The sequence below is a fragment of the Melopsittacus undulatus genome, chromosome Z (assembly GCF_012275295.1).
Source record: "Melopsittacus undulatus isolate bMelUnd1 chromosome Z, bMelUnd1.mat.Z, whole genome shotgun sequence".
Taxonomy (NCBI): domain Eukaryota; kingdom Metazoa; phylum Chordata; class Aves; order Psittaciformes; family Psittaculidae; genus Melopsittacus; species Melopsittacus undulatus.
This window is the reverse complement of record NC_047557.1, coordinates 43,077,977-43,222,155: the sequence shown is the minus strand read 5'-3', so window position 1 is coordinate 43,222,155 and position 144,179 is coordinate 43,077,977. Positions and strand designations below refer to the sequence as shown.

At 39.4% G+C, this 144,179-nt stretch overlaps 4 protein-coding genes across 9 annotated transcripts; 3 read left to right on the top strand and 1 right to left on the bottom strand.

Moving 5' to 3' along the window:
* Positions 1–10,859: 10,859 nt before the first annotated feature.
* Positions 10,860–44,670, top strand: TUT7 (terminal uridylyl transferase 7). 3 transcript variants are annotated; one of them, XM_031054126.2, is made up of 30 exons: positions 10,860–10,943; positions 12,134–12,266; positions 12,928–13,454; positions 19,492–19,667; positions 20,780–20,896; positions 21,813–21,990; positions 22,675–22,763; positions 24,432–24,483; positions 26,232–26,301; positions 27,144–27,270; positions 28,021–28,140; positions 29,096–29,227; positions 29,878–30,058; positions 30,438–31,567; positions 31,671–31,821; positions 32,513–32,599; positions 33,459–33,559; positions 33,959–34,016; positions 34,696–34,799; positions 35,799–35,888; positions 35,978–36,091; positions 36,200–36,277; positions 36,879–37,056; positions 37,770–37,817; positions 37,922–38,013; positions 38,500–38,615; positions 39,560–39,885; positions 42,318–42,394; positions 42,557–42,620; positions 43,651–44,670. In XM_031054126.2, exons 3-30 carry the CDS (start codon positions 12,959–12,961, stop codon positions 43,716–43,718), a joined length of 4,620 nt encoding a protein of 1,539 aa, XP_030909986.2. In that variant the 5' UTR covers positions 10,860–10,943; positions 12,134–12,266; positions 12,928–12,958; the 3' UTR covers positions 43,719–44,670. The 3 variants fall into 3 exon arrangements, with proteins under 3 accessions (XP_030909986.2, XP_005154984.2, XP_030909987.2); XM_031054127.2 differs by lacking the exon at positions 10,860–10,943 and adding an exon at positions 11,046–11,165; XM_005154927.3 differs by lacking the exon at positions 12,134–12,266.
* Positions 44,671–46,721: 2,051 nt separating this feature from the next.
* On the top strand, positions 46,722–55,592 carry ISCA1 (iron-sulfur cluster assembly 1). Its single transcript, XM_005154929.2, has 4 exons — positions 46,722–46,889; positions 48,365–48,418; positions 50,194–50,299; positions 53,100–55,592. Exons 1-4 carry the CDS (start codon positions 46,809–46,811, stop codon positions 53,246–53,248), a joined length of 390 nt encoding a protein of 129 aa, XP_005154986.1. The 5' UTR covers positions 46,722–46,808; the 3' UTR covers positions 53,249–55,592.
* A 24,833-nt stretch (positions 55,593–80,425) lies between these two features.
* GOLM1 (golgi membrane protein 1) lies at positions 80,426–115,433 on the top strand. 4 transcript variants are annotated; one of them, XR_004550533.1, is made up of 10 exons: positions 80,778–80,861; positions 87,700–87,872; positions 89,037–89,216; positions 97,176–97,230; positions 98,275–98,377; positions 104,390–104,528; positions 109,417–109,546; positions 110,735–111,013; positions 113,025–113,222; positions 113,470–115,433. XR_004550533.1 is itself a non-coding variant. In XM_034072656.1 (9 exons), exons 2-9 carry the CDS (start codon positions 87,744–87,746, stop codon positions 113,159–113,161), a joined length of 1,152 nt encoding a protein of 383 aa, XP_033928547.1. In that variant the 5' UTR covers positions 80,426–80,563; positions 87,700–87,743; the 3' UTR covers positions 113,162–115,433. The 4 variants fall into 4 exon arrangements, 3 of the variants coding, with proteins under 3 accessions (XP_033928547.1, XP_033928548.1, XP_033928546.1); XM_034072656.1 differs by lacking the exon at positions 80,778–80,861 and adding an exon at positions 80,426–80,563 and having other exon boundaries at positions 113,025–115,433; XM_034072657.1 differs by lacking the exon at positions 113,025–113,222 and having other exon boundaries at positions 80,776–80,861.
* Positions 115,434–117,058: 1,625 nt separating this feature from the next.
* Positions 117,059–143,938, bottom strand: NAA35 (N-alpha-acetyltransferase 35, NatC auxiliary subunit). Its single transcript, XM_005154931.3, has 23 exons — positions 143,888–143,938; positions 142,626–142,759; positions 141,804–141,837; positions 139,328–139,442; positions 138,154–138,228; positions 136,763–136,930; positions 135,970–136,036; positions 135,224–135,267; positions 134,598–134,648; positions 133,708–133,791; positions 131,757–131,871; positions 131,053–131,231; positions 130,073–130,132; positions 128,822–128,928; positions 128,524–128,590; positions 127,196–127,294; positions 125,730–125,908; positions 123,936–124,072; positions 122,595–122,662; positions 122,207–122,347; positions 119,088–119,210; positions 117,925–118,005; positions 117,059–117,330 (listed from the first exon to the last, which is right to left on the bottom strand). The coding sequence occupies exons 2-23, from the start codon at positions 142,747–142,749 to the stop codon at positions 117,271–117,273; spliced, it is 2,178 nt and encodes a 725-aa protein (XP_005154988.1). The 5' UTR covers positions 142,750–142,759; positions 143,888–143,938; the 3' UTR covers positions 117,059–117,270.
* Between the last annotated feature and the right edge of the window lie 241 nt (positions 143,939–144,179).

Genomic DNA, 144,179 nt, shown 5'->3' with positions numbered 1-144,179 from the left:
TACACATTCACGTATGCACATGTATCTACATCTACCTGCATGTATATAAGCTGTATTTAATGAAACTATTTAATTTAATTCTTTCTACAAAGTAGTGTATCTTATAAACAGTAAATTAGGGAATTTAATACTATCTATATACTTTTTACAACAAGAAATCCTCACAATGAGTAACTTGTCATGCTCTGTACCTCTAATTTATTGTAATGTTCAAAAAAATCTGTTAACCTGGGAACTCAAAAAAATGTGGGGGGTGTAAAACTACCCACTATAATAAAAGACTTACAACATTTTTAGCTAGCTGAGGACCTGGGAATTAGGTTGATGGAAGGGATTATTGCTTAATATTTTCCGTATCATCAGCAATCTTGTCAAAATCCCCTGGTTGCTCTGAGAGTACGAGACATCTGTTTTATGGGGTGAGCACATATCCTGGAATGTTTGCATGAGACGGTGTCACAACAAGGCTTCATTACCCCTTCACACATTAAGCCTAGTTTACACTTTACAGTGCCATGGAAAATCACACATTCAGCTTACGCTAGCAAAAGCCTTGTTGTATACGCAGTCCTACATATTAGAAAGTTCCCTTGCCAGTATTATTTAGTTCATGTGAGGAATGACTACAGGCTGTGCCAGCATACAAACAGTTCTGCCATTTATATTGTGCACAGGTTTGCCATGTAAGTTTCTGCTAGCAGGATTTGCTTGCACAGCTCTCCCTCACCTTCTAGCTTTCAGCTTGTGATCAGTGGCACAAAGTCCAGTTGGAAGCCAGTTCCTAGTGGTGTGCACCAAGGGTTGGTGCTGGGGCCACTACTGTTCAACATTGTCATGAATGACATGGGCCTTAGGTACAGAGTGCACCCTCTCCAAGTCTGCGGACAGTACAAAACCAGGAGGAGAGGCTGATATGCCAGAGGGTGCTGCACAGGCTGGAGGAATTGGCCCAGAGGGACTTCATGAAGTTCAACAAATGGAGGTGCAAAGTCCTACCCATAGGGAGGTACAACCCCAGGCGCAAGTACGTGGTGGATGCTGAAACAGCTGAAAAGCAGCTCTGCAGAAAAGGGCCTGGGGGCCTGGTGCTCACCTAACTGATTATGGGTCAACAGTGTGCCCTTGTGTCAAAGAAGGTGAGCAGCTTCCTGGGAAAAACATTGCCAGCAGGTAGAGGGAGGTGATCCTTCCCCTCTACTCAGCTCTGGTGAGATATGTGTAGTGCTAGGCCCAGCTCTGAGTTTCCCAAAATCAAAAAGGCATGGGCATAGTGGAGCGAGTCCTATGAATGGCCACAAAGATGATGAAGAGACTGCAGCATCTTTCATACAAGAAGCGGGTAAGAGAGCTAGGACTGTTCAGCTGGAGAAGAGAAGGCTCAAGGTGATCTCATCAGTGTGTATAAATTTCTGATGGGAGAGGGTAGAGAAGACAGATTCAGGCTATCTTCAGCAGTGTCCACTGACAGGACAAGTGACAATGAGCACAAATTGAAACACATTAAATTCCATCTTAACACAAAAAAATGCTTTTTTTACTGTGAAGGTGGTCAAAGTCCAGCATAGGTTTCCCAGAAAGACTGCAGCACCTCCATCTTTTGAGATACTCAAAACCTAACTGGACATGGTTCTGGGTAACTTGCTCTAGGTGGCTCTGCTTGAGAAAGGCAGGTAGACTACGTGATCCCTTCCAAACTCAGCTTTTTACAGTTCTACGTACATGGACAGACACCTCTTCTAAGTTCATCTGTGCCAGCAGGTGTTACCCTTTCCATTTATGAATTTCTTCTGAGTCGCCTTATTTCTCACGTTATCAATGTTATAATACATATAGGCTTGTTGTATTACCTGAGGCAACTGAATCCATTCTCAAGAAAAGATGAGATACGGTGGTCATCTATAGCTTCTTAAGATAATGCTGATATTTAGCTAAGTATTATTTTACTTGCCTTTATTTAGCTAAATATTATTTTACTTGCCTTTCTTTCACTGTCCTTGTGCTTCACGGCAAAGAAGTCGTGAAAATACATTACTCAGGTGAAAATACATTACAATAAAAAAGTCTTCCACAGAATGGGAACCTACTCTACAATATTCTCTTAGATCCTATTGACACAGGGAATGAGTACTTGGATGTGGCACAGGGAGGCACAGGCATGCTAGCTTTAATGTAGTGAGCCTGGGGAATTGCAGAAATCCCAGCCTGGGAGGGCAGGCAAAGCACTGTGGCAGAAGATTCTACTTGCCAGGCCGAGATGAAGGTTGTGCTGCCATCGCTGCCCGTTGTCTTTACCCAGAACAGTTTAATTTTTAATCATATTTTAATAACGTACCTTTATTTCACTACATAAGCACGTCTTTAAAAACCCTGTTTTCATGGTAAACTCTGAGCGCTAGTTTCTCCACAATTCTTTTGAATCTGCTGCCATCTAGTGAACAGAAACCAAGCTGAAATGCATGGAGTTTGTGGCCAGCAGCGGTTTTGTGGCTTGTTTTGGTTTGTTGTTTTTTATTATTTTTTTTTCTAGGACATAGGATCACAGAATCACAGAATGGTTTGGGTTCTAAGGGACCTTAGACATCATCTGTTTCCAACCCCTCTGCCATAGGAGAGACGCCTTCCATTAGACCAGGCTGTTTAAAGAACATCCAACCCGGCCATGAACACTGCCAGGGGTGGGGCAGCCACAGCTTCTCTGCACAACCTCTGCCAGGGCCTCACCAGCCTCACAGTACAGAATTCTTCCTAATATCTAATCTGTATTTCCTCTCTTTCTGTTTAAAGCCATTCCCCCTTGTCCTGTCACTACATGCCCTTGTAAAAAGTCCCTCCCCAGTTTTCTTGTAGGCTCCCTTTAGGAGCCAATGACACCAAGCTGTGTGATGTAGTCAACATGCTGGAGGGAAGGGATGTCATCCAGAGAGACCTTGACACACTTGGGAGATGGGCCTGTGCAAACCTCATGAAGCTAAACAATGCAAAGTGCAAGGTCCTGCACCTGGATCAGGGCAATCCCAGGCGCAGCCACAGGCTGGGTGGAGAATGGACTAGGAGCAGCCCTGAGAAGGACTTGGGGGTGTTGACTGACAAGAAACTCAACATGAGCTGGCTTCAGTGAACACTCACAGCCCAGAAAGCCAACTGTCTATGTTGGAGCCTAAGGTAAGCCTAACTGGAAACAAGTAGTAGAAGCATCCTACTGTGGCTAGTGCAGAGGCTCCATGTGTCCTTGGCATAGATTTCCTCAGGAGAGGGTACTTCAAGGACCCAAAAGGGTGCTGGTGAGCTTTTGGTATTGCTGCCTTGAGCACAGAGAAAATTGAGCACCTGTCTAACTTTCCTAGTCTCTCAAAGATCCTTCTGTTGTGGAGCTGCTGTAGATTAAAGAACAGCAGGTGCCAATTGCTACCATGACAGTACACTGGTGGCAATATTACACCAACCAAGAATCCATTATACCCATCTATAAGCAGATCCAGCTTATAGTCAGAGAGCGATCAGCAAGACCCACTCATCCTTTAATAGTCCCACATCACCAGCGCAAAAATCTAAAGGAGAGTGGAAATAACAGTGGACTATTGTGACCTGAACAAAGTCACACCAAGTTACACACTGAGTTAACAGACACCTTAGAACTTTAATATGGAGTAAAAAATTGTATGCAACCATTGATATCGCTGAAACAAAGTGTTTTTCTTGATCCCCTTGGCAGCAGAGTGCAGGCCACACTATGCTTTGACGTGATGAGGTATCCAATACACCTGAAATTGGCTGCTCCAGGGATAGAAACACAACCCTACCATTTACCATGGATTGATATAAACTGCACCAGAACAAGGTGAAGCTCCAGAAAAATCTGCAGTATACTGATGATATCATTGTGTGGGGCAACATAGCAAAGGTGATGTTTAAGAAGGGGAGAAAAATAATCCAGATTCTTTTGAAAGCTGATTTTGCTATAGAACAAAGTAAGGTCAAAGGACCTTCGTAGGAGATCCAGGTTTTATGAATAAAATAGCAAGATGGGCACTGGCACCTCCCAGTGGATGTATAATAACATAACAGCGATGTCTCCACCAACTAACAAGAAAGAAACACAAGCTTTCTTAGGTATTGTGGGGTTTTGGAGAATGTGTATTCATGGTTACAGTCTGGCCATAAACAGTCTCTACTGAGAGACCCAGAATAACTTTGAATGGGGCCTTGAGCAGCAACAAGCCTTTGAACAAATTAAATGGGAGATAGCTCGTGCAGTAGCACTTCCGCTGGTCTGCACAGGACAAGATATGAAAAACGTGCTTTACACCTCACGCAGGCACAACTTCTCCACCCGCAGCCTCTGGCAGAAAGCGCATGGAGAGACTCAAGGTTGACCTCTAGCGTTTTGGAACTGGAGATATAGAGGATCTGAAAGCCATAACACTGAAAAAGAAACATTAGCAGCATGTGAAAGAATACGATCCACTTCAGAAACAGCTGGTGCTGAAGCTCAGCTGTTTTTGGCGCCTTACTTGTCTGTGCTCAGCTGGATATTCAAAGGGCGGGTCCCCTCTACATGTCATGCAACTGATGTCGAAACTTGGAGTAAGTGTGTTGCACTGATAATGCAATGGACTTGAGTGAGAAACCTTGACTGCCTGGGAAGCCTGGAATTGGTTGTGGACTAGACAGAGGGCCCAATTTTAGAGTGTCACCAGAGGAGGTGACTTGTGCTCCCTGGAGGTCCCACTGTATAATAAATCACCAGAAAATGATAAGCAATATGAGCTGTTTACAGATGGATCCTGTCGTATTGTGGGAAAACATCAAAGATGGAAAGCTGCTGTGTGGAGTTCTACACAAAAAGTCACAGAAACTGCTGAAGGAAAAGGTGAATCAAGTCAGGAAATGAAAACTAATGTGCTGCCTTTAGATACTGCTGAACAAGAAAAACAGACAATACTTTATCTGTATACTGATTCACAGATGGTGGCAAACACCCAGCAGGGGTGGTTGCAACTGTGGAAGTAGACCAACTCGCAAAGCAGAGATAAGCCCATCTGGGCTGTTGAATTGTGGCAAAGTATTGCTGCTTGGGTGGAGAAGATGGTTGTAAAAGTATGTCACATATGTATGTATGCTGACATACATAAGAGTCAGGCCGCTGAAGAGCATTGAAACAATGAGCAAGTGGACCAGGCTGCTAGAATTGAAGTGGATCAGGTGGATCTGGGCTGGGAACAAAGGGTGAGCTATGTATAGCTCAATGGGCTCATGACACATCAGGACATCTAGAAAGAGATGCAACATATAAATGGACTCATGATTGAGGTGTGAACTTGACTATTGCGGCCACTGCACAGGTTATTGATGAGTGTGAAAGGTGGGCCATAAGCAAACAAGCCAAGTGTTCAAAGCCATTTTGGTAAAGGGGATGGTGGCTGAAATATCAATATGGGGAAGCCTGGCATATAGATTATATCACATTACCATGAACAAACCATAGCAAGCACTGTGCTTACAATGGTAGAAGCAATCACCAGTTAGCTGCAAATGTACACTGTGCCCCACATCGCTGACCGAAACACTACCATGGCCTTGAGAAACAAGTCTTATGGCAACACAGCTCCCCAGAAAGAACCGAGTCAGACAATGAAACTCATTTCCAGAACAACCCTATAGACTCTTCAGCCAAAGAACATGGCATTGAGTGGGTATATCACATCCCCTACCATGAACCAGCCTCTGGGAAAATTGAATAGTACAATGAGCTGTTAAAAACTAAACTGAGAGCAATGGATGGTGGGACTTCCAAACATTGCGATACACACTTACCAAAGCCACTTGGCTAGTTAACACTAGAGGATCTGCCAGTTGACCTGACCCTCCCCAATCAAAAACACTGTGCACTGTGCACTAAGATCCCAGTAGTACATCCCCATAGTACATAAAAGGAAATCGGTGGAAAAAAACAGCGTGGGTTATTTCTTCTTCAGAAAAGGGTAAACCTGTTCATGAGCTTGTTTTTGCTCAAGGACCTGGGTGCACTACATAGGTAACGCAGAGAAATGGGGAATTCCAGTGTGATTCAAACTTGGATTAAAATAATCTATGATTTAAGTTGTATGATAGCAGTGTTACATTATGCTGTATTATAGCAGGAACTCCCACAACTAGGCAAAATAGAGGCAAGAGGAGGAATTTATTGCAATGCTACACCCTACTCCAAAGGAACCAGGGCTGGAGAATGTAATGGATATACATTGTCGTAATCTGTGATTTGAGTAACATGTTACTGAAAGTACTACAGCACAAACCACATGAACGAAAAAAGGAAGAACTTCACAAGAATCAGTGCTAGTACAGCAGTGACCTAACTTGAGCTAGTTCTAGCGCCCAGTAACTCTGCACAACACACCACCTCTCCTGCCTGACTGAAAACCGTAACAGGTGAAGACCAAAGTCCTAGATCAAATGAAGTCAATGAACATTTTGTGGATATTTATGAACATTTCACAGACATTTTATGGGGAACGGGGTGGTTAAAGAGGAGAATGTAGGACCTGAACATGATGTAAATGGTGTGGAATAAGGTATGTAAATGTGCTGGCTTTGGCTGGGATATAACTAAATTTCTTCACAATAGCTCGTATGGGGCTATGTTTTGGATTTGTGCTGAAAAAGGTGTATACAAAACAAGAATGTTTTCATTATTGCTGAGCTATGCTTACACAGACTCAAGGGCTTTTCTGCTCCTCACCCCACCACTGAGCAGACTCAAGGCTCACAAAAAGCATGGGAGGGGACACAACACTGGGCAAGATCTTTTCAGGTATAAGTGGGTCAACTACACCATCTTCAGGAAAATTTCATCACAAATATCTGGCGGACAGACTTCCTAAGTTATCTGCAAGTGATGTAATCTTCCACTGCTGCAGACAAGCAACAGCATTTTCAAAACTTCTTAGCAGCTTTTCAAGCTGGAGTGTTACACTAGTGACATGCTGAGGTGACAAACACAGCAGTTATGGGGTGAGGATCCAGGAGATGGCTGAGTCACAATCAAAACAGGCACTCCACTTCTGCTTCCTACCAATCCTATACCTGGGCAATCCCATCCCCATCAGTACCAGTATGGCAGGTTTCTGATTGCAGATTAGCCTGGTCTCCAAAAAAATCCACAGAAAACCACAATCTCTTTTTTTTTTTTTGTCTTGGTGGGCAAGTTTTCATAAAGGAAAAGAATATCTGTTGCACAATACAAAACAAAAAATATTTAAAAGACATACCAAATACTTGTTAGAGCTAAGTAAATGTAGGTACAGAGACACTGGGAATCCAATTAATTGCTGTAAGCTGGAGCAAAAAGTCTGTGCCAGATTCAAGATCAGCGCACAGAAATGCCAAGATTACATCTCCTAAAACCCAAAATAAATTATTCTGTGATGCCCAATACTGTGATTTATTTTTTGTGTTCAGTCTTATCATTTATATGTATCTGGCTCATCCTACATTAGTGAGGTGGACTCTTTTAATATTTTTCAATCTCTCCCTCTTGTTTTCTCTAATTCCAGGTAAATTTAGCAAGATTTGCTAATTCACTCTCCCATTTCAGTATGTTTGTATTCAATATGCTAAGTTTACTTTTTCTCACAAAAGCTGACTAATTATATCTTGAAGCTACCTATTTAGAACAAAATCTCAGCTAATAAATGTTTGAGTCTTCCAAGTATCATGTGTATTAAGGACATATGACCCTTTTAGCTTACTTTCTCTTGTATTAGTTTCATAAAGACAACAGGAATTTTAGTTAAAAAAAATTACAGGAACTTGAGAGAGTCTTGCATGCGTGTACTAGTGACACCAGACCCTAAGATGTAAGACTAGACACTGTCTGACCCACTGCAGTCACTATGACTTGACCTGCAGCCACTCAAACAACTTTATGGAAGAAGGAGGCAAGACAAGGCTCTGTGTTTGTCTCCTCCAGCCACATCTGCTCATAAAGTGGTTTTGGTAAATTAAGTTATCCTCCCATACCAGGACCTCTCCCAGGAATGTCTTGCCCAGAGTTATTTCTTATTTTGAAGGGGTCATATAGAAGGCAAAAGGTAACTTCCAAGTGCTGATGCAAAGCACTAAGCTATAAAGCTATCATGTCCTGTCTTTGAAAAGTACCATAAGTAATTTTGTAAAGTCTCTGCTACATATATCCCTTCAGAATCTGTATACTTGCACATATTTTGCTAAGAAGTCTGGATTAGCACGGGCAGAATTTCCATGAGGTCCATCTCATAAGGTAGGTTAAGAGCACCTTTTTCCATAAATATGAAAGCAGAAAAGAATCTGGAAATGACCCTCCTGAACTAGTCAGTAAGGGGGTGATGAAGAGGGCATGCAGAAAGAAGAAGAAATTGCTAAGCAAGTGCAAGCAACCTTTACACACAGGTCACCTAATTAGGTAAGAAGGGTAATTTACTGATAAGGGAACTAGAAGGGATATAGCCCTAGAGGGGAGGGGGGCCCAAGACTCTTGGTTAGTATTCAAGGATCACCTGCTACAAGCTCAGGAGTGTTGCATCCCAACTAGAAGGAAGTGCAGCAGGAGGGCCAGGAGACCTCCTTGGATGGATAAGGAGCTGCTGAGAAAAATTCACAGGAAAAAAAGAGGCTTATAAAAGGTGGAAGCAAGAACAGGTGGCCTGGGATGAATACAGGGATGTTGTCTGGGAGGTTAGGGACCAGGTTAGCAAAGCTGAGGCCCAATTGGAGCTAAACTTGGCAAGGGATGTTAAAGATAACAGTAAGGGATTTTATAGGTATGTAGCAGCTAAAAAACAGACTAGGGACAATGTAGGCCCCCTCTGGAAGCTTTCAGGAGAACTGGCTACACAAGACTTGGAGAAGGCTGAGGTTCTGAATGGCTTCTTTGCCTCAGTCTTCACTGGCAAAGGCTCTGACCACAGCACCCGAGTCTTGGAAGGCGGACGCAGGGACTGTGGCAATCTAGACCTTGGGCCCACTGTACAAGACGATCTGGTTCGAGACCATCTTAAGAACCTGAATGTACACAAGTCCATGGGACCTGATAAAATCCATCCGCGGGTCCTGAAGGAGCTGGCGAATGAAGTTGCAAAGCCACTGGCCATCACATTTGAAAAATCATGGCAGTCAGGTGAAGTTCCTGACGACTGGAAAAAGGGAAATATAACCCCCATTTTCAAGAAGGGGAAAATGGATGACACGGGGAATTACAGACCAGTCAGTCTCACCTCTGTGCCTGGCAAAATCTGGGAGCAGATTCTCCTGGAAGGCATGCTAAGGCACATGAAAAACAACCAGGTGCTTGGTGACAGCCAGCATGGCTTCACTATGGGGAAATCCTGCCTGACCAATTTGGTGACCTTTTGTGATGGGGCTACAGAAATGAGGGACAGGGGTGGAGCAGTTGACGTCATCTACGTGGACCTGTGCAAAGCGTTCGACACTGTCCCACATGACATCCTTGTCTCTAAATTGGAGTGTCATCAATTTGATAGGTGGACCACTCGGTGGATAAAGAACTGGCTGGATGGCTGCATACAAAGAGTTGTGGTCAGTGGCTCAATGTCCACCTGGAGACCAGTAACGAGTGGTGTCCCTCAGGAATTGGTGTTGGGACCGATCTTGTTCAACATCTTTGTTGGTATGGACAGTGGGATTGAGTGCGTCCTCAGCAAGTTTGCTGATGACACCAAGCTGTGTGGTTCAGTTGATATGCTGGAGGGAAGGAATGCCATTCAGAGGGACCTTGACACACTTGTGAGGTGGGCTGATGCCAACCTCATGAAGTTTAACCATGCCAATTGCAAGGTCCTACAGCTGGGACGGAGCAATCCCAGGCACAGCTACAGGCTGGGCAGGGAAGAGATTCAGAGCAGCCTGCGGAGAAGGACTTGGGGGTTTTGATCGATAAGAAACTGAACATGAGCTGGCTTCAGTGTGTGCTCACAGCCCAGAAAGCCAACCGTACCCTGGGCTGCATCAAAAGGAGTGTGACCAGCAGGTCGAAGGAGGTGATCCTGCCCCTCTACTCTGCACTTGTGAGACCTCACTTGGAGTATTGTGTGCAGTTCTGGTGTCCTCAACATAAAAAGGACATGGAACTGTTGGAACAAGTCCAGAGGAGGGCCACGAGGATGATCAGGGGACTGGAGCACCTCCCGTATGAAGATAGGCTAAGAAAGTTGGGGCTGTTCAGCCTGGAGAAGAGAAGGCTGCGTGGAGACCTCATAGCAGCCTTCCAGGATCTGGATGGGGCCTACAGGGATGCTGGGGAGGGACTCTTCATTAGGGACTGTAGTGATAGGACAAGGGGTAACGGCTTGAAACTTAAACAGCAGAAGTTTAGATTGGATATAAGGAAGAAGCTCTTTATTGTCAGGGTGGTGAGGTACTGGAATGGATTGCCCAGGGAGGTTTGTGAATGCTCCATCCCTGGCAATGTTCAAGGCCAGGTTGGACAGAGCCTTGGGTGATACGGTTTAGTGTGAGGTATCCCTGCCCATGGCAGCTCTGTTGAAGCTATATGATCTTAAGGTGCTTTCCAACCCTAACTATTCTATGATTCTATGATTTTGTTGAGGCGCGGGATATATGGGGTTGGGTTTGGTATCCAGCGGGGTAGTGATGCCCTCAGCTCCCCAACTGATCAGCAAACGACTGCACCTGTACGGACCAGGCGCCCGTCACCACCGGAACTTCGCTGCTCACCCACAAGCCTCCGCACGGCCGCCACTGCTAGAAAACAACCCTTACGCCGATCCCTCGGGCCTGCCCCTACAGTCATGGCACGCCCCCGTGGGCGGCGGGGCGGGGCACCACTGCCGGAAGACCAGGGCGGCTGGGGCGCGTTGGGGAGTCGATGTCGTTTCCGCCGGGGTGCAATGGCGGAGCGGCGGTAGCGGCTGTGCCGTCTAAGGCCGGTGAGTGTTTCTCCCTTGGTGCGTGGCGGCCGGGCAACACCTGCCCTGGCTGCGGGCCGTTCCTGCGCTCCCCGGCTGAGCCTGGGCCGCCCAGTTGAGGCGGCAGTACAGGGCAGGGCTGACCCGGGGAGGAGGTTGCTGCACCACACGCGCCGCCACTGTCCTGCTCCAGTCGCCCCCTCGCCTTCTCTACGCCTTTCCCAGAGCCTCGAGTTGTACGGGGTGAGGAGCGCAGGAGAAGTCTGGGGGTCTTCGTCAGCCGAGGGGAGGACGGGAGGGATGCGGCAGGGAGCCGCGGCGTGCGAGCAGGGGAGCCCCGGCACACGGAACGTGTTTCCTGCGTTGTGGTGATGGAGGCCGGTGTCGTGCACCACCGTCAGGGACTCTGACAACTTGGCTGGTGGTGCCTTCTGCGTCTGGCCCCGCATGGAGCCGTGCGGTCCCGTAGCGGCGTGGTTGTGACTCCTTGGGGCACTCCACTCCAGTGTAGCCCCCGTCTAGCTCCTGGCCAGCTCCTATCTTCGTGGTTGGGAGCCAGAGGCGACCGTGAACTTGGGACTCGTAGCTCCCTGCCAGGGCCAGCAGTGTGTCGTCATCCCGGCTGGTGGCTGGGTGTGGGCGTTGCTTTTGGAAATGACTAAAACAGGCTGGTTTCAGGTCACTCTGAAATTCACGTGTGACAGCAGTCTCTCCTCAGATATGAAGCAAATTCATTTTGTGTAGCTGAAACCTTTCTTTCAGATCCTGCCTGGAATAGCTGCACCTCTGCAGCTGTGTGTAATATGCTGTGAATCCGGGTCATTAGGATAGGAATCCTATTTGTTTTGTCACTTGCTTGAGAGAAAAAAAAATAAACCTCTACTGCTTAAGAGGGGATAGACACTGAAAGCCTTAAGCCTACAGAAAGCAGACATGGAGATGCCTAAGGGTGCCTTTGGGGTCGGCGAAACTTAGAAAATATTTAAGAAAATTGGGTACCCTGCTCCCATATTAAAGGCAACAGGACATTTCCTGATGTTTCAGCACTTCTTGTAAGTGCTCTTCAGCTTTTTCTATGTCCATAATCATGTGCATGTCTTTTGAAAGAGCAGACCTTTTTTGTTTGGTTGTATGTGGCTATATTTAAATCATACAATACTCAGTGTTGATGTGACCACTCCTGCTTATGCGTGTGCCTATGTCTTTTCCAGGTAACTCCCCCTTTCACAATCCACAAAGGGTTTATGCAAACACGGAGTAATAGCTGCCTGCAGATGTTTTACAAAAAGGAACATGGATGTGACCAGCTGTTGGGAGGGGAGGAGGAGCAAATCAGTAGCCCAGGTGTTTTCAAGAATACTAAAATATGAAATATGAGTGCTTAATACTGAGTGGTGTGAGACTTCAGAATGGTGGTTTGGGTAAAATGTGCAGAGTACACTAGGAGTGTAGCATTGTTTCTCATTCATTGTGTCACATCTGCCTGATAGACATGTAGAAGTTGAGTAGCAACCTATCTCCTCTGATAACAATTTTCATTCTTAACAAGGTTAACAGTGTCAGGTGTGGGGAGAGGGGAATATGTAGATGATGTGGAATGGTTTTGAGGCCACCCTCGTTACTGCCTCTTATATTCTTACATATTCAACATGCTAGAGAGTTCCTTTGATCATTCTTTCAAACCTTTGCTGTGCTGAGCTGAGACTGTCACATGGACTTTCGAAAGTAGTCATCTGTGCTAAAGGCATCTAGACCTTTATGCCCAAAAAAGCCATTAGCTGTCTCTGTATTTAGTAAACCAGCCATAGACATCAGACATTTCAAGAGAAGGAACTTAGCAGAGATTTGAACTGCCTTTCATTGGAGAAAATTTTGTTTTTCTCAAAGACTTGTTTTGCTCGTGGTATTACAGAGCTAGGGCTTTGATTGTTGACTTTTTCATAACAAATAACCAGTGTTTTATCACTTAATTTTGAAATACAATTTTTAACTTTTTTATTTCTAGGTGTGAATTACGAATTTGAACAGCAGTAACCATGGGAGATGCTGCAAAACCTTTCTTTGCCAAACAAAATCAGGAACAGGAAATCTTAGATCAGGAAGAATTAAAAGGAAGTTCATTACAGAAAGAGTACCATGACCTCATGGACAAATGTGGAAATGGCCATATGAAGAAAACATATACTGGTCTGCAAAAAAAAAAGGGAACACCGTGTCACTATGGGGGCATTCCCAGACGAGGGCCACGCAGTGTTTTCAGTAGCCCAAATTCAATTAAAAATGCAATATACAGTCAAAAGTCAAAGTCAAATGATACTCAGAGAGACCAAATAAAGAAGTGGGTATCTGATGATCACCATGGTACTTATGACAGCTGGAGGGAATACCGATCTGTTGCCCGGATTCCTGTGCATAGCAGGACAAGAAGGGACTCTCTCCATGAGGTTGAAGGTGCTGGAAGCAGAAATGGAAGACAACTTCAGGAAGACTTTATGAGTGAAGATGTGCCAGACATGCAGAAAGGAAGCTCTGGTAATCAATGTTTGGTTTCAGGGGTATTTTGCGCAACTGTCCGGTAAAGTAACTTGCTGTGTCTGTTACTGAAAAGGAAAATTTCAAGATTCACTGTTAAAGCAAAAGAATAATTTTTGCTCTGTCAAATGTTGCAAACTGTGGACTGTACTATACTGCAGCACTTTAAACAATTGTTTAAATTGTTACAGTGAATGATACAGAAATTAATCTATAAATTTTGTTAGTTTATGAGTGGTAGGAGTAGGTAGATTGCCACATCTGTGCAGTGCCCCTGTTTGCAGTTTTCCAGGTATGATGTGATTGAATTTGTTAAGGTTGATAAGGGATCTTTAAGTTCAGGTGATACAAGCATTGTGGTTTAATCTGAGCCCAGAGACTAATTACCACAGAGCCTCTCACTCACCCCTCCTCCTCCCCCAGTGGGATGGGGAGGAGAATCAGAAAAAAGGTAAAACCTGTCAGTTGAGATAAGAACAGGTTTTAATAATTAAAGTAAGATATAATGTAACACTAATGCTACTAATAATGAAATGGGAAATGACAAAAAAAGATAAAAGGAAACAAAAAGAGAAAAATTTAAAAAATCAACAGTGATGCACAATACAATTGCTCACCACCTACCGATGGATAGCCCGACCTGAGCAACGATCTGCCCTTCTGGGTGACTCCCTGCAGTTTAAATACTGGACAATACATGCTGTAGTATGGAATACCCCTTTGGCTGGTTTGGGTCCTGTCTTTCCTCCCTCCCGGCATCTTGTGCACCACTTCAGTGGCAGAACATGAGAGACTGAAAAGTCCTTGATCAGGGTAAGAGCTACTAAGTAACAACTAAAACTTTGGTGTTACCAGCCATTTTCTCAGACTAAAGCCAAAATCCAGCACTGCACCAGCGAATAGGAATTAAAATAACAATCCCAGCTGAAACCAGGACAATAGGGTGAGAATTTGCTGCTACTGATGAGGTCTGTAATAACATGTTAACAAAGATAGAAGACAATAGGTATTGTGAGAACTTAATGCTAGCAATAGTAATAGAACAATAACACAAAACTAATTCTCCATGCTTATTGAACTTCTCTATAAGCAATTGATACTGGTAATGAGAGTATAAGCCTTCAGTACTGAAATACAAGAAAGGGCAGGCTAAAGGAGGATAAAGTGATCAATATCAAAATATCTTCACTGAATGCAAGTACTAAAATAAGTGTAAGTGGACAGAGGAAGCTTTAAAGGAGAGAATATAATTAAATAATGATTAAAGCGTAGATGAGGTGCTACAAACACGAGACAGCTGTCTGTTAATGTGAAGTCTTCTAGTTAAGCGGGGGGCCAAAGACAGTATTGGTCTGCCCCCACCTTGCTGAGGAGGAATGCTACTGATGGTTGATACTGAGAAGTCCAGGAATTAAATGTCCTTTCCCATGGTATCAGCTGCCACTAAAAAGATAAAACAGCAGTGTCTTTTATTGTTAGGACCAAGTTGCACACTTAAACTCAACTTCAGATGAGGAGAAAGCAAAGTAGAATGTTTTCAGAAGTTTGTCCTTGAAATTGCTGTGTTGAATGCACTTTTTCTGTGAAAGTTGAAGAACTTGCTGAAGTAGATTTTTGGAACCACTCAATTGTGATTGGAGAACTTACACAGAAGTGAGCTACTGGCATATAGGAAAGAGCAAACATCTCTTAATATTGGGATTTTAAAGTATACAGCTTTAATCTTAGAAACCCATTCTGGAACAAATAATATAACCTAACATGGCCTTCTCTGATGGGCCTAAGGAATTGATGGATAGGGTAGAGCAGTTCATGTCATCTACGTGGACCTGTGCAAAGTGTTCGACACTGTCCCACACTACATCCTTGTCTCTAAATTGGAGACACATCAAATTGATAGGTGGACCACTCGGTGGATAAAGAACTGGCTGGATGGCTGCATACAAAGAGTTGTGGTCAGTGGCTCAATGTCCACCTGGAGACCAGTAATGAGTGGTGTCCCTCAGGGATCAGTGTTGGGACCGATCTTGTTCAACATCTTTGTCAGTGACATGGACAGTGGGATTGAGTGCGTCCTCAGCAAGTTTGCTGATGACACCAAGCTGTGTGGTTCGGTTGATACGCTGGAGGGAAGGAATGCCATTCAGAGGGACCTTGACACACTTGTGAGGTGGGCTGATGCCAACCTCATGAAGTTTAACCATGCCAAGTGCAAGGTCCTACAGCTGGGACGGAGCAATCCCAGGCACAGCTACAGGCTGGGCAGGGAAGAGATTCAGAGCAGCCCTGCAGAGAAGGACTTGGGGATGTTGGTCGATGAGAAACTGAACATGAGCTGGCTTCAGCGTGTGCTCGCAGCCCAGAAAGCCAACCGTACCCTGGGCTGCATCAAAAGGAGTGTGACCAGCAGGTCGAAGGAGGTGATCCTGCCCCTCTACTCTGCACTTGTGAGACCTCACTTGGAGTATTGTGTGCAGTTCTGATGTCCTCAACATAAAAGGACATGGAACTGTTAGAACAAGTCCAGAGGCGGGCCATGAGGATGATCAGGGGACTGGAGCACCTCCCGTATGAAGATAGGCTGAGAAAGTTGGGGCTGTTCAGCCTGGAGAAGAGAAGGCTGCGTGGAGACCTCATAGCAGTCTTCCAGGATCTGGATGGGGCCTACAGGGATGCTGGGGAGGGACTCTTCATTAGGGACTGTAGTGATAGGACAAGGGGTAACGGCTTGAAACTTAAACAGCAGAAGTTTAGATTGGATATAAGGAAGAAGCTCTTTATTGTCAGGGTGGTGAGGTACTGGAATGGATTGCCCAGGGAGGTTTGTGAATGCTCCATCCCTGGCAATGTTCAAGGCCAGGTTGGACAGAGCCTTGGGTGATACGGTTTAGTGTGAGGTATCCCTGCCCATGGCAGCTCTGTTGAAGCTGTATGATCTTGAGGTCCTTTCCAACCCTAACTGTTCTATGATTCTACGAACAAAGGGATGTGTAGCAGTAAACATCAATTTGTCAAGAAGAAAGTATGCCAGCTCTTTCTAATTTATTTCTTTAAAACAGTGGTCAGTCCCCTGTGGATGTGGGAGAAGCAGTTGGTAGATACTGCTGTTCCTGGTACAGTAGCACTTTACACACAAATGTGACACTTCTGTAAGTAGAGGAAAATTCTCCAGATGAAATTAGTACAAGAGACTTGCAGAGCTGTAATTAGATATATACCAAATACTTACCAAAGATTTTGTTAAAATGATAGGAAACATAGCGCCAAGCATCTATGAGAATTCTGTTCAATGTTTATTACACTAGTCTGATGATGAATGAAGACAGCATGCTCATTAATTGTGTGTTTTTTAATTTCAGTATGCTGTGGAGCTGGTAGGAACAGAATGCAGAAAAGCAGGAAGGTCAATTAAAATAACTTTGCACAATTGGCAAAATGACCTACATACAGGATGAAATACAGAACACGTGCAAATGCCATTGCTCAAGTAGGGATGTCAACTGTACACATAAAGGAGGAAAAGTTATTTTAAAGTAGGCTTTTTTTTTTTCGGAGAAGAATCTGAAACTGTAGTGAATCAGGAAATGCTCATCAGTAGTCAGTGTCATGGCACTGTGAGGCGTGTAAACAGAATCAGAACCTGAAGTACTTCTGTTGCTGTAAGTCTTTGGTAAATTCAGTTGCAGTAATCTGTCCAGGTTTGCATCCTTCTTGAATGAGTAAAATGGAAACAGTCCAAGGAAGAGCAAAAATAATGCCAGGTCACACAGAGGATAGAAACTACAGAAACTGTAAACAGTCACCATTTTCTCTGCAAAAATGAAGCATAGGGAGGCATGATAGCAAGTTTTCAACTGTCTAGAAAAGGTATTAAAAAGCTGATGAGGTAACCTGCTTTGTGTCTTTGTAATCCGTGGAACACAAAGCAATGGGCCTAAAATTGAGCAGGAAAGGTTCAGATGAGGGAAATAAAGGAATGAGAGGAATAAAGAGAATGTTTCTTAGGATAAAAGGTAGGGGAAGTACTGGAGAGGTTGTCTGGGCAGCTCAGGAGCATGTACCTGAGGGCCTTTAAGAACAGGTTAGGTGAGCATTGCTCAGGATTGACAAAGTTCATTTAATTCTGCTGGGAAGCACAGGCATGGCATAACCCACCCCTTGATGTCTTTTCAGAAGCCTTAATTCTATATCAAGTAGCAAACAATTAGTAAAAATGTGTCAGCATTTCCTTTTACTTGAACTCTTCTATGCAGTTGTCCCTTCCCTTTATGCTATTTTACTGTAGCTCATAAGAAAGTTCACCAGATCTCTGGGCCACTGGTTTTTCTGCAGAAGCTTTAATTTTGTCTTTGGTACTTTTTTTAGTCATTAACCTGTAAACAGATTGTCACTACTGTAACTACCAAATGCTAGAAGTGTTTGTTTACTTTGGAAGGTTTTTTTTAAGTTACTTCATGGTTACTAAGATAATTGATAAGTAGGTAGTTGTGACAGACTTTCCTGCAAAGACATTAATTTAATGAACGTTTTTGTCTTAAGTTCTGTCTATGCTGCTCAGTAAAATTAAGCCAAACAACTGTGGCAGGTCTTTGGAGTTTGAGCGGGAGAGTCAGTGTGAAAAATGGGAGGGATGGGTAAAGTTTAGAAACTCAGATTTCTGTTTCCGCTCCTTAAACTTCTTTTGGAATACTGTTTCTGCAACCCTCACAGCCTTATTTCTGTTTATTCCAGCATAAACTTATGCTGCTGCTGAAAAAGGTTATATTGCCATTCTTGCTCTGGTCCTGTTTACAACACTAGCACATGCATGCTGCTTACTGAACTCAGTCAAACAACTGGTTGAAAATATATAACCAAATTGTTTCCTTTTTGCCAGCTATTAGAGGCAAAAACTGTGGTCCCAGCATAGAAACTTTTTAAATGTTTGCTAGAGCAGTTGTGTTACCTTTTTAATTATTGTAAATTAAAACCTAATGCTATGGTAGGTGTTTTGTAGTCTAGGAAGTTACATGAACTTTCTCAGAAGCAGGGAACTTTAGGAATTCTGTGCATCTGGACATCCTGTATAGCTGTTCAAGTGAGTGGTAAGATGTGATCTAAAGTAATGGGTGAAGATGTGTCCTGTGTATATTCATACCCGGGATTATTTTTTACAGGTATTCTCTGGACCAATAGCGATTCCTGCTTCAAAATAATGACAAAGTTTGCTTAAAAGTAGAAGTTGTATTTACATTAATTTGTGCCAGAACTTTGCTGTAAATGTAACAGCTTTCTAAGCGTATTTATTCTGCCAGTTTTATAGCTGTATTAAGGTATGTGTACAGATACTTAGCAAGTTCTTTATTTACTGATTTCTGTAGCCAGTAGAGGTTGGTTTTGGGGTTTGTTTTGGTTTTTTGTTTTGTTTTTCACATGTCTGTTTAATAAGGTAAAGGCGATACTGATTCATATGCTGGTTTAATTGAAAGGCAAGTGACATTGACAGGCTTTATTGCTGGTGATAATAAATTGTTCTATGTCACTTAAGCCATGGAAATGCTGTTAGCTCATACAAGTCATTCACATTGGCTTACGCTCACTAATTCTCTGATACTCATAGTGTTCTGTGGATCAGTTCACTTTCTAGTTTGTTCATCTACCTCAGCCTGATCAGGCATTCTGAAATCTTTGGATATTTTGTATTTTTTCGATATAGTGACATACAGGTGTGTCTCACCTATGCAGTGAAATCAATTGCATTTAATTGTATGGTTTTAGCCAGTTTTTACAAAGCTATTCAAATAAGGTCAATGACTTCAATGAGACAAATCAGTGTTTTATAGTAGTGTGGAACAAAGTTAATATATGTTATGGCACAATATACTTTTGCTATTATCACACTTGCACATGGCAGATTATTCAACCATGCAGGGTAGAAGATTTGTGTCTTAACTTTGACTTGCACATAAGTAGAATGGTAAATTAAAGAAAAAAAGAAAAAATGCTGTGTGGTACTCTGAAGTTATTTGACATATTTGCTCTCATAACTCTTTATAAGAAATGAAGAAGCTTAGGAAACCAAGAAGATTGAGAAGAAATAGAAAAGCTGAGTATGATCAAGACGAAGTGGATGTTCCAGTCATAGATGAATCTGTGCTGTCAGAAAAAGAACTTCTAGGATTGCAGCAAGCTGAAGAACGATTGAAGCGAGACTGCATTTATAGACTGAAGAAGGTGCCATTATCTTTACTTGTGTAGACCTCTCCTTTTTTTGTCTGTAAGAACAACATAAAGGGTACACTTTGAGCAATTTCTCTGGTAGTAGCTAGAAAGTCTAGTTGTAGAATTGATGTAACATATCAAACAAGTGCTGTTAAAGAATTCTTAAGAAAAGGTAGATTATGGTTTGGGTATTTTTTTACTATAATCTTCACTTGGCAGCAATTCAAGCACAAAAACTGGCTGCTCCTTTAGTTCACAAATTAATATTATATCACTAGATGCTGGGGTAGTGGACCAGAAAAGTTTTATTGTATGTTTGTTCAGTGTCATAGTTTAAGCCCAGCTGGTAACTCAGAACCACGCTGCTGCTCATTCACTCCCCCCACTTCTCCCTCCCTGCTCCTGGGGGTATGGAGAAGAGAACAGAAGGAATGTAGCTCCCACAGGTTGAGATAAGAACAGTCCAGTAACTAAGTATAACACAAAACCACTACTGCTACCACCAATAATAATAATTATAAGGAGAATTACAAGGAGAGAGAATACAATTGCTCACCACCAGCTGACTGATACCCAGCCCAGCCCCAGAAGTGATCTGGGCCTTCTGGGTGACACCCCCTAGGTTATATACTGGGCATGATGTGCTGTGATATGGAGTACCCCTTTGGCTACTTTGGGTCAGGTGTCCTGCCTCTGCTTCCTCCTTGCTTCTTGTGCCCCTCCTCCCTGGCAGAGCATGAAACTCAAAAAGTCCTTGGTCAGAGTAAACATCATTTGGCAGCAACTCAAAACATCAGTGTTGTCAGCGTTGTTCTCAGGCTAAAGTCAAAACACAGTACTAGCTACTGGGAAGGAGAAAAATGACTGCTATAGCTGAACCCAGGACATTCAGTTTTTATATTCCATGAGCACTGTGAGAGACATGTTAATCTTGATTGACAAAGGTCCACCATTCTTCAGATATTGTATTTGATACATGACTTTTTTGACTGTAAAGATGGAATTAGAAAGCTAAAGTGAGTATTTCTGGATTTCAGTGTTAGTCTTTCAACTTAGCAAGGGTATTGAATGAAATGAAAGTAATGTCTTTCTATATTTTAGGATTTTTACTGTCTTTATTTTAGCAATCTCGAAGCTACCCATCAGCAAAATATACCTGCAATTTGTGTGATGTCTTGATTGAGTCGGTGGCTTTTGCTCATAAGCATATTAGAGAAAAAAGACACAAGAAAAGCCTAAAGGTGAGTTAAAGACAAGAAAAAGTTCAAAATGCACTTTTATGAAATTGTCCTCACAGTGCTAATTACAATGAGACCGCACTGCTTCTGAAATCATTCTGCATTAATTTTTTTCTTTTGCTATATTTGAATCTTCTTTAAAATTATTACTTAATGATAATGGTAAAAAGAGTAAACCGAGTAAACTTGGGACCTGGACTTCACCTTCACCCTCAGCTTTGGAATTTAATTTGTAGTTTTTCATGCCTATTCAAATAAGTCCTCATTTAAAGTATGATGCAGCAATATTTTGTTAGTAGTGACTGAAGTATAATAAAAACATGGTACCAACTGACTCTTCTGTTTTGCTGTTCTATAATACTTCTCATAGACTAGTTGTATGTATTATTCTTGGTGTATATTATTGGTGCATATTTCAACAAGAAAGAGTTTTCAAGTCCAGAGCAATAAGGAGTAGCAATAAATAAATACGATTGGTATGGCAAAATTAGAAATTATAACCTATATGTCATAGTGAAGATCTCAATTCAAGAATTGATTTATTTTTTTTTTCTAGGTAAACATCTGTTCCTTCTACTTTATCAGCTTTAAGTGGATAAAAATATTTGTAGTCTTCAGGTTTTCAGTTTCATCCTCTTTAATTCTTACCCTTTCCCACTTCATAGATGGTGGAAGAATTGGTGACTTTTCTTAATGTTCCAAATATGTGTATATGTCACTCTGCACATTACTGAAGCCTTCTGGAATACCTAATTCTTTATACCTGTCACAGTTCCTCTCTTGATGTTCTTGCTTCCAATTACCTCCACTATCTGGGAAACATGCAGTGGTGTTACTTGCGAGGAGTTGCAGACATTCATTTTAGCATACTAAGCATCTCAAGAAAATCATTAAAACACTGGTGTTACTGTCTTTAAAGGAAAAACAAGAAGAACAGCTGCTGACTGCTCTGCCTCCTCCAACACCTTCCCAGATAAAAGCTATTGGTGTTGCCATTGAAAATGTAGTGCAGGAATTTGGCTTAAGTAATGAGGATCTAGAAGAAAGGCACAACATTAAAACAGTGATGGAAAATTTACTGCATCAAAAATTGCCAGGTATTATTTGCAATTTGTTTAAGTGCTAGATATGCCAACTTTAAATACAATACTAAAAAAGGGGGGGAGGAGATGACCGAAAAAGAATTAAATTATCATAGTTCTCATGACCCAAACAGACCTGTAGTAGAAAGTGAAGATGAACAGGACATGGGAGACACTTGACCTTCATGGTAACTCTTTGCTAGCAACAGCATGGAAGGCAGGATTTACTAACACAGCTCTGTGCTGTTGGAAGACTCTTCCTGTAGTTACCAAAACTAAAATCTACTTAAACTTTAGTATTGCTTAAGGATAATGGTAAAAAGAGTAAACTGAGTAAACTTGGGAACTGGACTTTGCCTTCACCCTCAGCTTTGGAACTTAATTTGTAGTTTTTCATGCCTGTTCATGTAAGTCCTCATTTTAAAGTAGGACACAGCAATATTTTGTTAGTAGTGATTGAAGTACAATAAAAACGTGGTACCAACCGACTGTTCTGTTTTGCTGTTCTATAATTGTTCTCGTAGACTAGTTGTATATATTCTTCTTGGTGTATATTTCATTAAGAAAGAGTTTTCATCAAGTCCAGAGCAATAAGGAGTAGCAATAAGTAAGGCTTAAAATATACTGACAATGCTGTGCAATAGTTACAGACTTCGAATTAGGTATAGCGTAAATGCAGTATAATTTTTCTTGTTTCAGAGTGCTCATTAAGATTGTATGGCTCCTCCTATAGCAGATTTGGTTTCAAAACTTCAGACATAAACATAGATATCCAGTTTCCTGCCAGTGTAAGTAAGAACATTTTATTAAGCATGCCTAAGTGGTTTTTAATGTTTGCACCTTTATGAGCTTATAGCTTAAATATAATTTATGGTGTGGTTGTAACACTTTTTATGAAAATGCATGGGGATGCAAGAGAGCTATCACATTAAAATGTCTTAAAATAACATTCTTTGCTTTGTATGCTAGTAATGATCAGGCAGGTTAATACAGCTTTGTGTTATATCAAATCTTCCTTCTCAAAAGTTGAAACATCTTGTCATGGTTTAAGCCCAGCTGGTAATTCAGAACCATGCAGCAGCTCACTCACTCCCCCCACTTCTTCCTCCCCCCAACTCCTGGAGGGATGGGGGGAAGAATCAAAAGAATGTAACTCACATGGGCTGAGATAAGAGCAATCCAGTAACTAAGGTATAACACAAAACCGCTACTGCTACCACCAATAATAATAATTATAAGGAATTAACAAGGGGAGAGAATACAACTGCTCACCACCTGCCGACTGATACCCAGCCCAACCTGAGCAGCAATCTAGCCCTTCTGGGTAACTGCCCCCAATTTATATACTGGGCATGATGTGCTGTGGTATGGAATACCTCTTTGGTTAGTTTGGGTCAGGTGTCCTGTCCCTGCTTCCTACCAGCTTTTCCTCCTTACTGGCAGAGCATGAGACTCAGAAAGTCCTTGGTCAGAGTAAACATTATTTGGTAGCAACTAAAAACATCAGTGTTATCAGCATTTTTCGCAGGCTGAAAATCAAAAACATAGCACTACACCAGGTACTAAGAAGGAAAAAAAAATGACTTCTGTTGCTGAAGCCAGGACACATCTATAATCCTAGCAAACCTGTGGGACAGATCATTATTTACATTCTCTTATAGCTGGAGTAAATGAACGGCACTTCCATGGTCTTGTTTCTGTACTGATACATGAGCACCAGAGTTTTTGATTTCTGGGATATTTTCAAGCCATGAAACCATTTTATGTCATTTATACATGAGGTGTTTTAAAGTCTTGATTTGTTGTGCTAGTTGTTTTGTATACATCTTTGTGCCTGAGCATTGAAAAGAAATTAGAGACTGTGAAAAGCTTTTGTTTCCATACTTAAACTTATTCCTGATGTAATTCATTTGGCAGTCTTATAGTTAAAATTTAGTATTTCCTCTAGGAAAAAAAGATGGAAACGTAAGAAAAAGTTCATAAAGTGTGTATAATTCAAAAAGGCTTATTCAAAATGATTCAAAAAGCTGATGATTCCAATATTTGCCATGTCTTAGATCTGCTGTGTCAGAAGGCAATCATATTTAAGCACACTGGAATAGTATTTCTGTTGGTGGCCTTTTTCCACAACTAGGTTTTTGACAGAAGTAAAGCTTTACTTGTAGTTACTTCAGGATTTTTTTAGTTTCTTCAAAGAAAAACTTCAGCAAAAAAACTTCAGCAAAAACTTCAGCAAAAAAAAAAAACACAGCAAAACTGTGTTCCTTCGATAGAATTTAGCAATAGCCAAAGACTAAGAAGCTTTTTCTCAGGTGTTGTTTTATAGTTCCCTTCTTGTTGCTCTCTGTGGAAGAAAAACAGAAGTGGCCTAGGGCTGATGTTTTAATTTTTTTTTGAGTTGTGGAAAATCACCTTTTTGACAGCTATGAAAACAGCTTTATAATTTTTGTTGACAGATGACACAACCAGATGTTCTCTTGCTTGTGCAAGAAAGTCTTCAGAACAGTGGTAAGAAAAAATGGCTGCTTTTTCATTTCTGTTAAATTATTACTGCTTAGTATTGTTGAATTCTGCCTTGAACACGTAAACCATGTGCTATTCTGGGTGTTTTATAGAAAGATGTGAGACAAATATACTGCAGGAAATAATGTGCTGTCAGAACTCACTTTAGTATTCACTTTTATGAGTATTGAAGTCGCATTATTTGTGTTGATATGAGAAACTGCTAGTGTGAAGTTTTCTTCTACATTAAGAGTGAAGATGTCATCAAATTTACAGTAGACGGTGTTGCCTTTCATTTCCTAGGCTGCCCAATTAGCCATGCATAAAACAGAAAGTAGCCTAAACTCTTCTAACACTGGCAGAAATTTGGTAATGTCCTCGCAGATTGTGGTCTTTTTTCCTATGATGTGCAAGTTTGTTAGTGCAGTGAGACCATGTATAAATGACTGCATACAGATACATATGTTTTCCAGGTAACAAGTATAACTTTCTGCACTAATACAGGCAAGTGAAATTTAAGATCTTAAAATAATGCATTTACTCAAACCAGTTCAAGCATATGCAGGTAAAAAAAAAAAGGTGGGAAAGAAATTGTCTTTTTAAATGCAAATTGTGAAAAGTAGCTTTACTACTTTCTTCCCTTGCTTCATGCCCACAGTTGGGAAATCAGACCATATGGTTCCAAACATGTATATTAAACATTAATATATTTACTAAGCTAGGTTATTTTCATCGCCATCCCCACCCCCATTGTATGTGCATCTTCTTCTCTGGTCAGATAACCATTATAGTCTCAGAATGGGATTATAATCGAACCAGACTGAAGGAATGAAGACCCACATCCCATAGAAAGTTAGGATCCCTAACATGTTTGGAAAACAAGCAATACGTGGATTAACATCTTGTGCAGTCGTTTTCTGTGAGTCAGAAAATACAGGGACAGATTTGAGGTACCCCAGTGGCAAAAGCAGGATGTTTTTCAGGTAAGCTAGGTGTCCAGTTGGCTAGGTAACATCAAGAAAACCTTGTCATTCCAGAATTTTTGAGCTGGGTATCTCAAATTGTTTCATAGTTTCCTCTCTACCTGGCCCAGTGGAATAGTGGTGCATCAAAAAATAAGCCCAGTTTTGACCGATAAACTCCACTTGGAGAAAGTACTACAGTGGCATCTGAACTTTTTTAGTGTTAAGATAAAAATGTAGCTGAATTGTATTTGGAAACCATATAAAGAATAAGAAACAAGAAATGAAAGCATAGCAAGAAGAAATCACATTATGTCAGTAAGCCTGTTGTATACGTACACAGAACATTTCTAGATTACCAGGGAAAATAAACTTGGATATTTTCTTTCTGTATAGTACTGACATAATGCTCTCATCTTTCACGTTAACATTGTTTCACAGATGTCATTGGCCTATGTATGCCTGTATCATTGAAGCCAGCACTTAACCAGAATATACCTACTTAATTATACCTACTGTGTATATGAATTATGAAAAGTTCCTTTTTTTCTTTAGTATTTTCTTAACAGTGCTTATCACACAGTCTAGACCATACTTTTCATATATGAAAACTTTCTTTAAAAGTGTGGCAGGATTAATTTATTGGATGCACTGAATTATTTGTCTCAAAATCAGTCATTTTATTAAAAAGTTGAGGTTCTAGCTGTACTCCTGTAGTTGTATCCAGTTCAATACATTTTTTTGTCAACATCGAATTTAAAATTGCTTCTTCTGTTTCTTTCTTCCACCTAGAATCTTTTACGGAGGTTGATGCAGATTTCCATGCTAGAATACCAGTGGTGGTGTGCAGAGAAAAGCAAAGGTCTCAGTTGTCACTTTGTGTGTTCTAATAGTATATAGCAATGTAAAATATATGTACCAACATCTGAAAAATGACGTTTCTGTACTAAATAATTACAGTTCCATGGATCTTGAAACACAAACTAACACTCATGGGCAAGTCATTCCTAGCCTAGAATAAGAGGGTAAGGGTTATTCTGTCCTCAGCTGTATTTCTCAACCCTTTCCACCATTATGGCTTCCAGCATGTACCCTTACCCTTCCATTTGGGATAACTGCTCAAACAGAAACTTTTCTTCTGTGTAGGTGATGCAGATACCATGTTAAATTATGTGTTACTGTAAGAGCAAGATCAGCTTGCTTGGCCTCACTAGTATTTTGAGAACAAGTGAAAGGTTTTTATTTTGCCCATTTAATGGATATCACTTAAGATTCGTGAAATATTCTATCAACAGCTGCTGATACAGAAATACTACCAGTTATTTGCTGCTACCTCAATTTTTCAGTGCTGTAGAATCAGCATAGAAACTGTTTGCTGATGGGTGTAGAATGGGAAGATGTTTTTGATTAATGAAATTAGTACTGTAATTTTTTTTAGTTCAGTGAGTTAGTCGTTAGAAACAAATACTTAAATTCGAATTGTATTTGAAAACATTTTTTACAGAAAATTATAATGCATATATTATCAACCTAACAATAAAACAATCTGATTTTCCATGTTACTTTTAATTTAGAAAAGGTGTCTTTGAGAAGCTGTTAAGTCTTACCTTACAGCTTCCTCCTGAACTGTTTTGTGAGATGTTACCTGACCTGTGTCTGTTCTTATGAAACATCCAGGATCTTTTGTTTCTTTTTGGATTTTAGTGGCCTTATTTGTAAAGTGAGTGCAGGGAATGAGAATGCTTGTCTGACAACAAACCATTTGGCTGCACTTGGGAAACTGGAACCTACTGTAGTAACTTTAGTGATTGTCTTCAGGTACTGGGCAAAGGTAAGAATAATTTGTCTTCTCCCATCTGTAAATAAATATTGAATGAACATTGATATTATGCTCATAAGACTGTTGGTGTGTTTAGAAAACAGTTGTTGAAACTATCAAAAAAAAGGATTCTAAATTTGCTATAAATTTGAAGTTTTATGTAAATGTCATCTGTGTATTGTATTATTCCACTGAATTTCAAAGTGGAATTTTAAGCTTGAGACAGTAGCATGCAGAATGTAAGTATCCTGCTCTGGTACCAAATAATTCATAGGAATATATATGGAACAGAATTTATAAGAAATGGAATTACAAGTTTCCCATAATCTGTCATGGGAAAAAAAGATAGGAAAACTTTTTTTTCCATAGGTAGGTGAAAACCTTATTATTAATTAAAATAAATAGTTTCAAAACTTTGTGTGCTTGCAACTAACATATGATGTAAGAAAAAAAACAGTATTTAAGAAATGCTTTTGGCTTGTACTATATCTATGTAAAATGAATCATCATTTTTTGTATATGTGCTGTATGCTGTCTTTTTTGCCAGTCTGCATCCTGTGGCTCTTAAAATGAAAATACTGTGGCAATAACAAGACACCAGTAAATACTCAGGCCTTGAGAACAAGGTCCATCCCAGTAGAGCTTAAAGATGTCTGAGTTTCTGTTGGTATTTAATGTGGCAGACTTCTGAACAGTAATGAAAAGAGTATTTTTTCATAGTATCACTTGAAACCTTAATGACTGCATAATTTATTTTCACAGTTGTGCTGTGTTGATCATCCCGAAGAAGGAGGCTTGTCACCATATGTGTTTGCTTTGATGGTTATTTTCTTTTTACAACAGAGGAAACGGCCTTTTCTACCTGTGTATTTGGGATCATGGGTATGTGTATTAGTACACTGAATAGTATGAGTGAGAGGACAAATCACTTGTGGTGGTGTGTTGTAAACTGTCAGGTTTTTGCTGTTCTGAGCAAGCCATAAGCAAGCCATTTCTGCAGGATTTCAGGAAGATGTTAATTCAGCCAGACTGCACATAATATTTGTATGCTTGCCTGTAAGGGTGCAGTTCACAATCCTGGTCGCTGAACTAAGTGTCTGGTTGCCCTTTTTGTAAATAAGGATTGCTGGGCATTGAATGCACTTCGTAACAGTCTGCTTCCTCATTTCTTCAGCCTTTCTTCTGGACTCTTGAGAACTTTGAATTTACATAGCTACATCCCAAAACAGTGTCTGGGATTTTGACACCTAATTCTTCAAAATGTAGACCACAGCTGGGGAGCACTCTGGTATGATACCTGCCCAAGGGATCAGACTAGGGGTTTAGAGCATGTATTTCTTGGGTGTAGAAGTTGAAGTGCATCTTAGTATCAAGAGTTATAGACATGAATCCATAATGTAGTTCACCAGGACATGGTCCAAGTATTATATTCATGACACCTGCTTTCATGCTTGTAGTCACCTGCTGTATTTAGTGTGCATGTTCCAATTACATGGGCCTTGAAGTTAACCTTTTCCTAAGTACATGGCTGGCTCATTCACAAAGCCTCTCTACTGTCTGCAGTGAAAGAGAAATGTCACGCAGTATAGGTTCATATAATTAAAAAATGTATATTCATGCTTGTGTAACATGCAAACACAAGTTTCTGTGACACGTGGGTACCCTTCCAAAAGCACTGAACTTCTGAGAGCCTTTTGTATAAGGAGAAGAGAGAAGCAGGTTGGCACATACTACAGGCTACTTTTAAACTTTTTTCTGTTTTAGTTTGTCTTACTGCCATGTGGAGGTAAGATTTAAAGTTCATGTAATGTTTAGTATGTTTCTCTGTTTCCTTTAGATTGGAGGATTCTCATTAAACAAATTAACTAATTTTCATCTGAAAGAAGTTGAAAATGATGCGGTAGTTTGGGAACATAATCCCACTGATGATTCTGATTTGCTACAAGAAACTTCCCCTAGAACGGGCAAGGTCTGAACTATTTAATTTCTTTATGTTATCAAAAAAAGAACCATCTTCTAGTTTAGTTTTGTGTTTGTGTTGCAAAACCGTGAGCTGAACTAAGAGATGACTGCTCGATACAAGGTTTACTATGCTTAACTCTTGGTGCTAGAGTTTATAGAGTTACAGCAATTTTATCTCAGAATTAGTTTAAGCATATGAAAAATATTTCCTCTTAGCTTTGAACTGTTCTTACAACCTTGAAAGAAACAATATCACTATATTGTTTCATGTTATGACAGTTAACTGTACAGCTTAGGCTTTGGTAAAATATAGGCTGTATAATCCATTCTGTCTAATTAGATTAGATGTGACATTTTCTTGGAAATTTATGAATTATGGCATAAACAAGCAGTTGTTATTAGTCATTGCTATTAATAACCATTTGTTGTTCAGAACCATTTGCTATTCATAACTGTTGTTGCAGTCTTTCATTTTGAAGTTTTACAGTCTGAGTTTATACTATCTCAATTTTTTAATTGCAGTTTTTTTTGCAATTGCAGAAGTATAGAAGCAACTATGAGTTTTCTGATATTACCTTACAGATTAAATACAAGGAAGTGTACCAACCAAAATCTTGTGCATTAAATATTATTTAAGTTTTCTTCTATAATTTACAGGTTCCCTTAGTATTTGATTCAGGACAGCAGTGTTCAGCACCTGCTGGTCAACTCTGGCTAGAACTGCTTCGTTTCTATGCCTTGGAGTTCAATATGGCTGATTTTGTTATCAGCATACGACTCAAAGAAGCAGTGTCTCGTGAATCAAGGGACTGGCCTAAAAAGCGCATTGCTGTAGAAGGTATGATATATATATAAATATCATAAAACTTCAAAGAGCTGTTATTTTAATTTTCTAGGGTACTGTCTTGACTGTTGACATTGTGTGTAATAGATTAGAATTTTTCAATATTGGGCTGTGATTCCCAGTGTTATAGGAGAATATGGTTTTGGAAAAAAAAAATCCATTTAATATTTCTCTTGGGATTTTTTTTTTAAAGTTATCAGAAGTAATTAAGTGGACTTAAAAATTGCCTTCAGCACAATTCATAGATCTTATGTCTTTACACAGTGTTTTAGAGTAACTAATGTTAGTATATTCAAATTTTATAAGGATGTAAGTTTATTCTTTTTTATAAAGTTAACTCTTGCACTGCTGGCTCACTTCTTCTTTCTATTAGACCCATATTCAGTCAAAAGGAATGTGGCAAGAACTCTGAACAGTCAGCTAGTGTATGAGTATATTCTTCACTGCCTGAGAGCAACTTACAAATATTTTGCCTTGCCTCACAAAAAAAGTGCAAAATCAAGCAAAAGGTCCATTCTAAATGCCCATGAAGAGAAATCCCAAATGCTGCACCGTGGAAAAGATGTTATAAAGCATAAAAATGCTGATTTGCAAAACTTGGGTAGTAGAACAAGCACACCAGTAGTGGAAGACTGCACAATAGAGACTACAGGTATGCCCCAGACACATAGAACTGATGCTTCAAAACTGTGTGATGGTTCAGAAAGTTTCACAGAAGAAGAACTGGCTGATGATATAAATCATTTGGGAATTTCCTATGAAGATTCAGACTGCATAGTTGAGGAATTTATTTCTGGAGATAATGAGGATTCTAAACCAAGTTGTGAGAAGACAGACAGTGGAAATGAAGAGGAGGAAGAGGAAGAACATGAACAACAAAAAACGTGGACTAGTATCCTGACTACTGAGCAAGAAATAGATGAAGATAGTGATAGTGGAGATCCCCCTGTTACACTAAATGAGCATGATATAGAGACATGTGGTACTTCAGACTTAGAAGGTTTTCAAAATGCTGCATTTGCAGATATTGATGAGTTTGCCTTAGAGTGCAGTGATCTGATGGAAGACAAGATAGATGTTGATGAGGAGAGCACTGAAGGTTCTGATGAACTGCATGAATCCTTGAAGAAATTCACATATTTAGCACGGAGTCAAATATCCCAAATGATTGACTCGGATGATGATGAGGAAGAGGAGGAAGAATCTGGTCTTCTAAACCAGAGAGAGTGTGGTGTTACAAGAGCTGGAGATGAACTAGATAATGTATACATTGGATCTGGCAATGACGATGCACTGTCAGAGGAAGAAGATTATTTTTCCCTCCCCAGTAAATGTGAGAACAAACACACTGAAGAACATGTGGATGGACTTCTGAGAAGCAATTTGAGTCAAGAGGATCTTACTGAGAAGGGAAGCCTTTTTGAAGAGAACACAGCAATAGAACAGGGTTTAGAATATGAACTTTTTTATGAATTCAGTAAAACAGCTTTTACAAAGGGCAAGGTAAGCAAACTGAATCAGAACATACTGCTTGTGTTCTATTATCATATTAAAGTGTTGCTCAAATTCAGTGAAGTAAAACCAGTCTCGTTTTCTGTTCCTGCAGTCTCCCACAGTTGTATGTAGCCTGTGCAAGCGGGAAGGTCATTTAAAGAGGGATTGTCCAGAAGACTTGAAGAAAATTGAGCTTGACCCCCTGCCAGAACTGACACCCAAATTCTCAGTTATTCTAGATCAAGTTTGTGTCCAATGTTACCGTAAGTTTTTTCCTAAAAATACTGTGCAGTAGCAATAGTGCAAAAAACAATTAAGTAATCACATTAATGATGTTGTAAAAGGAGATGATTTGCCACACTGCATCCAACTCTTAAATACTATTCTGAGATTTGTAAGGGCTTAAGTGTGACTGCTGAGTAGTTCATATCTAGAGAACAGTAGTTTGTATTTAGATGTTTATCATTATCTACAAAATGTTTGGGTTTATCTTCCCCACTGTGGCTGTCTGATTACTCATGTAGACATCTTGGGAATTGTATTGAGTTTAATTTTGGGTGAATTTTTTGACTGATGCTTTCACAGGTCTATCTGAATTAACTGTTCCTTAACTTGTGGTTTTTAGTAAGCAATGACTTCAGTGTTCTAGAAAAAAAATGAGTCAAAATACTGTTTTATAACAATTCTCCGCTTTTGTTCTTTTCAGAGTGACCCAACCTTTCTCCTTTCTCTCACCATTTCTGACCAGACAAATTGCGTTACTTGTCTAATTAATGTTTTTCTTTGAACAGGTATTTTTCTTCTACTTCATCCTTGATTGCTTTCCTTCACATGTGAATCTTCTCTTGCTTTTTCTTTCCCCCTTACCTTGCTGAAAACCCCTCACTTTTTTCATTTGAATCTTTGCTTTTGACTCTCTACAGATCAGTTTGCCTAATTTTTTTTTTTTTTAAGGTGATTTTTCCCCAAGTATTGTGGAGGATCAGGCTCGGGAACATATAAGACAAAACTTGGAAAACTTCATTAGACATGATTTCCCGGGTAATTAGTCAGTTTTAGCTTGTTATTTATATTTTGGTGTGTTTGTACTTGCGTGTTTTCCAAAAAAACATCAACATAATGAACACTGTAGATTTGAACACTTAACCTATATTGTTGTTCAGTATTGCTATAATTAATTACATTAATTTATGTTTTTTAAGGTTTTCATTTAAGTTGTTTTTTTTACGTAGTCATATATACAATGCATTAGTAGGAAGGAACAATTACAAGTTAAGGAGAAAATTATCAATGCAGTAGTGGAACAGCCTGTGATTATTTTAGCCATATTCATTAGCCAGACTTCTTGTTCTATCTGCTCTAAAAACAACAAGCTTTTTGTAATCGTTCCTACTGAAACTTACTCATTTTGGAATATTTTAAAGTACAGGTACTGTATTTGCAGTATCTAGCTATTTGAATTTTTTTGTTTTGCTTTGTTTCTGGAGTCCTTACCAGGCGTTTCTGTAACACCCAGACTTTTGTTCATAGTCTTTTAAAATCAGCAGCAGATATTTTTGGCTGGAGCTTGGTATATGGTCAGATATATCCTTTACCCTGAAAATCTCTGTAGAGAACAGTCTTTTTTTTTTTTTCAGTCAGATATCAGCTGGTTGCTGTATGCTGATGATTTAGGTTAATTCTTGGAAAACCTGACTTGTTTCTGGATTTGTCAGACTGCTCATTTGAATCAATAAAAGTAGATGTATTTTCCACATCAGCAAAATTAATGAAATAAGTTTTGGTGTATCACAGATAGTAATGCTTTTATGCCTGTATTAAAAGACATTCGGTGGATTGAAGTTACATGCAAAATGAGGTTCTGTGTTGATACGGGCCTATAACCCATCATATCTTACAGGAACCAAGCTGAATTTGTTTGGCTCATCAAAAAATGGCTTTGGCTTCAAGGAAAGTGACCTTGATATCTGTATGACAATTGATGGGCTGGAAACTGCTGAGGTAGTTTAAAAAGTGGTTTGGGTTTGGGGGGTTTTGTTGTTTGTTTTGTTTGGTTTAAAACATGCAAAATTTTATGGTTATATTGTGTATATATAGTGTAACTAACTTACTATTTTATAGAAGCTTTTCAGATTGGAAGAAAGCACAAACCAGTGCCAGAAAGATTATTTTAGGGGGTCTTGCTGCTGGTCTAGGCAAAAAATAAACTTCAAAAGCTTATGTTAAGATACTGTATATTGTTGATTTTGCAGGTGTTATTCTGAAACTATTTCTGGTCTTCAGATAATTGTGTATAGTAGGAAACTCTCAGTTAATGCATCTTTAATCTTAATGGCAAGTATTACATTTTTTTCTTAAATGTAGCAGATACAACCTTGAACTTTTTTCTTAATGTTTTAGGGACTTGATTGCATCAGAATCATTGAAGATTTAGCAAAAGTTCTCAAGAAGCAGTCAGGTAACCTTCTTGAAAATTAAAATAAGAGGTTCTGTTTAGATTACTTCAGTTGCTGTAGTGACAGCATTCTGGGGCACTGTAGATTAAAATATAAAAGATAAAACTATACTAAAAAGCGTAATGTTAGGAATAGTGAGGTTATATGTTGTGAACACTCAAATTTATTTTTCTTTGCATATGTAAGTCTATGAGGTTATAATCTTACCGGACAGCATCAGAACTGGACAAATAGTGTATTTATAACCTACGAGCTAAGGATAAAGCTTCAGGCCTCAAGGTAATAGTTATGTTGTATGCTCAGTGCACAGTAAGTTAATAGTAAAAGGTAGGCCGATACAAGTTTGCAATGAGGATTCTGTTTTTTCTAGAAGAAATTACAATTTATAGTGCTTGTTTTGATGTATTTCACATGAATTTAATGTAATTGAAGTGAATTATCAGTGATCTCTTAAGCTTATTTTTCTGTAACATTTAGACTGATCTTTGTTTTATTGGGGAGCTAAATGTATGTTTGTACATATTTAGCAAATTAGTCATGTTTGACAAATGCCTAAATCAACATTAAAATATAACTGAAATACAATTTTGGTACCAATTAAGATTTTATTTTGTAGCCTTTTTACTACAGTTTGGAGTTACTTGTATTGCAGTCATTCAGTAATTAAACATTTTATCCTAGGTTTAAGAAGTGTCTTACCTATAACAACTGCTAAAGTCCCGATTGTCAAATTTTTCCATGTCAGAAGTGGTCTTGAAGTAGACATCAGTTTATATAATACTCTGGTAAGGTTATTGCCTTTATCATTTATTTTATAACAGAAAAGTGTGGGTCATCATCTTAAGATTGAAGTGACTGTTTTGTTGAGGTTCAGTTATCAGCTGTTTCCAGTTACCTTTTGCACTTTTAGATATTCAAACAACCTTTCTTTTTTTTTTATTTGATCATGAGTGGGGTCAGTGCACAATTGTGACTTTACAGTTGCCACTTCCCTAAAAAAATATATTCATTCTTCAGCAATAGCAAGAACTAGTGGTTTAGGTGTTTAAGTCTTTCAGTAAATGAGAGTCAAAATAATATAACTTCAGTGTTCAAATGCTCCAGTTCTTATCATGGCTCGCTCTTGCTTTGCCTTGAGACCTGGAATAATGATTTTGAACCTAGCTTGCCTGAACTGGAACATGTTAGAATATATTAAAAGCCACAATTTCTTTGGGAAAATACTATAAAAACTAGTTTTGGGTGGAGTGGGGTTTTTTTGGATTTTTTTTTTCCAGTACCTCTGCACTTCAAAAGCCGGTTCCTTGAAATATTGCAGGAAAGTTAGATGTAGAGCCCAGTATTAAACTTTCTGTAGTTTTTATATGGGTTCAAGGGAAGTCTTGAGAAAGATACCTCAACCACAGAGTTTTCTTCTTGAAGTTATACATCCATATGGATCAGTTGATTACCTCTCACTTTTCTGGGCTGAAATTGTTTAGTTCAAGAACCTACCTTCTACCAAACACTTTGAAAATTAAGTGGTAGATTTATGCTTCCCATTCTGAAGCACTCTTCTGTGAATACGGCTTTGTGTGCAGATAAAGAATGTTGATCAGCTTTTTAAGAGAGCAGGGGATAAGCTCATCAAGCGCTCCCTTTCTTGATACACATTCTACTATGCAGGGCTTTGCATCTGCATTTTGTGAGCACGCAACTTAGAGCACTTGGGTTTTGTGTTTCAGCTTACTACTTAATTTCTTCACAGCTCTTGTATTTTGTGTATGACCTTCTTCTCTTTATAGGCCTTGCATAACACAAGACTCCTGTCATCATATGCAGCCATTGATCCGAGAGTAAAGTATCTATGTTACACAATGAAAGTCTTTACAAAGGTAAGTATATTTCAGACATTCTGGAAGCAGTAGTTCCGGTGGCAAGAGATTATAACAATAAAAGATACAAATGGTGTTTCTTTTTCTAGATATGTGACATTGGAGATGCATCTCGAGGTAGCCTTTCTTCCTATGCATATACTCTTATGGTGCTTTATTTTCTTCAACAGAGAAATCCACCTGTAATCCCTGTTCTTCAAGAGGTACAGTATCTCAAGAAAAAAATTACTATCTGTACACACTATTGACCAGAAGAACGTTAATGCTGAACCTGTAGGGCTTTTCTAATGAGTTTAATGTTATGCTTTCAGATCTACAAAGAACCAAAGAAGCCTGAAATTTTAGTTGATGGCTGGAATGTTTATTTCTTTGATAAAATAGATGAGTTGGTGAGTAAATCAGGTTAATTTGCCTATGAAAAAAAAATCCCTTTAATAAATATGGTCCTCAGACATGGTTGAGTATAGAAATTGAAGTGGAGTAGCTATTGCTTTGAAAATCCCAGTACCAAGCTGTAAATCTATAAGAATATGGTTGGTTCTAATTCATCTGGGGGGGAATCTACGAAATCTGCAAAACATAATAAAAAAAGTATTTTAAGATGTTGATGATTAATTGTTGTGTGCATCACACTACTGGGTGAAGATAATTCCTCCAAATACCAGCTGCATATTTAGTCATAACTGCTTAATCTCATTTAATAATTTAATGTTAAATAGGCACATAAAATGCATTAATAAATTTTTTGTATAATAGGCAAGACCAAGTATTAGAAGTTATATTAATTCTCCACTTTTGCTGTTACTTTAAAAAATGTACCATTTAAAAATTGATATTGGATTATTAATACTAATTATGAAGGTAAATACTCTCGTGTAAGTCAGTTGTGTTTCTTTATAAAATAAGACTTACATTGTTTAAGTTTCCAAGTTATGAAAATTATTCTGCTTAATGTAAGTACTGGAAGTAAAAATATTTCTGTATTTTCAGTCAGTTGTTTGGCCAGACTATGGCAAAAACACTGAATCTGTTGGGCAACTGTGGCTGGGGCTTCTCCGTTTCTACACAGAAGAATTTGATTTTAAAGAACATGTTATCTGCATTCGGAGTAAAAATCTGCTTACAACCTTCAAAAAGCAATGGACCTCCAAATACATTGTAATTGAAGGTAAAAATACGAAGTACATGAATATTTGGGGTTTCTTTAATGCCCACGTGAAAAATTTTGCTCCACAAGGCTTATTTATTTTTGTATTACTAGATTTTATTTGCTCATGTTTTGAAATCATTACAAAATTTCCATTGAGTTTCACTAGTGATAAAAATTACTCTTAGGGGTTTTTTTTCCTACTGAAAAGAACGTGCAAAGCAGACATGATACTTATCATGATGACAGCAACTGAAAGAGAAATAGGTTAAATTAAATCCTTTGGAAAAGAAATTACCTGTATTATAGTTGAGGTTTTCTCTCAAATACCAAGTTTAGCTGAGTCCATATTTATATGAGGGATTTAAAAGTATGTGTTATTACACTGTTAAGTAATACCATGGTCTCTATCAAGAAAATACAGTGACACATTTTAGAAATGTACCCTAAACTGCTTTCTGGCCTTTATGACTTTCATGGAAAGAATGTCTGCTCTCTTGCTTGCGCATTCAACTTTCAGAATAACTTTTACCATACTTCAGTTAGTTTGGAGCTAGATGACTGGGATCCTTTGCCCATAGAGTTAATTTATTTTCAATAAATTTACAAACAGTTCAGTTTCAGTATCTGCAGTATTCTGCATTGGAATTAGCTGCCTTGGGTTGTTAATGTATATGTATACATTGCTGATCTAGGCCTGGACTTAATTAATGCCTATAATGCTTTTTGTACAGACCCCTTTGATTTGAATCACAATCTTGGAGCTGGACTGTCAAGAAAAAGTAAGTCTCCTGTTAACAAATATGGTTACAGAGTGAAGATTGTGTGTTAGATCATACTTTACTGGTTTGTTTGATGTTTTCCTCTTTTTTTTTTTCCTTCCTAGTGACAAATTTTATAATGAAGGCTTTTATCAATGGCAGGAGGTTATTTGGTACCCCTATAAAAGTGTTTCCTAAAGGATATCCATCAAAAATGGTAAGTTGCTTCTAAGATCAGTAGGTGCATGCTCTTGCATGTATAACTTAGCAATTGCAGGAGTAATGTTACACTTTCTTTAAGCTCTTCTCTCTTGAATTTTAACTGTCCACTAAAATTCTTTATGGGAGTTACTACTCAGTACTGGTTTTGTGTTGTTTGCAGGTAAAATGTGTTGGCATGCAGAATACTAATCAAGTCAAAAGTTTGTTGTAGAGGCTTACATATTTTAGTCCCTATCAAAACCAGATTACCATTTCTTAAAACTGCAGTTTTAAAAGAGAGTTTGCAGACCTAGTGGTCAGCAGGCTTCCTGTAGAGAAAAGAGGCCAGCAGTCAGTTCACCTCACTGGATCTTTCAGGAATTCAGCTACACACACCACACTTAAGTCTTCTCTGTAACTTTCTGCTGTTTTAACACTTGCCTATCTGTTTTGATTCCTAGGTGTATGGATTTTCATTTAAAATGTGTTATTTCTTCCTTAGGAGTACTTTTTTGATCCTGAGGTGCTAACAGAAGGAGAACTGGCACCAAATGATAGATGCTGCAGAACCTGTGGTAAAATTGGCCATTTCATGAGAGATTGTCCCATGAGGAGAAAGTGAGTATAGTTTTGGCATGTGTGTGGAACTTTTTGTTGGGTTTGTTCAGAAGAAAGATTAGGGTTATATCTGTAAAATATTGGAAATTGGCAAATAAAACTTCAAGAGTATGAAATCTTGAAAGCCTTTGTGCTCAGTTGTAAGTTGAATGGAAACATCTACCCTTTGCTTAGGGTCCGTTTTTGTTAAGAGCTGTAATTAAAAATCACCTGCAATCTTATGTAAGTAGTTAAAAATCTACTTATATTGGATCAGATTAAATCATCTTTTTGCTACGCAGTAGAGAATTGTGAACTTACATTTTGAGACTGTTGATTTTGGACTATATTCAACTGTAGCAAACACAAGTACAGTAGCTGATGGCAGTTTTAAAACAAAGATTGCTGGAGGTGGTGGTATGAAAGCCTGCTCAATGTCTAAACTTTTGTATCAGGTGCAATGGATTTTTAATCTTGTATTTTGGAATGAAACCCCAGTTCATTGCACAAGTACAGCTATGTTGTATACAAAATCATGCAGAATGTTAGAAGCCTCTCCCAGTAGAAGAGACTTTGAGAGATACTGTAAAAATACACAGTTTGAGAAGGGAGTTCTGGCTGAATTGTAGAAGTAGACAAAAAACCCCAACAACCTATAATCCTATCTTTTTCACACATATTTTCTGTTGTGTTCATATTTTTTGAGATATTTTAGAATTTAGGGCTATATTGTAATATCATTGTAAGGTTAGATTATTAAATATATTTTACATCAGTGTAGCATTATTTGGTAGAAGGGTCAAAGGGAAAAGTGAATTAATTCACTTTATTTAACCCACTTGAGAAATACATGAAATATGCCGTTTATCAGTAGACAGCACTTGATTTGTTGGATATTCTTTTTTTTTTCCTCCATGTATATATGTAAGCCCTATGAACTCTACAGCATTTTTCTGCTCCTGCAGACTAAGACGGCGACGTGGTTTTGAAGATACGAAAAACCAGAGGTACACAGAAAGCAAGGAGAAAAGAAGCAATGAGGACAAAGAATCTCAGGTTAAAGCAACAGAAGAGGAGAGCTCAATCAGGGAGGGAAAGTTGCATGTCTGTACACCTCAGAAGAGGAAAATAGGAAGGGCAATAGTGGAAACTGGAAGAGAAAAGACTCCAAGGCAATCAGCAGAGAAGTGGAAGCACCTGGAAGACAGAGACTTAAGAGAAAAACGGTGTTTTATCTGTAGGAGAGAAGGTCATATTAAAAAGGAATGCCCACAGTATAAAGGAACTGCAGGTATGAAATTAGATCAAGCTGAGCAGTCTAAACAGAGTTTGTGGTTTTTGGTATTTTTGGTTGACTGACATGTAAGGGTTTTGCTTTGAATTGCACTACATAAATGCTAATTTTTTTTTTTTAATGTACTTACATTAGCCAGTTTTCTCCCTCACCTACCTTTCAGAACTTTGCCATATCCCAATAGATTTAACATAGTTTCTCATAGCAGGTAAGGTGCTTGGCATATAAAAGATACGAATGTTTAATATGTTGACATTGCTTCCATTGTCCTCACTGTGTAAGAGTTTGCTAACATTTCAAATTACAGCTTCTCTTTCAGTACATCATAATGGCAGCAAAAGTTCGCCTTATAACTCTTCACATCACCTAAACTAGAATTATTCTGCAGACCATGAAATTGTACAAGATAGAATATTGTGTATGAAATAATGCTCCTGCCAACTCAGCAGTAGGAGGGTACAGCAATCTGTCTTATTTTACATTGAGTCAGTTTGCAACTTTGACTTTAAAAAATAAAAAAATATAACTACAAAAATGCCCCGAAATACAGATCCTGACAGATCTGAGCAACATAACTAAATACTTGCTTCACAACATCTAAGTCATCCTTCAGATAAGACAGATCTTGTATCATCTCTGTTGTAAAGAATATCATTCTAAGATAAACTGAGACTCCTTAAGGCAGTGAATGGTAGTTTAAGTCGGCTTTGAAAGAAAGGTAGCATTATTTCCCTTTAGGTAAACCTAGGAACATGTAAATTCATGCTGGATTAATTTGCTTATAATACGATGAATTACGGATTAGTCATGACTTGACCTCTGAAAGTAACAAACAGGAATCCTTTGTATAAACATAGTTTCAAAACTGTACTAGCAACAATGTTCTGTCTGGCTTAGATCAGGAGACATTTCTTAATCAGATGTAATTGGTGCAATAGAGCATAAGACTGTGCTGACATAGTACCGGAAGTAGGAGGAAAATGGTGCCAATATACTTAGAAGTGTTCTTAGTTTGACAGGTCATTAGATGTGTTGTCTGGACAGAAAAGGTGCTTAAAAATTCATGCCATGTTTTATTCAGGTTTTGACCTTTTGAAGCTGTATGTCAAGTCTAAATTTAACTTCTGAGTTTCTTTATCTTTGACCTTGTCTTGTTGAGCTTTTCTTTCTACCATTCCGTTTTCCATGATGCTAAATTTGCTAAGGTGAAGGGGCATATGCCTGACTGTTTTGTAGTTAGTGACATGGTTGTATCTCATAACATCATATGAGAACTATGCTAAGGCTGTACGGTATATAAGTCTAAACCCATGAATTATGGTGCAGGTGTTTTTTGTGTTATCTGTATTGCAAATTACTGTACTTGAGTTTGAAGAGAATTGCTGTAGGTTGAGCTTTGTCTTTTTTTTTTTTGTGTAGTTTTTGCCCAGAGTATTCTCTCTAGGTGAATAGAGCATTATGAACAAGTACACCTAAGAGATTATATTTTTTTTGCTGTGTTCCGTTTTGTAAGACTATGGACAATTCAATTACCTGTTCAATTGTCTTCGTTCATTTTCTGGAGTTCCCTGTGTCACTCTGATTGTGGAGAAGGGTACAGAGCTTAATTTATTGTAGGTTCCTAACTTAGATGCATATGCAGCTGGTTCAAGCCCAACCCGTAACTAAGCATCATGCAGCTGCTTGCTCACCCTCCCTCTTTATTCCCCCCAACTCTGAGCAGGATGGGGACGAGAATCAAAAGAATGTAAACCCCATGGGTTGAGATAAAAACAGTCCAGTAACTAAAGTAAAAAATAATACTACTACTGCCACTAATAATAAAACAACTACTACTACCACTAACAACAAGGGAAATAACAAAGAGAACATAAAACTAAAAAGAAAAAGGAAAAAAACCCAATAAACACAGGTGATGCACAATACAATTGCTCAGCATCTGACTACAGATACCTAGTCTGACCTGAGCAGTGATCTGGGCCTTCTGGGTGACTCCCCCCATCTTATATACTGGGTGTGATGTCCTGTGGTATGGAATACACCTTTGCGTAGTTTGGGTCAGTGTCCTGTCTCTGCTCTCTCTCAGCTTCTTGTGCCCCTCTCCACTGGTAGAGCATGAGACTGAAAAGTATTACTGAGCAACAGCTAAAACCATTGGTATGTTATCAGCCTTGTTCTCGGTCTAAAGCCAAAACACGGCACTGCACCACCTACTAGGAAGGAGAAAAATAACTGTTACAGCTGAACCCAGGACTGCACCTCATTTCATTGTGCCAGTTTTCCATTTTACAGAAATGTGAAAAATAGCAATATCCTACTTTCTACTGTCTATGAAGGTAGATTGCAAATATCATGGTATTTTTGTGTCTTAAAATACCTGAAATAGAAACTAGTTTTAAATTAGTAAATCTTTGTTATGACTTTTTCAGGTGGTTCAAAACCAGAAGCGTTGTATGGATCCCCTTTGCTACCCAGTGCTTCCAAACATGCTAGTAGATTAAATCAGGTAAACACTACATGTCCTTCTTCTTTGATCTTGTTCCCTTTAAATGTTCCATATAAGGTAATTAAAAATAGCTTTACTTAAGCTTTCAAGGAGAACATTTTTTTCTTAGCTGTGGAATGACATAATTTTCTTGGTTCATCAATGTGTATCTGTTGTTTACAGGGAGCACTTATACATGAAGAAAAAAAGAAACAAAAAGGAAAAGTATTTTTGAGTCCCCAGTCAGGTTTGTATATCTTCATTTCAATTCAGAAATTCTGTGTAAAAGCATTTATCTTTAACTTGCTTTCTTCATCAGTCCTTCTGGGAACTCTGCCCAAATGGCCAAACACAGCAGCAGTCTGCACAAGTTTGCTAAGTAATTCTGTGAAGGCTCTTTTGGTCTTTTTTTTTAAACTGGAAAAGTGAGCAATTTTTCAGTTTTGTTTTGGAAGGAAAACTTAGGCATGTCAGTTCTGTGCATTTGTTCTTTTTCAACTCTCATGGATCTGTTTTGCAGAAGGGTATGGTGGGGTTTTATCAGTCTCTCACCTCTCTACTGTTCTGACATACATGGAGTTCTGTGTTTCTCCAGGACATGTGGAGCACTTTCATTTAAGGCTTCTTCAGAGTAATTGGCTAGAATTCTATATGATCAACAAACTTGAGATATTATCAAAACACATCTTTGGTCTGAGCTGAAAAAATGCAGGGAAGTTAAAATTGCACTTACAAGTAGCATTCAGATGATAGTATAAATGCCTTTATGTACTCTCTCTGGAGATATTTTATGTTAGATGCATGGTTACAAATGCAGCTTCTTTACAGTAATTTCACAAACTTACTGAAAGGTATAATGAAGATTTTAAAAGTTTTTTTAATAAAATATATATCTTCTGAGACATCTGAAGTGGGGAACCCAAGTAGTCTTTACAAACTATGGAAAAATAAGCTGCAATTAATTATCTCAAATTCTCAGTTTTGTTGGAAGACAAAGTATTTTCTGTTTTCAGTGAAAGGCTTTTCAAATCCAAGTTTGGGAATTTTTAAACACAAAGTGATTGTCATTTGGCTAGGTATTTAGTTGAAGAAATGTTAGTTTTCACTTTTGTATTCTAGTACTTCAGTTTTTCATACTGTCTTCCAGCATGTAATGATATAAATTTGAACCGTGTGTGCTTTCGTTATAGTTTGACTTAACAATATTTTTCTCCTGATTGTTTCAGTTGTTTACATCTTGTCTTTTTCTTCTTTTTTCATTAAACTCCCGATCTTAGGCAGCCTTTCCAACAAATACATGACTCAGGGAAAAGCCTCACAGAAGAGGACCCAACAAGAATCATGAGGGGTATAAAGCACTGTTAAATTGCAATACAGACCCTTTATTCATCTAAAAAATTTTCTTTGTCTAAAGCATCTGGATTCACAGGACAGCAGAATAGACAACCTTCAACTTAATTTTAATGAAATATGGGTGGTTTATTTTAGATTGCTAATACAAGCAATACTGGTCCCTGCTCTGAAACAGATTGTTGGAGTATTTAAATAGAAAGCCATAATTTTTTTTTGTTTCTTTTTTTTTTTTGTAAATCATATAAAAAAGGGCAGGTACTAAAAATGGGCTGTTTTTAAGGTTTTATTGTTGCATCTGATCATATTAAAATGAACATTTGAAAATTATGTGCAAGCCAAATACATTATATTCAAAAATTGATTTTTTGAAGCAGCAAATAATATTTATTAATGTTGATTGTATACTGATTCCTTGTTTAAAAGTGTTTTAAATGTTTGTAGACTGCTACATTTTTGGTTTGTTGTTTGTTGGTTTTTTTTCTCTGTGGAGAACTAAAAAAGTGTTAGTAAACATACATAAAACAATCTCTGGACAAGCATTGCCATTGAGGTTTTTTAGGGGGTTTTTCTGTTCAGTGATTCTACAGGAGTTCATTAGCTGCTGTATACAACAAGAAAAAACAGGAAGCAGGTCAGTCCTGTTTGATGCTGCTAAGAATCTTTTTCAAGCCCTTGAGGATACATATAAAAATGCTTTAAAGAATAGAGATATTATATTTGGCAACTGGGGAAAACACATGTCCATTTTCATAAAATGTGAAGAAGATCCTTATACTAGCCACAAAATTAAGAGTATGAACTTGAGCTTTACTTCAAGTGCTTCCACAGCTGGCAACGTACTGTCTTTCCTTGTTCAGGAAAGAATTAGTTACATTGTGAAACTGAAACCACTGTTATTTATGACTTTGAAATAAATTAAAAAAAAAAAATAATAATTAAAACCAGACTTAAGTTTCTGTATTTCTTCTTAGGCTATATTTTTTAGTATTCCTGACTTAAATGTAGAATTAATGACATGTTACTAGAATTATGTGGGCTTAGAAATGTCATGTTTCTTTTCTTTCCATATTCATCTGTTTCTGTAAAGTTGAAAGCTAGAATTGACCTAAAGTGGTCTTAGGGAGCTGGGACTCTAATGCCACTTTTGGTTTTAATGCATCTGTAGCCAGCTCTATGTAAATTTTTAGATATGCAGCTTTCTCAAATAAAATGTTTTGTATACTTTCCTCGACATATTTTCAAGCAAAATATTAGCTAACAAGAAACCACAGAAAATACTTCCAACTGTCATCTTTAGCATATATCATATGAACTAAGGTCAGTTTTCCCTCAAAAATAAGGTAATTCTTGTAGATTTTAATTCATAACCCCCCAAACAAAAAAAGAAAAAAAACACAAAGAAAACCACAAAACAGACAAACAAAAAAACCAACCAACCACCAAAAAATAACCAGAGCAGACTGACATGATTATGTATGTCTTATTCAGCCCTCTATTCAGACTCACTTTCAGTTTCCCTGATGGGAATGAAGTATGTACGCCTCTAAGGGACTATGTCATAATCTCAAGAACAGAAGTTATTTTAAGGGGAGACAGGAACAAACAGGTTTATGCATACTCGCCCTTTCCATTTGTGATACTTTGTCATTTAGCAACGAAATGTCTAAACTTGCATCAGACTTGCTGTCTTTATCTGTGAGGGAGAAATACTGTGCCTCATTAAACAGTAGTGGCATAATTATGTATGTAAAAAAGAAAAACAGCTGCATGTTTACTACCAAGCTCTTCAAAACAGCTAACCCCAGAATGAGGTACCCAAAGCATGTGTCATGATGCTAAGGGGACTTGAGCACCTCCCATATGAAGACAGGCTCAGAAAGTTGGGGCTGTTCAGCCTGGAGAAGGCTGCGTGGAGACCTTATAGCAGCCTTCCAGTATCTGAAGGGGCCTACAGGGATGTTGGGGAGGGACTCTTCATCAGAGGCTGTAGCACCAGGACAAAGGGTAACAGGTTAAAACTTAAGGAGATGAAGTTCAGTTTAGATACAAGGAGTAAGTTCTTTACTGTGAAGGTGGTGAGGTACTGGCACAGGTTGCCCAGAGAAGCTGTGGCTGCCCCATCCCTGACAGCATTCAAGGCCAGGTTGGAGAGGGCTTTGAGCAACATGCTCTGGTAGGAGCCATGCCTGCCCAGAGGGGTTGGAACCAGATGATCTTAAGGTCCTTTCTGACCCTAACCATTATGTGATTCTATGATGCAGACTTGTTGCTTGTGCTTGGACTTCGTAAATACAAGTTTAAAGCATTGTTGCCAAGTGGAGGTAATGAACAGCGGCTGTTTGCTTTCCCTCTGGCTCAGCCGCCAATTCAGTTCAAAGTGATGGGATTTACCTTGCCGGATTTCTCTGCGGGTGCCCGCAGGCCGCCCCAAAGTCCCCTACTTCCCTCCCTCTCCTTTCCCCCCAGTCGGGCTGCGGGAGTAGCTAGGGGCAGCTGTACGGCTCCGAGCCGTGGTCCCGCGGCAGCAGGAGGGCGTCGAGTGGAGCAGCCGGACCGAGCAACCCCCACCCAGCCCCTCATGGTGCGCCCTTCGTAACGGGTCCCCCGTCACTGACCCCGGCCGGTTTGCCCGCGCCGCATCATGCCGCATATGGGTTTTGGCCGTGCAAAACCACTGCTGTATTGCCGTGTTTGTGCGCGTGACTACCGCTGAACACTAGTGTTCCCAGCCTGTGCCTCTGGAGGACGGAGACTCCGTGTTCCCCCGCACAGCTGCCTCCTTGCCGTCAGCGGCGGTGCCGACGAATGGGGCTAAGAGGAAGACCCCTCCGTCACCGCTGCCCTGGCCGACGCTTCGTTTATCTGTGCCAAACAGGCGGCCAGGCCCTACCCCCCGTCGCAGGCTGTGGCGCAGCCTCAGCCCAGTCTGGCGCGGTGCGACGGGGTGGAATTGCCGCGGCTGCCGATCACAGCCAGCTGTCCAATCGGCGCGGGCGCCGGAAACACGCTGTGCGCCGTGGCGTCACAGTGTGACGTCGGTGGTGCCCATGGCAGAGGGCAGCGGACGGGGCGGAGGAGGGTGATGGCCTCGTCTGTGGTGAGGGCTACGGTGCGCGCCGTCAGCAAGCGGAAGATCCAGGCTACGCGCGCCGCTCTCACCCTGGTCAGTGCCGCGCCGCTGCGGGAGGGCTCCCCGCGGCCCTTGCGCCCGAGCTGCCTCACGGCTGCAGGAGCTGCGCCACGGACAGGGCCGGGCCGCGCCGCCGCCCTCCTGCTCCGCCGGCCTGCCGCCCATCCTGCGGCTGGTGGCGCGCGGCCAGCCCTGGCTGCCGCTGACAGCGGGGCGGGACGAGCACGGGACTCGGGCAGGGCAACGTCGCAGTCTTGGGCCAGCGCGGTTGTCCCGTGCTGTGTCGGCTCTGCAATGGGCTCGGCAGGAGAGGGCTGCCGGGAGGCGGAGGGGTCTCTGACAGCCGCATCCCACTTCGTGAGTTGCTGCTGGGGAACCGCTACCCCTGGCTGATGCCGCCTGCAGCAGGCTCCGAGCCCCTGCTTCTGTGCAGGCAGCCTTGCAGAGGGCAGGGCCGCGGAGGGCAGGCAGCAGGAACAGCGGTGTGAGGCCCCTTTTGCAGTCACTCGAAGAGTTGTATTTCTTCTGTAAAATTAAGTAAACGTTAAGCATTACCTAGCGCCGCTGACGAGTTGTTCCCAGTGAGGCTTTCTGTCTTTTGTCAGTTGAGGAAATGCGTTTGCTACTAGAGGCGGTGTTTCGGAAGCTGTACTTTTGAGAGGCATTACTGCAGAGGAAAATACAGTCAGTTCCCTGCAGGAACAGGGGCAAAGTGCATATAGTTCAGTCGTTTGTCAGAACAGGTGATTTCCTGTTATGTAGTGAGTTTCCTTTGTTCTACAAATGAAGATTAATAACGGTATTTAGAAAAGGTTTTCTGCTGTAAGGCTGCTTGTAGTTTGCTTTGTCCGTTGCTAAGGGCTTTCCTTTTCTTAGTGTCTTAGAAATCTAAAAGCATGTAATGAATAGAATTTCTGGGTATTTACTGTGTTCTTGCATTTATGCAACAAATAGTTGTGTGTGAGCAGTAAATTTACCCTCTGTAAAATCCCAGTTCCCCTCTAAGTTAGTGGGAAGAGAGAAGTAGACCATAAGCACTTACGTGCCTAATCGATTTTTGTCTGTGATGTGTGTGTGAAGAACTACTTAATTGCATTGTGGTAGTGATTTCGTGGGGGGAAAAAACCCAACCAAACACTCTAAAAGGATGGCAGTTCTTGAGTTGCCTGTTTGCTGTCAGTGTGGATATGGAGGGGAGTGAGAGATACAGTTTTCTGTATGGGTAAGATTCAGCAATCATCTGTTTCGCAGCAGAATGTGTATCTTCAGATAAGAGTCCAGTTTTGAGCAGAACTCGGGCAAGTCAATACTGACAGGTGGCTGATGCTGAAGGTGGGCTTTGCACATAGGAAAGAAATGTAAACTAAGAAAAATTAAGTACACTTAAGGGTTGGAATAGGAATTTTTATAGTGCAGCTAAGTATGTTGCACACTTAATATGTGCAAGCACGCACTGCAAATAAACAAAAAAACCCTTTCAAATTAATGTCTATGTTTTTGTTTTTCAGACCCCATCAGCTGTTCAGAAGATAAAACAGCTTCTGAAAGATAAACCTGAACATGTAAGTGTAAACGGTGCAAACCTGTAGATGGTGCTAACGTATCAGCACAACTCATGAAACATTTGTAGCTAACTTAGAAGTTTGAAAAAAACACCATTGTGTTTATTAGAGATAGTGGCTTTTTCTTTTTTTTTCTTTTTTTTGTGAAGGGGAATATGTGGGCTTGTTTGACAGAAAATAACTGATGATAATGACATTTTACTTTACAAATACTTTTGAGATGGAAGAAGTTGAAAAAATTTAAGTTTACAATATTTTTGAAATACATTTTAATTAAGCCTTTTCTTGTGGCATAGTGGTGAGTTCTGGTATGGAAAGAGATCTTCAGCTGTTGATAGTAAGATGTTAATTAAATTCTTGTAGAAGTTCTCATGTTGAAGTATAATAGACTCATACCCATTGGAAAAATCTAATTCTTGGGAAAATTACGAGAAAGGAAACTTTTTGTTTTAGTAATCAGCATTTCTCTAAGTAACTGAGCTTGCCATCTTTTCCTTTTGGGGAAAACCTCAAAGAGTCTTGCTTTCTAACCATTATAAAAACAAGCATTAGATTTTCTTCATTACAGTAAGTATTATTTCAAGGAGAGTATTTCTCTTATAAGTTTCCATTGTTTATTCTGCCTCCTACACATCTGCAACTGAGTGGATTCTGTTAATATTTCAAACCACCTTCAAGAAGCCTTAAGCCTACAGCTTAGATAGTCAGTCATCCCCTTCCTATAAGTGTTGTTTACATTTTCCAGCCCATTATTTGTAGCAGTTCTTGTAGAGAAAAGTATTTAGTCTGAAAAGATAAAACATGTTTGTCTGAGATACCATGTGATGACATGTGCTATGTTTCGATATATTTTTATCACAGAATTGATAATGGAGATAGGCAGTATAATTTTCCTCTTCAGTTATGAGGCACTGGTGTTTAGATACTTCTGAAAGATTGTTGTGCACAAGTAGTTCTGTTTCTTTAAAATATTTTCTCATACAGTGTGCTTTTTGTCAGAATTATTGGATACTGTGAATGTTACAAATATTGACTTGGTTGGCTTATAAGGTTGATTAAAACAACAAGCAAATAAACATAATCGATTTAAGGGGGCATTGCTGTTTAAGTGAGACGCAGTAGAGCTAATGAAGAAATCAAAGTACGTTTTTCACAACTTGTGTTTGAAGTAATTTTTCTGATGGTGTTATTACAAGAATTCTGTGTAAATTCAGTAGCTGCCCTTGTCTTGGCCTCATATTGCTGTCAGTACAGAATTGGCATCTAAGTAAACTTTAATTTCAAGTCACAGAATACCCATCTTTAAAATGTGAGTGTCTTTAGAGTTCTAACAGTTTATTACTTCAGAAGTTTAACATAGTTTATGGCTTGAGCCACAGTAACAAACATCTGATGTTTGCTTTCACCTTGGAGTCGACTTTGTAAAAGGAAAAAAAAAGTTACCTCTTAATCTGAAAGTTATTCACTTCTTCTTTGAGGCAGTGGAGGATAATCATAGAATGGTTGGATTTGGAAAGGACCTTAAAGATCATCTAGTTCCAACCCCCTGCCATGGGCAAGGCGCATTCCACTAGATCAGGTTGCTCCAGGCCCCATCCAGCCTGGCCTTGACACTGCCAGGGATGGGATGTTCACAACTTCATAATAAATGTGACATAAACAACAGAATAAATGTCATTATTTTGTTGTTCTGCATACTTTTTGTCTTTGTGTTCGAAAGTAAGTTTAAAAAAAACACTCATGAATGTTCTGTTGTTCGGTTGTGGTGTTTTTAGGTGGGTGTGAAAGTAGGTGTTCGTACAAGAGGATGCAATGGGCTTTCCTACACATTAGAATATACGAAATCAAAAGGAGATTCTGATGAAGAGGTAGTTCAAGATGGTAAGTTTCTGAACAAACGTCTGTGGTGGTGGTGAACAATAACCTATTGCAGGTTTGCCAAGGTACAGGCTAGAATTTAATTGAAGTAACGAGTTACAGTAAGAGGTCCCTCTGTATGGGAATTGCTGTCACCTTAGTTTCTGGTTTGAAGTAACCAGTTAGTTAAAATAAGCAGCTTTGCAGTATCTGCATCAGAAGCTACTCCACCTGAATGGATTAGTCCATCGTTCATGTCTTCAGAGGTGGCTAATAGCAGATATTTAGAGAATAATACAGAACAATGCATATATAATGAAATATTTTATCAGCATACCTAAACCAAGGCTTGGCAAAGTAAAGATTTTATTTGCAAGGGATTTTCCCAACACCTTCTCTAACTAGTCTTATTCTTTACTAATTTGGTTTTAATTTCTTTGTGCTCTTAACCTTTGCATTGCTTTGTAACAATGGGTTCTACAATTTTTATTGAAGAATACTTTAAAAATTGTTTTCCTACCCTGATATTTATGCTTTCTGCCTCATAATTGCAGTAAGCATCACATGATAGGTCTGTTGCTAAAGCTCCTGTTGTGGTTTAACCCCAGCCAGCAGTGAAGCCCCTCACAGCTGCTCACTCACTCTCCCACCAAACTTTTTCAGAATGGAAAAGGTGAGAAAACTCATAATTTGATATAAAGACAGTTTAACAGGTAAAGCAAAAGCCACACACACAAGTGAAGCAAAACAAGGGATTAATTCACCACTTTCCATCAGCAGGCATGTTTTTAAGCATCTCCAGGGCAGCAGGGCTCCATCTCGCATGATGGTGACTTGGGAAAACAAACACAATCACTCCAAATGTCCTGTCTTCATTCTGCTTCCCACAGCTTTTATTGCTGAGCATGATGTCATATGGTGTGGGATATCCCTTGGTTCAGTTGGGATCAGCTGTTCTGGCTGTGTCCCCTCCCAGCTGCTTGTGCACCCCCCAGCCTGGTGGGGTGGGGTGAAAAGCAGAAAAGGCCATGACGCTGTGTTAAGCATCTGCTCAGCAGTAACTGAAACATCCCTGAATTGTCATACTTTTTCCAGCACAGATCCAAAACTTAGCCCCATACTAGCTGTTCTGGAGAAAATTAACTTTGCCCCAGTCAAAACCAGCACAGTGTTGTATGTTTTTTCAATTTTCATTAAAGTTTATGTCAGTGATCTTTTTGTCAAATACAGATTGATAATAGTGTTTGCTTGGGTTTCTGTTAGTTTTCTAAAGGTTCATAGAATTCCTTTTGTGGAGGTGTTTTTTGGTTCTTTTAGGCATTACTGAACTACATTATGTTCAGAAATGTTATTTTTAATTTGGTGGCAAAGTAAAAGATTTAAGAATAAGAGGCTATCACTGTTGTTTTCTTGCAGAAGCTATGCTGCTCTTCAGAGCCCACCTTCCAGCTGTCTCTAGAAAACCTGTGACCAGCACATAGATTTTATTCTCTTAAACAGAGATTTTGTTAGAACTTCAGCAAATTGTTAAAATTGAAGCAGAATATGAGGATGAGAATGTGAGCTAGGCACTGCCACCTGATTCTGCAGGTGCCTCTTGATTTCAGATTCAGCTGGCTTCTGGAGTTAACCTGTCCTGCTTGATTCGAAGCTGCTCTAGCATTACAGGCCTGAAAACACATTTTTCAGTAAGCATTTCCTGGTTTGGATCTTAAGGAAACTGGAAATCAGTTTCTCTCAGTCAGGTCAGAGACCTTAAGTTCCAAAACCAGTGGTTCATGTATGCTTGTGTCATTTCTGTTTTGCTTCACTTGCTTCTAGACAGACTTCCAGTAAAGGCTCTTTTATACAGGTTTCTGCTCAGTGATGGCTTTGAATCCCAGCACAAGTTTGCCTGCTTTTAGGTAGTGACAGCTTCAGGAATCAGGTCCATAAACTCTTCGATTAGGTTTAGCCTTCAGTGTCAGTTACTGTCCAAACTGATCCAAAAAAGTGTAGATTCAACTTGGTTGCCCAGACTTGAGTTGTGTTAGTAATATGTTTTGTCTCAGCGTCTGCTATGATGAAACTGCTTTCCAGCAATCTCTCCTATACCTAAATGAGGTCTTGTTGCTGTGTACTGGTACAATTCTACGTGTTTATTTTTATTATTTCTTAGTCTGTGGATAGCTGAAGCAGTCCACTTGCACCTTTGTGTCATATTTGCAGCTTTAAAGTTCAGTAACTTTATTCCAGAGAGATACAGACTTTGTATACTTTAGGAAAGAAAGCTTTTTCTGCTTACCAAGATGAACTGCTAGTTTTTAATCTTAAAGGTTGTGGTATATTTGAATATTCATACATTTGCCTCATTATAAAATTCAGTATTGCTAATAGTTAATGTAGAGGTAATATTTCTGGCAGAGCAGAAAATAATTTTGAGAGTGAAACATTTAGGTTTTCAAGATATTTGGGCATCTTAGGTGCACAGACTTTAAGAATGGTAGGAAATGGGTTGCTGGCTGTAATGTATGGGAATTAAGTATTGAAGCTGAGATCCATTCCCAAGTTCTGCAGCTTCTTTCTCTAGGTGTCACGTTTTTAAATCTCCCCTCAAAAAATGCATATGTAAGTGCACATAAATAATAGTTCTAAACTGTTGCTGGACTTGTATGGTACAGTAAAAACAGTGATGAAAGTGTCCCATGTTAGGCTAGGGAAACTAACTTATGCTCCTAGCCTTCATATTTAGCTTCCATTTTTTTATCACTGGTTTAAAGAGAGTTCCAAAGTGAGTGATGAATTTGCTATATGTAAATATTTTATTTTCTTTGATGTCCTCCAGGAGTTAGAGTGTTTATTGAGAAGAAGGCACAGCTGACACTTCTAGGAACTGAAATGGACTATGTAGAAGACAAACTATCCAGTGAATTTGTCTTCAATAATCCAAACATCAAAGGAACATGTGGCTGTGGAGAAAGCTTTAACATCTGAAATCTCAGGACTACTTTGACTTTGAACACCCCAAAACACTGCTATGGCTTTCAGAAGCAAATGCATTTTCTTCAGGTTTGTAGGCTGCGTGAAGTGTGGATACCATTAAGAAAAATAAACTCTTTTGAAAAAGTAAATTGTTTGTTAGATTCCACCACTGATGTAGTTATACTTTAATTTGTGATGTTGGGATTCAAAAGGTAAGAACCGTAAGTGCTGTAGTAACACCTCTGTACTTTCACGTGGCAAGGAAATAAAATCTGTCTGTACTTTTCCTTTTTTATTTTCTTTGTCCACTCTATTCAGACTTCCCCATCCAAAACCTGCTTGTAAGAGTATATTACCTATGTGTTCTGCTTTGATGTGGGGAGGAAAAAAAACCACCACCAAAATAAAAACTCCAATCATTTATACAAGCTTGTTAATAAAAAATTATATACACAGATCTCAGCTTCAGAGTTCACTATGATTATGTGTATGCTTGCTTTGGTTTTGTAGTTTTTTGATGCTTTAATCTTTTTACATGTGGGTTTTCTGGTGGTTTATTTTCCTATAAATCTGGGGAGGTCCAAGAAAATGTTCATGTGTTAGTATAGTGGTAGGTTACCATAGCCCTGCTTGTAGAAATACTTCAAAATGGACTAACCCAGTTTTGTTTCTTCTCTTGTTGAAGGCACAGTCTCTGCTGTACTTAGAAAGTAATTTTGCAGAACGTGAAATACATTTGGGCAGTGGAGTACTAAAGCAGGTACACATGGGCATGGTTTCTCATGTTTCTATCATTTGCCTTTCTTGACTTAAATTGAAAAGTTGGTATAACTGCCTGCAGATTTATTTTTTTTGAGAGGACTCTTACACTTCTCATTACTTTTTTTGTAGTTATGTCTGCTACTGATTTTGTTACAGTTCAAACTCTTTTGCAGCTGTGTAGGTACAAGATTTTTTCTCTAAAGCTTATCATAGCTTCTGTTTAACTCTCTTAACGTTAACTTGGTGACAGGGGAAAAGGCATTTATAATTTAAAAAAACCTAGTATTTTGTAATTGTTAAATGAATCTAAACAGTAATTAAAATACTATGTTTATAAGAGGCCATTTTTTCTTTGGAATTCAGACTTTCTCCTAATCAGAATTTGTTTTTTACACCAGTGTTCTACAAGCTTACAAAGTCTTCAGTGCTTATGCACTGACACTAAGGCAGAAGTATAAATGTCTCTCTAGGCCTTCCCGAAAGCTGATTCCATAGAAGTACTCTTCCATCCTTTTATTTCCATATTTCTCTGGTTGTCTGAAGATGACATTGTGCAGCTAAACTGCTTGCTTGTGCTAAAGAGAAGATGTCTTCCTGGGCAGCTGATGGGAACAGCTGGTGACAAGGGTGCAAATCAAAAGTAGTTGACAACAAGGACTGGGATCTTGCAGTCAAAGACAGGGTGGTGGTTGAGGTGAGAGTGGAGGAAGAGCATTAGGGCTGCATGTGGAGAATCCAGAGTTGATTGCACAATTGTACCCACATACCTTGCAATCACATTGGAATAGTAATGTGCTGAAGACTCGGGATTACAGCCACATTTTTGTTTTTCCTTCTACATCTGCAAAAAGGTATAGAAGGAAGAATAAAACAGATCAAGAATTATTTTTTCATTTTTATGTAGTGCACAGGAACAGAAGGTCAGAATTCCCACAATTACAGTTAAATATTAATACTTGAATTTTGGTTATATGCTATGTCACCTTTTGATGTAAAAATGCTATTTCCTTCAACTGCTGTACACGGTTACTTTATATAGCAATTCAGGAATTACTGGTAATACACTGTCTACGTGCATTTTTAGTGCCACAAGTCTTTGTCTTGCCAAACAAAAAAAAAATGCAGTTAATGTGGTACAGCTGCATTAATATGTCTAAAACTCCAAGCAAAGGGCATTTCTTCAGATAGTGTTCCTCTGCCTCTTGCTAGGGGATAAATCTTGAAATGTGGTAGCGCTGGTAGGGCTTGCTATAAGTGCTACTACTTAAATCATTTAACTTGCTTTGGTGTGTTTTGGAGTATCGGGGATTGGCTTGGGGATTTTTTTAAGACCTGTGGCATGTATAGCAATCTTTTCACGTTTTGTGTATATGCCTTGACTGAAAGTTTGCACTTTCATACTCCAGTGAAATAATCCTCTAAATTGTCACTTTACTAAGACACCTAACGCACAATGTGTTCAACTTCTGTTAAAGTTCTATTTACAGTTGCATAGGAACATGGTTTTGATGATTGGTCTGTTATAATTTTGTGCAATACTGTATGTAGAGTTCTCAGTTGTAATAATAAATATTGCCTGCTGGTAACCATGAAATATTCCTATCTTGAATGATTCTATTTACAGTAACAAGCACTGGAAGGAGAGAGTAGGTTTGTATGCTGGGGTTACAAACCTGACTTCATATTCCTCAGGAATGTCAAGCATTTCAAAATATTAACAGCTTTGGAATAGCATAGAAACATGGCAAAAACCCCAGCTGTGCACAGAAAGGTATTTATACTTACCAGAAGGGTGGACTGCTAATGGTTAAGCTTCTATTAAATTCTGTGACACACTCGGTAGAAATCCTGACAGGCAAGATGCTTACTATGAAGTTCTCTACTTGTCAGTAAGTCATTATGGTATGTTTTAAAGCAGGAGGATGATTTTGGTCCACGTAACTGTTGACACAAAAGGTTTTTAATTGGCTAGGCAATTTGAGAGTGTGAGTCAAAGGGCATTCGTGGCCAGTCCACTGTGGTGCTGTATAATGGCACTAATATGCCATAGTGTGTTAGGTTTATGACACATTCGGGGTTTTCTCCTAGATGCAGTCTTTCCACCTCTAAAAAGCTGAGAAATTTCCTTTTTTCTGTTAGGTGAAGTTTTTGAATGCTACGGGGAGAAGTAATACATTTTGGAGGGATGCTAGAGGTTGTAATATGGAGTTGTACATTCATGGTGCTGGGGAGAGAGAACCAACCTCTTCATGCAGCCAGGAGCCTGGAAGAACAACGGTTACATTTTTGTCGGAGTTCTTACGGAACTTCGTGGAAAAAGAAACACACAAGCAAGTCAGCATTCCTGATAGAGTGCTTTTTATAGCTCACTTGGAATGGCTCAAGAAGAACAAATGTTTAGAAAAACATTAAACAGTTCAACATGCAAGTCACCCTGATGGGACAAATGAATTTGAACTCCAAAATAAAAAATCAGATACAAGTAATGAGACTGTGAAATTGAATGTTAAGGAAGCATACTTTTGGAAGTTATGAGGAGTTTTTTCTTCATTTTATTTTGGGCTTATTGGTTTGGGTTTGTTTTTTTTTTTTTTTTACAGTTAAAATCTGGTAATTTTCTTCCCATTTAGCTAAATCAACACCTTCACTAGCAGAAAAATTCTCTGAGTATGCCGCTATTGTGCTTACACTGGCTGCCTGGCTGTTTATTAGATAAAATGTTTATGACACTACGAACTTGCAGTCTTTTCTGACAGAAGAGTTCCATCATTGCCAGATGGGGCAGAGTGTGCACCTCTGTGTTCATCTCAAAAATGCTCTCCAAAGAGTACTTGAAAAATTACTTTTGTCATGACCGGTACAGCATTTTTTCTATAAAGTGATCTGCCAGATAGTGAGCAGTTTAGCCAACTTTGGTCTTTATTGACATTTTTAATGTATGTGAGATAGTAGAATCATAGAACAGTTTGGGTTGGAAGCAACTTCAAAGGTCATCTAGTCCTCCTGCCATGCAGTGAGCAGGGACATCTTCAAATAGATCAGGTTGCCCAGAGCCACATCTAGCCTGGCCTTGAATGTCTCCACAGATGGCACATCCACTACTTCTCTGGGCAACCTGCGCCAGTGTTTACCACCTTCACTGCTATGAATGTTTTCCTCATACCCAGCCTGAATCTCACCTCTTCTAGTTTAAAGCCATCACCCCTTGTCCTATTGCAGCAGCCCCTGCTAAAAAGCCTTTTCCCATCTTATAGGCCCCTTTTAAGCACTGAAAGGTCACGATAAGGTCTCCCCAGACTTTCCTCGAGGTTGAACAACCTGAACTTTCTCAGGCTGTCTTCATAGGAGAGGTGCTTCAGCCCCCTGATTTCTGTGGCCCTCCTCTGGAACCTCTCCAGGAGGTCCATATCTTCCTGTACTGAGATATGCTGGTTCAACATAATAAGCAAAAGCAGAAATGCTCAGCACATTTGGGTTTGAGCAGCATTTGAATGGACATTTTGGCACGCAGCACTGGCATTTTGCTTTGGGAGACCTGAAGGTAAGGTAAATCGCTGAATAGAAGCAAGATATTCCTCGCCTTTACGGTCCCTTTCAGCGGGCCGTTTTTCTGGCCGTGTGTGCTGCCGCTGGGAGCAGTGTCCCCCGAGCTCCTCACACGGCGCAGCCCTGGATCCCCACCATGGACCACGCCTTCTTACCGTCAGGTAGGATCCGAATGGTGCTTTTTTCCTCTGGGATGCTCGGGTGCTAGCGGGTATCCGCTGCCATCGGGTGGCAGCAAATTTCCAGTCTACGCGTTTCAAAACTCCGTATTCTAAGCTGCTGAACAAGTGAAAATACTCCTGAATACCGGAGTATTTTTACTTACACTGGTGTAAACACTTTCAGCTCTGCTGTTTGTCCTTCTTGTACTTCTGTGTTTTTAAACTACTCCTAAAGGATGCAGATGGCTGTAGAAATGCAAAATTCCCAAACACTTCAGAGTTCCTGATGCAAAGAGGAGCAGAGAAGCAGGGCATAGCCTTCTGACCAGCTTCAGCTACTGAAGCATTGTTCTTTTCACCAATCCTCCCCTTGTTAGTAATGTGCTAGTGTGCTTCATTATTGTTGCGTTCAGCTCCAGATTATTGCAGACTTGTTTTGATCAGTTAGCTTAATTCTCTACGGTAACAGAAGTTCCAGCAGGACAAAGAATCTCATGAAAACAGTGTAGTCTCTATTGACAGAAATACCCTTACCCCCTATACCTTTCTTTTTGGGGTTTTTTATTGATTGTGTAACTGGGTTTTTTTTTACTGCTTGCATGATGATTTTATTGCATGTGATTTTAACGACAAATTCCTCCTGTAGCTCTCTGAAGTTAGGCCCAGACAGCAGGAGTAAATTTCCCTTACTAGCTAATGGAACAAGACAGCCTCCAAACACTTGAAATAACCTAAGTAGCACAATTCTGTTCATACAGAGGGTTTGCAGTCAGGCATTTCCTTTTGCAACTGTGTGTTTTAGTCTTCAATTTGTCCACAGTGAATCATTGACCTTTCATTCTTAATCACAGTAGTCCTGATTAAATACTAAATAGTTGTATGAAGCATGGCAAAACTGTGTTTAAATTAGATTGCTTTGCTGTTAATGATATTTTTTCCTTGCATTTGTTCCACATAAGAAGCCTAAATGGAAGCAAATTTTTATCCCTCAATAAGAGAAAAGGCAACATATTAATGAATGTTGTAGTCTCTTATGAAGCACATAGGTGTTAGGGAGCATGACCAGTCCCTCCTGCATTTTCACAAGACATATGCAGAATCCCATCTGTAAATGAGAGGTAGCTGAAGTGTATAGTCAATGTTCATTTCTGGTGAGTGTTTAATGAATTCTCTCCCAAAATAAATAAACAGAATATCCAATACTTGGGTATAAAACCACCATTTGCAAACCTTGATGAGAAGAGAAATCATATTGCTTCTCCTTGAGATACGTCTGAAATTCTGCCTTTACCAGTTGAACTATAAACTGAAATTCAACCAGACACTGGCAAATCTTGCTGAAGAGGTTCTAGGAAGTTTCTCTGTACTTGCCCTCTCTGTCTGAGGCTGCTACTCCTATGGCAGATTAGTGAAGGAAGTGCCTGTTGAGGGTGAGTTTACATTAATGTGTTTCTCTGAGCACTTAGATGCTCCAAGAAAGAAACTTGTTTGGTCTTGCTGAAATGTGGCAAAACTCCAGCAAAATGAGCAGTAGTTATATACTGAGTGTAGCTTACTTAAACTTCCCTATCAAGAGGATCCAGAGACCATCTGCCATTGTGTTAGGGAGCCTGAAATACCTGCTTCAAGGATATTGTAAGCTGCTTCCTGTAATATTGTTTTCATGCAGAAGCTCTGATTTCTACAAATAATTTAGAACATTAAAATGCTCTTGCAACCCTTAAGCCCAAAGCTTGTTAAACACAGAACATGGATCTTTGCCATTCCCATTTGATGGACATGGCCCAATCTGGAACTGTGAAGCAGTTTAAAAAGACTTAGGAAAATGGTTTTGAACTCCAGGTTTTGATGCTTTCAAAGAAAACTATTCATGTTAGATCTACGCTTTTGCCATCCTGCATCTTAGTGAAATTTGTGCTGCCAAGGCTGTACTTAAACTGGTTAAAGCATCCCTGCATTATAATTAGGCCCATATGTTCCACTAAGGAAGCTGTTGCATGTGCACACGTCTGAAAATGGAATCCTTGGTATGTTACGAATTGGAAAAATATTTCCTGGAAAATAGCTCTCTGGTGGGAACTGACCAGCACTGAGTTTTACACGGGAGGTGCATTGGTGTGCAGTGAAAGCTGTGGCTTTGTTTCTGCTGTGCTTGATACCTCTGGCTCAGCTTCTCTCATAGTCACCCACTGCATAAAGCAAGTCTGCCACAGACCATGGTACTTTTAATTCAAGAAATTCTTGTTCTTTGGGCAGGAGGTGAGAGAAGAGTCAAAACAGGCAGAAAGTCAGGAATTTTTCACCAAAGGTAAAAATATGTAGTCAAATATTTAGTCAAATAAAGATGACATTTCTGTTGAGATCATGAAGTGCTGTACACATACTTGTGCCAGCCTGAGCTGCCATGTACTGATGGTCATTTTCAAGCAAGTAGGGAATTTATCAATGCGGAAAAAGGGAAGCTAGGGGGAAAAGGAATAATGTTAACTAAGGAAAATATAGTATTTTGGATGAGCTTGCTGCTGAAATCTCTTGGTCTGAGAATTCTCTCAGAAGGAAAGTGACAAATCCTGTCATCTTTGAGAAGTTTTTAAACTGCAGTGGTCAAAGGGCTGTGATGTGTAACACAGATGCACAATGGTCAACTGACCAGACACTGCAGAAGAAGGTATCGATTTCTGCATGAATACTTGTATTTTTTTTTTCTGTTAATCTTTTCTGCTTTCAGTCAATCCTTCTTCTCTATCATTTTAATGTCTTTAAATTGCTAGTTAAAATTGCTTTTCTTTTTTTCAGCACAGTGAAGGCACAGTGGATTGAAATGGGGAAGATTTACTGCCAGAAATTATAAAGCAGAAGAAGCAGTCATTTTCTCTTGGTTTGAAAGTGAGTATTTTAACAGTGTAAAAACATTCACAGGTTTTGGTGTCATCTGCTCTTTTTTACCCTCTTTTTTTAAAGGACCAATTGGTTAGGCAAAGCTACAGTGCCAAATTTCTTTTTGTCCAAAAACCTCTTTGGTATGTATAGCACAACTGTCAGAGTTCTACCATATAGGATATTCCGGGCTAAGAGCCACCAGTATGTTTGTACTGGAAAAACAGAACTTATATTCGAATTTACAGCAGTTTAACATTTCAAGTTTGGTATTTATGAGCATAGCATTTCATCCACTATTGTATTCCCCTATGCTGAAAAAATAAATAAATAAAGAAAGTACTTGTCTTGCCTTCGTGGCATAAATAGAAAGATGATTTTACTTCTCAGTGCTGGTGTATGTATCAGTACACTTGGTCAGAAGATCAGTAAGAGGAATTTATCTGTTTCTCCTTTGTCCCTTCAATTGTGTGGCCTTAAATAGTCATTTAACTTCATGAAAACAACTCACTTGACTTTTTTATAAAACTTGAGTACTCTTTGAATGAAGCAAAGAGCCACTTCAAACCTAACAACAGACATTCTGCCTGGACTAGTTTCTAGTCTAAGCAATACTGATAATGTCTATATAGAAATACTCAGTTTCTCATGAGTTTTCAGTAAAATAAAATTATTTTAAATGCATAACATTTGAATGCTTAATATTATAGGACAGCAAATAGTGCATCCTTCTTGTGGTTTGGTGCATTGTCTTTGTATCTTCCTAGTGAGAGATTGGCTGGCACTGGGTGCTGCATAAAAGGTAAGCAGAGGTGTATACAGTTGTATAGTTCCCTTAGGGTTCTCCTAGTGACCTCTTTTATACTTGTACCCTTCCATGTTGCTCCAGACAAATTACATTTTTAAAACAGTTTTGGACAGTTCAAGGCATGGACAAATTTTTGGACAAATCAAGGTATGATGTGGATTTTTTTTCATGGAGCAGTTGACATCTACAATCTGTTATAAATATTAGAAAGTGTATGCATAATGATACAAATCAGTCCAAAGGGAACATATTCAGTCATTATTGTGGAGTGCTGGAAAGACAGTTCATCATCTGTGTGACCAGCAGGTCAAAGGAGGTGATCCTGCCCCTCTCCTCTACTCTCATGAGATCTCACTTGGAGTACTGTGTGCAGTTCTGGTGTCCTCAACATAAAGAGGACATGGAAGTGTTGGAACAAGTCCAAAGGAGGGCCACGAGGATGATCAGGGGAATGAAGCATCTCCCGTATGAAGACAGGCTGAGAAAGTTGGGGCTGTTCAGCCTGGAGAAGAGAAGGCTGTGTGGAGGTGCCTATCAGGATACTGCGAGGAGCTCTTCATTAGGGACTGTAGTGATAGGACAAGGGGATAATGGGTTAAAACTTAAACAGGGGAAGTGTAGATTGGATACAAGGAGGAAGTTCTTTACTGTTAGGATGTTGAGGCACTGGAATGGGTTGCCCAGGGAGATTGTGAATGCTCCATCCCTGGCAGTGTTCAAGGCCAGGTTGGATAAAGCCTTGGGTGACATGGTTTAGTGTGAGGTGTCCCTGCCCATGGCAGGGGGGTTGGAACTTGATGACCTAAAAGTCCTTTCCACCCCTAATTGTTCTATGATTCTATGATGTCTTGTGCACAATCATCTTGCTTTTATCTTCATACCTAGCCCATCATTACTTTTCATATTTTGTCTAGATGTCAGATTTTCATGGCAAAGATGATTTGTTTGTATTGTAGGAAGACCAATGGCTACCAAACATTGACTCTAGTCAAAACTTCTTGTGTTTAAGAAATTCAAGTAATAGTAATACTGATAAAAGAAAACTTCATAATAATTGATAAAATTTATTTTTACAGTTGTGTGCCATTAATGTGAAAAATTTCTATGTTCATTTCAGGTATCAGAACTGTTGTCATCCTTTACAAATATTCAAAGCAAATAGCAAAAGTATCCATTATTGTAAGAGCAAGGACACATCTCTCTCTTCTGTATTACACAGTCAGCAGTAATATATAACAGTTTGATGCTGCAGCAAGTAACAAACACTTCTTTCTTTCTAATGAAACTATTAGTAGCAGTTGTTCACAAAGAGATGTTGGAAACACTGACTCACCAAGAACAGGAACAAGAACCCCAAACAGTTTGATATTGAAAGATGTCAAACAGCTGTCTAAATCAAAGTCAAAAATATCTGTTTCTGAAGGACACAAAAAAGCTGGCGTTTGTGACCTGCTACAAAAACTTGTATTCCCTTATGTGGTTTTGATAAAATACTGCATTCTTATGCCAGTTTCTTTGATCCAAGACAAATATTTCAGTGAGGACTTACTATGCAAGACACAACATTTCAGGAAAGAGGAGAGGTTCCAGCCAACTTTTGAATGTTCCTCCATCTGTACATTGCACATTTCTGATGGTGAGCTGTCTGTATTGATAATTATTTATGAATGTCTCAGAAGAGCATAAATGGGACAAGCCAGGAACAACAGAAAAAAAAAAATTAAGCCCAAACTTCAAGAGACATCTCCTGAATAAAGAACTCAGGTATCACATTCTGAAATGAATATCTTATCTTGGTTGACATGGTTTAGTGTGAGGTGTCCCTGCCCATGGCAGTGGGGGTGGAACTTGATGATCTTAAGGTCCTTTCCAACCCTAACTATTCCATGATTCAGTGATTCTATGAAATAACTTCCAAATAATAGAAGCATGAATATGTGGGACACGGAGAAAGATCATATAGTCATAGAATACCTCAGGGATCATCTGGTCCAACATTTCTTGGCAAAGCATGATGTAGACTGCACCCTGTCCAGCCAAATCTTAAAAGTGTCCAACACAGGGGAGTCCACCACTTCTGATTGTTCTCACTGTGAATTATTTTCCTCTTGTGTCCAGTCAGAATCTTCCCAGGAACAACTTGTGCCCATTATCCTTTGTCTTTTCCACATGACTGCTCATAAAAAGGGAGTCTTCATCTTAGTAGCCACCCTTTAAATACTGGAACATGGTGATAAAATCTCCCCTAAACCTTCTTTTCTCAAGGCTGAACAAGCTCAGCTCTCTCAGCCTTTCCTCACACAGCAGGCTTCCCGCTCCTCTGATAATCCTTCTAACCCTTCTCTGGACCTGTCCACATCAGTTTTGTATAGCAAGGACCAAAACTGAATACACTATTGCAGGTGCAGCTTAACAAAAGCCAAGTATAGTGGGATAATGACCTCCTTATCTACACTGGCAATGTTCTTGTTGATGTAACCGAGCATCTTGTTGGCTTTCTTTGCTGCAGCTGTACATTGTCCACTCATACTGAGCTTGCTGTCCAACAGGACCCCCAGTCTCTCTGCACAGAGCTGCTCCCCAGCTGGATAGATCCCAGCCTGTGCTGCACTCTTGGACTGTGTTTAGCCAGGTGCAAGACCTTTCACTTTTCCTTGTTGAACTTCATATGGTTCTTGTTTGCCCACTCTTTCAGCCTATCCACATCCTCCTGCAGACCAGCTCCCGCTTTCAAAGTGTCCATTTTCTTACTCAGTTTGGTATCATCAGCGAAGTTTATCAGGGTACACTTGATCTCAACATTTTGCTACCTGTTTTTATACCAAATGCTTATTTTTTGACAAAGGCAGTTAACTCATGCAAGCTTGTTAGCTGCTGCTGACATTTAATTCATGAGGAAACTTTGCTTGGATTTTGGTGGGAGTTGGATTCATATAAACTATTATCTCCTTACCTGAGCAAAGCACTGGATTCACAAATTAATGATGCTTTGGTTTTTAACCCTACATGTGCTCTGAAGCATATTAACAGCCTTTTTTTACAGACCCACTTCAGCTAATGGCTTGCATATATTAGAAGCATTTTTTGCGGAAAGCCTAGCTACACCAGAGCATCTTTGATCCCACTTGAAAAAGAGAGGAGAATCTGTGCCAAAGCAACACTTTCTCTATTTCTCCTCTCCTCCCCATCTTCATGACTTCAAAGTACTTTATGGCGTCTTATCAATTTTTCATATTTTACTCTGTATGTGTGTTTGTGTGTGTGTGCACACCCACATCTAAGGAAAACACAATTTAATGGCTCTGAATGGCTTTCCTGCATAACTGAGGGAAAAATAAAGCAATTTTTATAGCTTCTGGATTCTTACATATAGCCTAAAGTCTCCAATGAACAATTTGGTGGAGGCTGTATCTTTTCCACCATTACAATATTTCTGGGTAGGCAAGTCTGCACCTGAAAACTGCAGTAGCATTCACTTCCTTATGTCCCTCAAGAAGCAGAAAGCTGTGTAAGCAGCTAGTTTCAACTGGTTCTCATACTGTCTCTACCAAGAGGTTTCTCAGACCAACAGTGACAAAACCTATGCCTAGATGACCAAGGAGGCTTTAACACGGCAATGGAATGAAACAAGCTGAAATGAGAACTGTTTTTTTTTTTTTACTTCAAACAGCATACGTGACACAGGCAGCATTGGTACAAACCTGTCTTCTGTGGTCTGCCAGCAGCCCACATGTGTGAGAGCACACAGTTAGTAACTTCTTGGCATGGTGACTGAGACTGGCAGTACGAGTGCCAAACAGTGATGATGACGTGAATTATTTTTCCCCTTTGTATTCAGTAAAGATCTCTCTACACCTTCCTGTGAAGCAGTACAAGGCCCGTTTTTATTTATTTATATATTTATTTAAATAACAGCGACAACCAACATAGGTGTTTATTGACGTGAATACCTCACTGCAAGAGTTGGGTCCTGAACATCAGCTGAAATTATAGAACACAAGGTTCTCCCTTGTTAGAGTGTACTCTGCTTACATTAAAGAAGTTGCATTACATATGTGTTAAAATAACATATACTTTTTTGCCTGTATCAGAAACACCATATGTGATCTTCCACAGTCTGAAGGGACTGCAATGGGAATTGTATAAAGCCACTGTGAAAAGGAAATGGATGTTCCAAAATTTTTCAAGAGAAACATGTTACAGACGTTTCAAGACACTAGAGGGAACAATTCAGAAAGCACTCTATGTTCTCCCTTTTATTTTTAAGGATTCGACAATTTTCCCTGTTTATCCTGCATATCCTGTTCTGCGTCACAAATTTAAATGGGAATGACTGCGTTTCAGCAGGGAAAGCGAAGTGTACATGCTGTAGGTAATTAAAGAGTTATCGTTGTTTTTAATTATTTTTCAGGCTGTAGTAGTAGCTTGAAATTGAGCCTAGAGCATGACCTCCTCATGCTGTACAAACACAGCAGAACAAAATTACTTTTTCTCCCAAATGCTTTACTACTCCTCAGATGCAGAGCAGCTGGAGGAAAACTAAGTGTTCAAACAAAGTGCATGTATCTCTTTGTCTCTGCAGGAGTGCAGTGAGCTGCTGTTTGTATAATAAGTAGTATGTCTTTTTCTGTTCTTTGTAATTCCCAGTCTAATTGGTTCAATTAACTGCTGCAGACATGGGTCAGATGGGATCCTGAGAATAGGCATGTTCTAGATTAATCAAACCACTTATCTAAACAGGTTGTGCCCTGCCCACATTAAAGAACTGAAGACTGTCCTTCTTTCATCATTTTATTTCTCATTCTCCTTATTTTTTCACATCCATTTTCTCCATTGTCTTCTACCCTCTTACTAAACAATGCCTTGAGTTTGTTTAATGGCCTTTTATCTCAGTGTCTACTCTTGTCAGTTACAAAGCAGTCTTTGCTTCCAAATGCCATGGGAAAATCTGTTCTTTCAGTCTGATTTGCTCTGGGGACAGATCTCCCAGTTGTGTTCCTCCCTGCTCTCTTATTTTTTTTACAGGTTTCCCTCAGTCCTGATTACAAAGCAGGTATCTTTGCCAGATCCACAACCCTGCCTCCAAGTGATAAGCAATACCTTTTGCTTGCCTGGTTGTCACTGCTAAGTAGTTCAGTGGTGTTGCCTAACCAAAAAGACTCCCTTCTTCCCGGGTGCCCAGAACAGCTACAACCATTCTCTTCAAGCTACTCAGAGGTTTCCACTGCTGGTAGCTGCCTGGTAACTGTGCTTTACTTCTGTCTTCAGCATGCAAATATTTTATTCTCTGGAGGCACATGTGACTTTTGAACACAGCAGATGGAAACAGCCGTTTCACCAAGCATGGGTGCAGTCCTGCTGCACCAGATGGTGTTTATGAAGATACTTGAGGAAAGAGTGCCGAAGCTGCCTTAGCTACCCATCACTAGTTGCTCTCTCAGAAATCACATTGGGTGAGAGCTATGTAAGAATTTCAGATTTACTCTAAGCTGTAAAGTATTCTTTTCAGACGCATAAAGAGTGTGGGAAAGAGCCGAGTGAAAACCTCAGCCAGGTTCTACTTTGCTCAGCTTTAATTGCATCCCCCCACAGAGGCTGAAAGCTAGGTAGTGAAATACTACTTTGTGGATTGGTTTTTGGTTGGTTTGGGTTTTTCGGGGGGGGGGGGGTGTTTTCAGTTTTTTGGGTTTTTTTCTTTTCCACATTATTTGGTCTGAAACATATCAATGTTAATGAAAACCTGCAGGCTTCAGTGAAGTTTGGATTAGGACCATAAGGCATGAAATGGGTTTCTTCTGACATAAGAAAGATAAGTATTCACAGAGTATCCTGGCTATTTTCTGATAATGGCTGTCCCTGCTTTAGAATTTCAGTTTGAAAGAGCACATAGCTTTATTCCTCAGCCATATACTGCTGGGAGGAAGCTCTGCCTCTGAAAAACACTGCCTCCTCTAGCTGGAGGAGAATAATATAAATGCGCTGTAAAAAAAATATTCCTTATAAAAAAGGAGGTGTTTTAATGCTGCACAAAGGTAGGACTGTGCCTTAACTCCTGGAGACTCCTGCATCACAGCAAGATGGTTGTGTCACACTGGAGAGTGTTCTTCCTTTGCAAAGCGACCTACAGAATGATAAAGCAGACTGTATACCTCTAATTCCTTCTGCACATAAAAACACACTCAAAATGTGAATCTCACCTCTGTGTAGACAAATTCATACTGCTGGAGTAGAATACGTAACATAAATTAAAACGGGTAATTCTTCAAAGAAGTGCCTACAAAATTAAACTGGTGCTTGTGTTTCAGTTGTAGCACTATCATAACAACCCACTGTCTGTAATTTGCAGGAAAGACAGCTATCCAGGAGGTTAGCTTAGGCTGTCTTTACTTATGATGTTTAAAATTCACAGACAAGTTAAACCAAGTAAAATTGCTTAAGAGGCCTTTGGTCTGTGCAGGGAAAGCAAGTGGGAGGTGGAAGGCACTCTAATCTGTGCATTTGTATCAAAGGTTTTATTGATGTAGTAGTTTTTACAGTGAGGAATTTAATACAAATTATTCTAACATCATTGCTGAAACTGAGCAATCAAAAGCAATGTAGGAGAAATAGTCTATTTTTCTAAGCTTTCAGTATCTGCTGAGCCTTTTAGGGAGTAATTGGAGCTATTACCCCTCATCTGTAGTTATCTTTATTAAAAGATGTGAGAGGCTAACTTTCAATGATGGTTGCGACATTGGATGTTTAGTTCTGAAGTGTTTTATTCCATGCAGGGTGTTGGAGCTGGCTCATCACTCTCTGCCTGCACACTGCAGGGGAAGCCTTGCTGTCTAATGTGGGTCTTTGAATTCTGCTATGCAGCAAGATTAGAAGTTACATTTTTAAAGCTGATCTTAAACCTCTCCCCTCTATTCCCTCTTTTCCCCTAAGTTGCTCAAGTCAAGTTTTCTTTAGCTCTCTGGCTTATAAACCTGATGTGGGCTCCCATGCAACAAATAGAATACATAAAAGGGTATTTTTGTCATTTTAAGGCTGCCTTTGTCTCTGATCTAACAATGCTGCAACACCAGTTTTGTTTGCTCTGTGTTCAATACTGTAACAGCTTGCACACTTAGGAATGGCAGCGTCACAGTGGGTTGTTTTTTCTCACATCTGCAGCACAGCTTCACCATGCAATTTTACTTTAGAGGGAACAGAAGTTCAGCCTGTTTTGTGAATTACATGTAAAACACTAAGAACCAGGGGCATTTCTTACATTAGAAAGAAGTGCTCCATCTTCATCAGAATTTCATAATCCTCACAGAAATTTTTCTTTATCATTATGTGTCAAGAGTAACATCCAGTGGTGGCATGATGCAGCAGGAGTTTCCCTGTCTTATGCAGTGGAATAACTATTCGCTTTGTACAGGTCTGCTGTAGTATTAATCAAGTTAGAATATGCAACAATTTCTTCTAACAGGTAACAAGTTTCTGCTGCTTTTGCTTTGTATGATTGTTTCGGCGTGTTTTACTAGTGCTTGACAGTGACAGTGTTCTCCTGAATTCATGAACATACTTGGCAATCTCAGTGGGGATTTCTCTGGCTGTCCCCAGGCACTCAGAACCAGGCATTTGGTGAGTCAAGCTGTGAGTATGAACAGGGCAGCTCGAAAGAAAGTCTCAAAAACCTTTTTGAGGTAATACGCTTTTTTTGTTGGGTTTTGGTTTTTTCTGTTTTTCTTTTGGTTTTCCAGTGTGCAAGTAAATACTCCTGTCTTCTAAGTTTCAGCTTGGTAATATACTTGTTTTGTATGTTGTTACAGTTTAACATTTCTGTTGCGTTCTGTTCTGTTGTGTTCTGTTGTGTTAAATGAAAACACATACACACGCTGGACAATTACTGAACTCACCAGTTTAAAAGCATTAGAGCCACACTTACGAACACACGCATGAATGGAAACTTAAACACAGAGCTTGCTCTCCCAAGGTCACAAAGAGTATCACAGCTGGAAATCATATTGAAGAGCTATTTTCCTTAGCCTCTTTCATTATGCCTTGCAAATCACGCACTGCCCCAAAGCAAATGTAAATTATGTTTCTCTTGATTGCAGATGTCCCTGTGCATTGCCAGAGTAGCATGAAAATGTAAACGATTCTCAGAATTTATAAATGACAGTTATAAACTGTTTGTAGTGCAGGACCCTCTCTGTGGTTTCTTGAGGGACTGCAAACAATAGATTAACAGCCTGCAGGTTTTTGAAAAATTAAAAAAAAAAATGCTAGGGCCTGATGCATGGCAAGAGTCAGAGATGTGGCACAAATCACAGCAGACACACTGGGATTCACAACAGGTCAGTTGCTAGGCTCGTCCTCTAAATGCTTCATGGCGTTGCCTTCTGGATAGAAAAGGGGGATAATTAAATTTGAATGGAGACACCTCAAGTCAGCCTGAATCCTCTTTCCCACCTGGAATGGCAATTGCTCAGAAAGCAGACATAGGAAAGTATCATAGGTCTAGCTAGGAAATCACTGATTTCTGCAGTGTTTGGTGACTTTAGGTTTGGGTTTTTTTTTTTTTTTCCCTGCTACAGTTGTTTTGTTATTAGGGAAGAAACTGAGAAGTTCATTCTTTCTGGGATGGGAGAGTAATAATGATGGCAGGGTGAGTGGCACACAGGTCATGCCCAAAGGTAGGTCTGGACACTTGGAGCACTGCTGAGCAGCCTTTGCAAAAATAGTAGGATGTGTTTGCATTTTGGATTGCAAAATGCCCTGGAGCATTCTGGTGCAGGCACAACTCTGTTGGCAGCAGCAGCTTGGGAATTGGTTCTCAAGTCTGTAATTGCTTGTACTTGTAGCTGACCTCAGGCTCTTAAAAACCACATCCATACAATGAGGAAAGAGAAATGATCAATACAATTAGCTCCTGCGTACTGCTCCTCAGGCACGAAGAGAGACAGTCTGGGGGGAGCTGTGCTCCAGTGGGCTGTCACATTCTTGCTTTGAGTATATTATTTCAAGTGCATTATTTTTAGAGCCTTCAAAGCTGTAAAGGCCCATAGATATTGGATCAGGGCCAGCTTTGACTGCACTTATAAAAGTGGTGGCCACAAAGAGCTATTCAGGGTAGGGCACTAGATGACATGCAGATCTAATGAGGTCCTGGACTATTTTGGGCCAGCTGTGCTTTTCTGTCCTGCAGGGCAAGATAGCCTATGAAAGGTGCTTATGTGCAGTTTGTTGTTGGAACTAAGGCTGTGCAAAGGAGTGCTGAACTGACCTCAGGAGTTAGTCTTAGTATGCCACAAGCCAGCAAAGGTAGCAGACCCCCAACTGTTGTACAGCTTTCTTTTCCAAGGTAACAGCAGCAGGATCACATCTTTGTGCCATGTATAATACGCTCATCGCTGTTGCTCCCAAATAAGGAGCAGTTTGTATAGGTTGTTTCCTATACAAACTCAATGATAGGATTAGCACTGCCAGCATTATTATATTTTCCACCACTGCTTCTGTCTGTATCAGTAGTCCCCATGAAATATGTCAATATTTTAGGGAAAAGATGGAACATAATACTAAGCAATACCTTTTCTCTGCAGCCACTGGCGAAAACGACAGGTGCAGATATACAGAGTTCTGTACTTACTTTTCTATGTGGACTTTTATGTTTGCCTAGAACAGTCTAGAGACCAGGGTCTCACTGTAGCTTTGGTGAGCAGATATTATCATGGAGTAGCAGATGAGTATCTTGAAAAAAGTTCTTCCATTGCACACTCTCATTTTTACAACCTTTATGCAGAAACTATTAGGAAAAAGTGTTTAGTAAGCACCAGAGACTTCTTGACTTTAGACTGAGAATCAAATTTGACACTGTGAGAACCAGTTGACTGAAGACTACTGTAAACCATATTGCTGATTTTTGTGAATATCCTAATTTGGTCTCATCTGTTTGTCAGAAGGAACATAAAGGATGTGTTCTGCCAACAGGAACAAAATGACTGTGGAGGATGTCTCATTGGTGTTCTTTGATGTAGTTCGAGTTGTTGTTCACAGTTTATGCAGTATTTTTACAGATTAGCCTGTCCAGCTTATATTTATAAACACATTCACTATCCATGGATGGCTTCAAGAAATTCAGCATAATTGAGAAAATTCAACAGACACTCACACTATGGGGTTGCTACCATCTCGTGGCTCTCTCCATACACTGCATTTTTATTTGCTAATTATGTCTGTCTCTTCAAATTCATGATTTTTTTTTTTATGTGCCTGTAATGTAGTATCAGTTCTTGTATGTTTGCAGAAGCCACAAACTGTCAGGGGCTGTGTCTAACCTGAACCTTCAGACTTTGCTACAGTACCCGTATTTTTACAGTGCAAGAGCTAGAAATGCTCTTTACGTGACACATTCCAAAGGTGATGCATTCTTATTCCTGCTGCTGTGTTGTGAGCGTAGGAACACCATTTGCTCAACTTCAGTGGCATCCCGCACATACCATCTTTGAACTGCTGATAGCAAAAGAAGATTTGACTCATGTAGCAGTGAGCTAAGGCTGGCAGCAGTCTCAGCTCAAGTGCAGAAAATTAGCTAGCAGTCCTAGTGGAAGTGCTTTGCTTTGTCTCTGTGCTAAAGCACTGGTCAGGCTGACACTCTCTATTAGCTCACTTGTTGTGACTCATGAGATGGCAAATCAGGTTTACACACCGATACCTGTTCCAGAAAACACAGCAGTGCCTTCCATAAACAAATACTGCTTTATGAAACTTATGCTTTGAACCTCTGTAAATTCAGCAGAAAACACTTTTTCTTTTGTCTTGCTACTACTCATGCATTTTTAGGTGGCCTGCCTTGCTGGATCATCTTCAGTTTCCCACCTGCATTTCCAAAGTACTTCCAGCAGTTACCACACGAGCTCTGTCCTTGTTTCTCTTTTCGCACTGTACCTGCTGGTGTAGTACATGTATTGTGTACAAGGCAAAAAGAATTCATATAGAGAGGAAAAAATCAGTCTGTGCTTTATACACACCAGCCCCCAGCACCAAGACGCACCATCAGAATTTAGTCTTGTGGCTGACAGATAATTACACAGATATTACCTTATTCCACTACTTACTGCGATCCCTGTCACAGTACACAGAAGGAAGTGATAAAATGGTCCCTGTATGTTCTAGCTTCCTAAAAGCTGAAGTAAAGCAACTTAGCTAAAACTGTACTTAGTTATCATGTTAGTTACCACTGCCCTTCCCTGCAGGATTGCAGCTTTGTGTCACTGACAGTTTTTCTAGAAAATACGAACTAAGATCATTGTTTCCTGGGTGGACATTCAAGATCTGGAGAGAGCTTTTGTAATCTTCACCCTGTTTTATGTATCTATATTGGACTAGCCATGTGCTGGCCCTAATAGATTATGCCTCTCAGTGCCCTCATTAGGTGGAAAAATCATTATTGTTCTGATTTGTTGAGGAATAGAGAAGATTGACTTTGACTTCAACTATGCACAGGTCAGTCTAGAACCTGCACATTCTGAATTTCAGTAAAATAGACCTAAGTTTTGCAAGTGGCAGCCCACGTTCTAGAAAGAACAGGTTCAGCCTGTGACCTGTGTGTGACTTTATACCTATGCACAAGGTTGCAGCAAATACTTGCAAATCTGGCATCCTTTATTGCTTATGCAATTGGTATTATAGGAATCTGTCCATCGGTGTAACATCTGTGGGAAAGAATGTGTTTCATTTCTGTTACTGGTTTACACATACTGAAGCTAAAAAGGCTGAAAACAAGGTATTTAGTCTTTTATATATTGTTTTGGAAGAGAAGAGAATGAGTTAATTCTGGGTACACAGGTATCCATGGTGAACCGCGAGTGAATACAGCCATTGGTGGCACACACCACTTTTCCTGAGAAAATGGCAGCAATCAGTACTGAAGAGTAACATAAATCAATGAACCCTCTGAAGTCACCTTCATATCCTGTGAATGAAAAGTCTGTTTCCCAGAGCAGGATTAGGGAGCTGTCAACATATCAAAACCACAGAAGTAAGGTGAATGGAGACAAGTCACACAGTGAAGCTGACAGTTAATCTGGTAAGGATCCTGGGCAGGGATAGCCAGCTCTTCAACGCCTCTTTGGCTAAGGTGACATTTTGCTACCTTTGCAGATAATAGGTAGATGCTGATTTTTTCTAGCAAGACCACTGTTCCTAGCTGTAATCCTTACAGTTAGCATGGGTTTCCCATGAAGCTGTATGTTCTCACGTCAGAGCATATTGGGCATTTTCTCTAAATGAGGCTGTGCAGTAAAGCAAGAGATGATACTCTGAGACCACAACTGCAGAGCTAAAGAAGCCAGAATGATGCTACCATTCAGGGAAGCTATGTCAGAGCAATAATCCGGGGTTACTCAGAGAAGAGCATGCAAAAGATGGGAAAAGCAAAGAAAACCCTTTATCATTGAGCTGTGATAATATATCTGTGCTTTGGTAAAGCTGCAGATTTCAGCTGAGGGCCATTGTATACACAAATGAACTCTTCCCTGCTTCCTATTTGTTGCTTGTTTGTTTACAAATTATTTATTTTGATTTAACATGACAATGTGATTACCTAAATAAAAGGTTTCTATCTCTGCAAATGCACAGATGAGTTGGAATCCTCCCAGAAGGATTTCTTTAAAAATGGAAGTGGAAAATACCACCTAATACTGATTCCTATATAAGCACATTATTACTCCAATTTCCAAATAGCAGCTGCATTCTGGCTCAGTACAAAGCACTGTGCATAAATTCAGTTTAAGAGTTAAGCGAATTAAAACATGCATAACATTAGGCATGCTGCTTGACCTAAGTAGTAAATAGTAATGTCAATTTTTGCAGTATATGTACTAGAAAATTCTCAATTCATAAGTGAATTTCAAAGCTTATGTAGATTCATTGGTTTGTGAAAGGATTAGGTTTTATTCAGTGCTTCAGCCTGTACCCATTTTAATTCAAGACTCATAGGATATATATTTTAAATGCCAAATGACATCATTAAGTCGCACATCTCTTAAATCTTAAACTGCAGACCACAGAATGGTGACTGTACAGCCCATAAGCTGGTCTGGTAAAATATCAGATCCTGAATATGCATTTAAGTCAGTATACACTTACAAAAATACATATGCATATGTATTGTGCAGAAGAAAAGATACAGTTCATATTACTTTTTGTCTGCTATTGAGAAATGTGTTGCAAATACAGTCTTTCATATCCTGTAATATACTTCTCACCTCTGAGCCACGAAATGCGGATTTAAGAAGCTCTCCCTTGGAAGCAGGAGATGAGGTAGGGAAGACATATCATCTCCCAGCAGCTACCTTCAGCATCTCAGCCCTTTCTGGTTTTGGTGAATAGCCCTGACTTAATGAAATTTAAAACATAAAATGAGACCCTGTTGTGCTTTCATATTAATTCATTTTAGTAATTCTATAAATGTTTTGGATGCTTAGACTACCAAATTTCATTACTTCTGGTTAGATCACACCTTCAAAGGTAAGATCCTCAAAATCTACAATGTATGACATTGCACGGATTGTTAAGAGTAGAGAGAGATGTCTGGCAAGTTAGGTTCATGGTATATGGAAAAAAGAGAATGTGTCAAACCTTTAACTTCATTGGATGTTCTGGGGAGTTAGATTTCCATTGCTTAGGATCTTTAGGAGTATATCAAAGCAGTTGACCTTACTCCTACCAAGACATGGCTAATGCCTTTCTTGACTAGTTTGAATATTTGTGGAGATCATACTTAACAGTCTTTGGGAATATACATGTTCAGATAGGAATGCTTTAGTGTACATGGGAAAATTTGGTTACAGCAGCTATGCATTACCTGTGCATTTGTGTGTGTGTGCAAATAACCATAGGGAAGGTCAGGAAAAAAAACCTGACAAATTTGTGGGTGAATTCTTCAGGATCAAGATCATTAAACTGCTGGTTTTGCAAAGAGTACCAAGACATTTATGTTTCTCTTCTGACTGTAATTCACTTTCTCACAAGAAAAAAGGGCAGAAAACTTTGGAATTTGAAGTAAAGGCTATATCCACACCTCTCACACATGTGTTTAAAAAGTGCAGATCAAAGAACAGATCAGCTGTTTGCATGATCAACTGATCTTACAATGACAGTTACAATCCATTTTACAGGCACTCTGGAATTCAGGCAACATACAAGATTGCATGGAATCAAGAAAAAGAAAGCACTTTCTGTCTTAGAGATGTACTCTACACCAAAGAAGCTGAGGTAATACATCTTAACTAATAAACTTTCAGAAGGACCTGAACTAATCAAGCAGGGCTTATTTAGCAGGCCCTGACCTATCTCTTCTTAATAGTCACAACAGGGCACTTAAAAACACTCTAGTTCTTTCCCCAGATGTTAGAAAGGTAAGTAATTAGCATGCCTGTACTTCAGTTAATGAGAAAAGCACAATTCAGAATCAGAAAATATTTTTTAGAATAGAAAAGAGAAAGAGGTACTGGGGAGGGGTAGAAGGTTTAGCATTAGTTTTGTTCGTTCTTGCCTTTCTACTCTGCTCTTGTTAGACCTCACTTGGAGTACTGTGTGCAGTTCTGGTGTCCTCAACATAAAAAGGGCATGGAACTGTTGGAACAAGTCCAGAGGAGGCCACAAGGATGATCAGGGGACTGGAGAACCTCCCATATGAAGACAGGCTGAGAAAGTCGGGGCTGTTCAGCCTGGACAAGAGAAGGCTGCGTGGAGACCTCATAGCAGCCTTCCAGTATCTGAAGGGGGCCTACAGGGATGCTGGGGAGGGACTATTCGTTAGGGACTGTAGTGATAGGACAAGGGGTAACGGGTTGAAACTTAAACAGGGGAAGTTTAGATTGGATATAAGGAAGAAGTTCTTTGCTGTGAGGGTGGTGAGGTACTGGAATGGGTTGCCCAGGGAAGCTGTGACTGCTCCATCCCTGGCAGTGTTCAAGACCAGGCTGGACAGAGCCTGGGGCAACATCTCTAGTGTTAGGTGTCCCTGCCCATGGCAGGGTGGTTGGAATTAGATGATCTTGAGGTCCTTTCCAACCTTAACTATCCTATGATTCTATGATTCTTGGAGGTATCAGAAACACCACATAAAGCACAGACACATAACACTGGGCTCAGAACACCTAAAAACTGTAGATCGTACATATCAAACAATTACATGTCACATCACCCCTTGGAAACACAGTGCTCCCACGCTTCAGAACACTCTTTCACGTAGATTAACTCTCCTGGTTTATTTGTCCAGGAGTTCAAGAAAAAACAGATGTACTATATCCATAGTATTGACTGCAAAGTACTTTCTAGTTTGGCTATTTTCTCTTTAGGGACATTTTAACGTCTATCAAAACCTACCACAGTTTCTGTGCAGAGTCCTAGAAACATGACAAAACTTGTATAATAAAGGCATGCTGAATAGTGTTACCTTTCATGGAGTAACACTCAATTTTTAAAAAAATATGTGCCACTATTAGTTTTAATATTTCTGACACAGATAACACTACATTTGTTCCTTTGCCATTGATTAATTTGCTGACTTACAATTTTGGCACATGAATGCACCCTGATTTCAGTGCTATGCCAATATACATATATGTCAATAATCACACCTCTACTGCTGCATTTCCAGTTAATCTAATGATAAATAGCCAGTACTATGCAGGTTTGGGTACTTTTAATCCTTCCTTCTCAAAGCACATTTGATTTTCTTACTTCAGTTTAAACAGTAGGTTTGATTTTCAAAATGACCTCTGGAACAGTTTCCAATTACTCAGGCAATCAACCTCCGGCAGCCTTCTGCAAATTGCTTTACTTCCAGACTGTGCTATTCAGGCACAGTATTTTGGCAGTGGCAAGTCAGGTATGAAGTGCTCTCAAGTACAAATCTGTCTTTCTTCTTAAGGCCATCTCTGTCCTGTGTTGAGGGTCACCCTGTCCTGTGAAGCCCATGTAAGGAATCTCTTGCCAAGTATATTGATTCTAGCACTAGTCCCAAGAGATCTTGCTGACCCTCAACTTTTCTGCTGCGTAACGTATAGAGATGTGATTCCTGTTGGCTTCAAAGCAGTGTTAGAATGTAGTTCTGAAAGACCATCATAGGACTGTGAATACATACCAAACAGGAAACCATGCTGAGTGGTGTGGCTACTACATGCCATCTGTAAACCAAAATGAGGGGGTTTATTTCAAGACTTCTTTGCTTTACCACATTTACATTTAAAGATAAAACTTTTGTTAGTTCTCTGTAAAAATATATGGTGATAAATTTTTGAACTGAAAAAAAATTTTAATTAATTTGCACATTCCACTAATTTTTGTGCAAGATAACATAGTTGTAGTTTGAAGTATTAATTAGTAGGGAAATAAATGATGGCTGTGAGGACTAAATAGAGGAGTTGGGGTTTTTTATGCAAGAACCTTTGCAGCGTCTGAGCTTTTCTCAGCTGATATTTTCTGAAACACTGTTACGTGATGACTGCTGATAAACATTTTGAACTGGTTCTGTCATCCTGAATGTGTTTAAACATTCTTCTGATTGTTCTTGGCAAACTGCAAAGGGATTTTTTTTCTTTGACTCAGGTGAATTTCTTCTCATTGGATCCATATTGCAGACACTCTCTCTATTTAAAGAGTTAGGCTTTACAGTCAATAAGGTTTTGAGACTTGTTGGCCATTTCTGTTTCTAAATGATATCCTCCACAATCCTCTGGACAGAACTAGAAGACTGCTTTACCTAAAGACAGCCTCATGCTACAGGGGAAAAACATGGGGTTATGGCTCCAGAATTTTTAGATGCCTGCAAGCAAACAGGGCAAAAATACTCAGTCAGTGATCCCTGATTGCTGAGGTCCCTGAGGCTGCAGACAGTCCTCATTTTTTTCTCCTTGCAATTATTCCTAATGAGTATTTTTATTGGTGTTTATTTTTAATGTATTTTTATCTTACTATGATGAATGAGTTGTTTTCTGAGTCTCAGTGTATTTTTATGAACATCAACAAACATCTCAGTTCCCTAAACATCTGAAACCCTGGTTTTAGTTGAATTGTAATTCTAAACCTTGGATATACTGGGCTACTAAATAAGGATCCACTTTTCCTTAAAAACTGAAACAGAAGGAAAAAAAAGCTCTCGCTTGGGAAATCACACAACTGTCTAACCAGGGGTATGTGATCCAGCGTGGCTTTGAACTTGCAATAAAAATTTCTGTTTCTGAGCTAGACCAAGATTGTGAAATATGAATTCACTCCTTTAAAAAAGGTAACAAGGTTTTATTGAGGGACAAAGTCAATGAAGCAAAAGCGCTGGGCACATGACCGTAGCCAGAGGTGCAAATGATTAGTATTTGTTACAGGTTTATATACTTTCACAATTCCATTAGTCACATACATATTCATAATTCCTGCGTACAGGCAGGGAACATTATAACTAAGTCCAGTAATTTATTACCAAAGTCTCATCCTCTTGGCGTCTGCGCACTGCTCTTCAATGATTGTGGGCAAGGGTCTTGAGGATGAAGTAAGCAGTCTTCCTCATGTGAGTAGGGGTCTTCAAGATGAAATAAGCAGTCTTTCTCACAGTGTACTTTTCACCTTCGGCACAGTTGGATGCCCCAGTAATCACACAACTCGCTAAAACCAGCCATACCTGTAATTATTCTGATAACTAGCAGAGATTTAAAACAGTGTGACCTTCCTGCAAAATTTATAGCAGGACAGGAGTATCCCAAGCTAGCAGATGTTTGGGAGGCTCTGTCTCTAAGCTAACTGATAAGTAGAAGGATGGTGTGAAATAACTCACTAAATCTTGTTATCTCACCACAGACTTACAACACAAACATTGTTCTTTAAAACTAAAGATATTTTAGAGAACCAGTGTGAAACAATTAACTCACATTTAGTGGGGCCACTAAATTCCACAGGCTAACAACATAAACATTGTTCTCTTTCTACAACCGAAGTTAAGCTAAAAAGTACTATATATTTTATAGGCACTAGCTTTTTTTACACGAAGCATGCAAACCCCCCCCCCCCCCCTTTACCTTTACAGATTCTTCTACTGTACTACTTCATTTTGCTCATTTTGTGTCTTTATCGAGCTTTGTTTTTGTTACTATACACTTCTATAGTTATATCCACCTAGCCACACCTACAAATTGTGAAAGCCGATCCATTTATGTGTTTATCACAAAGATACTGTACATGGTATTAAAAAACACAAGCCAAATCAAACCAAACCTGTTATTTCCCATGAAAAAGCTAAAATCCAGGTCTTACACTGATCAATTTTTGAATGGTCTAGAAGGACTGAAATAAGGGCTCATTTCATAATCAGCACGATCTTCTGACATGGAAGATCATTTTTGTTAAGTTTGTGCTTTTTGTTGAGTTAGAAATTTCTTTTTTTTTTTGTTTGTTCTACCATGTCATTCCATCATGTCATTAAGGAAACTGATCTAGAAGCAGTAACTTCTCCCATAGATTAATAAATTCTCCTGCATCTTTCTTAGCCTACAACTGCTATTGTTCCTTTCCTACAACCCTTTTGGGTTTTTTTGGCTTTGACGTTTTGAGCAAAGAAAATGCACACTTCATCAATTTGGCTGTCAAAAGTAAGCACTAAAACAACCTTCCTGAGCCTTATTTCACTCGTCCCCGATTTCGGACAATCAGCTTTCCCCACACGTCACTTTCCAGAAACCCAAACGCCTGTGATGGGGACTGGGAATTCGGACCCCAGCTAAAGCGCTGGCCAAGGGCTGGCCTGAGCTACCCGCACCGGAATCGCGGGCTGGCGGGAGGACCGCACACGCCGCCGTTGTCCCGCACCTCACCGCACGGCCCTGCCGCTGCCCCGACCCCGCGGCGCCGGGCGGGTGTCCCTGGGCGGCAGACGCCGGTGGCACGGAGCCCTGCCTGGCCTGGGGTGCCTCGGACAGGGGGAGGTGGCGGGTCGGGGCGGGGCTGGGCAAGGGCTGCCCGGGAGCTCCCGCTGCCAGTGCTGCCGGCAGGCTTCCTCTTCGCCCCACACTTCCTGCCAGCGCTGCCCTGCTGTGCCGAGCCGTGCTCTCCCCTCACTGCCCTCTCTCGCAGCGGGCGCCGGGGGCTGCGGGGGGCGCACCACCGGCCGCCGCCTTCCTGCTCGACGCGGCGGCTCGGGAAGTTGAGGTGAGCGGCCGCGGTCCCCGCCGTTGCCTGTTGGGCTGGGCTGGGCTGGGGGCTGCTGCGGCCGGGCCTGCCTGAAGTATCGTTCCCCGCACGGCGGCCTGTGCCGCGGCTGGGGCAGACGGCCGGCGGGGTCGGGCGGCGAGGCGTGAGGGACCCCGGGCCGCGGCCTGCCCCCGTCCTTTGGCTGGCTCGGCCGGCGCCAGCAGCAGCGGCTGGGGTGTGCGAGGCGGGCGGCGAGATGCGGCCAGGGCGGGCTCCGTCCCGCGGGAGCTCGCCACTCGCCATAGATGGATGCCAGGTTCGTATGGGCTTAGCTTCCGAGTATACCTGGCACTAACGGCGCTGTATTGTACTTTGTCTCTCTTTGTTCAGTCAGTCTTCTCTTTTTGGGTCTTTAGCACAGAGAGAAGCGTGTTTAGCCCTAAACAATTCTGGTAGATATAAATGTAGACAGACCTCCACAGTGGAAGCAGAAGCAATGATGATGTTAGAAATCAGAAAGGGCCATAACAAGGCAAGGCGTGAGAGAATCTCCTCTAGGCTCTACGGTAAAGGTGGGACCAGACGGTCTTTCCGGGTGCCTTCCCACCAGGGCTCTGACCTGAAAGTGTTCGCCCTCTTCTACCTCTTTCTTCTGAGCTAGCCTTGCTTAAGCGTCTCCCTGCTTTTCCTCCCTAGTAGACAGAGCTCCGGAGTTCTCGCTCCCGCTGGGGTGGCTGGTGGCCGTTCACAAGTTCGTGCCTCCAGAGCCCTTCCCAGTTAGGCTTGGCAAAGTGTTCCACCCACCTCCTCAGAAATCTTCATTCAGCTGCTGGTTAGGCGGTGAACAATGCGTTTGTTTCAGGCACCCTGGAGGTTAACCTCACTTTGCGTTGTTGGATTCCCATGTCACCTTCCAGATGTAACTGGTCATGTTTGTAATTAACCTGGCCCCTGTGTTGACTCCTTTAAGATGGTGCCTCATGTTACGTCTTGACAGAACTTTGCTCATGAAGAGCTATTTGCAATCTTTATTTTTTACTTTTCTAGGAGGAGGTTTGCGTGTTTTACAGTGAAACCATACATGTAATGTTACCGAGGTGGGGGGACAGGGGCATAGTGTTTTTCTCACCACATACTTTGACATACTGTACTCCATTTCCTAGTGTTGGTGGGTTTTTTAAGATCAAGAGGGTGGCCTATTAATGGTGATCCTAACAAGTTAGTTCATGTTCTATGGGAAAAATACTGGCAACAGAATATTTTCCTTGAAATAAATGAATGCTTAGATGAAATGATGAGATCATTCTGGTATATGTGTGACTTTGGTTTCATGCACAGTATTTTCAGGTGATTATAGTATTGTCAACAAGTACACCTAGACAGCATGTCTGGAAACTTCAGATATCGGTATTTTAGAAGATTTTCTCCAGTTAACTCTGGTTGCCTAACTTTCTTCATCAGAATCAATGCCTGCTTTAAATCTCTAGCTACACACCTCTTTGGGCTATCTCTTTAATCAGATAAAGAGCAGGACATCCTGGGTGTTGGTTATAGCTTCTTGTAATGTAGTCATTTGAAAGATGAGATACTTCCTGAGCTGAAAAATAATTAGTGGACAAGTGGTAACAGTCATCCTCCCCCTGAAAAGGTAATGCTTCTTCAGTATCTTCATACTCTTCTGCTCTGTTACTTCTAGTTTAAAATGCATTAGAAAAGGAAGACCTTTTCTGAACTGAGTGTCTAATGATGGTTGTTCCTGAGAAGGGTGAGAGTGCATCTGCTCGATGTGTTGTGCTGAAAATGCTTCTCCCCTTCCTGTGAAAAGTAACTTGGTAATTTGGGCAAATAGTGACTCAATGATATCCTGTGGCATCTGTGTTCGATTTCTTTTTTTCTGGGGGTGGTTGCTGCTTTGAAGTGAGCCAGTCATTCAAAGTACAGAAGTTTGAAAAGTGGCTGGAGCTGAGTGTTCCAGGAAGTTTTGTCGATTTGTTTGGTTTTAGTTTTGTGTTTTTTGGTTTGTTTGGTGGTTGGTTGTTCTTTTTTAATTTGTTTGGTTGGTTGAGCCTGCAGTTTGTGGATTTCTGTGCATGGTATTTAGAAAGTCTGTGGTCAGCAGGCTTGAGTTCATTATACAAACTTTAAATCTCCATTAGAAGAGCATTTGTTTGACTTTTTCTGACTTACTAACTCAAAAACCCCACCCCAAACAGTGTTGCTGCAGAGGATGATGAGGAACCTGCTGTGTTTTGTGGCAGTGTATTATACCATGTTTCTGACCTCTGTAAAGCTGTAAGGGCACCCTTGAAAGCTGAAGGTTGCTGTGAGACTGTGAATGGTGATACTTTGGGTAATATCCAACTGTGAGACCCAACAACTGGATTTCTGTTTCAAGGATGACCACTACTGCATGTTAACCGACAATATGTTAACTGACAATAAAAGGTTTTGACTTAATTTTGTCACTTCTCCATTTCAATCCACGCCCAAAATATCACCTTGTTTTGAAGACTGGGTGCACAAGTATTTGCTCTGTGTCTGATTCACTTTCTTCAGAATTACATTTTTAAAAGCTTTGATTAATTATTTTTTAAATAAAATCCAATTTCTGGTATCTTTTAGTCTGATTTAGTCATTTCTGGGTGTAACTAGCAAACTGTTGTAAGTGGAAGAGGTTTTTATTAGCTTGCTTGGAAAAGCTAGTATACTTTTATTCAAACAGTCAGACATAGGAATTTTCACTGAAACATAGAATAGTTTGGGTCAGAGAACACCTTACAGATCATCTAGTTCCAACCCTCTATGCCATGGGACAGGTGATTTCCTCCAGAACCTTGTTGAAAAATTTGAGATGAATTTGCAAATGGTGGGAATAGCCCTATGATCTGTCTTACAGGGGCCCCTGGACGAGAGATTTCCTCAGCCTGGACAGAGAGAGTGATTGCCTGTTGACAGGTCTGGTTGGATGGGATTGTGGATCCTCTTAGTACTGTCTGGTACCCCTCGGTTCTTTATTTTTTCACTCCCTTTTGCCTCAGGTTGTGTCCCTTTCCGAAGGGGTTTTACTAAGAAACAGCCGTTAATCCGAGGTGCAGACCTCCAAGGAAGATGTGCCTTCACTTTTCAGTGGCTGCTCCATCTGTACATGGCCTTCATGTGCTTCTCTGGCTTATGCAAGCTAGGTGGTGAAGGGGACAGTGAGTAGGCAGCTATACAGGCTGGGATTAAGGGACACCTTTTGCTTCCCACTCTGTCTACATGCTGCTTTGATGGATTTTTTCCTGTTCTGCTTATTCCTGCCTGGCAGGTGTTGTGCAAATACACAGAGCAGAGGGACTTGGTTTTCCTTCTGGAAGTCTGAAATGCACAAATTGTTTTGCTCTGTCTTTGCCTTGAATGTCTTAGTCTTCAGACTTTGTCAGCGTGGTTGTTAGTTATCTGTAGTGGAAGATCACTGAATATTGGCTATCTTACTTTAGGTGAGTACAATAAAAGAAGGAATTGATCAGACAGACTGATAGTGTATTAATATGGGAAATAAAAGTGTGCTGTATGGCAGTTTGCTTGAACATTTTGAAGGCTAAAGCATCTCACACTTGATGTAGCATTGCTAAGCTTGCAAAACAGAAGAATGCAATCTGCTGTTCAAAAATCTGGAATTTTATGCTTTACCAAATGTAGAGCATTATGCACATGATACAGCATCTCCTTTTCGCATCTGTAGTAAACATTCATGAATGATATATTCCTTCATGTTGAGTAAAATAATTGTCTTACCCATAAAATCATAAATGTATTTTATTTTCAATTCAGATAACTGTGCCAAACCAGATGTTTCCTGGAAAACAGCATGTGCAAATAATTTCCAAGTAAATGTGCTTACTGAGCTGATTTGCTTATCTGTCCTTCAAAATGCGTAGAACCATAGAACAGAATCATAGAATAGTTAGGGTTGGAAAGGACCTTAAGATCATCTCGTTCCAACCCCGCTGGCATGGGCAGGGACACCTCACACTAAACCATATCACCCAAGGCTCCAACCAACCTGGCTTTGAGCACTGCCAGGGATGGAGCATTCACAACTTCCCTGGGCAACCTGTTCCAGTGCCTCACCACTCTTACAGTAAAGAACTTCCTCCTAAATTCTAATTCCTAAATTCTGACTTCCTAAATTCGTAATCTAACCTGAACTTCCCCTGTTTAAGTTTGAACCCATTCCCCCTTGTCCTATCACTACAGGCCCTAATGAAGAGTCCCTCCCCAGCATTCTTATAAGACCCCTTCATGTACTAGAAGGCTGCTATGATGTCTCCACGCAGCCTTCTCTTGTCCAGGCTGCTCGAGGATACGTGTGTGTGTATCCATGATAGAGTTAAAAAGTTTTAATTTTTAAACTGATGAGAAAGGGAATATCAATTTTGCAACAGAGGTAGTGTTCTGGGTCTGCTGTGTTTGGATAGAAGATCTTCCTTTGGGTTTCATCTCTTTCCCCTGCATGTTGCCTTTCCTTCTGTTGAGTATAAAAATATATTCCCAATGAACATAAATTACTTAAGGGCAAACAACACTGGATTTTCTAGAGAGAGCAATGTATTGCAGTCAAACATTCCACTGGGAAATCAGTGCTTTCTTGCCTGCTTGTTTCTAATAGCTGAAAACAGTGGAAGAATTCCTGAGACTGCTGGATTTGCGTACTCAGTAGGTATATCAGCATTCCTTTAACATGGTTTTGCGCTTGTGCTTTAACCTATGTGTTGAACTAATTGTTCTTCCTTTGAACAATATGGTTTGCTTTCAGCTCTGAAAATTGAGCTAAATAGCTAGTCCCATACATTTACCAGTAGTTAAATTCCAGTGCAAGTTATTACTGCTGATAACATAGATGACTTTCTCTGTTTCTGACCACTAGGAGGAAAATGCCAATTACTTTATTCAAGTAACACTTGGAATGACTCACTGTATCTTGCAGTGCTATGTTTAGTATTTTTCTGTGTTTTCAAGTGTATCAGCTAATATTCTTACAATGAAGAACAGGATACAAATGACTTCATGGCAGGTTCCAATACACATTATTTGAAATGTAGTATTTATTCCGGTAAACAAAAGTAAACTAATTATCTTGTTTATAGCTCATGTGGCAGTGCTGATCTTCTGCATTTTCCACCTCTCATTTTTGCCACTCTGGAGATCTGTGGTTCTTGGTTCTCAGGGGACCTGTGTAAGGCGAGGCAACTCTGTACTGCTCAGGCTCTTCTCTTAGGAAGGCACAGCAGAATAGTCTCTGCAAGATGCATGTATTTCTGCAATTCCTAGCTTTGTATTGGAAATTTGTGCATATCTCTGTGTGTTTTAGTCTACTGTATCTTGATTTTTTTTTTTTTACAACAAAAGTGCATGGTCCCTCGTCATGCGTTTGCTTTTTCTATTGGCCTTACTTCAGCTGGCCCCATGGGTGTCTGCTGGAGCTCTACTGCATGTGTCAGTTTGCTCAAGTAGCTGAGGTTTCCTTAGGCAAGAATCTCAAGTGTTGGACCTGTGCAGTCATGCACACTTCTTTTGGTTTGCTTTGGGGTTTTCTGTGGATTTGATGTTTGTGTTGTTTCATTGTTTTTTGGGTTTGGTTTTTTTTGTGTACGTGTGTGTGTACATGTACACAAAGAGGCAGCATTTTCAAGAATCCATGTTTTACTTTTAGGGTCCATATGTACCCCATTCCCAAATACAAACAAATTCACAAACTTTTCAGATGACCACATAGATTTGATATTTTCACCAGTCTGACAGCATTGCACACTCCCTGCTGAGAAAAGAACATGGGTTATATTTTAAACTGAATGCAAAGGGGATTTTGTGGAGGGTAAATGTGCAGACTTAGGTACAGGTGAGCTGTTAAAAGACTAAAGTACTGGACATAAGTAGAATCAGCATTTCTGGTATCTGCTAACTTCTGACATCACCTTCTTCCCTAGTGATTACAGTCTATGTGCACGTGTAAACCCTTTGAGGGTTGCTATGATGTATTAATTTTTAAGTATATGACAACCTCTGAATTGCATCTGTAAGGAAAAAGTCAGTTTATTTAAAAGAATGTACCTTGAGAGGCTGTACAAGATATTAGTAGTAAATGTACCTATTTCAGATTTAGTTAATGCCTTTTGACGCATCTGTCTGTGCTTGCCATCTGATTCATCTTCTGTGCTCATCTTTGTGGGCTTTTGTCTGCAGGAGTACAAAAAGAAAAAACATTGATCTCAGTGTACAAGAGAGCAATCTATTACGAACTGTGCTCAAGGTTCCCAGTGGAGTTTGAGGATTCATTGAGCTACCTGCTATTACACTCATTAAGAGCAGATTTTATCATGTCACAGGATGAACATAGCCTATTTCAAACAGAATTGTAACTGCCCTTTGCTCACACTTTTATATTAAGATGGGCTGTTTTGCAGAGGCAACCCAAGTGTCATAGCAACCAGTAGTACCCTTGGTACTGCTCATTCGTTAAAGCAAGGTTATTTGTTTTTTTGTTAGGATCAGAGACAGCAGCTGAGGATCAAAACCAGCATCATTTAATGTAATTTACCATTGTATTAATGGAGTGTATGCTAATTCTTTTTTTTTCTTTTTTTTTTTATTTATTTAGATTATCCTTAAAGTAATTTGGTTCAATATAATTTTATTTATTTATAAACCTGCAAGCAAAAGTTAAAATAATATTGTCAGAGGGAATAAGTTGAAATTGCCTGAGTTTCAGGAGCAAAGTGCAAATTGCTCCTGAAACAGTGAGACTAGGCTTATTTTCTGACTAAAAGAGATAACAAGGAATTTATCCTCTATCTGTAGACCAGTGTTATCTGACCAAGTTTGTGTGTAATGTATGATAAAAGCATGACTGGTTTGTTCTGTTTATTGCAGATTTTCATTATACTGCTAGGAATATTCAAGGCTTCACCCTCAAAGTCCATGTGAAGCTTTATGTACAAGGTGATGGCAACAAGATGGCCTTTCTTGGTCTTTCAGATGGAAGTATCTAGACAGTGTGCCTTCCTGCCTGGATGTAGTTCCTTTAGGAAAGAGCAATTTTGTTACTGCTTCATTGCATGTATAAAGTAGCTGTAGTGGAATATGTAATCTAATGTGCCTGTTTTAATTTGCAGGTTTCCACGCTGTTGTAGTTCTTTGGGTCTGTGTTTTTCCTGAAATGGTAGGACTAGGAAACAGCTGCCGAGGGATGAAGTCTCCACCCCTGCTTGTGGCTGCGCTTGTGGCTTGCATCATTGTTTTGGGCTTCAATTACTGGGTTGCAAGTTCTCGCAGCATGGATCTGCAGGTAACTCGCTTGTTGCTCTGCATGTTGTCCTGTACTTGTGTGGTTAAAAATGTAATCCAGAAGAAGGATGATTCTCCTTCATGTGGTGGGCAAGGAGCTTCAGCGTGTTGTAGGAATTCTCATAAATACTACAGTTGCTTATCAGTAGTGGGAGATAGGGCAGTGAGAGAGGAATTCTGATTTTTAGGTGAGGGAAACCCCAAACTTGAAAGCATGCATGTATGGTACTTGTTACTTATGCTCACACAAAGCATTCAGCTATCTTTCTAACTCTCCATTCCTAGAATCATAGAATAGTTTGGGCTGGAAGGGACCTTCAAAGGCCATGTGGTCCAGCCCTCCTACAATGAGCAGGCACATCTTCAACTAGATCAGGTTGCCCAGAACCATATCCAGCCTGGCCTTGAATGTCTTCAGGGATGACATGTCCACCATCTCTCTGGGCAACTTGTGCCAGTGTTTTACCACCCTTGTTGTAACGAATATTTTCCTCACACCCAGCCTGAAACTCACCTCTTTTAGTTTAAAAACATCACCCCTCAACCCTCAACCATCACCCTGCTGCTAATGGTCTTTTCCCATCTTATAGGCCCCTTTTAAGCACTGAAAGGTCGCAGGAAGGCCTCCCTGGAGTCTTCTCCTGGCTGAAAAACCCAGCTCTCCTTTGCTTGTTGCTGCACTTCGCCCAATCAAGAAGAAGCGTGATCTTCTAATAAATGAGTCCTTCTCATATGTATCTCTGTGTAACAGCTATATGTCAGTTGTTTGTGAAAGTTAGGTAGTGTTGTCTTCCTCCTGGTTTTTCCTCAGTCTTCTGGGAAAATGTACTGATTTGAGAGATGAATTTTCCCTCTAAGTTAGTTTAAGATCAACACTGGAAAGTGCAGTGATGTCAGAATTGTTTGGATTAAATTCTTTTATCTTTAACTGAAATTTTTATAGTCTCTGCAGAATATACTGTACTGTTAATTTATTTAAACTGGGGAGAGTGTGTCTATGTGTATGGCAGGTGCCCCTGGCTAACACAACACTTTGATGACATTAGAATTGTTAGTTCAGTGAAATCTGATATTCTTTGTATTGGAGAAAAATCTATTGAGAATGGTCATTTTTAATTGGAGAACAGTAATTTATATTTTCTTGGGCTAATTTGCTCTTTTTTAGGGTCGGATCATGGATCTGGAAGGCAAAGTCCGCCGTGCGGCAGCCGAGAGGGGTGCCGTGGAACTCAAGAAGAATGAATTCCAAGGGGAGCTAGAGAAGCAGCGGCAGCAGATCGACAAAATCCAGTCCTTGCACAGCTTTCAGATGGAAAATGCCAACAAGCTACACCAAGAAGAGAAGGTAGGGCCCAGAGGTGTTTATACCTGGTCACAGTTTTCTGTGAGACTGTGGTTTACCAATACACTCTCTGCAACAGAGTAAGGTTGTTAAAATGTTCCAGCTGATGGGCACATGGTCTGTGTTGGTGTGGCAAAACATTTAATTTATGTATCATTGTCTGATATTGCACGTTGAATGCACATTATAGCTTTCATTGTATAACACATGAAATATTAGAAGTTACAAGTAGCAACACTGGAATAAAACCTCTCCCCCAGTTCATGTGCTGGTGAAACTCACCATCTGTTTTGGCATCTTTTTACATTCCAATTCTGTCCTACAAGGAGTAAAAGCACATTCATGAGTTAAGCAGAACAAAGAAGCAAACAAAAAATAAGGAGAGGGCAAACAAAACTAAGTATTTGCTGAATTTTTGCTTAATTTACTCTACAGTCTCTTTTACAACGGAAATATGGTTTAAGTTTTGTTTTTATAAGCAGATTTTCCTTTAGTCAAATGTGTTAGATGTCAGCTAACTGGACATGCTGGCCACAGAGTTCGCAACATAGGGTGGATGTTGAGAGCTGCTGACAGGTACTCACCCAGGCATTTTAAGGAAGCTTGGTGGATGAAATGTTTCTGCCAGACTATGGTGTGCTACCTTTCTCCTTCAAATTACTGTGGTACTAGACAAATGTAGCTGACACCATATTTGGTTTTGAGTCAAGAAGGCATGTAGGAGCTGTCATACATTAAACCTGCCATCTGTGCCAGGTAAAAGAGTTGGGAAGTATTTTCTAAAACAGAAACTGCTGTTGGATGTGAGGGTGGATGTGGTAGTCTAGGAAAGAGTCAGACTGATTCTTGGAAAAGCTGATGTTGCTTCTGAAGTCTCCTGGAGTTTCCTTTTGAAAGAGTCGGTGACAGGGATGAGGGAGATTAATGAATGCATTCACACCTGGAAGTGCAAAAGGAAACACATGAATTGCTTGTAGAAAAATTATGCAGCCATGTTGGTGAGACTGTTACCATAGGGGCAAATGATAAGGCAAAAGTTACAGAAAAAAGTTACAAGGCATCTTAGAAAAGCTGGATTAGTTGGGGGGGCCACTGGTGAAGTTTTGCATTGCTGGGAAAGCCACACAGAGAAGAAAGAGGAGGGGGACCAAAGCTGTGCAGGGTTTCTCTGCAGGAATCCACAGTGTAGGTTCCAGACTGGACAAGAGTCAGCTGAGGAGAGCTGTTGTGGGCATATCTAGGATGATGAATTGTGCGGAAAGTGCTCATGGCAGGGAGAGGCAAGGAACGGTTGTTCTCCATCCACTGTTGGGCTTCAAATGCAGTCAGCAAGTTGTAGTTCAGACTGAGCAGAAGTGCTCTTTACACAATGGTGAAGCTGCAAATGTGTGACGTCCATAATGCCCAGTTGCAGTGGGTCTGTGTGGGTTAAAAAGTGACTGGTTAACCTTGGACAAACATCTGTGCCACTGCCCAATAGAAAGGTGTTCAATTCTGGCTCCAGATGTTCCTCAGCCAGAAATAGCTGCTGTTTGGCAAATACTGTAGCTGCCTTGGTATTTATTTGGCATCCAGGGTGCTGGGCAAGGTGGGTTTTGGGGTCAATAGCTCTCAAATTCTCCTAAGTGCTTTTTCCTCCATCATCCTAAACCACAATTGTTCATTAATGGAGTAGTCTATGAAGCTTGCTGTTGAAACCCCAGGAGCTGATGCTATAGGAAGCATTAGGTACAAGGGGTGGGGTGGACTCATTTCCTGTCTTCAGCTTCTTGTGATTGGAGAAGAGCATGTCTCAGGAGCCTCAAGTGATAGGATGAGTATGTGTGTGCCTGTGCACCACTTTATGGCAAATTCAAACTTTGCTTTGTTGCTCTTGAAACACATGAGCAAGTATCCTGCACAGTAGTAGTTTGTTTTCCAACACTGTGATTAAAGAGTAGGGAGAGTTGTTTTACTGGGAACCTGTGTATTTGTCAAAAGATGCCTTGTCAAAAGATGCCATTAGCCAAGTTGGCATGGATTCCCCCCCCCCACTTAGCAATGCTGGTGATGTGGTGACAGGGAAGAGAGGGAAAACTTAGCTCTTTGTGCTAAGGATCCTGATCTGAAGAATCTGTCCAGGATCAGAGGTTATTCTACAGAGGGATGTAGGATATAAGAAATGACTATTTCTGAGTCCTTTTTTTGTGCGGGTATCTATATTGGTATGTAAGTGTGTGTTGTATGTTAACATGTGCATACCCCCTTGTATACACACATGAGCACACATATATTTTTTTTCGGCTTCACGAATTTCAGTGGAATCCAGGATTCCTGAGAGTCAAGTGATGAATTCATCATTTCTAGTTACTGGAAACTTGTTGCTTAAACTGAACTTTGAACATGGAGATTGGTAGCAGATATTTACCTAGTCAGGGAGAATGAATACAAATCCAAATCACAAGTCTCTCAACTTTCCTTAAAAATAATACAAACTGTTTAACTAACTAGACAGATCTTTGAGTGATAAACATGATTTTGTTTAGTTCTAGATGTTCTTAAAGAAAAATGAAAATGCTTTCAGCTGATGTGTAAGAATGAATGGTCTGTCTTGAAAACCCATCTGTTTCAGGATAAAAATACAGTTCTGCTGATTATAGAAAAAAACTATACCGGAGCAACCATTTTGAGTTAAGTTTGCCTTCTTTTCTGGTAGAGCTGTCTCTGCTACTTAAAAGGATGAGGACACAGAAGGCAGGAGGAAATCAGAGTCTGAAGTACACTATGGGCTCACCATTCACTGATGCAATGTAATCCTGGGAAATTGCTGTTGTAATTATTATTCTGTTAAGTCTGAGTACATATGAAACACTTCAGTCACCAATTTGCTTTTTAAAAATCTGCTTGAATTTTTAAGGACTAATACAGGTTCAGCAAATGGCTTGTGGAAATCCATAAAGAGATAGACTGAAGAGATCAAGAGAGCTTACATGAACTCTTAGTCACAACAGATAAGTAATGAGGAGTGCAAAGGGCTGTTTGTAGTCTGTAAGTGATTTTCTAAAGAACAATATTCTGTATGTTTGTTATTCAGGACTCGTAGTTTCTGGGATGTGCACAACCATGATAGTCATTCTGTGAGAGTGTAATAGGAGAACAGTATGTGTCATCTCTCTTGTTTTTAACAGCTAGAGTATACTTTTGTAATTTTCTTTGGTTTTATGTAATTCTTCCCCAGCCCACATCTTGTTTTGCTGAGGAGAGGGGCTAAGCTTTGTACATTATATGTGAAGCACGTCACTGTCCTGTTGCTCAGTGTCTTTTAACACTGGCCACAGCTGCTCTCAGATCCCCTCCCTCTGGGAAAATTTAAATTCCCAGCACATCTTCTGAAACAAAATACCTATCAGTATGCAGAGAGTTGGCTCCACTCAGAAGAGATGACAGTGGCTGGGATGGAGAGAGAATAGAAAGCCTGCTGTGAAAAGGAGAAGGTGCTTATGTGTTTTGTTTTATTTTATAAATTGATGTTGCATCTTCTAGTTTTCAAAAAGCTTTAAGGAAAAGCGAGTACTGCCTTGTCCCCTGTTCTACTTGCCATAGCATGATGTTACTAAATTAACAAGGGAGATCAGCCTGCTTACTTGTAACTGCTTAGAAACTGGTTTAGAATACTACCTCTGTTTAAAATACATTTTCACATGGTAAAGAAAAAAAATGGATGACCTGGGTCTAGCTGAACTGTAGGCATCCTAAGTGTGGAATTCAGAGTATGTGTAGTTTAAGAATTAAATACTGGCACATTTCTACCCCTTTTATAGCAAAATGAATGGACAAAAAGGAAAGCAGAAGGTACATTATGTGTACCTGTACAGATTTCTATCAAGATTCTCACATAACAGGGTTCTGTTCTGTTTACACTGCTTATTATTTGAGTTTTAATGAAATACAACAATGACATGGAAGTCCTGTAGCTGTACAGGTCTTATTTTCCCCAGTCGGCCTGCTGTTGCCCTGCACTTGTAATTTCTTACTCATATGTGTCAAACTCCTCTTTCTTCTGCTGAGAGTGTAAAAAATTGTTAGCTTTACTGTTTTGATGGTTTCTGCAGTTTTGAGAGCTGTCTTTCACCACATCATGGTGCATGGTCCCTCAGCATGGAAAAAGAGTCTAGATTGCTTTTAGCAGAGGGTGTGATAGAGTCAAGATAGTGTCCCTCATCTTTGCCAGGGTCACTCTTTAGGAAGAGAGTTGGTTGGGTTTTTGGGAGGTTTGGTTGGTTTTGTTGGTTAATTTTCCCCCCGTCTCTTCCCCCTTTGTTGAGGGTGAGGAAAAGTCTGTAATTTCTGAATGGAATTCAGTTCAGTGAGAAGTACTTTTAAATTAACAATGCCTCCTCCATTTTGGGCTTGAAATTTGTTTTGGCCATGCTTCAGTTGGCACACGTTCACTGTGACTGTGCAGTACATAGGCCAACCTAAAAGAGAAATATTTCCTTTGAGATCTTATTTATGAACTTTTTCCCCAGGTACTAGTTTGTAGTTAGCCATTAATCTCATGTCCTAGAATGAAAAAGCTTTTTTGTGGCTGTTACAAATGGTTTCTTTACTCCTGAACATTATTTCAAATTGGTGAAGAAGAGCACAAAGAAAGCAGTTGATGATGTGTGTTACTAGGCAGGTGTGTGTGTGTGGAGGTGTACTTGCAAAAATAGAGAAGTGGGGTGGAGATCCCCAGATATAATTAAGAAATAAACAACAGATAATCAAAATGTGGCTTGTGCTGTGTGGCCAGAATGGTGATGGAGGGCAGGAGCGTGCAAAGCAGAGCAGCTCCTTTTCTTTGTAGTAAGGACTTAGGTCAGTTTGAGTTAAATAGTTAATCATTAAATAGGTGCCCTTTTTCTCCCTGATTAATTATAAATGCTTGTTTCTGCTGTTTTCTGGATGTATCGATCTTATCTCTCAGCTTGCTTTGTTCCTACTTGGTTTTGTTCTTACCAGCTGATTTACTGGTCCTGCTATGTTTGTGAATGCATACCCCTTTTTCTTAGGTTTTAGTTCTGAAGCCAGTGTTTACTCTCATCAAGTTCTTTGTCATTTTATTCCTTTTTCCCGTTCCAATATATACAGCACGGACAGTCATTGTTAGAAAGCACAAACATGAACTCAATGTGCTTGGGTTAGCTGATTTTTGAGAGTGGCAAATGCTGAAGGTTGCCATTATTGAATAATGGCCCCAAGAAATGTTTTAAGGACACTACTGTGTAAGGCATTAATCAGATTAAATTCATGTATATAGTTCAGAGTATGTGTGTGTGTGTGTGTGTGTGTTCAAAACATATGCTTCAAAGTAATGTCCTCACAAGTACTTCTGCACCTATGTTTTGGGTTTTGTTTAAACAATAACTTTAATTTTTGTTTCTCAAGTGGAGTATGACTTACATACACAAGGTCTGTAAAGAGCAAGAACAATATATCCGGTGGCTGTCATTTAAAAAAATTTATAGCCAGCTGGAGCAAGATTTTTCCATCACTGTTGGTGGCAGTGTGGCTTTATTTTTTGTTTCTGGAGATCTGCTGTCTGCAGCATTGACTCCAGACAGGAAACTGAATTTTCCTCTGTGATGATCAGAAGGATTTCTCTGCAAGACCGGTTTGCAAATAAAATAAGTTGGCTCTGTGTTACAGAGTTGCTTTGTCACAGAAGGTAACATTTTGATTGAGTGATAACAGTGCTGGATTCTCACTTCTAGGTATCATAGGTGTTGTCTTGTGGGCTGAATGAGGTTTAATATGCCAGTTTCTTCCTAGAACTGTGTTTTGGCATGTGTTTGCTAGTGCTTCCCAGCAGGTTTCTTATTGGTGTGCATAAAACCCAAAGAAAAATAATGTCTGCCAAATTCACAGCCATGAGGTGAAGATTAGTTGACTCTTGGATGGCAGGAGGAGGCATGGAAAGCCTGACATTATGGATACAGTTGGATTGGAAACTGACAGTTGGAGCATTACTCTGTAAATTATGAAGCAGTATTTCAGGTTTAACAGCTAACAAGATTTTTAAACAGGACTTTTTTCCTGGACTCCTACCCACAGACTCAGGGAGGTGGGTGTGGCATTGCCATGGGAAAGTGCTATATGTAACTCATACAGGCCAAAGCACGCTTTTTCCGTTTTCTTCCTGTTGTGATATAAGGAACCTTTTTCATATGGCACATAATTTTATTCAGTTCAGCTAATTGTAGTTATTATTGCCCTAATGTACAAAACATTCAATACTTGTCTGTTTTACTACCAAATAAGTGGTCCTGGTATTTTGGAGTCTTGTATTAGGAGGGGAGCAATCAACCAGCCAACCAAAACCAAGGCAGAACAAGTTGCAGGAACGTAAGATTGTCACATCACACTGATTTTTCTGGTCCATTGACAGTTTGTTAATGGCTAATGCTGGAAACCCTAAAGGTGTGATAATCATGGAACAACTTGATTAATCGTTGCTCATGCATTAGCAAAACTTGTCATTTCCACTGAAACATTAATTTCATTTCCCCGATAAACCAGTGAAAACAAATAAGAATACTGTTTGTACCTGTCCTAGGAGAAAGGAGAGGGAGAGGTATTAAACAATCCTAAGTATATGGTGTTACTCATGTTGTTATTACTGGTTTTTTTTTGTAACACAGTAACAAGGCCTTTGTTCTTGAGGTTTCACAGTGGTATTCATTGACCAGCTGTATCTATAGAGTGGCACGGGAATATTTTTTTCCTAGGGTTGAAAAAGATTGCCTGTTCATCAGTACGTGAATCACTTCCTCCAAACCGAGACTCTTTAAAGGGTCAATGAAAGACAAATCTAGCCCTCTCTTATGTGCTATCTCACTCTGATTGATTGAATGTTTAGCTTTTTCTAATCAACTGGCACTTATTACTGTAGTCTTGGTGAAAAAAGGCACTGACAGCATTTCAGGGTGTTTCAGAGTGACTTGGGCAGGCAGAATGGATGCAATTACTTCTTTGCATTAAAGTGGTGTGGACATATGTACACACATCAGTACCTGAGCGGAAGCTGGGGGTTGGATATATCCTGATCTGGGACCCCTGCAGAACACTGGGTTTTCCTGGGAGGGAGATAATGAGGAAACTGGCAGTGAAGTGCAGGAAAGTGCTCCTAAGACTGGAATGGTTTGTTTCTGAACAATCACCTCTTTGTAGTCTTAAGCAGACTCTTGTGCACCAGACTTTATGAATGTTAAATATGAATCTGAGTTATCCTGACCTCTGGCTCACAGGAATTATTTTTATTTAGGCCTGCCTTAATTCTGTCAATATTCGGGTGTTTTGTTGCATGTGTATGGGTTGGTAAAAGGGGCTTAGTGAAAGACTGGTCCAAATATTCGTATGTCGACTGCAGCTTCAGAATAAGAAAGCAAAGTGAGGGAATGAAAGGTCACTCCAGCACTTTGTCATCAAAGAGAGAGAGGAAAAGTGGTATAATGCAAGGGCTTCATGTTGCTTTTGTAGAGTTCTTTTATGCTGAATGATTAATGCTTTCATAGCTCATTCTTACATGCCTTAATGCAGGTGTATTGATTCCCTGGTGAGAAGGTTGTTGATGGCAAGCTGTGCTATGCTGTATTCTTCCTTCAAGGATAAATACAGTAAATCTGACTGTGATTTGCAAGTATGAGATTAAACCAGAATAAAGCAGCAAGCAATTTTAGGGCTGGACTCTTTAAATTCCTCCTGTTTTTAAAGTGGAGTGATATCTCTCCCCTCGTATTTACTGGGAAATCTGGGTAAAAATGAGTGTTCATAGTCTAGTAAACCTTTAGAGCAGCTAGAAGGTTTTGTGTTTGGCTGTAACCCAGCATTTCACAAATAAAAGATCTTGTTAAAAGTGCTTTGGTTGATGTTGTTTATAATACTAATGGTAATGCAGGTCCTTTGCAATTAAAACTGTCGTTTCTGTTTCATTCCTTCCAGGCAGTGCTGATGAGTAACATCACAGTAAATGACCGATTGATCCAAAGCCTACGAGGTATATACATAATACCCGTTTATATCGTTTTTGTATGCTTTTTTTAGCCCCCTGTTTTTAAGACTTGCATTTTATTTTTTCTTCTGAAAATCCTGCCTTTCTTCAAGTCATGAGGATGGTGCTGGAGCTGTGGTGACTTAGATCCTGCATCTGTATAGCTCCAGTTCAGTGAAGTGTCAGATTAATCTATCTCGGTTAGTAGAAGGATTTGTCCATGCAGTACTTGTTGTAGGACTCCTGACCCATATGATACAGAATAATAAGGAGTAAAACTAGCCTCTGTGTGCATTGTTGATATATTTATTCTTCATGCTACTTTTTGCAGCATATTTTTACGTTCCTCCCTGAGGTGTTTGGGTTGTGCATTTTAGCACAAGGGTAATTCACAAACTCCTATATTAAATAAGAGAAAATCGGTCTAATTAATTTCTCTTCATGTTGGTGCTCCAAAATTATTGTTTGCAATTTATTCCTCAGGAAGTCCAGGGAATGATCCTAAGTTCTAGGAGCAGGTAAATGTGACATGGTGCATTCTTCAGGTGTTCTCACACAGAGCTTTCTATCAGAAAGAAAACTGTAAATCATAGATTCCATTGTTTTTGAGAAACATAACTGTAAATTGTGTATTATTCAGGGAAACACTGGAAGCTTGTCTTTATTGTAAGCTAATAAACACGAATGCCATTTCATACTATGTTCTGATTAGTATTTCATAGACCTAAAGATTTCCTGGGCTGAAATCTATCAAAGCAAGTGTTTGTAAACAAATCATAGTATTCCTTATGAAGAAATGTATGTCAGAAATCTTTGTTGCACCATTTTTGTTACTATGTTAGGCTGAAAGGCTCTTCTTACTCAATCTTGTGTATCTGTGATTAATAAATTTAATAAGTATCTGTGTATTTGTACACAAAATGTAGTGAGCATTATGGATGGAGTTACTGTGCTTACTGTTGGTCTGGTTTTTGATACTTCTATTGTAATATATGTAGGTATATATGTGTGTATGTATTTAAATGTATATTTTAATCCTGTTTTGGTCAGAACACTTGAAAGAGTTACAGACAGAATATGGAAAGCTACAGCTGAATGTTTATTGGTTTCAGAAGAACCAGACTAACCTTCAGAGGAAGTTCTCATACGACCTGTGAGTATGTTCTTTATAAAAGTGGCTTCTGGAGTTGTAGGTGACTTGTGATAGCACTGTTAGTAAATGTACATTTTTAATGAGCAAGTAATATATGACACATGTTGTAAAATTGCTCACAGTTGATCTTGGAGAAAAGCATTGACCTTGCAATGCTTGGCTTCTCGATATCCAAACGCTTCTCCCACATTTCTTGATGTTCCTTCCATTGCAGGAGAAAGGTAGCAATATTCTCATTTAAGAGTGGGGTGAGGAAATTGGAACACAAAGATGCTGAATTCTGAAGAAGTTTAAGAACTAAGGTATGGGGGTACCTGATGAGAAGCTGTATCTCATTATGCTGCCAGAAGTTCGGGAGAATTTCTAGTTCAGTTATGGTCAGGGCCATGTATTCTGCATTTCAGTTCATACTGGGTAATCTTTTTTATTAGAGATTTCCCATTGAATTATAAGGCATGGATAACTGAACAGAAATTCTTATCAGTTTTCTTATCAGTTGTTACCATAAATACACATTTCTAGGAATTTCTCCTGTGTTCTTTCTGTCAGTAATGTTCCTGTTCCCTCCACCTGTCTTCACATCCTATTATATCTTCCTTCTGATGCACAGATACAAAAAAACCCCCAGAATTTGTTGTTTGCATGTTCATAATTATTTTCCATCAAGAATATAATTTCTGTAGTGACGTGTTTTTCCAGCAGCTGTTGATTAGCCAAATTTAATAGGAATTACAACTAAGAGTTTAACTTGGCCATCAAAGAATTTGAAGTCTGCAGGCCAAACTTGAAATACCTTTTTTCTTTTCTTCCTTCCCCCTCTTCTCCCTGCTCCGTACTAGAATTAAGGATTGGTATTAGTGGTTTTGGGATACTTACGAGTTACCAGTTATTAGATGGTTGTGTACTTCCCCACCATTGTTATTCATTTAATAAAGGTGACCCAGATGTATTGTCTTAGTGGGGTTTTGTTTGTTGTGTACCGCAGTTCAGCACTATCTCTTTGCTGTTTAGTTAAATGACAGGGCTGGGACTCCTGGAGCTCTGTTCATAGTTCTTTGCTAGTTAGAGTCTCTGTTTGCCAGCATCTTCCTTGTAAGGCTGAGATAAGCACGAATAAATGGATCTGCAGCCACATATACATGCTGTATAGTTGCTCTCTCCATGAGAGGTACATCCTTGAAGCATTGGATTGATACTTGCAAGGAAGTGATACAAGGCAAATGTAGTCAGTCTGGTTTCTGAAAACTTATGTCCATGTCTGGTGAAATGTTTTCATGTATAGCTCTATTGATGGAATCATTAGGAGAGCTTCCCTGCTTGTGGGAGTGTACTGTACAGAATTTAGCAGAATTTAATTTAGCAGAATTTCATTTAGCAGAAGAAGGTTGGATTCTGAGCATACAGCTCTAGGATCAAGGCTGGCTCAATGTGGAAAGCTAACCAAGTTACAGTGATGAAGATGAGTTTGCTTGTGTCAGGGTAGATGTAGAGACAGGCGTGATAATTCAGCCATGTACTCGGCTGGCTGGTCTGCCTCCAGTCTGCCTTCAGTTGGTCCTGAGGCAGGTGCACTGTTCCCTGCAGTCTTTTCATAGGAGTCCATAAAAGCAATTATCTCAGTCAAGGGACTATGCTTTCTTCACTAGCTTTGCTGAATAACTCTGAAGTGCTCATTTTCTCTTTCTGGATTTTTTTTGTAGCAATGCAATTGAAGAAAACAAACTTTACACTCAAATTTTCATGGAATGATTATACCTTGGGCATCCTGCAGCATTCACAAAATTTTAGCAGGAACATATAATTATCTTTTTTAAATGTTGTTTGTTGTGTACTTTTAGGGGGGATGCTGGAACATTAATATTTCACTGTTGTAGTAAGTTACATTACTATGCACTGTGTTCTGTTATAGAAATAGACATCTGATTGTACTTGGTTACGTACAGTCCTCTGGTGCCTCTAAATGCTTAGTTAATAGTGGCATTTTAATTGCTTACAAACAACCTTTTCCCAATGTGATTATGGGCCTAGAAAAACAAGTATTAGACTCAAAATGTTACTTTTAAGTTGTCTTACTTCTTCCCCTGAGTATTAGGAGTAAATTAACGTATTGTCTGTTTGTCTTCAGTAAACGTTGGCAGGAGGGGGCATTAGACCTTATTTTCTGTTATACCAGTATTTCTTCCTTTGATTTCGGGTTGTACGGGTGCAGGTTTTGCACCTTAAGTATCATGTACACTTTGCCCAGTAGACAAAAGAAGAGGTGGTATTGTGGTATATGGTGGTATAATCACTTTTTTTATACAGTTGGATATTGTACTGTAGAAAACAGTGATAAAATTGGTTGTGCGTGTGGAATGCGTAATAATACAATTTTTAACTTGGAAGGGTCAAAATAATTTTTTTTTCTCATATCTGAGTCTTGAAGTTTCATCTTAGCTTTTTGTCTGTTTGGTTTTGAGCAGGTTTAGTGGTCTCCATACAGAAGTTGCCAGGAGTTTTGTGAGCTTACTGGTTTTGTGTGCAAAAAAGAGTGCACTCTCTTCAGCAGACAGCATACTGAGATACCCTTGGTAGACAGTGCGCAGTGCTCTCTGCTCACAGCAGAGCTTGTTCAGCGCAGACTGGCTGGCAGCACTGACCCTTCTCTCCTGCAGCAGCCAGAGAGAAATGGAAGCCTCTGGGCTAATCTCCATTCCTGGCAGTTTTCAGGTCCAGGTTGGACAGAGTCTTGGGTGACCTGGTCTAGTGTGACGTGTCCTTGCCCAGGACAGGGGGTTGGAACTCGATGATCTTAAGGTCCTTTCCAGCTCTACCCATTCTATGATTGTATGATTCTATGATCTTCTGATGATATTTCAGTGTTCAGATGCATTTTGATTCCGAGGAGCTTTGTTTGTTACATAGTCACTTCTTTGGAAAAATTTGCAACACACAAAAAGTGTGGTAGTTACTTTGGTGTTTGCAGAGCTGACAAATGGAAGAATGTGATAGCACAAGTAATTCTTTTCTGGCAGGGGTGAAAGGAGCTGATCTTATATGCTCCTGGAGGATTGTGCTCTGTTTCCACGATGCGGGCAGCAAATCCAGCAGCCCTGGAGGGGAGAGGCTTCACACGTGTTCCTGTGCATGCAGAGCACGCCTGTACATGGTCAGGTATGCAGGTTAACACAGACACATGCAGCACATGAGCACGAACAGCACCAGTAGAGTCACCCTGCTCTGAGGAGGGGTTTGCTAGTGCAAACCATGCTCATGTACATACATACTGGCTGGCACCAGCCCCTGCACCATCCAGACATCATACTCCCATCCTGATCTAACTCCAGTTGCTGCCCTCACACCTTCCTACATTCACACACACACTAAACAGGGAAGAATTAAAAAGGCATTTAATAAAAAGTGGGACAGCCTGTCCTGGTCAGGTGCAGGGCAAGGCCAGCCAAGTACACCGACCAGCAATGTGTTTATGTGCAATTAATGTTTATCGCCTTCTCTCTCTTTTTGTGTGTTTGTTACTGTCAGAGATCCATCATCTTCCCTGCTTATGGTCCAATAATATGTCTTGTGTGATCCTATCATGTTCTGCCCTTGCATCCATTATGTGTCCCCTAGTCTGGGCAGGAAATGCTTTGATCCTGTTGACTCATCTTGATGGGTTTTATACTGATACAGCAGCTGAGGCTGACTGGAGTCAGCCCTGGGGCTGTGGGATGGTCTGGACAGGATGTCTGAGTCCATATCTTAGGCTCCCCGCTGCCCTTATGCCTCTGTGCTCTTTTAGGCTCTTGGAAATGGGCCTTGGTTGGGCTGATGGTTGCTGTGATGGGCCTGAGAGCAGCTGGGGGGAGTATTGACTAACCTCCTTTGTGTGTGCGCAGGTGAGCTGTTTATCACAGAAATCAACTCTAGAGAGAAAATATGTCAAAGAGTCTGAATTTAAAGTGCTGGTTTTGCAATTTGAACTGCGTCATTGGTAGGATGAATTGGAGAAACTAGTGCTGTTCTTGTGCTTCAGAAGTTGTTGTATGCATGGGTAGAGCTTTCCAGTCTCCAGAAATCCCTTTTACAAGCCTTCACAGATAATAAATTTAAAAGGGTTAGGATTTGCCACAGATGTTAAATGATCTTTATTTTCATGTGCATTGTGGGATGAAAAGGCATTTGTGAGAGGCTGCACTCTCCAACTTCAGGTTGTCTGTATACTGCAGCTTTCTCAAGCTTGCAGACTGAGGTGCAGGTATTCTGATGTTCTTTTATTTCCTAGAAATTAGTGAACATGTGCTTAAGACCAGCCTATGTTGTTTTATTGTCTCTGATGTTCATTGACTTAGGAAGCATTACTTATTTTGATTACTCCATTATTAGCATTATCAAAATAAGACTTTAGAATAATGTCTAGTCAAAAAGAAGTGGTAATAAAGGTAATTAATTTGCCAGTTCATAGCATGCCTGTCTGTAGTTTTCTTCCTTTCTGGATGTGAAGTACAGAACAGATTGTTTGCTTTTAAAAAGCAGGGTGGAGAAGGATGAAAGTGCATTAAGAAAGAATGACTTGCTGTTGTAGAGGACACATGGTCTGAGAATTCCTCTGGATTAGGCAGTAGCTTATTTGCAACATGAGAAATGGAACATGCCCATCTGAACCAACTGCTGCTACAACAGAGGTACTAACACTGCCAGAACCAGGCTCAGAAGATACTCATCTCCGTTCTCGCTTAGTGAAGGGGAGGTAAAATTTGCAGTATGTTGCACAAGGGATGCCAAGAAAGGTTTTGTATGCAGAACGATGTATTTGCAGAGTCTGTAACTGATGGCATACGTAGAACTCAAAGTTGTCTCAGAGGGGAAAAAAATGAGAAAGGAAGAAAAGTTTAAAAACCACAACAAACTCCTCTGCCACGGTTAGTGAAACAGCAGAGTCTTCAGCCAAGCCTCTTCCTTGGGCACACTTTCCAGAGCAGTGAGTGCTGACAGCAGTGGTTTTTCAGCACATTTTGTCCTACACTTTTCATCTCCACTCAAACACACTATTGCTTGTTACTGTTCACAGTGGGATCAAAAGCATACTTGGGGTCCGATGAGGACTGGTTTCTAAGCCTTCTGCATATCTGTTATGGTTTAATGCTTACCTGCTTTGTTACTTCATTGGGTTTTGTTCTTCTGCTAATATAAACAGAAAGTTACAAACAGGTTATGAAGAGAGTAGAGGAGAAGGGGTGATTTTTTTCCTAATGGCAGCCATTTACCCTGAAAAACCCAGCTTGACCTGGGGTTTGCACAGGCACAAAGGGGAAAACACTGCCCTGGCAGATTCAAGAAAAACCCTTCTGCAACAGCGTAGGGATCACCTAGAGGTTATGGAGCTGTAAGGGAAAGGCAGACTGCAGAACTACAAACAGAAGACCTCTGGGGTCACACAGGTTAAGGCACTAATGGCATTGTGTAACTATTGAAAGTATGTAAAAGATATACAATACTTGCATCTTTAGGAAATGCTTTTGGAACTACAGGTGAACTCTGTTTCTGTAATGTATGCTTTGTTAAGTCTTCCAGCACTGCACTTCAGTGAAATACTGAGAAAGGGTGCTCTCTTAGTGGTGGCTTACATCAGTGTTTTATTTCAGCCAGTACCTTGCTGTTTCCCCTTCCTAGCTAAACTCCAAATACTCATTTCTGTTGCTTAGAAATGCTTCAAGGACGAAAATTGATCTTGACTTACTGAAATTGACAGGTTAGTGGAAGACAAGAAAATTCATGTAGCTTGTTGAGCTGGTCTAACCAAAGCAGTTTAAATAAATTTTTTTCAGTAGATCTTTGCCATCTTCACATGTTTGCCTCTAGGACTTAGATTAACAGCCCATTTCTTACTTCTGACTTCTCAAATATAAGCACAGATAATAGACTAAAAAAGTAATTAAATAATAATAAAAAAGATTATTTAAAAAAAATATTTTGACATTTTAGAAGAGTGTGAATGAAAGTTGACAACTGCTACCTTTTTGTTTTCTCCAGGTCACAATGCATCAACCAGATGAAAGAATTAAAAGAACAATGTGAAGAAAGGATAGATGAGCTTACAAAAAAGGTCACTGATGCTCCACAAATCGAAGAAAACAAAGACTTATCAGAAGATTTGAAAAAAAATAGCCAGGTATGGTTGGGTAATTTCTTAATAATATTTTTGTTTGCAATTCCTGGGCAGTTTTCCACTATCTTCAACTAACCTTAGCCCTTCTCAGTAAGTTCTGCACTGCTTTCCTTCACATTTGTTGGATATTTGTGATTGATGAGAAATTGAGTGATTGCAAGGACAGAACAGGCAAAAGGTTCTGCAGGAGACTTCAAATCTTTATCTCTGAGAAGGGCAGAGTTTGAGAGGTGATGTTAAAGGAGTGGTGTGGAGCCTCTTAAAGAATATTTACACTGCTGAGCTTTGGATCACAGCTCCCTTGACTTTATAAAGGACTTAGTTGCTTTGTATGTTGAAGACGTGTGTTAAAAATTAGGATTAATTTTTAACACTTCAGAGTAGCAACAACCTGTGAGTAAGATACTGGAGTCCGAAGGTCTTTGAGGTGAATTGGCTATAAATTGTCACAGGAATCGTAATGTCAGCCTTTACTGTGGGAACAAGGGGAAGATCAAATGCCTTAGGTATTTGCTTTTGGATATTCTGAGTCAAAGAACCATGTGACGTGAGAAGGCTCATTAGGGTAGGGCAGGCTTGCCACATAGAGTGACTACATGCCAGCTGACTCTTTCTTCCTGGAGTGGTCAGGGGAAATCCTGAGAAAAGGAAATTTCCGATCATGCTGTTGCCTTGGCATGTGAATTATTGATGCTTCTTCAGTGAAGGATAGGACTTGATTGGCTATAGAATCATAGAATAGTTAGGGTTGGAAAGGACCTTAAGATCATCTAGTTCCAATCCCCCTGCCATGGGCAGGGGCACTTTCTAGTAGGTGAGGTTCTTCAAAGCCCTGTCCAGCCTGGCCTTGAACACTGCCAGGGATGGGGCATTCACAACTTTTCTGAGCAGCCTGTGCCAGTGGCTCACCACCCTCCTAATGTCTAATCTGAATCTCCCCTCTCTCAGTTTAAAGCCATTCCCCCTTGTCCTGTCACAACAGGCCCTTGTAAAAGTCCTTCTCCAGGTTTTTTTTTGCCCCTTTGGTACTGGAAGGCTGCCCTAAGTTCCCCTTGGAGCTTTCTCTTCTCCAGGCTGAACAAGCCCAACTCTCTCAGCCTTGTCTCCTTAGGAGAGGTGCTTCAGCCCTCTGATCATCTTCATGGCCTCCTCTGAAAGTCACTTGAGCAGGTCCATGTCCCTCTTGTGTTGGGGGCCTCAGATCTGAACACAGCACTGCAGGTGGAGTCTCATGAGAGCAGAGTAGAGGGGCAGGATCACCTCCTTTGACCTGCTGGTCATGCTCCTTTTGATGCAGCCCAGGATACGGTTGGCTTTCTGGGCTGTGAGTGCACACTGAAGCCAGGTCATGCTCATTTTCTCATCAACCAACAGCCCCAAGTCCTTCTCCTCAGGGGCTGCTCTCAATCCATTTGCTGCCCAACCTGTAGCTGTCCCTGGGATTGCCCTGATCCAGGTGTAAGACCTTGCACTTGTCCATGTTGAATTTCACGAGGTTGGCACTGGTCCACCTCCCTAACTCCTCTCACTTTTCCCCATGCTATGTGCATTGCCATAGAGGCATTTCAGTTGGGCCCCTGATGAAGCTGGCTTACTTACTGGCTGGAGTGATGGGTATTCCTTTATGCAGCTCTGCAGGTGCTCCCTTGCTAACCTGTGATCCCTCTCCAGGCTCTAGGCATCTCCTGTTGGCACTAGAATCAAACTGGTAGGAGTAGAATGAATTGAGGTTCCCTTCCCCCAGCAACTTTAGTTTAAAGCCACCTCCAGCAGCCTGGCAAGTCTGTGACTGAAGACACTCTCCCCTTTCTCCAAAGGTGGACCCCATCAGCACCCACTAGAGCATGTTTCTCAAAGTGAGTTCCATGGTCTGAGTAGCCAAACCCCTGGTTATGGCACCAGTGACCATTTGTTGATTCCCCACATTGATACACACGGCCCTGGACACATGCAGTGAAGCTCCTGGGTTGGAAAGCAGCTAATTTATTTCTGTGTACCGAAGCAGCCCTTCCTTCAGTACTGTGAGTGCTAGTCACAAAGCTTACTTGTTTGCAGTGGGGCCTTTCCCCCATACCTCGGTGGGCAACTCTTACTGCAAAATATGGTGGGGGTTTAGTTGTATATACCCATTTCTCTTTGGCTAGGAAAAGGCTACTAGAAGAAAACATATGATGACTTCAGAGGTGGAAAGGGTAATGCAACAATGATTGAAGCTGGGTTTTGCAAATAGCTGGAAATGGGTGGGGGAAAATGGCTGCAACATCTGTCCAGAGAACCCTAGGTGCTCAGGTAATGGTTCCAGTGTGTGTCCAGTCCCGTATGTAAAATGGGGGGAGAAAAAACTGCTGAAGCTTAATCCTGGAAACCTACATTGTGTGAGAGCTGCAAGACTGATGAAGCATTAGAGACAGGAAATGCTAGACTAAAAAAAGGTGAAAGCTCTTGTTTGTCAGTAATTTTTATCACGCTTCAAATAAGTAAATAAAAAGTAATAATAGTAATACTGAATATATGGTAGTAAGTAAACAAAAAGCCTATTTTGAGAGGACTTAATGTCCATGTGTAAAATGCTATTTCAAAAGGGGATGTGGGGAAGACCACAGTAGAGAGGTGGCCAACTTTTGTGGCTTGCAGCAGACTTTCATTACAATTATTTGTACCAGATTTTTTTTTGTTTTGTGGTTTTGTTTATTTTTTACCATTTCCAGTTTGGAGGGGAAATCATCCCTGAAGGAACCTGAGGAGTGTGGCTGCAGCCTCTCTGCAGGAGAACTTCAATCTCCTGCAACAAGTCCCGTAGCTGAAGGTAGTCTATTCAAAGCAGGCAGTGGTTTCAGGTGGGGCAAGTTATTTGTTCTCCTTTTAATCTATAGATGGGATGGTCCCAGATGACATAACCACTAATATAGCAACAGCCTAATGGGATTCTGTCTGCCTGTTTCCTAGGATCTGTGACTGTGTTTCTTACGTCAAGCTGTGCCTTTCTCAGTTGTTTGTTTGCCCAAGGATTGCACTTTTTTGCTTGTACAAAAGCTACTTAATGTTAGTGCAAGGTGACCCTGATGAAATCTCTGTACTTTTTTAGCTATTGTTAGTAGCTGGAATAATTCCTGTTTGTAAGATGTATGTGCTTATGTAATGGAAAGGTTTAGTTAAAATAAAACAAAGAAAATGGGAGTCTTGGTTAATAAATACACAGCTTTTCTTACAGCTCTGCATTTTAAAGAATGATGTATACTTCTCAGCTGAAGAATACAGAACATGTTCCAATTATTTTTTATTCATTTACTTCAACTGAAAAAATTTTAAGCATATATCCTTTTAAGTTACCATCATTGAAATCTACTGAGCTAGAAATTTAAGTTAAGGGCTTTTGCATGTATAATTAAGAGGTATATTCTTGCTATTAAGTGCAGGCTCAGTATTTTTACAGAATTTATGCCCTGCATAAAATGAAAAATTATGTGATGTTCAGTTTCTGATGATTTCTACTATAGTGATTGATGTCGAGAGGTTCAACTATTTATAAAACAGAAGCATTTTTAAATACAACATTTTTGTTTTCATGATTGAAGGAAGATGGAGTTCTTCTGAATATCCTTACTGCCATAACCAGATACTCTGTGGTGATACTTGCTGCTCACGCTTTTATAAGAGTTAATGCTAGATTATTTGTTGTTGACATTGGACTACAAAGTGTTGACACAACAAGTTCTACCTGGCTTTAAGCTTAGACATTTTCGAAACAGCCAAGTAATATCCTATAAATTGTCTGCAGCTTTAGCTTTCATAGCTATTTAACCACTTCTTTCCACAGACATATTTCTGAATGACTGTGTGAACAACCTAGTGTTCTATTAACCTACTTACAAAAATGGGTAACTACAGTATTACCAACAACCATAACAGAACTAAACTTTAACTGTATTACTTTCTCCACCATAAGGTTTCCTATTTGTTTGTACAGTATCAGGTACAAAAAAGGTTTATTTATGTCTCTAATGTCTGTGAGCTTGTTCTTTCTCTACATCTTTTTGGGGTTTTTCTTAAACAAAATCCTAGGGAAAAAAAAAAAGCAATCCTTAGAACAGTTTCAGAACAAGTTGTTTGTCTGCACTGAAGCTGGGACAGTGCCACACAGCTCCAGGTACATTTCATGCTCAGTGTTGGTGTGACTGACTTGACATAGCTCTCAGCCAATTAAATGCCAACACAAGTAAAACAGAATTTTAATGGCTATATTGGAGTATCTTCAAGGTGATGTACATCATAGCCTTTAATCTTTAAATAGGTCAGATGCTGAGAGCAATCTAGTACCAGTATTGAATACATTCTAAGTAAGTTCCATCACATTAAACAGATACTGTTGTCTAGTTGATTAAGTTTTTCTTAATCCTACATTCAACATAGCTTTACTCCAGTTCTGTAAAGGCTTGCTTAACTGAAGTCTCGTTATGCTGAAACTGAGTTTACCTGTTCCTGTAGATCACTAACAGCAGTTAATGCCATCTGGTTTTTTTTCCTCTGCTGACCTTGACATGGTAGCAGGGCAACAGTAGAGAAATGTGCGCTGTTACCATTCTGTGACCCTTGGAGTATAACAGGTAGTGCTCCTTGTGAAACACTAACCAAGAACAATAACCTTATAATTATCTGCAATTAGATTAAAGAAGGTGTGTTAAATTCTCACCATATGTTGTGCTGTTACATAGAAACATCACTGCATGTTCAAATGTACTTCCATCTCCAACAAAAACTTCAGTCCAAGTATTTCTCAGTGTGCTAGGATTTTTTTTTTCTACTGAGTCCTTATGTAGCTTCCACTTCTCTTTCCAAATAGTTAGGAACAGCTATATATACCAATGCTTATCTGTCCATATTCATGCTATAGGCCAGTATTCAACTGCCAACCTTGGAGCAAACTGAGTTCAAGCAGGCTGACTTGGAACAGCAGAAACCCAATGAAGATGTACCTAAAGCAGTACCTACGGTAAAAAATATAGATCCACTGGAGGCTAAAGGTGAGATGGAAATCACAATCTGACAATCAGTTGGTTAAGAACATTTGTAATTTAATTGGACATTTAAAAAACATTTTTGTACACAAGATTAAGATAAAAAACCAACACCAGCAGACTGAGCTTTAAGCAATTTTCCAGCTGTGGAGAGGTATAATACTTGTTCTAGCATTTTTATTACTAACATTTCTATGGTTCAGTTTTGTTTAATTGACATGTTGCATGTAAAGGAAAATACAGATATTTACAACTCTGAAGTCATACTCATTTAATATGCAGAAATTGCTGTTGGAAGCAATGATTTTCAATCACATTTAAATGACCTGCTTTCTTAGTAAGTTTGACACATCTAGCCTACTACTCCTCCCTATGGAATAGCTGAAAGTTAGGCTTTAAAAAAACCACACCTCCATGCTTCCCCTGGGTTGTCAATGAGCAAAATGCAAGTAAGGAAAATGATACACAGGAAATCAGGTTAGTTAACCTAATGTTGCTTGTGGTAGTAAACTTGCAGAAACTTATTAATTTGAATAGACGTACTCTCATGTGTCAGTCTTGCACAGTACTGTGTGTGATAGAAATTCAGTTTCCTATTTAATTATTCTTATATGCTATCTTAAATTACAATTGGGGGAGCATGCAACTTCCATTTTAGACACTATAGCAATTGAAGACAACATCTATACACAGTTTCTTTAGGCAAGGTTTTTTTTTCCTTGTTAAAATACAGATACACAGGGAAAAAAAGAATAGTCATGTCTGCTAAAAGTAACAGCCCCTCTGCACTTCCCCCTTTAAAAATTAGAGCAGCCTTGATTTATTTGCAAATCTGCCCATGTGACTGCTTTGTCTTAAGCTACTTTTGAACACCAAATTGGTTTTACTGTTGGTAAGTGAATGTGACAGGAACCTCACACTTACATAGCACACTGCAATTTTTATTTAAAGTGCTTGTTTCACCTGCCCAATTTATTAACTGCACATATAAAAATTTTAAGTAGGTAGAAGTATGAAACTGTTGACAACAAACAATGGCTCATCCTTTACCTGATGTGGTTGGAAGATATCTTTCAGAGGAAGAATAAGAATGGACTGAGAAAGATGAAGCAGTATTTATTAAAGATTTTTAACTTGTGCCACCACTGAAAGGCATTAGATATTTTAACTCAGAATCATTTTTATTGTTTACAGAAAGAATAAATGGCCTAGCTGACAGCAGAAAACAGGAGCCTAAGGCAGAAGAGGAGAAGCTCTCTAGTCAAGTGAAAGACCTGAAGGATCCACCCAAGGCTGCCACTGGTCATGAAGAGATGCTGCCTCAGTCAGAGAAGAAGCTGAATCCTGAAGATGAAAAACAAGTAGCTGGGCAAGATGTGTTACAGCTGGCTGCAGAGCAGGCTGCCAGTGAAGAAGCTGAGAGGGAGCAGCTCCTGAATTATGATAAGCAGGACTTGTCCCCCATAAAGGCTGGTATGTAGCATGCCACATATTGTTAAGCAGTAAAGACATGAAAGTGTGGAATAGGGCACAATTTCTGCAACAGTGGTGGCAGCTGGTCAGACTTAGTATAAGGTTCCTTAAAGGTTAATATGAGATGTCAAAGGTTAGCCTCCAGCAGTATTCTACAGTCTGTGTGTAAAGATGGAAGCTTCTGTTTGTATAACATGGAGCTAACCAAGATGCATTCTTCTGCATCACTATAGTAGTCTTCCTGTCTATCTTCATTAGCTGTACAAGGCATTTGGGGAAATCAGTCCCAAAACTGTTTGGTATTGAGGCTTCGTAAGAATGATGCATTTGAGAAAGATGAGATATTAACCATCCAAAAGCATTGATGGAGAAGAGAGACACTATGTAATAATGTTTTGCATATAGTCTTGTTATAGTGTTGTATAAATGCTGGCTATCCCTATTTCAAAATAAGCTAGCATGCATACAACTCTATCTAAGGCTTCAGGTATCTACAGTTTATTGTTGTGAGTTTGCAAACTGGAGATCAAATATTGCAAAAGTGCCAGTTTCTGGCATCTGCCATATATGACCCTGAACCATGTGTCTCTATAGCAGAGTACTGATGTTCCTAAAGCTGACCAGGATCTGGACATCTCTCTGTCTTAAGGAACTTGGTCTCAGGTGGACCCAGTAGCCCAGAGTAATGAAGAGGAAGACTTACAGCAGTCAGAGCAGGAACTGATGTCCACAAAAAATGCTGCTTGTGCTTTTCTAGTAAACATATTCATAGAAACACAAGTAATGATGTTAATGCTATTGATAAGTTGGCAGGGATAAATAACCTTATCTGCATTGTTAAAGCAGTATTTTTCCAACTGCTCCGAAAAGATGCTGGCCAGCGCAAGCTGTTCTGTCCCCAAAAGAGATGTGAATAGAAGTTACGTAAACTGCTTCCATTTTAACAGAAAAAGATACCAGAAAGGTTAAAAAAAACCCATCTGATAATTGGTGCAAGAAAAAGCTCCGCCATGTAGCCTGTGAAATGTCAGCATGAGCTAGGAAGACTAGCAGGATGTTCCTCAACCTTGATTATTAACAAAAATGCCACAGTTTACTGCATAGTTTCCCTGTAGACAAAGATATAAAAAGATTTCTGCTACATTCTCTGAACATCCTTTCTCTTCCAATAAAATCTTCTTTTAAAAGTTTGAGACCTTTAGGTCTGTACCTGTAAACAACTATTTGATATGGTTGTCTGAACATGGACAACTTAAGGCTAAAATTTTTTTAAGCCTGTTTCTTACTAATTAGAGGGCTTGGCTTAAGAACATTCAGAACCAGACTCCTGTCCCTCTTTCTAGGGTATGGAGGGTTTTTTTGTCTGGTTAACTGCAAAATAAGAGTAGTAGTTTGGCAATCAGAAATAATTTTTCAATTTACTTCTGGGTTCCTTATATAAATAATTCTTAAGATAGTCAATAAAAGTTACTTGAGATGAATTAATGACAGACGGAAGCAAATAGTTATGTAAAACCACTTTGTGTCAAGTTAGCACATCATTACTCTTTTTTTTTATGCCATAATCACATCTTTCTACTTGGTGGACAAACTAAAGGAAGGCAGAAAACTGAGACAAGTTTTAGCAGTGGCAGCAATACATTTCAAAGCAATACCACAGTCAAGTTCTCAGCATTGGCTTCATGTTTTACTTTTACTTAGGCTGTCCCTTAATATATTCTGAAATTGTTTAATGCTTTTGCTTTCTGACCACCTGAGTGCTGGCTGAGAATTATTACACCTCCTACATCCCAAAAGATTGTCTTTTTTCCTAGTTCTTTAGACAGGGTTTACAGGAAAAGCTGCTCTGAAATTTAACAGTTTAAAAGGAAAAATAATCTAAAAACCTATTGTAAACAGCCATTCAGTCAGCAGCAAAGCAAATTCTCTGGAAATTTATTACAGTAACTGTCTCTTGTGCAGATGACTTTATAGCACAGCATAAACCTAATTGATTTTAATATTTTTCCAGACAAACAGGAACAAGAAGCACTGAAACAAGATAGGGAAGTTGATTACAACTTACATGAGAATGAAGCTGAATCAGAAATGGACAAGCAAGCAGCACTTTCAGGGATTGAAAATGTTAAAAAAGAAAAAAAAATTTAACCCAAGTACATGCTGAAAAATTTGAGACAATATTTTGAACATTATCCTGTAGCAGATATAGGTAGCTATTTTCTGTTTCTTCTTTGAACTTTCCCTCATGTTGATAATGTGACCTACTTTCTGTCTTAGCATCACTAAGTTACTGTTTAACATGCATTGGGAAGGGACTGTATCTGCACTTTTACTGTACAGTACTTAACAGTCCCTTCAGAATTTCTCCTGCTGTGTTCTAGATTGTTTTTCACATGAAGAACTATCAATTCTACCTCTCAAAGAGATTTATGTACCTTTTTTTTTTTCCTAATTAGTTCAAACCCCTGAAGATACAAGGAACCACTTATCTGAGCATACTGAAGAACGACAGGCTGTGAACACAGGAAGTTCATGATGTAGCTTAAGTCACTTCTTCATATAAATGCAGCAAGGATGAGAGCAAAGTGATCTGAGAATGTTTTGATTATGTTCTCAAGGCTTCAGTAAGAGCCTAAATGAAGTAGTATTTTCTTGTGAAGTTTTAGTACTGTTTCAGTGGTAAAAAAAAAAATAAAAATCTTAAATCTCTGGAGGCTTGTTTAAAAGCAGCCTGATCTCTACAATAACTCTTTCCTTCCTACTGATTATAGATTTAAAACCAGCTAGCAGTAAGTGTAGTAAACAGTATCTGTGCATTGGTGGTAGATGAGAGTCCTCTGCCAAAGACAGATCTTTCCCCTGAGCAGTGCAGTAGAGAAATTTCAGCCTAGTTTTCAAGGGAGGTTAAGAGCAGATGTAACTTGACATAACACGGGAAGAACGAAAAATGACCCATGCTGCTGTCTACCACTGTTGTGCCTGTTCTGGCACATTTTACTGAAATGTGGGAAGACTTCAAAAGCATGATCGCAATCCTCGGATACTTTGCAGTATGATATATTTTCGTGGGCCTCTGAAGAGAAATTACTGGTTTACGCTGTAACCAGCTGAAGCACCTACAAGAACCTGGTTGTGTTCTTAGCTTTTAGGTTAAGGAAAGAAGGACTTGGACAATAGTGTCCTCTCATTAAGAGAGAAGCCAGGGAGAAAACTGGTTTAGACCTCTGTTCACAAGATGTGTACCACAGTATGGTTCAGTTTCCACTAACTTGCACAAGTTTATAGAGAGTAAAAATTCCATCTCTTGAACTTTTCATGACAGAAGCTGTCTGAAATGATGTGCTACAACTACCCTTTACTCCAACCAGCTACTATCTTCTGCTAAAAAGCAAAAATCAAATGCTTGCCTTGCAGAACAGCAATCATCTCACCTGTTCAGTGACTAATACTCTCTGATAGACAAAGGTAAACTAGACTATGCATTTACAAGACACCTCAATGTTTCCCACAGGTGGAGCTGCAGTTCTGTGAAGTCCTATGTTATGTATAGTGTATCTTATTGCTAATATTCTGTAGCCTTTGTCATTTCTGTAACTTGTTGAATGTAAACTGGAAACTAGTTGATTTGTGGTAACCTACAAATACGTTCTGCTACCTGCAGTGCGTAGCCAGCTCTTTGGAAGTTCTCAAGCCTGGCACCTGTGTTCAGAGCAATCTTAGTGAATATGAACCAACCACTGTCAAGGCAGTGTGGGAGCTTCCTAACCAGTAATTCAAAAATACAGTAAAGCCCCACAGCTGGCTCTTGGCTTTCTCTCAATGAACTTAATTGTGTAACTGTTTTTGTGGGGTGTCATTCCTTAGTGTAATAGTTTACAACTCCTGTACCTTACTTAAGCTGCCTAAATATGCATGTGGAAGGTCGGTTCATTTGTATATGAAGAATTTAAGTTGTCACAGATGAAATGCAGAGCTAAAGTCAAATGGTGCCTATTAAGCCTAAATATGTAAACAGTTCACTGATAGTCTTGCTACATGTAACTTGGATTCTTGTAAGAAAAGAACTTCCATTACTGAATTCTTTGTTGCTCGTTTTTTCACTACTTAAGTCATACTTCATGGTTCAAGTGCCAATGTAGCAGGGAAAACAACCTTGTAATCTGCAGAGAAAAGGAGGTATGTCTGCTACATACAATTTTAAATTAAAGGAGTTTTAGTTGAACAGAACAATAGATTCACTTGGAACTGAGGTTTACACAACGTTTCTTATCATTGAACATTTTAGTTGCCTAAGGCAGGGAAAGATCTTTGCTGTAATCATCTCGGGGTTAAATAACACTAGTCTTTGCTGTTTTAAAAAAACCTTCATTTTAGATAAGCATTTTAAAATAAAAATAGTCTTCGCTGCTGTGTACTCACCTTATTCTGTACAGTTCATGAAAAGTTTTTTTGATGTTCATGAAAATTAGGTGTCATTTTTTCCTTAGTTTTGTAAATTATGTGGAACTTGATTTCTCTTCTACTTTCTGCTTCCTTCCTTTGGAGAAATACTAAAGGCTACCCCTGAGCTGCTGTCATGTAGATCAAGATTTTTAAGACAGTTAAGACTGGTGATGGTTCACTGAAAGGCAGTAAAATGATGAAGTCTCAGTGTCTACACTACAGCCAGTTTGCCAGCTTTACAGCCACATTTTCCATGATTTTGATTACTTTCACAGCAATACAGAAGTACATTAATCATAAGCAAACATCTAAAATGGTATACAACCTCATCTGCAGAGAAATCAGGAAAAACATGTTCAGGGCAGTACTGCTGCTTATTTCAATTTCAAGCTGCCAGTCGCTGGCAGGCAAGCAGGTGTTATGCTTCTGAGTACCTTCACTGCTTTCCAGCTCTAGCTCAGCAATGCTGCTGCTTAGATGATGGAGCTGAAATAGTATCACTCCACAGTACAACTGTATGTTAGGAAAAAAGAACAAATGTCTTGCATTGTCAAGAAGTTAAAAAGAAGGAGTAATTTTGCACCAAAATGAAGAATTGCCCTGTCCAAAACAGTCAGACCAGCAGGATTTCCTTGTATGGCCCAGATAAGACTGGGTAGTACGGTTTATCAAAGAGCAAGTTAGCTTTTAAAAGTTTTTATTTTTTTCCTCTTGTAGCAGAAGGCTGCTTGGTGCAAAACCTTGCCTTTATTATTTCACACAGAAGAATGACCTGTTCTAGGAAGGAAAGGGTAGGTTTGGGGGTCTTCTTGTTTGGGATTTCTGCCTATACCAATCATTATAGAAGGTAGTAGGGATCCAGCAGCAGCACTGCAGTCAGAGCAAGAAAATGAAGGTCATGCAAGAGCTGACTGAGCAATGGAACAAATCAGCAATTCATCTTTCACAATAACAAAGTAACAAAAGGATTAAAAAAAAAAATCAAATGAAATCGCAGAGTAGTAAAAATACAGTCCTCATGTCTTGTGTTCCTATGTTGCTAGTGACTATCACAGTGTTCAGCTATGCAAATTCATCAGTACCATTACAATTAAAAACAAAGGAACAAACTGCAACTAGGAGTGACTTACTCCATTTCTCACTGTCTTCAAGGACAACTTCTACATTTGAGACAATATACCTCCTGCACAGTTTAATCCAGTAAAACAAAAAACACTGAATTCAGCACAGTACGAGCTAAATTATTAGGTTTTGTCTGCTCTTAATTTCTATAAAGTTTGTTTTAGCTTAAAGGACTTTGCAAGAAAAGAACCCAGTCTTCCTACTGGCAAAGTAAGACAATTTGATGCAATTTAGCAAAAATAATGAAACCTCACAATCTCTCCAAGTGGTTTAGTTCAAAGCAGATTTTCAGTAGCTCTGCTGTTCCTATTAGACATGAGGCTCTGCTGCATTATTTTTACTCTGTCCCAAATGTTACTAAAATTCCTAAACAACCACTTTGTCAGTGCTTATTAAAAAATTAAAAAGAATAAATCTGTTAAAATCAATTAAAATATAACATTCTTCAACAATGCATTTGATTAAAATCAGCTTCACCTATAAAACTTCGTACAAACCACTTTAAACAGCAGTTGTCATTCAGATAGATAACACATAAAAGATGAGTATAGATATTCCATGTAAAATTATCCTGGAGATCCCCCTCAGTCTGGATACGGTACTAGATATTTCATCTTGCAGATGTTAACTGATACATAGATTATGCTCAGATATCCTACTCTCCGGCAGTAGGTATCCTACTCTCTTGTCTTTCAAACAAGCTTCACAACAGGAAAATATTTATGAGGGGAGAAGTCAAATTCTGGAGGAACCTAGAAATAAGATATTTAAAAACATCACAGCAGTACTACTGAGTTTAATGCTCTACATTATGGATACCCTTCAGCTAAAAGAAAAAAAAAAATAAACCACTAAAAAATGAGAAAAATATAATCCTAGCTCTTTAATGCCTGGAAAATATTCCAGCCCAGTTCTGAGTATGCCAGTCACTCACCAGTAGTAATGGGCACACAGCTGTAGGTTGCTGGTGTGCCTCTTCAGTATGCTCCTCAATTCTTCTATGCTTAGCCTTCTGCAGGAAGTCTGAAGGTCCTCTCTTCCTCTGACCCACATGGCACCTGCTAATCCTGATAACCAGCACTCTCCCCACTGTGTTCTTCCCACTCCTGAAGAATGCTCTCAAATGCACTTCCCATTTTTTTTCCAAACATTTAGTAATGAGAGTATTCCATATTTAAATAACTGCAACAAACTGTTTCCAAGGGAAAAATGGATTGTTACTTTTCCAACTCTTTTAAGAGTTAGAGTAACTGTGGCCTGAGCATGTTCATTCAGCTGTAAGAGACCTGTGGTAGCATTGTGTGTAATGCTACATTTCACATTCAACTCAACTGGCATTTTCTTACCTTGGAGTCCTTTTTGTGGCCTCCTGCCAGCAACTTCATGACCACAATATTGGGTTTAGCAACTTTCAGGATTCTATTGACCTAAACACAAGACAACAATAAGTCTTCAAGTGAAAGATGTGACCTCAGAAGTATTTCAGAGATTATACTCAAATGTTTACACACTTTACAACAGTCCTATTACAGAATGAGTTTAACAGAGATCAGAGGTGTTTTGGATTTCCTTTTAAGTATAAAAGCTGGATTAATGAAATTTAATAAAAGGAATGCTTATTTTAATACTCACTTTTTTAATTCAACAGATCATAGAAACCACTGCTCTCCATGCTATGGCAAGTTCCAAGGCAGTCATCCAAATAAGGGTTTAGACAGCCTTTAGGCACCTACACCCAACACTATGACACAGTAAGAAGGGGAAACTCAAGTATCAAACTGGTGGCTTTTTGCCTGGAAGTGCTCTGGGCACACTCAAACTTATTCTAACTACCCTAGTTAGCCTCAATCAGATGACTTGTATGTGAATGCAAGTAGGAACCAGGGAACAGGCAAGCATTCCTACATTCTCAGGAGAACCTAATCCTGTAACTGTTTTTAACCCACTGAGATGCAACAGAATGAGCATCCTCTTTATTCCAAAATACAGTCACAGATACCTAGTTTTTAAGCAATGGACAAACAGGGAGAAATTCCTACCTATGTTTACAGCCCAGTGCTGAGAAAACTGCTCCAGGAAACAAGTGCCAGACACAATCCTCTCTTCAGCCTGATGACATTTAAACCTATTTTTCCCACCTCTCAGGAAAACATCTGAATTACCAAATTCCAAGTAAGTGAGAGACGCATGTGTCACCTTCCTGGTAAAACTGAAACACTTTTACAACAGGACCAGAAGGAAAGAAACATGCAAGATGGAACTAAGTTGCTATCTACTATTTAAGATACTCAGCAGGGAGAGGTTTTGCAACAGTGAGCACAACCTTGAATATGTCATCTCATGTACCTGAAACAGACAATTGCATAAAACACCATCACTATCCTCCCTCCACTGCTTAATCAAAGCACCCACCTTTGCTCAGCATTTTGATAAAAGTATATTTTGGGTCCCAAGCTGAAAACAAATATTTATTCTACTATGAGCATAAATTGCAATATTTCAGTCTTACCTCATAGTCTGGATTAGGAATATTCTCAAGAATCATTTTAGCTTGCTGGAAGTGTTTGCTAGCTGCCATGTAGAGATCTGATGACTGAGGAGGTGGGCTGTACTTATTTAAATCAGACATTTCCTAGCATGTTACAGGAATATATATATGTGTATTAAAATCAGTTGCCAACAAATTTATTTTAACATATATACTTAAGGGTATTGAAGAAAAGAGTTAACTAATTAATATTTTAAGAATACTTCAGTAGAAAACATTTAAAACGGTAAAAGCCAAGTAGCAATATGGTGCTTAATTACAGTGCCACAAAATACAATAAACTTCTAATACTCTTTGTAAAACAATCTCCTGAAGAACTTGTTAATTTGCTTTAAAAGTGCCATGCATCAGGGTGTGAAATTACAGGAACAAACAGGAAGAATAAAAAGTATATTAGGATTGGAGGATGGCAAATGTCACGCCAGTCTGGAACAACTTATTCTTGACACCATCTCTAGGCATATCAAGTATAAGGGGGTCATTTAGAACAGCCAACATGGTTTTACCAGGGGGAAGTCATATGTGGCCAACCTAACAGCCTTCTATGAAGAAGTAACTAGGTGGAGGGATCATGGTAAAGCGGTAGATGTGGTTTTTCTTGATTTCAATAAGGCATTTGATACTGTCTCCCACAGCATTCTCATAGATAAGCTAAGAAAGTGTGGGCTTGATGATCAGGTAGTGAGGTGGATCAAGAACTGGTTGAAAGGAAGAAGGCAGAGAGTTGTGGTCAATGGCACAGAATCTAGCTGGAGGTCTGTGACTGGTGGAGTCCCTCAGGGGTCAGTGCTGGGACCAATGCTGTTTAATATTTTCATCAACGACCTGGATGAGGGAACTGAGTGTACCCTCAGCAAGTTCGCTCATGACACTAAATTGGGAGGAGTGGCTGACACACCAGAAGGCTGTGTTGCCATTCAGCGAGACCTGGTCAGGCTGGAGAGTTGGGCAGGGAGAAACTTGATGAAATTCAAGAAGGGCAAGTGTAGAGTCTTGCATCTGGGGAAGAACAACCCCATGTACCAGTACAGGTTGGGGGTTGACCTGCTGGAAAGGAGTGAAGGGGAAAGGGACCTGGGGGTCCTGGTGGACAGGAGGATGACCATGAGCCATCAATGTGCCCTTGTGGCCAAGAAGGCAAATGGCATCCTAGGATGCATTAGAAAGGGTGTGGTTAGTAGGGCAAGAGAGGTTCTCCTCCCCCTCTACTGTGCCTTGGTGAGGCCACATCTGGAATATTGCGTCCAGTTCTGGGCCCCCCAGTTCAAGAAGGACAGGGAATTGCTTGAAAGAGTCCAGCGCAGAGCCACAAAGATGATTAAGGGAGTGGAACACCTCCCTTATGAGGAGAGGCTGAGGGAGCTGGGTCTCTTTAGCTTGGAGAAGAGGAGACTGAGGGGTGACCTCATCAGTGTTTACAAATATGTAAAGGGTGAGTGTCAGGATGATGGAGCTAGGCTTTTTTCAGTGATATCCAGTGATAGGACAAGGGGCAATGGGTGTAGACTGGAGCATAGGAGGTTCCACGTTAACATCAGGAGGAACTTCTTTACTGTAAGAGTGACAGAGCACTGGAACAGGTTGCCCAGGGGGGTTGTGGAGTCTCCTACGTTGGAGATATTCAAGGCCCGCCTGGACAAGTTCCTGTGTGATGTACTCTAGGTTACCCTGCTCTTGCAGGGGGTTGGACTAGATGATCTTTCGAGGTCCCTTCCAACCCTTGGGATTCTGTGATTCTGTGATATTATTTACTCAAGTTTACAGCAAGTAAGATAATGAAACTGTCCAAACTAATGAACAGTTAATTTTATACAATTTTGATACTTCCAATTTTTTTTTCCTTAGGGATAAAAAAACCCTCAATGACAAGGAGAAAGTTATGTTTGTCTTAATTTCCCCTACAAATATTTGTAGCATTAAATTAGGGAAAATGACTGGCACACAAAATAACACCATTTAAGTTCAGGCAGACCTGTAAAAAGAAAAGTCTGGCCACCAGAAATCTAAGTTCAACAACACCCAAATTTCTGCACCTACAAATCAGTAGAGGCTAATAACAAGCTGGATGAGTAGCAGGGTTACTGTGAACACCAAGCTGAACACAAGCTAACAAGGTGCTCTAACTATAAGCCTCATATGGGACTATGAAGTAGGAGTATGACCAGCAGATCAAGGAAGGTTATCACGATATACTCTGTATTTGTGCTGTAACATCTAAAATACTGCATCCAGTGTTGGATCTACTCAGGTCAAGAAAGATGCTGAGATGCAGAGATGGCTGGGATTCTAGAGCACATGACCCACAAGGAGAGGTCAACAGACCAGAATGGTGGTGGGTAATCTTAATAGCAGACCACAACTACTTGAAAGATAGTTCCAGAGCTGTCGGAAGACAAATGCTTCTTGTTAGCAGCAGACAACAGAACATGGGGGGAGAGGCTATAAATTGCAGCTTGGGTAATCCAGACTGGATATTTGGAAAACAGGCAAGTAATGTAGCCCTCGATCTGGTTATCCACAGACTAAGTGGACCAGAAAAAGTAACTGGATCGGGTTAACCAAAGGGGTTGGAGAATCTCCATCCTTTGATTTTTTTCAGACTTGGCTAGACAAAGACACAGCTGATGTGATCTATAATGCTACTTCAAGGATAAGAGTGGACAAGACAAGCCTCTAACGGTCCGTTCCAACCAAGACGTATGTAATTAAACCTCAAAATTACTTTAGTTTCCTTTTCCTGTTTGCTTGCTGTAGTAATAAAAGCATGCTGCTATATGAACTGCAGCCAAAAAGTCTGACAACAGACTTCCAAGAGATTATATTTTCATGCAAACCAACACAAGCATCTCAAACCACCAGATGAATTTTTAAATATCTAAGAGTCTAATTTTCATAAGAATTCAAAGCAATAAATTTTTCTTGCATACAACTGAAGCTAGAACTTCTTGCCATTTTAACTTATGCTTCAGTATGAACTTTGAGATATTAAAGGCTCTTTTTACAGTGACAACAATGTCTAAAGGTGAGTAAATGACTTACTTATGAAAGTGTGAGTGGCACTACATTTTAAGAGTACTCACTTTAAACTGCAAGTAGTGGACCGGTGGTGGTGTTATAACACTGTTGAATGGAGCAAACCTGTGTTCATATCGAACTTGTTCACTATCTAGTTCAAACTTAGGTTTCCTTACTTTGCCATCCATGTCAAATGCAATCATTGTCTAAAAAGGAAAGGATAAATATAAGGAAGTGTTAGCTTTATGCTGTATTTATCTGTGAACAAAATCAAAGTTGATTTAGCTGTAACTGGTAAAATAGAAAAATAGTAGGAAATTTATCATATCACACTGTAAAACTGAACTTAGTTTCCATTCCCAGTACAAACAAAAAAGGCATACAGCATATGCTTGATGCTTATTACAGAGAAAAAAAACTGAAACCAGTGTTTGGCAAGCACAAACGTATTACCTTGTACATCCCGGCACACATATTTTGGTATGCTTGACTCATGGTGATCTCTCTGCTGAGAGGGCGAACTGCAAATTTCACACAAAAATTCTTTTTTTAATTCAACATAAGTACATACACTAATTTCAGATGGAAACAATTCTTTAAAATTTTCCAAAAATTGTAAAATTCTCAATTAGATTTCAAAATAGAGAAAACCAAAGCATAAAATGCATGGATGTGCATTTCTGCTCACATGGCTCCTGATAACACTAAATCTTAAGACATACTTAAGTCACATGAACAGAAAACTGACATCCATGAAATAAACTGGCCTAGACACTTAAGAATAATCTAGAATTTAAAGACTGTAGTTGAAATGCCTGTTTGCTTAGTTCATGGATTGTTTCTTAAGCTTTGACAACTAAAAGGTTAAAGCATTTTTATCCTAATAAGAAAAGAGTTTTATCCTGATAATAAGCTGTCCTTTACCTTCCAGCATTTAACTAGTGCCAAACTGCCCCACACTTGGCACCTTTTTAAAAAGTATAAAATACAGTAGTAATTTTTAAATTTTGAGATACAAGGGAATTTAATTGCTATGGTCTTGAGGTATTCACATCTAATTGTTTGTTCCCCTTGAAAATGGGACAAGGATTAACACACAAAGAAGGGAGAGCAAAGAACAGAAGCAAGTTTCTGCATGGTGTTTATCTGGAATGTTAATGCTAACTCCGACATACTACAATCTTAGTAGCCACTTAGGCATGGCAAATCTGTATTAAATCTGTACCAAATCTGTATTTGAGTGCGCTTTTCAGGTAGCATGCTTACATATCTGATCACAGAGACTGCTATGGCATAGGAAGGGAAATTCTCATCTCTTATGCATGTACACCAGAGAGAGTGTGAGTTTCTAAAGGAGCTTTGCAAATCAGTACTACCACTGAATTAAAACAGGGCAACTCAGCATTGTAAAATGATACCATTTAAATGTGATAACCATTTATTAAATACCTTCTGAAACCAGAGAAATTAAAGAAATACACAGAAAGTTCAGTCTTTGAATCTAGCTACAGTCACAGAAAAACCCCAAAACAATTCACAGGAATTACAGACTGTGGAAAGGTAGAGGTAATTGCTTTGGACTTCTTAATTACATCTCACAGGATCAAACATATAACACAACTGGTGAAGCTGTGAATAGATATGAGTCTGGGTTTTTCTGAAAGACATATTTAAAGGTAAATAAATACATAAATGGGAAACTCTTAAGACTCTTTAAATTATGAGTTTTAATTCTACAAGACTGCATAAAGGCAGAGGAAAAATTAGTCTGAGTTATACTCTACACACAGATACCTTTTTTCTTCTTCTTTGTTTTCTTACTACTACGGCCTTTCTGTTGCTCCTCCATTATTCTCTCCTCTGCCATTTGAGAGCTGTCAGCGCGGCTCAGTGTTGACATCAACCATGCATAGAGGAACTCTGACAGATACCTACAGCAAAAATAGTACGTAGTGTTACATACTACAGTGAAAAACATATTCATAATGCATACATGCTCACTGGATGCCACATCATGTACTCAAAGAAGTAATAGTGAAGGACAACTTTTAGAGCACTTACAACTCTGTTTTGCATGTCTGAAATCAACAGATTAGTCTGTGATCTGTTGTTTGCTTTTCAAATAAGACATTACACAGATTCAAAGATTCAGCTCAAAGCGTGCAAGTTTCTTATACATTCACCAAGTGAAGTCTAAGCTTTTTATTATTTCAAAAGCTGTATAAGATCATTTTTTTCTAGAATTCTTCCTTCTGCTAGCAAATGAAGCATTTTTAAAAAACATACTATGTTCATACCTTTCCTAATTTCGTTAGGAACTACTTTTTTGAGGAACCCATGCAATTCCTTAAGATTTAAAAGAAATCTTTAAGAATTCTTTAAGAGCAAGTTCTTAGTGAGCAGAAGAGGGTCCAATCTCTTGACTGACTTCAAAAGGAATAGGAAAAAAAAATCGATAAAAAATTAGAAATTACAAATCTGGAGCACATGAAGACATAATACTTAAGAAGTCAAAATTCAGAATGAAAATTACTGATAAATAATAGTGAATCTCATTTGCACATTCCCTGTCAGAATTTTATTTTTTTTTCTATTTGTCCTTCTATTCTCTCAGCGTAAAGAGGTAAAGCAGTTGACATGACTGCTCCCATTAACAGTGCTTTTATTAAAATGGTGGGGGGAAATAAAGGCAGGTAAAAAATACTGTCTTACAGAGAACTTGATATTACTTATTGAGGTATACCTAAAAAATATTGCCATCATCTGGTACCTATCTGGAATACTAATTTTCTCACTTAATGGCCAATCCACTAAAGAAACAGCATAGAAACATAATGAAACATGCTGAAGTTCAAGTCATTTGAACCAGTCAAATCTTTCAGAAAGAACACAGCTTATATAGTAAGAACTTATTGGTAACTTTACAGAAAAAACACATCCAAAACCCAAAACCAGCAAAGTACAGAACCCTTAACACAGGAAAATTCAAATTTTTAATGCTGAAACAGACATGAACCACCATTTATCTTTTGGATCAAGTCATTTAACTATAAAAGTAATGTGAATGGAAGTGGAAAAATAAAGAGTATTTTGAATCCACATAGTGCAGTCATTTTCACTACAAGCAGATGTCTTCTCAAATCTGCTCACAGGATAAAAATGTTGTTTTTATGTAGTCAACCTTTAGATTAAAGTCACAACACTGAAGATCTTTTTCAAAATACTAGACAGCAACAAGACTATTGATCTTTGTACTGCAAAACCAGAAAAGAATAAAGGGAATTGCTTTCATCCTGCATTTTCTTGTTTGACAAAATCACCCTATTTTTCATTCACTGTCATTAGAAGGCTATTTTTAAAAGCTACATGACAGAGTTACTCTTTCAGGGAAGAAAATAGGTACACTACTTAGTAAGTCTGGAAAAGAGACCAACAGATTTTTTTTCCTCCACTTCTAATTTTATGAATAAGTAAACTAAATACCGTGTAGAGCAAGATTAAAAGAAATCACAGTTGAAGTCCCTCCTTTCAATATCTGCAGCTCTGTGGGAACATCTCCAACAGCTGTCAAATAAAGCATCCTCTTACCAATATATGTAGTAATATTCATGCATACTGTAAAGTTCCAATTCAAAGCCACTCAGAAGATACTGTATCATAATACGAAGGTTATGATATAGGACCCAGGTGCCCAAGCAAGCCAAATGTTGCCTTTGTGGTTCCTGCTTCAGTAGCATACTATGAAGTGCTGCATCTACTTTCTCTGCCTATTAAAAAAGAGAGAAAGTAAGAGACAAAGGAGGAAGTGTATTTAACTGAAACAGCATCCAAGTTCTGCCAGAAATAAAAATCTGAACACAAATTGGGTCAGTGAAGCTACACTCCCTATTATGAGACAGAAATATGTTTTTACAGATATTGCCACCTCTATAGTCTGGAGCTGTCAGAAAACAGGAAAGCTATTCATGTAAGTAAATTCTGCTGCACAGAGAAATAACAAGGCCACTCTGCATAATAATATCACAGTAATAATAGGGGTTTTTTAATTTCATTTTTAAAAAGTATTTATATATAAATTGTTAGCAGTCATATTAACACTGAAACTCAGCCCACTTCAAGCTTTTATTAATTTTGCCATACTGGCAATAATTACCTGACGAAAAAACAACAACAAAAACCAGACCCGAAATCAAAATAAAACTACCTGCATTGAAGAAAAAAATTTGTATGCTTAACATGCAAGACACACAGTGGCCCACCATTGCTAAGACCAGTTCAGCCTTCAAAAGTAGTTTTATGGAAGACATTAAGTCCCACAGTTGAAAGGTTATCAGTAGTCCTGAACAAATCAATCCATATAACCTGCTATAAAGTGAAAAAACAGCGTGTCTCAGCTGTAGACTGCAACAAATTCTCAACAAAATCACCTTGAGAGAAGCTGAAGCACAAAATATCTCATTCCCCCACCCAACCACCCTCCAAAGTTCCTCAACTGTTCTCCTTAGCACAGGCATCTTGGAAAATATTTAATTATTTCACGCCTCTCACTGCTGAAGAAATACATTTCCAGGAAGTGAAAATATACCTTTCCCTAGAATCTTTCACTCCCCATTCTTGCCAAATGTTCAGAATCGGAGCACATTTTTGAGTTATTATTTTATATATATATACTTTGCAACAGTTACAATTTTTTTCAGTTTACATCTTACATAGCTGCAAGACTGAATTTTCAAAGGTAAATAAAAGATAAATACAGCTCATCCATCTCGCCCTGGTTACATCTTGCAGGCTGACAGTTATAAACAGGATAGAGACTACAAGCAGTGGAATTACATTAAATTAATCTTAAAAATATAACTAATTTGTCCAAGAGACCTAAAAAGTCTTCAGACGCAACTTACAGACCTCCTGCGCTGCATTTTAGGAATTCTTGTCCTAAAGATTTTAGGATCGAGGAGTTGCTTCATTCGTCTAGAATCTACTACCTCATGCTCCACTCTGGTAGGAATATACCTGGAAAGAAAACTTTGCTGGCCTGCTGCCTCGGACATTACCTCATCCTGAAGGGTAGCAAATTCCTCAAGAATGTGACCTAGTTTATCTCTCTGGCGAGCTCTATTGTGTCCATGGATTTGAATCAGACTACAGAATGGCTGAAAGAAAAAAAAGGATAGTTCTAAATTTTCAGTACAAGTTCAAAACTGCAAAGCAGTACTATGATGCCTATTCAGACATCTGTTTATATATCCATATAGGGAGGTAGGTTCCTTAAGGCTCCCTACGGAGTGCAAGCTAGCAGGCAAGCAAGATCTCTTGGGTGATAGAAGTGTCCATTTCCCTGTACACAAGTAAACAAGATTGAGAGAGCATCCTTTAGTAATCTAATTCAGAAGAAAATGGCTGCAGTGAGAGACAGATTTCTTATGCCTAAGTCCACGTGCCCAAGTGGCCTGTATCAGTCAGCAGGACTACTCAGCGTCGGTGAGGCTGCACCTAAAATCCTGTATTCAGTTCTGGGCCCCTCACTAGAAGAGAGATGTTGAGGTGCTGAAGCAGGTGCAGAAAAGGCCAATGAATCTGGTAAAGGGTCTGCAGCACAAGCCCTGTGAGGAACAGCTGAGGGAACTGTGGTTTTTTAGTCTGGAGAAGGCTCAGGGTGGGACCTTATCACTCTCTGCAACTACCTGAAAGGAAGATGGAACCAGGAGGTTTCTGGTCTCTTTTCCAAAGTTCCAAACGACAGGACAAGAGGAAGTGGCCTCAGGCTGTGCCAGAGATTTAGACTGGATATTAGGAAATATTTCTTCACTGAAAGGGTTGTCAATCATTGGAACAGGCTGCCCAGGGAAGTGGTCGAGTCACCAAACCTGACAGTATTTAGAAAACTGTAGAATGTGGTGGTTAGGGATATGGTAGAGGCAAGCTTGGCAGTGCTGGGTTGACGGTTGGACTTGATGATCTTAAGGGTCTCTTGAACCTAAATAGTTTTATGATTCTCTTACATTTTCATTGTGTCTACAACTGAATCTTCTAAATCAATTTTTAATTTTTTTAAACTGGAGAGTGTAAAAATAATTTTGTTTTGACCAGTGCTATGCATTTGTTTTGTGACATGAAACTACCCTGTAGAGAGGCAGTAGATGCAGACTTTTAATAAAGCAGATTTCTAATGTTAGTGAAAAGTCTGTAAGCATAGTACAGGAAAGAAATAAAAATTACACTGGCTTATAAAAAGCATTACCATTCTAAGATGGCAAATTTCTATAATTTTGCTTGCCCTCATTTCAGGTGTCTACAGAAATTAGTCTAATTTTCAAACATTAACAAACCTCGGAAGTTCTCATATATGCATAAACATGCTGCAATAGGAATGAATGCTTACCCGCACGCAGTGTGTCACAAAGGAATCAATGTAGTCCTTCGCCTGGTGATTATTATAAAGACAACACCTAAAAGGAAAATGTCCACATACACAGATATGTTCACAAACGTACATAGCACAAAATTTAAAAATAAACATAACTGCAGCAACAGCAAATTGCAAGTACTAATACGTACATACATACACACTAAGTACAAAATAAAACACATATGCTCTTTGTATGTCTGTCCTTGCTTTTGCCAGCAGAAATAGTTTTCAGACATGTAAACACATGCAACTAAACTCAAGATCCACTTACTTTGGAGAAAGTACTGGAGGACTGACAAAAGATCTTAAAGCATCCTTTACCATGTCTTGCATGAGATGTGTGCCAAACACCTTCTTGTTATCCACCAAAAAAGTTGTCTGAAAGTGAAAATGAATTTTTAGAAACATGCTTTAAGTTAAAAGTAATGCTCTAGGAATTACACATAGAAAGCTCTTATGGCACCTGTATTCTATCAGGAACCTGTAACATTGCTTTAAGAATTAAAATGGCTCAGGTAGGTACAAAGCTACAGACAGAAACAGAGGCGTATTAAGAGCCGTTGTTCTGTTGTGTTCCCATGACAAAATACAGCTCTATTATTTGCATAAGACAGTGCAGGCAAAAAGATTTTATTTCTTCGACTTTAAAGACAATTTATCAGACAGATGTTCCTGAAGATTAACAAGATAAGTTATGTGGTTTCCCTGGAGGCAGACAAAGGTAGATCTTCAGACTAATGTAGACTTTTTCCTACCCCTGTATATACTACTACTTTCATTGGTTATGTCTGATGCTCAGTCCATTTTCCCCTGTAAGTGCCATGTCCCTTTCTTACATGGTTTTTCAGCAGCTGGAAAATCAGCTCTGCTGCCATGCACCCAAAAGGCACTGCACAAACACATGTAGTGGAAACCAGACCATACACAGAGTGAAAACATTTTACTTGCCAATAGTTACATTTAATCAGTTTCATATGTGGTTTAATTGGGATCAAATGTAAAGAAGTTCTGACATCCTGGGACACCTTTGTCAAATAAAAATCTCCTACAGGGAGGTATTTATTCTGAGTTCAGGAATACACAAAATGCTTTCAAAGTTAAGCAAACCAGTGAGAAGTAGTAGCCTGTTCTGCTCTAGCCATCAGTTTTACTGTTACAGCAATAGAAGCAGTCTATACATGAAATTCAGTCAAAACAGGGAAGATGCCCAGCCCAAACTGAGACAACATACGGAGAACAGCATAAAAGTGCATGTACAAACCCAGCCTTATGGTAGAGAAAATTTTTTAACACCTTCTGATTTAATCAGCATGTATTAACATTATCTAAACAACAGTATTTAAAAGTGCTTAAAAAAATTACATCAGAACATAAGTCTCCATATACCTAAAATTTACATATCTCCAGAAAATTATTTACTATGTATTACTGATATGCAGATAGTATTTAAAAAAAATAAGATGAATCTATATTTATAACAAATGTAGAAGTACTTTACTCAAACACATATATTAGGACTTGCCTGTAACAAGGATCTTGAAAGAACACATGGAGATTGCTCACTAAACTCACAGAAAAAGTCCTGATTTATATTTAGGGAGAAAAAAGACAATGCATGTTAATATGCCAAATTTTTTATATATACACACATATTTATGTTATTATACATATAATAATGGATGAACTGAAAATGCAAATGTGTGGATTTGCCTTTGCATTTTTTATATATATGCAATTATGTAATACACCTGTATTTTGTATACATAAACATGTATACATACAGATAACATAGCTTATACAACCTGTGAGAAAATAAGCATAAATAATTTAAACAAATAAGAACATGCCATGAAGCTAAAATCTGTTTTTTTTCTAAACTACTTGTTATTTAGCAGCACAAAAAGCTTCTCAATTTTCTTCTTCAGATTCAACATTTAGAAGGATAATAATATAGAAAAAAGATTCAGTTACATTGTGATGTTAACAGTAACAGGTATATAACAAAACTTCTATATTTATCTGGTAGCAGAAGCTTCAACCTAACACTAATTAATTTAACAGGAAATAGGAAAGCAAAAGGTTTTAGTTGCTCTTCTAATGTAACTGTGGCTTTTAGTCAGTGAACGTTTGCATGGTAAAGAGTATTTCAAGCACTTCAGTGTCTTTTTATAAATGTAGGCAGTAATTGAGAATAACATCACTTAAGAAAAAAACATTAGCAGGTGCTTAACTTTATGCTTATTCAAGGAATTTCATACTTAAACATGTATGAAGTGTTATCTTTTGTAATAGATGTACATATGAAGAGAACTGCTTACTGAATCTGGACATAAAAAATGAAAAAAAATTGCACACAAAAATGAGAATTACCAAAAGATACATAATACATACAGCCCACTTTCTTCTCCAATGAGAAACAGCATGTATATATGGAAAGATTTTTTTACAATTTACACTCTGAGATCTTATTTTTTGCTGTAAGTAAGAAATATTCATGCTTACCAGTATACAGTGCAAATTAGTCAGGTTGACTACTTCACATACAGCTTTTATTCGGTCTATTAGTTTGGAAAAATAGTGGACCATTTCTTCCCTTTTAATTATTTTTGCATATCGTGGAAAAGTTGGTGGCAGCAGTCTCTGATTAACAAGGGGCTCAAAGCCCATCATAATAGGATGATCTATTGAAAGGAGAGAAAATGAGAGAGAAAAATTCTCCAGATAAGCTGTTTGCAGAATTCACTTCAAACTCGAAAGTTTAATATAAATTAAACAGCAAGAAGGAACTTTTTAGCTGACAGTTAACTTCCCAGAGATACTAACTACCCAACTGAGAGAATGATTACTATCTAAAGAAACCCAACCCTCAGCACCTCAGTGTAAACCTGTACAGACAGTGAGGTGGTGTTTCCTATTTTAAAATGGTATATATAATGATTCAAGTGCAATGCATGTAATCTGAGGTTCACATTATCTCTGACTATGAAGTGACAGTCTTAGTTTCACAAAAACCATCATTTAGTGAAATGTATTAAGATTAAATAATTAAAATTAAGATCAAACAATGCAAATCTACCAGGTTGCATAACAAGTACTATTAGTTCAGAGTGAAAAATGATAGGTTTTTTAGAATACACACAGATACTAAAAGTTTATCAAAACAACATATTTAAGAAAGAAAAAAAAAGGTAAAATTTGATATGTACCTCCTTTAGTAGTATCATTCTGTGCCTGGATACCATGATGCAGTGAATTCTGGATGGCAGAAAGCAAGTCTGCTGCCTGAGTCATTAGTTTCTGAGCTTCTGCAACTGCACTCGTCTGAAAGGCAAGCAACAGTTATTCATATTACGAGTTTATATATTTTGACTACAGAATTAATGCTAGAATGATGAAAACCAAAAAGAGTATTAAGATTCTAATGCTTGTGCACAACCCGGTCTGGAAAAAAACCCCAAAACAAAACCACACCACCAAAAACCAAACCAATGATCAAAGCAGATTTTTGTGCAGTAACATGCTCTTGATATTTTACCTATCCATACATACATTTAACACTGTATTTTTTTGCTAAGTAAGATAAGTCTTAACAAGAATTACAGCTGAAAGTCTAGTATATACTACACGCAAGTCCTCTACTTTTGATCTGGGGGAGTGTAAAAAAAAAAAACCCATGTAACCCTTCTGCCATGTAAGACAGAAGTCCAAACTGCAGAGAAGAAAAAAAAATAATAAAAAAAAATTAGAAAAGACAGAATTCTTGAGAATATAGACATAACACAACCTATCAACTGAAGTTAAATCACTATGCAATATTAGAATATACCAGATGTCCATCAGCAATCTTGATTCATGTTCTGCTGTTATCTTCTGACGTCCTATGAATCCAAATCTGTTAGCAAACTAGGTACCATTTAAAACAGCTCTCTATAAAAACTAAAATCTTGTTTTAAAGATACTGGACTAAAAATGCCTGATGGAACTTCAAATATTTGAAATCTCAAGTCAAAGTGAAGCTTGACTTGAGGAAAAAAAATTGTTTAAAACCCCCTGAAGATCTCATAGAAGCTGAACAAAATCTGTAGCTCTGCATAATGTATGTTCACATACTATAGCACACACAAATCTACCAAAAGAATAAGCTGCTAAGCCTATCTAATTCAAATCAACACAATCTGTGATTTAAATAACTTAAAGATACTTCAGCGACACTGAGATAATCTGATTTCGGCACAGATAATTAACTGATAGCAATTAGCACAGAATCTGGTTGCACATCAGTGTAGATCACTTCTATGTCAGTTTGATTTGTGATATAACTAGCGAAGAATGCAACTACTTTCAATCACTTTTTCCTCAACACTGATGTTTATCAATGATAAACACTTGCACCAAACTTTCACTTCAATCAAGGTCTTTTAAACTGTACAGTGTGCTGCTGCTCCAACAGCAAAACATGTGGAAAAAACCCATGCCACTTAAGAAACTTATTTCTCTATGAAAATGGAAATAACAATAAGCAATAGATAGATATTTATCCTTGTAAGACAAAGCTATTAAAACAAAAAGTTTTGTCTTATTGATGTGCAATTCCACCCCTTTGCCCTAAAACATACAGCTCTTCCTTCCCCCCTCAACAAATGGGAAACCTTATATGCAAAAAGGCAGGCAAATTGCCTGCTTGGAAAGCTGTTGCATTCTACTCCTCAGACCAAAGAGGTCTAGATAGGAATTCGATACCACATCAGAAGGAAAAGCTAACAATTCTCTAGACTTGGACAAAACATTGCCCCAAGTCAAGTAAGCCCACAGAAAGAGACTGAACTCAAGAAAGAAAAGGTTTGCTCATGTGTGTGAAAACCGTAATCCAAACTCAAATATTTTTCTATCAGTATTTGTCATGGTTTAAAACCACGACCAAGTATTCTAGAATAAATATTCTATTTCTCTGCAACTCCACAATAATGTCAGCAACTAGCCTTCCCTATGTTTTTTTAAAAAATGAACTAAAACTGCATGGCTGCCACTACAATGCCTTACTTACAGCAACATCAACTCAGATCTACAGAATCTACAGAGTAATTGCTTGACCATAGAGAATGAAACACGTGCATTTCACAGGATCACAATGTGAACACAAAGACCAAATTAACGTACCTCTTTTTTGGTAAATGCTATTAGAACAGTCAGTAGTACCCGGGTAAATTTGACTCTGCTGAACACAGCTAAGCACTGTTGATGCTGTAATAAAAATATACTGAAAATTATTAAGCAGTACACATTGAATCCTGAAAGTTATTAAAAAAATAAAATCTACAGATTTACTTAAGCATGCTCTCCCATCTTAAAAGCATGGTATCTAGTACAATTCTAAAGAAAGTTATATGATTTATAGAAGAAACCTCTACTGCTGTCAAAAAAGCACTAACAGAAAACACTAAGATACTTTAGGTAAAGCACAACCATTGGCTGTACAGCTACCTCATATGCAAATGCCATTCAAATCTTATCTTAGGTGAACAACCACAAATTATTAAACTGATTTTCTCTCCTTTTTCCTGAGGATCTCTGTTAAAAGTAACTTCTGAAGAAACTGACATTACTGGGAAGGGAAACCCACGTCCCTCTGAATCAGCTGTATCAACTCCATCAATTACCAGTTTTTCTGGAAGGAGTTAACACTGTTTTCACTCACTTTTCCTACTTTCTTCTTGACAGGGACCACTGCCAGCAGCAGTAAAAGCTGCTGGGAAGAGACAGAGGGAAGAAGGTACAGGACAGATAAGATCACCTACTTTGCCAATGACTTCTTCTTCAGAGGTAGGTGTATGAAGGGCAAATTTGCAGCAGCATCACTATTCTGCCCTTAGAATAAACCCGGAACTGTACCACTTCAAAGCATAAAAGCCTATCGGCTAGCCTAGGATTTGTTCAGGGCCATGTTTAATGCAGCAACACTGGTGACGCATATTCTCACAAGCTGTTACTGATTAAAGGCAATGATGGACTAATCCATGAAATCCATAAAAAAGGTAAACAATAATTACTTCAAGTTCAACTTCTGGATCTCTCTCTTCTCCTTGTCGACTTCGAGTGCTCTAGAAGGTAAAGGAATTTCAAATATTTTCAAAAATTGCAAAGGGAAGCTACTGAAAATCTCTTTACCTACTTCAGAACATTAATCTCTTAAATAATGCTAAAAATTAGTTCTGAAGTTCAAAACCTCTTAATATATAATCTAGGTTCCTGAATGATCCAAGATTTTCCTATAGTAATGAGACCTATCTCAGCCCACTCTGCAAATAGACAAGGAAATTGTATGAACATTTTATATTGTCAGTTGTGGTAAAAGTAGATTAAGTGACTTTAATATCACACAGCATACTTGCATAATAGCCAGAAGTGAAATACACACTTTCTGTGCCCAGCCCAGTGTTACATTCTACATCATGATTTCACCTACTAGTAGGTGAAGTAACTATTAAAAGAGTTTAGCAAGGTCTGAAAACTTCAGCATCTTCAGCTAGAAGGCAAACTACCAGCATTATGGAATTTCTTCAACAAAACCCCACCATTTAGTGACATGAACCTGTCCCATTCTTCATAATCCAACTCCCTCTCTTTGGTAAATATACTTGAAGTGTAACTGACTAAGCAAACATGAGAAAAATACCTTCACTCGTCTTTGCATGTCATCTTCTACATCTTTTAGCATACCTGTAAAAGTCACAATAGAATTAAAAGCTGAGAAGTGTTCCCAGGTACACCTGCACCAATTAAGTGAGAAAAATATTAGGGGAAATCAAGTTTTAGTGCTTTGCATACCCACTACCCAAAGACAAGACAAAAAATATTCTTGTGAGAAATGGTAGGGATGTCTTACAACAACAGACAAATCAGAATACGTACTTTGGACTGACTGATCCAAAGCTAAAGCGTTCACAAATTTTGTAAAAATAATTCAGTAAAAAGCTCATTTATTAAAAATAGTGCAACAAAAGGCCAACATATACACTTACATATGCACATAACAACATACATATTCATAGCTTTAGAACTACCAGATTGCTTTTCCCTCAAAAGCAATCTATTTAGATCAAAACAAACAGTGAGGCAGACAAGAATTTAAGCAATGCACTTTCTCAGTGGTGCATGTCTGTCTCAGTCCTGGATGAGCTCATGCCCAGCCAAGTGGTGGGAAAATCCAAAAGCACTCCTTCCACTTCTCAGGCATTTAAGAAAAACAACTGAACATTTCTTCAAAGAAAAATAATTGACGTGTTTTTTTACTAAACCACTGATTTTGACAAGACTAATAAAAAATGTAAGATCAGATTTCTAACAGTTCACTAGGTTTGGGTGAGTGTAACCAACATGTTCAAAAGAGAGAGACAGATACACAGAAAGCACAAACTGTACCTGTAACTCTAAGATCTGTTACACTGTTGGCCATTTTAAATCCGTAAGTCATTGACTGAAAATCTTCCTAAAAAATAAAAACCAAAGCAGCAATATGTAGTGAAATATAAACAGTAGTAGTTACATTTTTAAGTTGGGATGTGGGGATTGCTTTTTGTTTGGTTTAGTTTTGTTGGGGGTTGTGTTCATCTTGTGTTTTTGTTTGATTTGTTTGAAGTGGTTTTGTTTAACTACACCAAGTACAAAAGTCTGTTTTTTTTCTGCACAACTAAATATATCTGTGGTTTGTGTGACTTTCCTGTTCAAATCCAGCTTGGGGTAATTATTTTCTAAATAAATTCTCAGTACCAGTATGCTCTTCACATTTTCATCAAGTGCCACCCTATCAAAATGTCCAAGATCACAGGAAACAAAAATTGCTCTAAGCACAGAAACCCAGACTCTGATTCCATTGCTGGATGAACATTTCAGACAAAAGTAAATTATGACTACCTAAAGTAGGAAAATAAAAAATTAAACAGGAAGAAAACCACAAGTAACAGTGATTTCAAATGGTTAGCTGCAAGACTTGCATCGCTTGTTGAGTAAAATATTTGTGACTCCAATACTAAAGTGAATTACAGGAAAGATTATTAAACACCTTAATTGAAGAAAACTGCATTTTAAAGAGATAAGTCTAATACTTTTAGAAAGACGTACTGCTGCTCCTAGAGTAAGCAATCAAACTACAACAAATTTATTTGCATCATGGAGCTATGTATAACATTACATATTTAACCACTGTAACACATACCTCCTCAAAAACAGCTGCTTTGTTAACTTTTTCTCTGGCAATGTCACAGATTTTTAGGATCCCTAGAGCAAAAGCCTTCATAGCAGGATCTTCTATGAAGTCTGGATTATGAATATAAAGGCAAGTGAATACTGTCTGTGCCAAGGAATGTCCCTCTAACCAGGTTATCTAGGGAAAAGAAAATGAAATGAAATGTTCTACTCATAAAAGCCAAGTCCTCATTGTTACATCTCCATTCTTTTTTCATCTTACTGTGCTTCAGTAAGTCATTAAGGAAGGCCCTCACATGGCAACCTTCCACCCAGCAAAAAAAAGGGCAAGAAGAGGTCTCTCAGCCTTTGTCCATCTGCTAGCTGTGGCAGGCAGTTAAGTTACTAAACCTTCCGACAGTATGAAATTCTGCACTGGATGACCCTCTTTCACACAGTTCAGGTCTAATGTCAGTGATTTAAGACATGACACTAAGAAATCTACAGAATTACAAGCTTCTATACAGATACGTAATGAAAAATGCAACAGGCTATGAAACAATTCAGGAACATTCTGCATGTTCTCTTCTACAACTTGTAGATTATTTTCATGATCATCTCTTACTTTCATGCTGCTTTAAGCTACAGGGAAAGCTTCAGTAATTTAAACAATTATTTCTATCTTGAAACAGTGTAACACATGGTAGGATCAGATTTTTAATGACCACTGATCTGTTTCAAAAAGGAGCGCAGGAGAAGATGAATTATGTTACACCGTATCAGATATACAGCGACCTTTACATACCTTTTTGGACTAAACTAATTTTAAATATTGGTTGCTTTGTTGTTTTTTATTAAAGTATTTTCAATTACTGCTTAAAATCACATCAATAAAATTAATCTGTATAATTTACTGGAGGGAAATAAGACATAAATAGAAAATAATCACAATTAACAAATAACTGATAATTTGCTTATTTCTTTTCTGAATGGATTTAGGTATTTTCTTTTTTTCTTCAAAATGTCTCTGTAAGCTCAATCAATACTGGCTGCAAAGAAATGAGCAAGAGTGCTGTAGGTTACTGCACACTCACTTTCCAACACATTCAAACACCAATATACAGCAGACAGTCAGATAGCATACATTTTAAACCCACATATTGTAAAACTTTTTTACAGAATTAAAAATGCTGCCAGTTCTTTTCAATTTCTTGTAATAGAAAACCCCAAAACTAAAATTATGCATCTTATAATAGCCAATGTAAATATCCACAGGGCAATTAAAATACTAAGTATGTATATTCTGCTTGGTCAATCTTTTTTTCTTGAGTTCTACTGGGGTTTTTTTCAGTTTTTATACTGGATTAAAGGATTATATTTTGTAAGGGAAATCATCTAACGTAAAGAGCTGGAAATGCTTACCAAACAGCAAAAGCATGTATCCATTATTCCTATCAGCTCAGGTGAAGTGAGATCCTTTATTTTAATCGTGCCATCCTTAAAAAACAAAGAAAAAAAACCCTTAAGACTATAGAAGTTTATAGGCAAAATACAAGTTATTATTTGCAAAGCCAAAATGGACTTTGCAATTTGGTTCAGACTTAAGATCTGTATACCGTTATCTTTACTGATCAGCCTCATAATGTACCTAAAATTCTGAAAAAACTTTGCTTTCCTACTGTGTTGAACACTGACCAAATATAAAGATATCCAAAGGAAAGCTAAAATACAATTTCTGATTTGTGAGTAGCAAATAAAAGTTCAAAGCCAGTTAATGGTCAACACTTAAATTACAAAACAGTATTCATAATCATAATAAAGATTGAACAAGGACTAATATACAGGACCCATTTTTTTAAGGCTGAGTTTTACACTGCAGATATTTGTAGATTTATTGCTTTCAAGGTATTGACCAAGGCAGCAGCAACCCTACTGATTTCATTTTATTAGTCCAGCATTTGCAACTCTGCATGCGTTCTCATGACTTAGATGACAATATTTTAGACAAAGTTCTCTTAGTCCATTCAAAACAAGATACACAATAAAAATATTTTTCCTTTTGTGAATGCATTATTTTTCCAAAATAATGTCTTTCAACATCCCTCCACCAATTTATCTTGCCTGTGTATCAATAGTTGAGCATTACTAACAATATTATTAAATTAGCCAGCTTTTCTTCAAGGCTAATGAACCACTGTCTCATAAAGCGTAAATTTCCAGCTACTGTAAGGAAGCTGGTTTTCATCCAGCTTGAAGAGGAACTAACTGATACATCTTCATAAAAAAAGACACGTTTGGGGAGGCAGAAGGTAACTTGAAAAAAACATTTCTGAAATGTATTTATCTGAGTGATTGATATCACCCAATTTCACAGTACTTTTCACTGGAAGAGTCAGCATCATCATGATAATGTGAGTGAGAAAAGAGGTAAATATCACAAGTTTTTTCTTAATTAGCTATCTAAATTAAAGAAGAAAAAAATTAATTTTAAGTAAAGATTGGGAACACTATGCTGAATTGTGCTTAACTCCCACTTAACAAAACTGTATCACACTTTTACAGACAGTATAATCAAAACCAGGGAAGTCACACAAACCTTAATAGCTTGCTCAAAGTTAAGAACCTTCCTATTAACTTGGTTTCCAATCATACCAGCATCCATCTTGGGATCCATCATTTCTATGGCAGACATGGCTTCAAAAAGACCAAAACTAAAACACCAATAAAAATACGTTCTGTTGAAGTTATTGTATACAAGGCAGTCTTTATAAAACAGTGTAAAAGAACCTATGTCAACAAACAGCACACTGCATCCTGGCTACAGACAATAAAGAAAGGTATCTGAACATCACTACTGATCTTCAGAGATCATGGTTTTCATCAATTTGAGGATCCCTCCACAAGTAAAAAAAAACAGATGGCTACAAGAAAACTCAGCCTTTTTTAAAACTGTAGAACAGTTCTGAGCCAAATATCCCACTATTAAAGCTATGCGCACTTGCCTCTATACACCTCAATGACATTAACATCTTTTTAAAGATCGCTTAACTTAACAAACTGGTACTATCCAGACAAGCTGGTTTTTATTATACATCCATAAACCCAAGCAAGGTATGTCCCCCACAAACTAATGATGACATAGACTGACAATAAGATACACTGAATATACCAACTTAGTTTAAAATGGGCATGTTAAGAATACTGATAGAAAAAAAATCTCAGCATGTGACAATGGATCACTTGCAGTAATGGCATAAAAGCTTGCAGGAGAATTACACAAAAGACTGGCCTACAGAAGGAAAGGATATAGATGCAAACCATATGCTTTTTGTACATATGATATTGATCCAAACTGCTACATGAGCATTTATTATAAAAAAAAGGTTACTGTGCATGTATGAATTCTAGTTCAGAAAAGCATATTTGCTCTGAAATGCTCTTATGTATAAAATTATACCTCAAAATTCTGATTTGATTCTACTAAGTAACTAGTGAGTGACATTCTTGCACACATTTTTAAGCAGGCTTGCATTTCATTTAATGGTTTTGATTGGAAGGGTTATTAAAGATCACCCAGTTCCAACCCGCCTGCCACGGTTGCTCAAAGCTCTCTCCAACATGGCCTTGAACACTTCCAGGGATGGGGAAGCAACAACTTTTCTGGACAGCCTGTGCCAGTGGCTCACAACCCTCACAGTAAAAAGCTTCTTCCTATTATCAAATCTAAACCTGCCCTCTTTCAGTTTAAAGCCATTACCCATTGTCCTATCACTACAGATCCTTGTAAAAAGTGCCTTCTCAGATTTCCTGTAGGCCCCCCTTTAAGTATGCAAAAGCTGCTCTAAGGTCTCTCCTGCAGGTTGAACAAGCCCAGCTCTCTCAGTCTGTCTCCATAGCAGAAGCCTTCTGAGCATCTTCGTGGCCCACTCTCAGATTTGCTCAAGCAGGTCCATGTCCCTCTTGCGTTGAGGGCCCCAAGCTGAATGCAGTACTGCAGGTGGGGTCTCACCAGAGCAGAGGGGCAGTATCACCTCCCTCAACCTGCTGATCACATTCCTTTTGACGCAGCCTAGAACACAGATAGCTTTCTGGGCTGCGAGCACACACTGCTGGCTCAACACCCTTAAGTCCTTCCTCAGGGCTGTTTTAAATCCGTTCTCTTCCCAGCCTGTAGCTGTGCTTGAGATTGCCCCAAAACAGGTACAGGATCTTATACTTTGCCTTGTAATTTAATAATTGTAGTTATTAATTTGTAATAATTTAACAGTGTGATTCTGTTTACTGACCTATTATTTCTGAAACTGGTACAGGTTGCCCAGAGAAGTTATGGCTGACCCATCCCTTGTAATGATCAAAGCCAGACTGGACAGGGTTTTGAGTAACCTGGTGTAGTGAAAGGTGTCCCTGCCCAGGAAAGGTGTCCTTGCCCATGGGAGAGAGGTGAGAAATGAATGATCTTTAAGATACCTTCCAATTCCAACCATTCTACTAAATAAGCACTTTTTTCTCATTCAATTTTCTTATTCAGCAGTCTCATGTGGCTAAACAATTTTAAGATATGTTCATCTTGCATCATGTTTTAATGAATTCAGAAAGACTTCATCACATGCTTTTTTTAATATATTTTTTCTTAATCTGTAGAGCTCTCCATTTCCATTTTAGCATGTCATTTAAGAGTCATTTTAAAGCATACTGATTTTTATCCTAAACTTGTTAGTGACATTTAACAAAATCAAATTTAAAATCTTAAAGTCTTTCTGTCATTTTTTTAAGCATGTCCAAATAAAATAGCTCATAAGTGTCAACGCCATTGATCATAATATGTGATACCAACTTCTAAACTACACTGATTAACTGAAAACTATACGGGCACAATAAGAAATGTTCAGCATGTTAACAGGTGCATTGTGTACCTACTGCTGAAGACAAATGATATTATAAATACTTTAACTGTTTTATTTAAGGTAAAAGTTTAAAAAAGCTTAGCTGATACTGCATGAATTATTAGTAAATATTTACATACTGGCACTAATCCTATCTAAAAATCAGAACTATCCCACAGGCATACTTACAGCTTGTCATGAAGCAGTTCTCCTAATTTTAGTTCTACAAAGAAAGAGAACAGTATAAGCAATTAAAGTCATCCTTTCAGTGCAACTCTTCCAGGATACACCTGTCACTCCCAAACTGTCTTATGCCAATAGAGAAAAAGGTGTGGGACACAGACCAAGTATTGCTACTCTGCCTTCATTTACTTTTACTTAAAAGCTCTTTCAAGACTGCAAGTCTAAGAAGCCCAGTTGCCCAGTCTTTCCTCATCCCTCTCTGCTATTCAACAGTTAAAGGGGTTTTAGAATTACCTAGTAGCATCTGAATAGCCTGAAACACAGAACAACAGTTTTCTGTGCTTCTTCATGCAGAAGTCAGGTATTTTTCCAGGAAAGTTTACTGAAAGACTTGCTTTTCCTCTTTACTTTTAATGAAGCCTTTAGATGTGTTTTGTAGGTACTGAAACAGTAGATCACTAAGATCAAAAAATGTACAGGAGAAAACAGTGTTGATTACACATGGATGAATAAAGTTTCCATCTGGCAGAAGAGATTGCCAAAAAAAAAAAAAAGCTGAAACCAGGTGCAAAAGTACATAAGATGAAAAAACACAACTTGAAAAAGATACTTGCATAACCTGGAAGAGTAAACAAGGTGAGGTTCTTCTGATATTTTCAACCTCTCAGTTAACTTACACAGGAAGTTCTATGGAAACAGAATCAATATACTCAATTCATCTGGAGCTTGAACCTGAGACAAACTATTGCTTAAAACACCTCAAAAAACTATACTTAGTCCTCCAAAGGATAATTCCAAGTCTTCTCAGAACACATTAGTACAACTCACCTCTACAAGCTTCTTCAAAATCCTGTGTTATATCTACCCAGCTTGTATTACTCTTTTCGATCTTGTCAGGCATACCAAGTTCCCATCCTGAATCATCATCTTCTACTGACGCTTTCATAACCATGATACTGCACCTTTAAATCCATATCAGAGACAATGCACATTATGTATGAATTAGAGAAAGTGCTTATGAGACTTTAGGTTTTTTTTCCTCTTTTGAAGAATCAGGTGAGAAAGGGAGGCTAACTAACCTGATTTCAGTTAAAAAGTAATATTACATAATATCAGCCAAAAAAAAAAAAGTATAAAAATGATTTTAAAGTTTTCTTGGTCACTATTTATCTGCAACTACCTTGTAGGCTATGAAACCTCTGCCACTAAAGATACCAGAACTCTAGCAGTTTTAGTGTCCTTAACAGAGCCACTACAAAGTGTGTTTTATCAAATCAGAAGTCAAATGGGCAACAGTATCAAATCCTCTTGAGGTAGATACCACAATCTTTTTTGTTGTTGTTTCACACTATCAGAAAGACACGAGAATCAAAGAGGGAACAGTAAAACTGACCACGTTTGTTATTTGCACAAAGCGTATCTACACAAGTTTGTGAAAACAAGCATATTTTCCCGGACTTCAGCAGAAAGGAATATCAAAATTACCGCAGGAATATTAAGCAATTTCAAGATGGCATATAATTTCCAAACTTCCATCGACTAGTTACCTCAAACGGGTATCGTGCTTTTGCAATCTGGCGATACGCCGGGTAGCCCCGAAAGATTGCACGTTCTGCCGGTCAGTCTGCCTTTGCGATCGATACCAGCAGCACTAAATCCCCCTTACCTGGTCGGAGATCTTCTAAGGGTCACCTTCGAGCTCGGCAAGCCCTAAACAGCCCCTCCAAAGCCGCCACGGCTGCTTTACCCAGACCCTCCCGGCTCTCCTCTTCCCACATGTCACGCGTCCCCACGCCCGGCACTGTCTCGTCCCCAGCTGCCCGGTCGCTCCCCGGGCCCCTCCGAGGCACAGAAGCGTCAACCAGCCTGAATCATGATGGGTCTCCCCTACCCCACCGCGGATAGGCACCCTCTGGGGCCCTCCTGCCCCGCCGCGGGGCAAAACCGCTGCGGGGCACAAGTGCCGCGGGCTCGCTCCATGCTCCCTCCTTGGCTGTTTTTGCCTGGCAGGACACTAAGTCATGGCTCTACCCCAAGCGGATGAGGCGGCGGCCCGCCACCGCGCGGGCCACGGGCCCAGCCCAACTCACCGCCTCAGCCGCTCTCGGTCCCTCGCTCACCGGCACCGCCCGCCCGCTCCCTTCTTCCCTCAGAGCGAACCCGAGACCCGCGCACGCGCACCCCGCTGCCAGCCCGCGAACCTATCTTTGGTGTTCCCAGCGCAAGCGTACTCCGCCTCCAGCCTGGGCTCGTGTGCGCGTGCGCCAACAACCGGCAGCGGTCTAGCGGGCGTGGGGCGCGCGGCCGGGCGGCTCTCTGGGGTGAGGAGGGCAGGTGGAAGCCCCACGAAGGGATGGGTTTAGGGCCAGCCGGTACGCGGAT

Excerpts from the sequence above, each read along its gene's own strand:
- TUT7 (XM_005154927.3), top strand. The coding sequence starts at position 12,959 with ATGGGAGATGCTGCAAAACCTTTCTTTGCCAAACAAAATCAGGAACAG. Across the intron at positions 21,991-22,674 it reads ACTGCATCAAAAATTGCCAG|AGTGCTCATTAAGATTGTAT; the intron begins GTATTATTTGCA and ends TTCTTGTTTCAG. Across the intron at positions 34,800-35,798 it reads TCAGTTTATATAATACTCTG|GCCTTGCATAACACAAGACT; the intron begins GTAAGGTTATTG and ends TTCTCTTTATAG.
- NAA35 (XM_005154931.3), bottom strand. The coding sequence starts at position 142,749 with ATGGTTATGAAAGCGTCAGTAGAAGATGATGATTCAGGATGGGAACTT. Across the intron at positions 136,931-138,153 it reads ATACATGCTTTTGCTGTTTG|ATAACCTGGTTAGAGGGACA; the intron begins GTAAGCATTTCC and ends TCTTTTCCCTAG. Across the intron at positions 127,295-128,523 it reads TTGTGACACACTGCGTGCGG|CCATTCTGTAGTCTGATTCA; the intron begins GTAAGCATTCAT and ends TTTTTCTTTCAG.
- GOLM1 (XM_034072655.1), top strand. Across the intron at positions 89,217-97,175 it reads AGCTACACCAAGAAGAGAAG|GCAGTGCTGATGAGTAACAT; the intron begins GTAGGGCCCAGA and ends CATTCCTTCCAG. Across the intron at positions 111,014-113,024 it reads CTTGTCCCCCATAAAGGCTG|ACAAACAGGAACAAGAAGCA; the intron begins GTATGTAGCATG and ends ATATTTTTCCAG.
- ISCA1 (XM_005154929.2), top strand. The coding sequence starts at position 46,809 with ATGGCCTCGTCTGTGGTGAGGGCTACGGTGCGCGCCGTCAGCAAGCGG. Across the intron at positions 46,890-48,364 it reads CGCGCGCCGCTCTCACCCTG|ACCCCATCAGCTGTTCAGAA; the intron begins GTCAGTGCCGCG and ends TTTGTTTTTCAG. Across the intron at positions 50,300-53,099 it reads TGAAGAGGTAGTTCAAGATG|GAGTTAGAGTGTTTATTGAG; the intron begins GTAAGTTTCTGA and ends GATGTCCTCCAG.